The sequence below is a fragment of the Ranitomeya imitator genome, chromosome 7, assembly GCF_032444005.1.
Source record: "Ranitomeya imitator isolate aRanImi1 chromosome 7, aRanImi1.pri, whole genome shotgun sequence".
NCBI lineage: Eukaryota > Metazoa > Chordata > Amphibia > Anura > Dendrobatidae > Ranitomeya > Ranitomeya imitator.
In genome coordinates this window covers 16,738,428-16,882,606 of record NC_091288.1, presented here as the reverse complement: position 1 = coordinate 16,882,606, position 144,179 = coordinate 16,738,428, and the positions used below count along the sequence as shown (strand labels likewise).

The 144,179-nt window shown below is 45.8% G+C and overlaps 1 protein-coding gene across 1 annotated transcript; it reads right to left on the bottom strand.

Moving 5' to 3' along the window:
- Window positions 1-54,039: 54,039 nt before the first annotated feature.
- LOC138644451 (unconventional myosin-X-like) lies at window positions 54,040-138,925 on the bottom strand. The gene is made up of 41 exons (XM_069732837.1): window positions 138,514-138,925; window positions 117,560-117,658; window positions 102,846-103,004; window positions 101,646-101,833; window positions 101,432-101,560; window positions 99,312-99,436; window positions 97,950-97,963; window positions 97,749-97,833; window positions 97,379-97,482; window positions 90,635-90,764; window positions 89,064-89,182; window positions 88,142-88,288; window positions 87,475-87,575; window positions 86,299-86,365; window positions 86,078-86,170; window positions 85,594-85,662; window positions 84,751-84,833; window positions 84,558-84,666; window positions 84,166-84,246; window positions 83,939-84,063; window positions 83,616-83,727; window positions 77,696-77,802; window positions 74,747-75,037; window positions 74,564-74,603; window positions 73,626-74,414; window positions 73,213-73,336; window positions 72,788-73,034; window positions 72,615-72,710; window positions 70,784-70,877; window positions 70,574-70,629; window positions 67,565-67,707; window positions 65,682-65,876; window positions 65,446-65,603; window positions 64,312-64,435; window positions 63,439-63,736; window positions 62,848-63,055; window positions 62,096-62,232; window positions 59,103-59,229; window positions 57,988-58,440; window positions 56,811-57,002; window positions 54,040-55,642 (listed from the first exon to the last, which is right to left on the bottom strand). The coding sequence occupies exons 1-41, from the start codon at window positions 138,532-138,534 to the stop codon at window positions 55,529-55,531; spliced, it is 6,153 nt and encodes a 2,050-aa protein (XP_069588938.1). The 5' UTR covers window positions 138,535-138,925; the 3' UTR covers window positions 54,040-55,528.
- Window positions 138,926-144,179: the final 5,254 nt, after the last annotated feature.

The window sequence follows — 144,179 nt, the reverse complement described above, 5'->3', positions numbered from 1 at the left end:
CCTTGAGATATAATGGAGTGCTGCCTGTTTTTTGCTTGAATCTATGGACTAAGGAGAGCCGGTGGACGGGCTGCCTGGAGGCTTTGCACCCAGAAGATAGGTAAAGCGTTGTGCTGTTCCGTTTTTTCTACTACTGTGTCTAATCTATATATATATATATATATATAATTGCCTAAGGGGTACTTCCGTCTTTCTGTCGGCAATTTCCGTAACGGAAATCCCGCGTCGCTGATTGGTCTCGCCAGCTGCCTGTCATGGCTGCCGCGACCAATCAACGATGGGCACAGTCCGATTAGTCCATCCCCTACACCCCTGCAGTCACAGTGCCCACCGCCCGCTCCATACTCGCCGCAGTCAGTGTCCCCGGCGCCCGCTCCATACTCCCCGCAATCAGTGTGCCCGGCGCCCGCTCCATACTCCCCGCAATCAGTGTGCCCGGCGCCCGCTCCATACTCCCCGCAGTCCGTGTGCCCGGCGCCCGCTCCATACTCCCCGCAGTCCGTGTGCCCGGCGCCCGCTCCATACTCCCCGCAGTCAGTGACCGCTCCATAATCCCCTCCAGTCATCGCTCACATAGGGTTAATGCCAGCGGTAACAGACCGCGTTATGGCGCGGTTAGCGCACTCCGTTACCGCCGCTATTAACCCTTTGTGACCAAGTTTTTACTATTGATTCTGCCTATGCAGCATCAATAGTAAAAAGATGTAATGTTAAAAAAACAAAAACCTGCTATTCTCACCTTCCGTCGTCGGACGATGCGCTCCAGCCGGCCGCCATCTTCCGTTCCCAAAGATGCATTGCGTACTCACCCATAAGACTTAGCGGTCTCACGAGACCGCTAAGTCATCTGGGTAATTTTGCAATGCATCCTGGGAACGGAAGATGGCGGCCGCATCACACAGCTTCGCTGGATCCCAGGGGTGAGTATATAACTTTTTTATTTTAATTAATTTTTTTTTAACAGGGATATGGTGCACACACTGCTAAATACTGCGTGGGCAGTGTTATATACCTACCTGTCTGGGAAATATACTACGTGACTGGGCAATATACTACGTGACTGGGCAATATACTACGTGACTGGGCAATATACTACGTGACTGGGCAATATACTACGTGACTGGGCAATATACTACGTGGCTGGGCAATATACTACGTGGCTGGGCAATATACTATGTGGACATGCATATTCTAGAATACCTGATGCGTTAGAATCGGGCCACCATCTAATATGTATTGTATATACAGTAGTTTCAATGTGATATGTTCAGCAGTCGCAGTGTCTCCTATGTGATGTATGCATCATAATATAGTATAATGCTGTCTTAATTACCGTATATTGTAGAGATGTTTATATAGTATGGCGCTATGCATATAGTGTGGAATTCACACTATATACACTGCTCGCTGCCACATCTCTACACTATATAATATATGCACCGCTCTATATTCCTTAACACGGTATATAATATGCCTCTCTGTATATAATAGATTGTAGTATACCATATATACTCGTGTATAAGCCGAGTTTCTCAGCATATTTTTTTGTGCTGAAAACACTCCCCTCGGCTTAAGGTACCTTCACACATAACGATTTCGTTAACGATATCGTTGCTTTTTGTGACGTAGCAACGATATCGTTAACGAAATCGTTATGCGTGACAGCGACCAACGATCAGGCCCCTGCTGGGAGATCGTTGGTCGCTGGGAATGATCAGGACCTTTTTTTTTTGGTCGCTGATCACCCGCTGTCATCGCTGAATCTGCGTGTGTGACACCGATCCAGCGATGTGTTCACTGGTAACCAGGGTAAATATCGGGTTACTAAGCGCAGGGCCGTGCTTAGTAACCCGATATTTACCCTGGTTACCATTGTAAAAGTTAAAAAAACAAAACATTACATACTCACATTCCTGTCACGTCCCTCAGCGTCAGCTTTCCTCACTGACTGTGTCAGCGCCGGCCGGCCGGCCGTAAAGCAGAGCACAGCGGCGCTTACACAGTGCAGGGAAGCTGATGCTGGGGGACGTGACAGGAAGGTGAGTATGTGGTGTTTTTTTTTTTTTTTTTTTTACAATGGTAACCAGGGTAAATATCGGGTTACTAAGAGCGGCCTTGCACTTAGTAACCCGATGTTTACCCTGGTTACCCGGGGACTTCGGCATCGTTGAAGACAGTTTCAACGATGCCGAAGTCTTTCCTCTGATCGTTGGTCTGTGTGACAGCTCCCCAGCGACCACACAACGACTTACCAACAATCAAGGCCAGGTCGTATCGCTGGTCATGATCATTGGTAAATCGTTTAGTGTAACAGTACCTTTATTCACAAATCATTGTCCCAGAAAGATGGAGAAGGAGCAGCGGGTGACAGAGGCAGGAACCGGCGGCTGTGGTTAAAGCCTGTGCCGCTGCTAAAGAGAAATGAATATTCACTGCAATGGCAGTGAATATTCATTTCTTTTAGAGCGTTGACAGCCACAGCCGCCGGCTTCCAGCACACATCATACTTACCTTCCCTGCGCACCCTCGCTGCATCTCGTTCTAGCGCTAGCAGCTCTTCAGGGCGACCGATCACGTGTCTTCTGCTCATTAAGGTAATGAGTATTCACCCCTCTCCACTCCCATAGGTGTGGGTAAATATTCATTACCTTAATGAGCGGGGGACACGTGATCGCCCGGCCACAGGAGCTGCTGGCACCGGAACGAGATGCTGCGAGGGCATGCAGTGAAGGTAAGTAGGATGTTTTTTTTTTTTTGTTTTTTTTTGGGAACCATGCATACATGAACAGGGATAAGAAGCCATGCACACAAACACGGGGATAAGGAGCCATGCAGACAAGGACGGGGATGAGGAGCCATGCATACAGGGACAGGGGAGCCATGCATACAAGGACAGGATGTGGGGACAATGCATACCCGGCTTATACTCGACTCAATACGTTTTCACAGTTTTTTGTGGCAAAATTAGGTGCCTCGGCATATACTTGGGTCGACTTATACTCAAGTATATACAGTATATTGTGGAGCTGTGTATACTTCTAATGTCCTGCATAAATGGTGTAATTCTCAGTATCTTTTCTATTGTATGTGTGTATCTGTCTATCTAGCACAACGATTAATTATGAGAAAAGTAGCGGACTCTTTATTGGCCCATGTGGCAACGTTTTGGATCCATAACTGAACATTTCTCTGATATGGAAGTGAAATGTTGCCACATTGACTAATAAAGAGTATTTAAAAAAAAAAAAAAAAAAAAATGGTTCCATTTTCTTCCACAAAAGTGGTACAATCTTCTTCTCTCTTGCTGTCCGTGTGCAGTCGTGTTTTTTTTTTTTCTCAGCAGATGTTGCAGTCTGATACACGGCGAGTCAGACCATTGAGGAGATGGAGAAATTAATTTCTCCGTCTCCTCCACACCTGTGCTGCGAGAGCATTGGAGCACGGACACTCTGATCACGCTCACAGCAGAGCAAGAGCCGAGTATCATTGGCATATCACATCTGATGCCATATTCTAGTGTTATTCCACCCTAATGAGCACCTGTATTAAGCCCACGTTCACACGGTCAGTATTTGTTCAGTGTTTTCATCAGTATTTGTAAGCCAAAACCAGGAGTGGGACAATCCAGAGGAAATGTACAGTAGAAACATATGCAACACTTCTGTATTTATCACCCACTCCTGGTTTTGGCTACAAATACTGAGGTCAAATACTGAATGTGGCCTTATTCTGTATCTATACACTGCACAGTACCACTCCTCATTATAGAGTGGGGCTGTGTGTCTGTCACTATACAGTGGGGCTGTGTGTGTCATTAATTATACAGTGGGGCTGTGTGTGGGTGTGTGTCATGATACAGTAGCGTTGTGCGTGTCATTATACAGTGGGGCTGTGCCTGTCATTATACAGTGGGAATGTGTGTGTGTATATATATATATATATATATATATATATGTAATCAAAGAGAAAACAGCCGGACGGCACCAACGCCAAAGAAACAGTGGGAGCCGCTCACCTGCGTCCTGAAGGCCGTACAGCTCGGTCCTGGGTGCGAAGCTCCAATGGAAAACAGCCACATACGACACGCCAAAGCAAAGAAAGGAGCGCACTACCTGGACGTCCAATGCAGGTAACCTTTATTCCAACGGTATAAAAGACATCTTCACGACCTGGGGTGCTATGAAAGAGGTGCGGCAAGACTAGACGACGGCCGTTTCGTGCCCGACTGGCGCTTCAACGGGTCAGTAAGGATGTAATCAGTAACATCGGGAGAAATAGGAACAGGTGAGACACAAGCTCCACCCTCCCACTTCCTCCCGCAATACACCGAGCACATCCCACTGCGTGACGAGTCACTTAAAACATATATAAAAACATTAAAAGAAACACCAAATAGATAACAGAAGATACTGGACCTGGAAACAAACAAAACAATTTAAACATCAGGCAAAAGAACCATGATATCAAAGATACAAAACAGTAACTATAATGCAAAGTATGTACTAATGACTAACAAATTGAAGATACTATGATTCACATTATTGTACCCGGATAACCAGAGGACATGATCACAAAAAAATAGACATATCAACCCTATCGTTGAAACCTAGGGGGCCCATCGCGTTGGTGCACATAATCCATCTCGCCTCAGCTCTCAATAGTAAATTATGTAGGTCACCCCCCCTACTGGGTACGGTAACTTTTTCTATACCTGCAAATGTCAGAACACTAGGATCACTATGGTGCGTCTCGCGAACGTGAGCTATTAAACGCGGTACCCCTTTACCCGTACTGATAGTACTGCAATGTTCGCGAAACCGCATATGCAAACATCTAATGGTTTTCCCGATGTAAAAACGTCCACAAGGGCAATATAATAGTGGCAGAGTGCCCAGAGGACTCAGGGTATGGAAAGACATTGCACATTTTTCTCAGGATTCCGCTTTTAAAATGGAGTGGGAAGGTATAATGTTAAAATGCTCACAAGAACTACTTCAACTTGTATTAAGATCGAATATGCAAAGTTATACACAAGTTACTGCTGATTTGAAAAAAACCCAAGATGAGCTAAAAAGCAGATTGACGGAAAATCAATGGGCACAGATTAATAAGAAACTAGACACTAAAATGATCCCCATCCAAGCCGATATTAAATCACGTAAAAGAGACAAGTTCATACGTGATAAAAACGATTTCGATAAAGGACAAATTTTTACCTGGAACAAACAACTAAGTGGGGTCAGTAAGGGGTCCCAGCATATTGGGCCGAGGAATAGAAATCGCAAAAAACGCAAAGCAAGCGCCAGGAGGGATTATTACACTACGGAATCAGATTCGAGCCTGAGCGACAGTGCGGCTGCCCCCTTCAACTCAGAAATTGATGATATGGACGAAGGGGATAATCTCAGAACAGGTATCCCTTTAGAAGGAGAACAAGACGAGGAGGCAGGAGGAGAAAGTTACGATCTCCGCCACAAACGCAAGAAAGTGTCGTGGAAGGGGAGACGACAGCGTTAAGCTGTGAGCAGCACGTATTGAATTTGACTGATCATCACTTACGTCCGGAACATTTGTCTTTATTAAACAAGGGTTTGTCGTATTGCATTCCCGAGGAATTTAATTTAGTAGATTTCAAGATTGATCTATTTAAAGCCATTCGGAAGATACATTTACATAAAGCCTTTTCCTCTGTAAATCCCACCCCCGCAGCTTCTATTAGGGAGGGTGAAAAACCAGTTAGTATTGGTCCTTTGGGGTTCCTGGCGGCTACGGAATCCCAATCACTGGCTAACATGAGACAGGATGGGGCTTTATTGCTGAGCTTGACTGAAAATTCAACGGAAGCGTCCTTTTTGTCTGCTCCCAACGTAGCACCTCTCATGGGAGGTGTTTCTTCCCAGTATATGCCACCTACATCGCCAGGGAATGTGATTGACCTTTTTGAGACACTAGTGATCAAAGACGTAGAGGCTTTAATATATACTAAGGCACCTTTTAATTTATCTGATGTCGAACGCTTAGCTTTGAGGGAAATCTCTGGTTGGTCAGATGCCATAATAAGACAGGCCGACAAGGGAGGTAAAATTGTTTTGATCCCTAAAGACATGTATTTAAAAGAAGCCGGCAGGCAGCTGGCTGACGAGAGCACTTACATCAGGCTCACACAGGATCCGACCTATAAGTTCAAGGGAGCTTTACAGACTTTTTTAAAGCAAGCGGTTGTGTCGGGTGTGCTTTCACAGAATAAAGCGGAGAAGCTGCTGCCGGAGTTCCCCCTTAAGCCACATTGGTACTATGTGCCAAAAATACACAAATCTGAGGTAGACCCCCCGGACGTCCCATCGTGTCCGGGGTGGGTTCATTAACTGAACCGTTATCCAAATATATGGATTGGCTTTTGCGTCCCATACTTACCAGTGTGCCATCCTATTTAAAGGACACTGATGCATTCCTGAAGAGTATTAAATTTTTCCAATGGCAAACAGGTTTTGCATTGGCTTCAGTGGACGTGACCAATCTGTACACAAGGATCCCCCATCAATTGGGTGTAGAATCTATTAGGCATATTTTAGAGTCCACTGATCGATCTCATTCTTTCATTGATTTTGTGTGTGACGGTTTACGGTTCATATTAACGCATAATGCATTCACTTTCAGAGATTTGTGGTACAAACAAATAACTGGTACTGCAATGGGGACTCCGGCAGCATGCACCTTCGCTAAATTGTTTTTAGGTCGTTTTTAAGGAGAGCTACATCTACGCTGACCAAAACATGTACTCCAAGCACATTAAACACTATGTTAGATATGTCGATGACATGTTCTTTATATGGGACGGGACAGTAGACACGTTCACCGCCTTTGTCACATATCTTAATAACAATACTATGAATATGGCCTTCACATCTGAGTATGGAGATCAATGTCTTAATTTCCTGGACGTGACAGTTGAGGCGAAAAATGGGACGCTAACGACAACACTTTATCGCAAACCGGTCGCGACTAATTCGGTCCTTCACTATAACAGTTATCACCCTTCACATGTTAAACGATCTTTACCATATAGTCAGTTGTTGCGGGTGGGGAGGGCCAATAGTACACAAGAGGGGGTCACCCTCCAGACCAACGAATTATGTCAGAGGTTCAGAAATAGAGGGTATCCAGAAAAATTGTTACACGCGGCTAGAGAAAAAACTCATATAAATAGGTCAGTATCCCATAGACCAACAGGAAAACGGTTTACCTTTAGCTTCCAATTTAGTCCAGTAGATGGTCTTATAAGGAGTGCTATAAGGAAAAATTGGCACATTCTTGAAAGAGATAAAGACTTAACGGAAATCGTCAAAAAAGGCCCGTTGATATCAAACAAACGAAGTAAAAACCTAAGGGATATTTTGGTGCACAACAGACTACCTAGGGAGAATAATAATTGGCTGGTTTCCAGCGCTCCGAAGGGGAATTACCGTTGCGGCCATTGTCCTCAATGTAAACTTCATTTGACGGGGCGGTTTTTGAACATAGGCCCGATTAGACATGAGGTCAATACGTTTATATCCTGCAAAACCAAATACGTCGTGTATGTATTATATTGCCCTTGTGGACGTTTTTACATCGGGAAAACCATTAGATGTTTGCATATGCGGTTTCGCGAACATTGCAGTACTATCAGTACGGGTAAAGGGGTACCGCGTTTAATAGCTCACGTTCGCGAGACGCACCATAGTGATCCTAGTGTTCTGACATTTGCAGGTATAGAAAAAGTTACCGTACCCAGTAGGGGGGGTGCCCTACATAATTTACTATTGAGAGCTGAGGCGAGATGGATTATGTGCACCAACGCGATGGGCCCCCTAGGTTTCAACGATAGGGTTGATATGTCTATTTTTTTGTGATCATGTCCTCTGGTTATCCGGGTACAATAATGTGAATCATAGTATCTTCAATTTGTTAGTCATTAGTACATACTTTGCATTATAGTTACTGTTTTGTATCTTTGATATCATGGTTCTTTTGCCTGATGTTTAAATTGTTTTGTTTGTTTCCAGGGCCAGTATCTTCTGTTATCTATTTGGTGTTTCTTTTAATGTTTTTATATATGTTTTAAGTGACTCGTCACGCAGTGGGATGTGCTCGGTGTATTGCGGGAGGAAGTGGGAGGGTGGAGCTTGTGTCTCACCTGTTCCTATTTCTCCCGATGTTACTGATTACATCCTTACTGACCCGTTGAAGCGCCAGTCGGGCGCGAAACGGCCGTCGTCTAGTCTTGCCGCACCTCTTTCATAGCACCCCCGGTCGTGAAGATGTCTTTTATACCGTTGGAATAAAGGTTACCTGCATTGGACGTCCAGGTAGTGCGCTCCTTTCTTTGCTTTGGTGTGATAGAGATATTATATATATATATATATATATATATATATATATATATATATATATATATATATCTATCACATGCTTGCGGTCACCAGACCACCTGTTCCCGGCGATGGCACCAGAGAATCCTCACAGCGCACAGTGCGCACGATATGAGGATTCACACATAGTGACTGTAGACATGTAGCTTAAGATCCGACAACCCCTTTAAGGATGGGCCGCTACTCATGGGCCACTGCTTGTGCTTGCCCCCCAGGCTAAAATTTGCCAGTCAGCCCCTGATGCTGAGTAGTTTGAGTTTTCAAGATAAAGCGGTATTGCAATTTTATTTTATATTTTTTTTATTTTTTATTTTTTTGGGAGGGGGGGGGGGAAGGGTTTGCGAGAAAAAAAGAAAAAAAAAGACACATGAGTCTTAGCATTGTGGGTGGTGAGGAAACTTCAACCAGCAAAAAAAAAAAATTCATTCATCCTAGTGAACAAGCAATGGTGTTTAGAAGCTGCAGTAATTGATGACAGCAGCAACTAAACAGTCAATAGAAGCAACTAGAGCTCACTCCGGCCACTGCGGTTACACAGATGCCACATCCTGTAACAAACACATCACAAGCCATTTAGGGGTTAAAGATAGGAAAACAATTTGCTAAAGATACAAAATCGGGGACAGCAATGATAATGTGTGCAAACTGTAAAGCGCTGCAGAATATGTTAGCGCTATATAAAAATAAAGATTATTATTATTAAATCCTGATTAAACAACAGATCATTTTCTGATGACATTTTCCCACTATAAGAAAAATGCTACAAGCAGTAAAAGTAAAGAATCAATGGGATCCACTCTCTGGCCTTTACCTCCAGACACCACAGAGCCCGATCCTTCCTCCTACCCCACAGACTGCAGGTCACATCACCGCCTCCACGGCTCCGCCCTTCTTATACCGCTGCTCCTCACTGGCTGACATCTGATTGGCTGAGCTAAAGCTCATGTACATGTCATTACTAAACTCTGCCTCTGATTGGACCATTGGTGGGTGTGGTCTTGGTGCAGAGGGCTCTTCCTATGAGATGTGGAGGGAAATCAGGGGCGGAGCCTCGAGTGCAGACATTTATTATACGCAAACGGCGCCATCTGCAGTAAACGATACTGTCTGCGATGTGTCAGCATTAACCGGGACATTTTCATATTGCACATTTGGTTATTTTTTTCCTCTTTTTTTTCCAAGAGCTGTACCAATTTTTTATTTTCTTTGTCCCCATAGCCATATGAGAACTTTGTTTTGTGGGACGAGTCGTAGTTTTGAATTACACTTTTCATTTAACCAAGTTGCACATGCAATGAAATTGTGAAAAAAACCCTGCAATTGCACATGATTTTTCGGGTTTAGGTTTTACAGGGGGGCGATGCTTTTTCCTGACGGCCAGGGGTCTGCTGAAGACTCTTGTGTCTGTGATGGCGGTTACTTCTGTGAAAGCTCATAGCTGACGTTCATAGGAGACTGTGATTTTTACAATATACAGCGATACCGTGGCATTGCGGTATATAGCACAAGGGATCAGATGATCACAGGTTCAAGTCCCCTAGGGGGGACTAACAAATAACAATAGAAAAAAAAACAGACATTTAAATTATTTTAATTTTTTTTTTAAAAAGTTCAAATCACCTCCCCCCCATTCCCCCTTTAAAAAAATTAAATAATAATAAAAAAACATATTTGGAATCGCTGCATTTTTAAAGTTCAAATATAGAAAAATACAAAAGAAATGAATAAGATTGGTAAATGGCGTAATGAGAAAAAAAAATCCAGAATTATTTTTTCTGCTTCCCTCATCAACACAAAAAAAGAGGCGATCTAAACATTAATAATCTACCCCCAAATCATATCAATAAAAACTGTCTCCCAGCACAAAAAAAAACAAGCACTGACCGACAATTAAAAACATTACGGCTCTTGGAAAATGGAAACAGAAGGGAAACTTATTTTTTAAATTTTGCAATTTTCTTTTCACCACTTAAATAAAGCAAAAACCCTGCATGTTGGGTGTCACCGTGAGGCTATGTGCACACGTTCAGGTTTTTTCGCGTTTTTTTCACGTTTTTTCACGGTAAAAACACTATAAAAACTCATTAAAACGCATACATTATGGATTCTATCATTTAGAATGCATTCTGCATGTTTTGTGCACATGATGCGTTTTTTTTCCGCGAAAAAAACGCATCGCGGTAAAAAAAAGCAGCATGTTCATTAATTTTGCGGATTTTCTGCATTTTTCCCGCTATTCTATGCATTTGGAAAAAAACGCACAAAAACGCACCAAAAACGCGTCAAAAACGCATGAAAAAACACGAAAAAAACGCATGTGGATTTCTGGCAGAAATGTCCGTTTTTTGTCAGGAAAATTTCTGCAAGAAATCCTCATGTGTGCACATACCGTAAGGCTATGTTCCCACAATCAATGTTTGAATGTTTGATGCTGCAGAGTTTCTGCACCTTAGTTTACTTGCATTTTGTATTGCATTTTTATAGCTGCATTTTTTGTCTTTGTTTGGCGTGTCATGCTTTAAATAAAGTTGCTTTGTTTTTAAACTTCCAGGGATTGAAATCTTAGGCGTATTACGTACGTTTGATGGGTTTACGCTATTTAAACACACAAAAAAAACGCATGTGTGTGATTTTTTGCATTTAATGTAAGTCTATAGGGAAACTCCGCACAGAAAACTCAGTGTACCCGCAATAGAAATTGACATGCTGCAGTTTGGAAAAAACGCACCGCAGGTCAATTTATGCAGAGTAAAAAAAAAAAAGCAGCACAGTGGACATGAGATTTCTATAAATCCTAAAGACTTTGCTAGTTCTGTAAAATGCTACAAAATCAAAAACAAGATGAAAGCTCATAGTAGGAATGTAGCCTAATTGTGCTGAACTGGGGAATCATATTGTCAGGTCATGGTAACTGCAAAATGAACGCTGTAAATTAAAAAAATAAATAATAACAAGAAACAATTGTGGAATGTCTCCTTTTTTGCTATTTTGCCACACCTGGAATTTTTTTTTTACTTTTTTTTTAATATACTATAAGATAAAGTGCAACTCGTCCCACAATAAAAACACAAGCCCTCACACGGCTGGTTCAACATTAAAATAAACAAAAAGTTATGGCTTTTAGAGTAAGGCTAGGTTCACATTGCTTTAGTGCAGTCCGTTCAACGCATACGTTGAACGGACTGCGCTAACGCAAGTGCCGACTTTTGCACAGCGCTAGCAGTGACGGACCCAGAAACGCTGCAGCCCGCGTCTCGGGTCCGTCACTCAAATGACCGCACATCGCTAGCGCACGCCCATTGTGGGCGTGCGCTAGCGATGCGTCCGGCATTGCAGTCTATGGCGGCGTTAACGGACTATGTTATACCGCGTTATGCCACGGTGTAACGTAGTCCGTTAAACGTAGAGCCATAACGCAATGTGAACCCAGCCTAAAGGAACGATAAATTGAAAGCGCAAAAACTCCCGATCAGAAAAGGGTTAATCACAAAAGGGTCTTATTTAGAAAGACATTGAAATATACATAAAAAAAAACAAAGTGAAGACGGATGTGGCTAATTTATAACATGTCAACATTTATGTGAATATACAGTACAGATCAAAAGTTTGGGCACACCTTCTCATTTTAAGATTTTTTTGTATTTTCATGACTACATTCACACTGAAGGCATCAAAGCTATGAATTTACACATGTGGAATTATAGACTTAACAAAAAAGTGTGAAACAACTGAAATTATGTCTTATATTCTAGGTTCTTCAAAGTAGCCACCTTTTGCTTTGGTGACTGCTTTGCACACTCTTGGCATTCTCTTGATGAGCTTCAAGAGGTAGTCACCGGGAATGGTTTTCACTTCACAGGTGTGCCCTGTCAGTGGGATTTCTTGCCTTATTAATGGGGTTGGGACCATCAGTTGTGTTGTGCAGAAGTCTGGTGGATACACAGCTGATAGTCCTACTGAATAGACTGTTAGAATTTGTATTATGGCAAGAAAAAAGCAGCTAAGTAAAGAAAAACGAGTGACCATCATTACTTAAAGAAATGAACGTCAGTCAGTCCGAAAAATTGGGAAAACTTTGAAAGTGTCCCCAAGTGCAGTGGCAAAAACCATGAAGCGCTACAAATGAACTGGCTCACATGAGGACCGCCCCAGGAAAGGAAGACCAAGAGTCACCTCTGCTTCTGAGGATAAGTTTATCTGAGTCACCAGCTAAAGAACACAAGGAATGGACATTAGACCAGTGGAAATCTGTGCTTTGGTCTGATGAGTCCAAATTTGAGATCTTTGGTTCCAACCACCGTGTCTTTGTGCGACGCAGAAAAGGTGAACGGATGGACTCTACATGCCTGGTTCCCACCGTGAAGTATGGAGGAGGTGTGATGGTGTGGGGGTGCATTGCTGGTGACACTGTTGGGGATTTATTCAAAATTGAAGGCATACTGAACCAGCATGGCTAGCACAGAATGGCTACCACAGAAAATGACCCCAAACACACCTCCAGGCTGTGTAAGGGCTATTTGACCAAGAAGGAGAGTGATGGGGTGCTACGCCAGATGACCTGGCCTTCACAGTCACCAGACTTGAACCCAATCAACATGGTTTGGGGTGAGCTGGACCACAGAGTGAAGGCAAAAGGGCCAACAAATGCTAAGCATCTCTGGGAACTCCTTCAAGATTGTTGGAAGACCATTCCCGGTGAGTACCTCTTGAAGCTCATCAAGAGAATGCCAAGAGTGTGCAAAGCAGTCATCAAAGCAAAAGGTGGCTACTTTGAAGAACCTAGAATATAAGACATAATTTCAGTTGTTTCACACTTTTTTGTTAAGTAAATAATTCCACATGTGTTAATTCATAGTTTTGATGCCTTCAGTGTGAATGTACAATTTTCATAGTCATGAAAATACAGAAAAATCTTTAAATGAGGTGATCTGTACTGTATGTATCCAGTAGATGATCAGTAGAACGCTAGCGGTGTGTGGACAGGAGAGTTCTTCAGCCTCCCTGCTGGTCCTGGACTTCATCTTTGATGATGTTGTAGAAGAGAGGACCAGGCTGCAAGTGCTGCTGAAGCGCCGAGTCCGGAACTGCTGGGGCCGAACCTCCTGTTGTTGGAGGGAACGAGATTACTGATGGAGCAAGCCTTAACCTGGGAGAAGGGGGCGTAGCCAGGGGGAGTAGGTTAGAAGAGGTTGCGCGGAAACTGAAGGGTGCTTCCCGCCAGAGTGCCGAGCAAGGAGAGCGATAGGCTGCAGCACACAGATCCAGAGCAAGCGCGGTAGAGACTCGCCAATATCAGTGGATGGGCAGGGAGACGCGTGCCGGGCAGAGCATTGCAGTACGGACGTCCAGGTATCGGCTGGCACACAGAGACGTGCGCTGAGCAGAGCATTGTGGTGCGGACATTCATGACGGTGGCTGCTCAGAGAGATACACGCCAAGTGAAATCTTGCAGAGGGCTTTACTCTTCTGCTCCACAGTTAAATGGAGTAGGGGCTCAGCGTGAAAAACCAGTAACTGCACGCTGCCACAGAAGCAAGACCGTGTGTTGGGCGTGGATGCTGCACCGGCGTCCGCCGGCAACCCATCACCTGTCAGACCTCCAGAGAGTGACGGACAGTGGAGCTACGATAAGTTGAACCTGATAAAAGACTGTCTAGATAAACAACTATTGTGGAGTGTTTTTTTTGTGTGTAATTTGAGAAAGAAAAACTGTTTTCCTGTGATAAAGCTTGGCCACTGTAAGATACATCATACCCTGTCAGGTGTATATCCCTCAGCCATACACCACACGAGTACCTACGCCATATTGTCATATGGGGGGGAGGGGGGTCATCTATGGGCCTTAGAACATGCAAGACTGCAGGGGAAAGCATATGGTAACTGAAGATTCCCAGTGACAGTCAACTGACCCATTATTCATTCTAGGAGTAGTCCACTCTTATGGCCCCTTCACATTAAGCGACGCTGCAGCGATACCGACAACGATCGGGATCGCTGCAGCGTCGCTATTTGGTCGCTGGAGAGCTGTCACACAGACAGCTCTCCAGCGACCAACGATGCCGGTAACCAGGGTAAACATCGGGTTACTAAGCGCAGGGCCGCGCTTAGTAACCCGATGTTTACCCTGGTTACCAGCGTAAAAGTAAAAAAAACAAACACTACATACTTACCTACCGCTGTCTGTCCCCGGCGCTCTGCTTCTCTGCACTCCTCCTGTACTGGCTGTGAGCACAGCGGCCGGAAAGCAGAGCGGTGACGTCACCGCTCTGCTTTCCGGCTGACCGACGCTCACAGCCAGTGCAGAGAAGCAGAGCGCCGGGGACAGACAGCGGTAAGTATGTAGTGTTTGTTTTTTTTTTACTTTTACGCTGGTAACCAGGGTAAACATCGGGTTACTAAGCGCGGCCCTGCGCTTAGTAACCCGATGTTTACCCTGGTTACCAGTGAAGACATCGCTGGATCGGTGTCACACACGCCGATCCAGCGACAAAATAAAGTTCTGGACTTTCTTCAGCGACCAACGATCTCCCAGCAGGGGCCTGATCGTTGGTCGCTGTCACACATAACGATTTCCTTAACGATATCGTTGCTACGTCACAAAAAGCAACGATATCGTTATATGTGAAGGTACCTTTATACCGTGTACAATGGCATCCCTGATATGGCACTAGACTAGGAGGGGACTAATTAGATTTATGCATGGCTTTACCATTCAGTTGTAAACTAGTGAACATCCATTTAAAAAAAAGACACTTTGTGTTGTTAGTGAAATACACAGTCATATGACCAAAGATTATGTAGGTCCTGCCTAGCCATGGAGGTTGACATCCAAGTGATGAAGTCTGTCCCTATACAGTCAAATATAGGACTGCACATCACACCTAACATGTCCCCGACCTACTATGAGGGGAAACATCGGGAAAAGGGGAGCGGGGAGATTGGCAAGTTCTGTCCTGCTACCATGTATAGATGTTCTGTCTGGCCGGTGGGATGAGTGATTTACATCTTAGAGGAATGAGAAATATGAATTAGTGGTATTAGAGGGACAGCTTTCATTGAGAGGGACCCCATTACATTTAGGCCACATTCACACGATCCTTTTTCTTTTGCGGGTTTTCCCGCAGCGGATTTGATAAATCTGCAGGGCAAACCCGCTGCGGTTATCCCTGCAGATTTATTGCGGTTTGTCCTGCGGGTTCTGCTGCGGGAATTACCCCTACTATTGATGCTGCATATGCAGCATCAATAGTAGTGTTAAAAATAATAAAATCGTGATTATATACTCACCCTCCGACGTCCCGATCTCCTGGGCGCTGCAGGCGGCGGTCCGGTTCCAAAGATGCTGTGCGACCAGGACCTTCGGTGACGTCGCGGTCACATGACCGCGACGTCACCGAAGGTCCTGATCGCATAGCAAACCTGAGACCGGACGGCCGCGTGCAGCGTTGAGACTTCCAAGGGTGAGTATAACATGATTTTTTATTCTTTTTTTTTTTAATACAAATCTGGTTCCCGGGGCCTGGAGGAGAGTCTCCTCTCCTCCACCCCGGGTATAACCCGCACGTTATCCGCTTACTTCCCGCATGGTGTGCACAGCCCCATGCGGGAAGTAAGCGGATCAATGCATTTCTATGGGTGCAGAATCGCTGCGATTCTGCACAAAGAAGTGACATGCTCCTTTTTTTTCCCGCAGCAATTCTGCGCGGTTTTTTCCGCATCATGTGCACTGCGGTTTCTGTTTTCCATAGGGTAACATTGTAGTGTACCCTGCATGGAAAACAGCTGCGGACCCGCAGCGGCAAAATCGCCGCGGTTCCGCAGTAAAAACCGCATAGTGTGAACATGGCCATATGGTGCAGGAATCATGGTGCAAAGCTGACGGTCATCGTTAGCCTGCAGCATGTTCAGTCATTGTGGCCTATGCAGGAGACAGCTGTTAGCTGCCATTTTTAGTCTGTGGTCTGCAGTTTATAAGTAACTCCCCACCACATACTGTTCTTTGTCCCCTATACATTAGATCATGTATGGGTGACACCATTAAGCATTTTTAATCTGAACAAATTGAAGTCATTTTATAGGGGAGGGGGTTCCTGTAGCTTCACTACATTGCCCCTTCCCCCTACTTGTCTAGCCCTCATTTTTGGGGGACCCAATTAGTCAGGGGGTCTGTACTTCTGCCCCATCTAGGTTCTGTTACCTTAATGGAAAGATTTTGGGATGCACACTGGCTTTATTTGTTATACTTTAACCCCTTAGTGACAGAGCCAATTTGGTACTTAATGACCAGGCCAATTTTTGCAATTCTGACCACTGTCACTTTATGAGGTTATAACTCTGGAACGCTTCAACGGATCCCGCCGATTCTGAGATTGTTTTTTCGTGACATATTGTATTTCATGTTAGTGGTAACATTTCTTCGATATTACTTGCGATTATTTATGAAAAAAACAGAAATATGGCGAAAATTTTTAAAATTTTGCAATTTTCAAACTTCGGATTTTTATGCCCTTAAATCAGAGAGATATGTCACGAAAAATAGTTAATAAATAACATTTCCCACATGTCTACTTTACATCAGCACAATTTTGGAAACAAAATTTTTTTTTGTTAGGGAGTTATAAGGGTTAAAAGTTGACCAGCAATTTCTCATTTTTACAACACCATTTTTTTTTTTTTTTTGGGACCACATCACATTTGAAGTCATTTTGAGGGGTCTATATGATAGAAAAATAACAAAGTGTGACCCCATTCTAAAAACTGCACCCCTCAAAGTTCTCAAAACCACATTCAAGAAGTTTATTAACCCTTTACGTGCTTCACAGGAACTGAAACAATGTGGAAGGAAAAAATGAACATTTAATTTTTTTTGCAAACATCTTAATTCAGAACCATTTTTTTTATTTTCACATGTGTAAAAACAGAAATGTAACCATAAATTTTGTTATGCAATTTCTCCTAAATACGCCAATACCCCATATGTAGGGGTAAACCACTTTTTGGACGCACCGCAGAACTTGGAAGTGAAGGAGCGCCGTTTGACTTTTTCAATGCAGAATTGGCTGGAATTGAGATGGGACGCCATGTCACGTTTAGAGAGCCCCTAATGTGCCTAAACAGTGGAAACCCACCACAAGTGACACCATTTTGGAAACTAGACCCCTTAAGGAACTTATCTAGATGTGTGGTGAGCACTTTGAAACCCCAAGTGCTTCACAGAAGTTTATAACGTAGAGCCGTGAAAATTAAAAAAAAAAAAAGCATTTTTTCTACAAAAATGATCTTTTTGCCCACAAATTTTTATTTTAACAAGGGTAACAGGAGAAATTAGACCACAAAAGTTGTTGTGCAATTTCTCCTGAGTACGTTGATACCCAATATGTGGGGGTAAACCACTGTTTGGGCGCACCGCAGAGCTTGGAAGAGAAAGAGTGCCGTTTTACTTTTTCAATGTAGAATTGGCTGGAATTGAGATTGGACGCCATGTCGCGTTTGGAGAGCCCCTGATGTGCCTAAACAGTAGAAATCCCCCACAAGTGACCCCATTTTGGAAACTAGACCCCCCATGGAACTTATATAGATGTGTGGTGAGAACTTTGAATGCCCAAGTGCTTCACAGAAGTTTAGAATGCATAGTCGTGAAAATAAAAAAAATATTTTTTTTTTTCCACAAAAAAGATTTTTTAACCCCCAAGTTTTTATTTTCACAAGGGTAACAAGAGAAATTGGACCCCAGAAGTTGTTGTCCAATTTATCCCGAGTACGCTGATGCCCATATGTGGGGGTAACCCACTGTTTAGGCGCACGGCAGAGCTCAGAAGGGAGGGAGCACCATTTGACTTTGAGCGCAAAATTGGCTGTCGTGTTTGGAGACCCCCTGATGTATCTAAACAGTGGAAACCCCCCAATTCTAGCTCCAACCCAACACACCCCTAACCCCAACCTGATCCATAATCCTAATTACTAACTCTAACCATAATCACAACCCTTACCCCAAAACAACCCTAATGTCAACCCTAATCAAAACCCTAAATCCAACACACCCCTAATCCTAATCTCAACCCTAACCCTAATCCCAATACACCCCTAACCTTAATCCTAATCCCAACCCCAATCCCAAGCGTAACCCTAATGCCAACCCTAACCCTAATCCCAACTCTAACCCTAAATTTAGCCCTAACCCTAATTTTAGCCCCAACTGCTGTTCTCCTGCCGACCAGCAGATGGAGACAGATGGCGGGCGCACTGCGCATGCGCCCGCCATTTTCTTTTCCCCGGCGGCCAGGAGGAGCAGCAGGAGGATCCAGGGACACAGGTGAGTATGATAGGGTCCCCGAATCCCCCTATTTCTCTGTCCTCTGATGTGTGATCACATCAGAGGACAGAGAATTACACTTTACTTTTTTTTTTTTTGCGGTCACCGGTAAACAGTTAATTACCGGCGATCGCAAAACAGGGGTTGGTAAAACCGACCCCGATCATGTTTTTTTGGGGTCTCGGCTACCCCCGGCAGCCGAGACCCCAAAGATTCTCCCGGTGCCGGCCAACGGGCGCACTGCGCCCGCCATTTTAAAGATGGCGGCTCCCACCGGGAGACACGAGGAGCACCGGGGGAGTCAGGTGAGTATTGGGGGGCTTCCTGGGACCCCTTTTCTCTGTCCTCCGATGTGCGATCACATCGGAGGACAGAGAAATTAAAAAGAGATCGTGTTTTGTTTTTTGCGATCGCCGGTAAACAGTTAATTACCGGCGATCGCAAATGCCGGGTGGGTAAAAAAAACCCCGAATCATGTTCTCTGGGGTCTCGGCTACCCCCGGCAGCCGAGACCCCGGAGAAAATCCGACTCTGGGGGGCGCTATTCACTTTTTCCACAGCGCCGTTATTAACAGCGCTGTGGTTTAAGTACCCTTAGCGGCTGCCGTTAAAAGGCGTATCGGCGGTCGCTAAGGGGTTAAGGGAAAGGGTGGTCACCGTCAGAACCAATGAGCCAAAAAGGCTGAGCCATTTAAAAGGGAATCTGTCACCCCAGAATTGGCCTATAAGCTAAAGGTACCGTCACATAACTATATCCTTAACAATATCGTTGCTTTTTGTGACGTAGCAACGAAATCGTTATGCGTGACAGCGACCAACAATCAGGCCCCTGCTGGGAGATAGTTGGGGAATGATCAGGACTTTATTTCGTCGCTGGATCACACGCTGAATCGGCGTGTGTCACACCGATTCAGCGAGGTCTTCACTGGTAACTAGGGTAAACATCGGGTTACTAAGCGCAGGGCCGCACTTAGTAACCTGATGTTTACCATTGTAAAAGTAAAAACAAACAAACCACACTACATACTTACATTCCTGTCACGTCCCTCAGCTTCCCTGTGTCCCCCAGTGTCAGCGCCGGCCGTAAAGCAGAGCACAGTGGTGAGGTCACCGCTCTGCTTTCCGGCCAGCGCTTACACAGTGCAGGGAAGCTGACGCTGGGTGACGCGACAGGAATGTAAATATGTAGTGGTTTTTTTTTTTTTACAATGGTAACCAGGGTAAACATCGGGTTACTAAGTGCGGCCCTGCACTTAGTAACCCGATGGTTACCCGGGGACTTCGGCATCGTTGGTCGCTGGAGAGCTGTCTGTGTGACAGCTCTCCAGCGACTTACCAACGATCATGGCCAGGTCGTAATCGTTGGTAAATCGTTAAGTGTAACGGTACCTTAAGGCCACCAGCATCAGGGGTGTATCTACAGCGTTCTGTAATGCTGTAGATAATCCCCTAATGTAACCTGCAAGATAAGATGAACAAGTTAGATTATACTCACCCAAGTGCGGTCCTGGTCCGATGGGTGTCGCGGTCCGGCACCTCCCATCTACATACGATGATGTCCTCTTGTTTTCCTGCCGCGGCTCCTGCGCAGGTGTACTTTGTTTGCCCTGTTGAGGGCAGAGCAAAGTACTTAAGTGCGCAGGCACCAGGAAAGGTCAGAGAGTCCTGGCACCTGCGCACTGCAGTACTTTGCTCTGCCCTCAACAGGGAGATAAAGTACACCTGCGCAGGAAGAAAAGAGGACGTCATCGTATGAAGATGGGAGGTGCCGAACCCCCTCCCCCCCCCATTGGGCTCAAACCAGGACTGCCCCTGGGTGAGTATAATCTTATTCGTTTGTCTTATCTTGCAGGTTACATCAGGGGATTATCTACAGCATTAGATAACGCTGTAGATATGCCCCTGATGCTGGTGGTTTTAGTTTATAGGCCAATTTTGGGGGTGACATTCCCTTTAAAGGTGACCTGAAAATGTGATGACAGGTTCTTCTGTGACACCCCAGGGTCCTGGTTGTCATAGTTTCATTGCTTTCCTCACAGGGAGAGTGATATCACACTTGGAAGCAATGAAAGACCCCTTCTATCAGGGAAATCATGCACATGTTCATATTCCAGGCCAGAAGGGGGAGCTCTGAACCCAGATTAAGGGGAACTTCCCAAATAGATTGTCTGGCTGGAGGCGAAGTTAGTGAGCAGTCTGAAGGAGGAAGGAGTCTGGAGGAGAATACAGTCAGACAGTGAGTGTCAGAAAGACTGAAGGGGCCGTGTAGCCGGAGTCGCTACAGCTCCTGGAGAAGGGAAACCGAGAAGGAAAGGACAGCTTGTGGAAAATGTGCAGGAGAGAAAAGGCACAGGAGAGTGACACCAGGGGAGCGGAGCAGTGATTTGGCTACCTCCCTGCGTAGCGCTGATTCTGGTAGCCGGAAGACTGAGGCCGTGTCAGACTCTAAGACATAGCTGAAACTGGCAGGACAGCTGAACTTTACGTTACCTGTCCGCCTTTACACCCAGGAGGCACAGGGCCCGGGTCGTGATAGAGACCCTATAAAAAGGCTCGAGTCACCCATCATACGGGTTTGTGTCCTAACCTATATGGGGGACAGAGAGGAACTGAGGACCTTTTCAGAAGCTATAGGCAGTGAGGGACTACAACACCACTGCGCTAGAGGAAGGCTTTTAACTCCACCTGGTAAAGGGAGAACTCTGGATTTGCTTCCAAGCCAGCCTGACCCTGCCTGTACCTGTGATCTGGTGCCCTGGACTGCTGTTGCCCGAAGCTTCAGATAACCAGGTAAAGAGACTGCAAACATGTGTCCTTGTTCTTACTGCACCATTCACCTATACATCGGGAGCCCTGGGGACCTACTTCACCTGTGGGAAGTTATACCATCTAGCTGCCATAACATCACCCCTGAGGACCACCTTAGGTTATGTGCACACGTTGCAGATCTGCACAGAAAAAAAAAATCTGCAGATCTGCAAGTGATTTACAGTACAATGTAATAAAAAAAATATATATATTATACTCACCCAGGGGCGGTCCCGCTGTTAGTCTGGGTCCAGGGCCTCCTATCTTCATCAGATGACATCCTCTTCTGGTCTTCACGCTGCGGCTCCAGCGCAGGCGTACTTTGTCTGTCCTGTCTGTTGAGGGCAGAGCAAAGTACTGCCGTGCGCAGGAGCCGGAAAGGTCAGAGAGGCCCAGCGCACTGCAGTACTTTGCTCTGCCCTCTACAGGGAGATAAAGTACACCTGCGCCGGAGCGTGAAGACAAGAAGAGGACGTCATCTGATGAAGATGGGAGGCGCCAGACCCGGACCAACAGCAGGAACGCCCCTGGGTGAGTATAATCTAACCTCTTTCTCATCTTTTAGGATACATCAGGGGCTTATCTACAGCATGCTGTAGATAAGCCCCTGGTGCTGGTGGGCTTACCTCACCCATGATTTTGGGGATGACAGGTTCCCTTTAAGCAGTGTCAGTCCCCACTGACTGAATACCACAGGTGGTGTCATGAGCACAAACTATAATCAATATCCCTTTTAATTGGGCACCCAGGGCTACAGCCACTGTAACATCCCCTTTAAGTACCAGACCCTGTACCCAACTTCTATATTGTACATTCAGCACTCCATGAAGTCCTGTGCCCTCAACTGTCATGTGAACCCATCGACACCGTGTGATCATCATCCTAGTGCTCACACCAGAGGAGACCTTCTCTGGTTAACCATTAGATGCCGCAGTTACCTACAGTATCCAAGGCCTGAACCTTAGAGCCGACTTCCACTGATGGTGACTGGGAAGCAGCTGGTGTACAACTCCCCATCACCCACAGTATGAAGCGAGCTCTGCCCAGGAACCAGGTACAGACTGGGGATGAAATTCAGCCTTAGCATTTGAAATCACACAGGCCCATGGTGTCCCCGTCCCCAAGTACCAGATGGAAATATATTACTACTATTACCCTGGATGGAGGAACGGAAGTTATTACAACACCAATATTTCTAATTATACCCATGGCCTGCTGGGGTACGTGATGAGTGACCGGCTTTGTGCTCCGTCACAACTGTTAACAGTATGGGTGTCTTGAGAACATTGATTCTGTTAACAACGTAGCACACAAGACAGCCCACAACCAGACCAGCCCTTCTGGCATTTGCCAGAATTGCCAAATGGCCAGTCCAGCCCTGCCAGGAACTGAGTAATGTCTTGTCCCAGCCCTGCTGCCAAATCCCAGGGGGGAGTGTTATGACTGTGGCCCCTGGTATTAGCCAAGTTCACCTCTTGCATTACAGTAAAGCCACAGTGGATCAAAGCTTTTATTTATCGATTTACAAGTTGACAGAAACTGACCAAAGCCTCTTACTGAGCAGGTCCATACCCAACAATTTTCTTGCTCTCCAGAAACTGGTGGCCATTTGATAACTAATACCTAGCAGAAGGTAATGGAATACCAGTTGGTGGGTCTGCTTTATCCGATATCTTCGTATCACGGCAGTGCAGCACAGGCTCTCTACCCAGGCCAAGCTGGAACGACCAGACGTATATTTTCCTATGAGGTTGCAGAGTCACAGCGATGGTCTCCTCAATTTCAGTGGCTTCTTTCCATGTTTCTTTCTCAGTGTTGACACCAGATCCACCGTATTCAGTAGTCAGAGAGAACTGACACTTGGCAATTAAACATGACAGACCACCGGTTTCTGACGAGCATGTAGGGCACACCTTCCAGTTATTCTCTATACTAGACACCTTCTCCTTTTCATACCCGATCTTCTTGGTGACCCTCTTCTTCCATTCAATAGGAGTCTCTGAATCATTGCTGATGGTATCGATGCATGACCATTCACCATAAGCCGACCCATTGGAAATACCTAGACCCCCTGGAAGGAAGGGGATGACGCTGGGATGGAAGGAGAAGGTCTCAGAGGTGTCATCTGTGTTGAGGCTAGTGCTTCTTACATATTGAATCCCCCACTCCTCATGAGGCTTCACAAGGCAATAGTAATCATCAATACCAAAATAGTAAAGTCCATCACTACAGTTTGGGTGCATAGGATATTCTATGCCTTCTGCATCATCACACAAGTTACTGGTTTTGCGGTAGACGCCTCGGTCCTGATAGATGATATAGAAGTAATCAAAAGAGGACAGGTAGTGGTCTCCTCCTCGACAGTAGGGGTGTAGGGGGTAGATGATGGCATCTGCACCGGTGGTCAGGTTTGAAACATGACGATATTGATCTCCTTTGATTATATAGAACTGGTCGTCTGTAAAAGCCAAGTAATGATCCCCTCCTCTACAAGACGGATGCAAGCTGAAGACCTCAATACCTTCTCCGCGGTGGAAGCTGGTCGATCTCATGTAGCAACCAAGATCTGAACGGACAATATAATAATGTTTGTTCACACCACAGAAATCCACCCCCTTGGCCAGGTTCTTAGGGACAATTTTTCCACTCATGATTGCAATCCTAAAAAATAAATAAAATAAAAAGTATAGGTTAAAGTTTCTCCATGAAAACCAAACTAACATTTGAATAAGCCTTTAATATGTCAATAGGAATACATGCATATAGTGCACATGGTACCACTTTCTCCCTACTTTTCTCAAGCAGAAACTCCAAGAACTGAGAATTCTTTGGGGCTTATGATTACATGGTGCTAGATCAAACACATTAGTGCAATGTTCGGGGGGTTTGTGGAATACGTAATAAAGTTTTGAAGTGTTATTCACAGCTTCAGAGATGGACATTGTCAGACAGGCTTGTAAACAAGCACGTAAGCAGCGCTTACAAGATCAGTAGAACAAAGCTGGTCAGCACTGCACTTTATGCAGCAGAGGTCGGTCTCCATGGAAACAAACAGAAGTTTTGACTTTACAGCTGAGAAAGTTTGCAGCTAGAAAACAATTGCTTGAGTTTACAAAATCTATTCAACAATTCTCATTAACGAAGGGTTATTGCCATCTTTATAAAAAGGTTGTGTCTCTGGAAGAGACCTGAGGTTGTTTGTCCCGAGTGTTTACATGGCATCAATGCCACCACTATAGGTCTCTTATTACACCACATGTTCTTCCCTTTTCTGCCGCTCACATCTGAATCTTGCGGCTGCTTCTACTATGAAGCCATTAATTAATCAGGACAAGCGGTTATCAGTTTGATGAGGGAACAATGGCGCAAGACGCACCAGATTCATGACGCTGCATCGTACAGCTGCCATGTGTTACCGCCAGAAAGGTCTCCAGTCAGATAGGCGGCCATTTCTGTCAGTTTACCCCACTTGTCAATTAGGATGAGCTCAGCCTCCTCCTGCCAAGAACCATCTTCTCAGAAGATGCTGAAGCCACAAGAGAATAAAGCCGCTTCCACACTGCAGTGTTTAATGACCGCTGTCCGGCAGCACGCTTGTTAGTTGCCAGGCCGCCATTGTTTTCCATGGCACAGGTCCTGTTGATACAGGATGATGTGCTGTCGAGGACAATAATCTTCTCTGCATCCGAAGAGATTGTTTCACCTGACAAGCAGGATCCATGGTGTGATGTTTCTCCTTGTGGAGAACATGTCAAGGTGAGGAGATGTCTGGAAAAAGTTGTCTCTTCAGAGAACGCTAGTGGAACTCATTGGAAGCAGCGATCCTTAAAAAAAAAAAAAAAAAAAAAAAAAAACCACACACAACAACAACCCATTAAAGGGAACCTGTCACCTGAATTTGGCGGGACTGGTTTTGGGTCATATGGGCGGAGTTTTCTGGTGTTTGATTCACCCTTTCCTTACCCGCTGGCTGCATGCTGGCTGCAATATTGGATTGAAGTTCATTTTCTGTCCTCCGTAGTACACGCCTGCACAAGGCAAGATTGTTTTGCGCAGGCGTGTACTATGGAGGACAGAGAATGAACTTCAATCCAATATTGCACCCAGCAGGTAAGGAAAGGGTGAATCAAACACCCGAAAACTCCGCCCATATGACCCAAAACCAGTCCCGCCAAATTCAGGTGACAGAGTCCCTTTAATGAGCCTTGCCACATGACGTAAGAGCCAAAATCTCAGTTTGCAGACACTGTTTTGGGGGTACTGCCCTTCAGTGCAAAGTGTGAGACCTGGTTTGGCTGGGTGAGAGGTGTGAAGAGAATTTGTATTTCCAAGAGGAGCATTGCAGCTTAAATGTCTCCTTGCCTTAGCATGTCAGTGCACACGATGCGGATTTTGCTGCAGATCCACAGCGCTTCCATTACAATGTAAACCTAAGGGAAACAGAAAACGCTGTGCCCATGCTGCGGTTTACATTCCGTAGCACAGTGGTCCCCAACTCCAGGCCTCGAGGGCCGCCAACAGTGCAGGTTTTCAGGATTTCCTTAGTATTGCACAGGGGTTGGAATCATCACCTGTGCAGATGATCACATTACCACCGATGCAATACTAAAGAAATCCTGAAAACCTGCACTGTTAGCGGCCCTCGAGGCCTGGAGTTGGGGACCCCTGCCGTAGCATGTCACTTCTTTCTGCGGATTCCACAGCGGTTTTACACCTGCTCCAATAAAAAACTGCAGTGAAATCCTCCCAAAAAGCGGTAAATCTGCAGCAAAAACACAGCGTTTTTTCCCTGCAAATTTACCAAATCCGCTGCAGAAAAGTCTGCAGTGGACCAATATACGTGTGCACATAGCCTAAACATTCCACATTGGATCCTGGTCAGACGCCTCTCACCCAGCCAAACCAGATCTCACTTTGCACTGATGAAGGGCAGTAACCCAAAACAGTCTGCAAATTGAGATTTTGGCTTTTATTCCAAGTCATTGATGAGGGTTGTTAACCCCTTCATGACCAGAGGTATTCTCAGTTTTGCGTTTGTTTTTGCTCTCCTTCCCAGAGTCATAACTTATTTTTCTGTCAATATGGCCATCTGAGGGCTTGATTTTTTGCGGGAAGATTTGCGCTTTTGAACTAAACCATTGGTATTAACATATCAAGTAGTGGAAAAAAAAAGTTTCCAAGTGCAGTGAAGTTGCAAAAAAGTGCAATCCCATGCTTGATTTTTGTTTTGCTTTACTAGGTTCACCAAATTCTAAAACTGACCTGCCATTATGATTCTCCAGATCACTACAACTTCATAGACATTAAACATAAATAGGTTTTTTTATTTATTTATTTATTTATTTATTTATTTTTATCTGTGATGAACAAAAATTCCAAGCTTTGGAAAAAATTATATATATATATATATATATATATATATATATATATATATATATAGTACAATTTTCCAATACCCATAGCGTCTCTATTTTTTGTGATCTCGGGTCAGGTGAGGGCTTCATCTTTTTGCTTGCAGTGCTGACATTTTTAATGATACCATTTTGGTGCAGATATGATTGATATATTTTTAATGCAATGTCCGTGACCTAAAAAATTTTTTTTTCTTTTTTAATTCTGGTGTTGACTCATGCTATGCCGTTTAGCAATTGGGTTGATTTTTTGTTTTACTGATAGATCAGGTGATTCTGAATGCAGTGATACCAAATACATGCATGATTGTTTTATCGTTTTATTTTGAATGGGGCGATTTCAACTTTTATATATTTTTTTAATTTTTTTTTTTTTTTTTTTTTTTTTTTTACTTTCAGCATGCTTCAATAGCCTCCATGGGAGACTAGAAGCTGCCATAACCCGATTGGCTCAGCTACATACAGCTGATGATCAGTTCACCTGTATGTAGCTGAATTACTCACTTACTATGAGTGCCGACCACTGGGCTCTCCAGGAGACCTCTGGTTGTCATGCCAACCCATCGGTGATGCACGATCACGGACAGGGGTCACCAATGAGCGGATTTCCGGTACGATTGCTGGAAGCGCATGTTAAATGCTGTAGACAGTGGCATTTAACAGGTTAATAGCTTTGGGTGGATTGCGATTCAAGACAGCTGACGTGTGCTGGAAAGATGTGGCCTCACATCAAAGGGAGGACTATTATGCCCAAAGCCAGAAAGGGGTTAATATTGACGGGTAGGATCACTACTTTCTATAGGTGGCGCTAGAGTGCCAGTCCTCTTCCTCTCTGAAGACAATGTGCACCTGTCCAGTGAGTATTTGGTTTGTCAGCAGCAGCCTGCGTGATCATGACAATTCCAAGGAACACTTGTTCCCCAGAGTTGTGGAGCAGGTCTCTTCATAACTGAACTCTGTAGAAGCCTGTGCAACATTTCAATTGTAGGCCATGTTCACATATTCCATTCTTTTCTGCAGAATTAAAAAAAAAAAAAAAAAAAAGTACAAGAATTCTGAAATTTTAGCTTCTGCCGATACTGAGAGTTTTCAGTTTGCATTAAAACAAATGCAACATGTGAACATAGCCATAGGTTTTATTCTCCTGACTGATTTTAAGAGCAGCTGAATGTCACCCCTTTCAGTGTTTAATTTTTTTTTTTTTTTTTTTTTCACTCATAGGTTACAATGGGTAAGTGCACAAATGGAGGTATCAGTTTATGCTGTAAAAATCTTTAGGAAGTTAAATCAGGCCGTTTTGGGGCCCCAAACACTATCAACATGCCCGCGAGACAAGAACCCACAGCTTCTTTAGAGCAGATTTTGCCTGCAGAAAAATACAAATGTGTGAACGTAGTCATACACACTGATGATTCTTGGGGTTTGTGTTCACGGGCCGTATTACATCCAGAAGAGCTGCGGATTGAATGCCACATACAGATGTTATGAAATCCCGTCTCCACTATGCATGCAAACACGCACCCGGGCAGCCTGGCGTTTCTGGACATGCGGCGTGTCTTTTTAGAATGCAGCATGTCCGTTTACCGTGCGGCGACGCAAGGTAGAACACAGGGCCCAATGTGTGGGGTGCGATGATTCCGGATGTGTGCAATGAACACATCCAACATCGTCGCGTCTATAGAAGGAGGTGGCACGAGTTTTCCGCTCCGTCCAAAGCACCGACCATCCTGAACGTGGACACATACCCTTAGGTAGCTGAACTCTGATTGCTGCTGTTAACCTCTTAACTGCTGCTGTCAAATTTCTGCTTAGGGCAATTGCAGCATTTAAACTGGTTGTCAGGTTAATATCTCTGAAACTTACAGTCATTTACTGGAATGCAGATTATTGCTCTATATATTGAGCAATGACAAGCTCAAGTATTTAGGGACAAAAACAAAACCCAAAAGTGTTGTGGAGGTTGGACCTGCAGTTACAGCATCTCCCCCATTTCTCCACCTGTGTGATGAATGGTCACTCGTTGCCACCCGAGACTCACATTCCCTGGGGCAGCAGAGGTGTAGTAAGGCCTCATTGAAGTAGCATGAGCTGAATCATCAGCTGTGCACACACTGCCGAAGAGCAACATCTGGTTTAAGGCTGCGTTCCCACAACCAGTAGTGGTTTAGACAACACTTACACTGCATTCAGCATTACAAGCCCACTGTGCTTCTATTAAACACCAAGTTCAGCCACAGAGCAGGTTTATGAGCTGCAGCAGGTCAATTTCTGTACTGAAAAAAAAAAAAAAAAAAAAAAATCTAGTCTTCACTGCATAAAATTACATGTAGTAAATCCATATGTACTGACAAACAAGTGCAGTAAAAAAAAAAAAAAAAAAAAATGATATAAATACCACCACACTATTCTAGATCAGAGTGAACTACAACCTGCAAAACTTCACTTATCCTATATATCACAGGCAGCCTGTGCACAAGTAATGGTGTCATTATATGCTGCAATGATTGAGGACAGCAGCAAGTAAATAGTCAATAGCAGCAATCAGAGCTCACTCCAGCCACTGCAGTTACACAGATGCCACAACCTGTAAACACATCACAGGCCATATAATGATAGGAAAACAAATCGCTAAAGCTACAAATCCTGATTAAACACCATTTTCTGATGACATTTTCCCCTATAAGAAAAATGCTACAAGCAGCAAAAGTAAAGAATCAATGGGATCCACTCACCGGCCTTTACCTCCAGACACCACAGAGCCCGATCCTTCCTCCTACCCCACAGACTGCAGGTTATATCGCTACCTCCACCGCTCCGCCCTTCTTATACCGCTGCTCCTCACTGGCCGACATCCGATTGGCTGAGCTAAAGCTCCTCTACAGGTCATTAGTAAATGCTGCGGCTGATTGGACGATCGGTGGGTGTGGTCTTGGTGCAGACGGCTCTTCCTATGATATGTGGAGGGGAATCAGGGGCGGAGCCTCGAGTGCAGACATTTGTTACATACAAAAGTGACATCTGCAGAAAATGGTAAGACCATGTGCACACGATCAGTATTTGGTCAGTATTTCACATCAGTATTTGTAACCCAATGTCAGGGGAGGAACAATCAGAGGAAAAGTATAATAGCATCACGTCAGCACTTCTGTATTTATCACCCACTCCTGGTTTTGTGGTACATTACAAGGACAAGTTATCACTCTCATGACACGGACGTCTCTGAACTTTCGTTTTTTCTATGCATGATTTAATGTTGATGGTCATGATGCTATTATCCCTTTAAGTTCAGAAGTGAAATATTGCACCATTGTCTTGATTGACGGTATTTACTTTGCCATCTTTTTACTTTGCCATCTTTGCTAATGTTAATGTGAAAAATCCTTAAAAAAAATTTACATAAAAAAAAACCTCTCCAAAAAAAAAATCGAATTTCCTGAAGCGGTTTTGACTTCAAAACTCATGATTTTTTTAACTCTTGAAAAAAAACTCATTGTTAACATGGTCTTATTTTTTTTATCACTCTCTATTGTCATTTTTTGGACGTGGAATGTTCAGATGAACGAAAAAAATAATCAGAAATTCTCATTATTTATTTTTTCATTTTTGGGAGTTAGAATGTTCCAAAGAATAAAAAAAAAAATCAGTTATTCTTCGTTTGTAAGAAAAAAAAAAAATCAAGATTCAGCATAATTAGCATGACACTTTTTTTTCTACATGACGATATGATGACGTCGCATTTCTGTTTTTTTTTTTATTTTTCTTTAATGTTTCACAACTTTTTGCTAGAAAAAAAAAGAAAAACACATTTCTTTTGTCCGAAAACCCATACCTTTAATTTTTTTCATGCACGGAGCTGTGTGAGGGATTCATTATTGCGAGACATAAAAAATTCTTGTTTTTAAACTCTTTTTTTACAACGCTTAAATTAAAAAAAAAAAACAACTTAAATATACAAGTTCGATATTGCCGTAATCATGCTGATCCGAAGTATCCTATTACCAGGACATTTTTACTACATAATGCACCCTATAAAAACAAAACCTTGAATCCAATGGAGAAATTGTGTTTTTTTTGTGCAATTTTACCAAATTTGAAATTGTTTCCTCGTTTTTCAGTACATAGTTTGGTAAAATGAATTCTAAAGTACAGTTCGTCCCTTGGAAAATTAAGTCCTCATATGGCTGTGTAAGGAGAAAAAGAAAAAAGTTATGGTTCATGGTCAAGGGTGTTAAGTAGCTGCGAGGGTTGTATGTTACCCTTTTGAATTGTGGAAAACTGGTAGGGGTGTCTGTATAGAAAACAGAAGCAATTGACTAGGATTGTACTAAAAGAATACTGCACTCATTTTGTGGGGTTCAGGAGAGTTGAGGCATTAGCTAATTACTGGGCAGCTCAAGAAAGGTTAACAGGGGAGGTCACCCTGAAGTCAAAGTATAAAGGATGAGTGAGTTTGGGGGGACAGGGAAGCATCAAATAAGGATGTTTATTAACTGCACTGGGAGATCTCCCAGAGCGTAGAAGAGCACTCCAGAGAAGAAGTCTTGATATTTGCCCAGATGCCCCTGAGAGACTCCAGAACACCCCTCTTACGTTTGGTGCCGAGCTGAAACATCTCCTCTCAGATTTCAGCCATGAGGAGGAGACTGTAATAAAACCCAGCGCCACTTCGTCCTGTCATTTTCCTCCTGGTGATTATCTAATATATAAAGCTGAATGTGTGTGTGTGTGTATGTGTGTATGTGTGTGTGTGTGTATGTATGTGTGTATATGTATGTGTGTGTATGTGTGTATATGTATGTGTGTGTATGTGTGTGTGTATGTATGTGTGTATGTGTGTATGTGTGTGTGTATGTGTGTGTGTGTGTATGTGTGTATGTGTGTGTGTATGTATGTGTGTATGTGTGTGTGTATGTATGTGTGTGTGTATGTGTGTATGTATGTGTGTATGTGTGTGTGTATGTGTGTGTGTATGTGTGTGTGTATGTGTGTGTATGTGTGTATGTGTGTGTATGTGTGTATGTGTATGTATGTGTGTGTGTGTATGTGTGTATGTATGTGTGTGTGTATGTATGTGTGTGTGTATGTGTGTGTATGTGTGTATGTATGTGTGTGTGTATGTGTGTGTGTATGTGTGTGTGTATGTGTGTATGTATGTGTGTGTGTATGTGTGTGTATGTGTGTATGTATGTGTGTGTGTATGTGTGTGTGTATGTGTGTATGTATGTGTGTGTGTATGTGTGTGTGTATGTGTGTGTGTATGTGTGTATGTATGTGTTTGTGTGTGTGTGTATGTCCGGGATTGGCATCTGCACCGTCGCAGCTACAGCCACAAAATTTTGCACAGTCACACGTCTGGACCCCGAGAGCGTCATACGCTATGTTGTGAGGTGAAATTTTAACCCCGCGCTTTCCAATTCACCAAACAATTTTGCCCCTATCTACATAATGGGGAAAAGTGAAAGGAAAAGTGTTGGAGGAAAATTGACAGCTGCCAGATGTGAACAAGGGGGACTTAAAGAATGAGAGCGATGGCGCCAAAGAGTATATACCGTACAGTTGCTAAGGTGGGGCCCCCACATGGGATACTCACCACACACGGGGATATGAACACGCACACAAAAGGCGCCACACACTACCACGTGCTTGAACACATATACCACCCTCAGCACACATTTCACCACACATACACCAACCTCGCCACATAAAAGTCGAAACACAAAAGTCGCCGCTCAAAACTCGCCACGCGCAAAACTCGCCACATGCAAAAAACTAGGCTCACGCAAAACTCGCCACAAGTGCAAAACTCACCTCATGGAAAACTCGCCACACGCAAAACTTGCACACGCGGAAAAATTGCCACATGCACAAAAGTTGCAACACATGCAAAAGTTGCCTCACACAAAACTTGCACATACTCAAAAGGCACCACACACAAAACTCGCCACACGCAAAACTCGCCATGCGCTCAACTTGCTACACTAACCTGTCACATGCAACTCGACACACAAAAAGTTGCTACACGCATGTTGCCACACAAGACTCATCTCACAAAAGTCGCTACATGCATGTCGCCACACGCAACTCAACACACACAACTTGACAAACGAAACTCACCCTAAAACACACACAAGTCTGGTATTATCCTTCAAAAATAAAAATCTGATTAAAAAGCAGACAAACCACAAGAGCAACAAATGTACCATATAGGAAATACGGCAGCTGTCAGTCACATGACCTGTCTATTATGTGTATGTGTGAGCTAATATATACTGCCAGGGGGAGGGCTTCCTGTTGGCTGGGGATTTATCAGGCTGCCAATTTAGCTTACAAATACTGAGGTAAAAATACTGAGCAAATAACGTGTGAGCGAGGTCTAATACAGGAGGCGATGACACACAGGTATATACTATATACAGGGGAGATGACACACAGGTATATATTATATAGAGGAAGAGATGACATACAGGTACATACTATATACAGGAGGAGATGACATACAGGTATATACTATATACAGGAGGAGATGACACAGGTATATACTATATACAGGAGCAGATGACCTACAGGTATATACTATATACAGGAGATGACATACAGGTATATGCTATATATAGAATACAGGTATATACAGGAGGAGATGACACACAGATATACTATATACAGGGGAGATGACACACAGGTATATACTATATACAGGAGGAGATGACATACAGGTATATACTATATATAGAAGGAGATGACATACAGGTATATGCTATATATATAGGAGGAGATGACATACAGGTATATACTATATACAGGGGAGATGACACAGCAGGTATATACTATATACAGGGAGATGACATACGGGTATATACTATATACAGGAGATGACATACAGGTGTATACTATATATAAGGGAGATGACAAACATGTATATACTGAGGTGAAAATGAGAGGTGTGAGGTGAAAATGAAATGGTGTGAGTGCAAAATGAGAGGAGTGAGGGAAAATAGTGGAGTGATCGGAAAATGACAGATGTGAGGTCGAAATTACAAGTGTTAGGGGGGAATGAGAGGAGTGAGGGAGAAAATGAGAGGTGTGAAGGGGAAAATGAAAGATGTGATTGGGAAAATGAGAAGCGTGATGGGAAAATAAGAGAAGTGAGGTGCTATAACTAACCACAGATATTTACTATGCCCAGGCAACGCCGGGCTCTTCAGCTAGTTTTATATATATATTGGACTGTTCATGATCTGGAGGAGGACCAAAAGACTGGACACCCAACTGCATGGAAGTCAGGCTGAGCACCATTAACTCAGCAGGTGAAGGGGGTTAAGGACATAAGAAAAATCCAGTCCTTTACCCCGAATCTAATATATATATATATATATATATATACAGTGGGGCAAAAAAGTATTTAGTCAGTCAGCAATAGTGCAAGTTCCACCACTTAATTAGATGAGAGGCGTCTGTAATTTACGTTATAGGTAGACCTCAACTATGGGAGACAAACTGAGAAAAAAAATCCAGAAAATCACATTGTCTGTTTTTTTATCATTTTTTTTGCATATTATGGTGGAAAATAAGTATTTGGTCAGAAACAAACAATCAAGATTTCTGGCTCTCACAGACCTGTAACTTCTTCTTTAAGAGTCTCCTCTTTCCTCCACTCATTACCTGTAGTAATGGCACCTGTTTAAACTTGTTATCAGTATAAAAAGACACCTGTGCACACCCTCAAACAGTCTGACTCCAAACTCCACTATGGTGAAGACCAAAGAGCTGTCAAAGGACACCAGAAACAAAATTGTAGCCCTGCACCAGGCTGGGAAGACTGAATCTGCAATAGCCAACCAGCTTGGAGTGAAGAAATCAACAGTGGGAGCAATAATTAGAAAATGGAAGACATACAAGACCACTGATAATCTCCCTCGATCTGGGGCTCCACGCAAAATCCCACCCCGTGGGGTCAGAATGATCACAAGAACGGTGAGCCAAAATCCCAGAACCACGCGGGGGGACCTAGTGAATGAACTGCAGAGAGCTGGGACCAATGTAACAAGGCCTACCATAAGTAACACACTACGCCACCATGGACTCAGATCCTGCAGTGCCGGACGTGTCCCACTGCTTAAGCCAGTACATGTCCGGGCCCGTCTGAAGTTTGCTAGAGAGCATTTGGATGATCCAGAGGAGTTTTGGGAGAATGTCCTATGGTCTGATGAAACCAAACTGGAACTGTTTGGTAGAAACACAATTTGTCGTGTTTGGAGGAAAAAGAATACTGAGTTGCATCCATCAAACACCATACCTACTGTAAAGCATGGTGGTGGAAACATCATGCTTTGGGGCTGTTTCTCTGCAAAGGGGCCAGGACGACTGATCCGGGTACATGAAAGAATGAATGGGGCCATGTATCGTGAGATTTTGAGTGCAAACCTCCTCCCATCAGCAAGGGCATTGAAGATGAAACGTGGCTGGGTCTTTCAACATGACAATGATCCAAAGCACACCGCCAGGGCAACGAAGGAGTGGCTTTGTAAGAAGCATTTCAAGGTCCTGGAGTGGCCTAGCCAGTCTCCAGATCTCAACCCTATAGAAAACCTTTGGAGGGAGTTGAAAGTCCGTGTTGCCAAGCGAAAAGCCAAAAACATCACTGCTCTAGAGGAGATCTGCATGGAGGAATGGGCCAACATACCAACAACAGTGTGTGGCAACCTTGTGAAGACTTACAGAAAACGTTTGACCTCTGTCATTGCCAACAAAGGATATATTACAAAGTATTGAGATGAAATTTTGTTTCTGACCAAATACTTATTTTCCACCATAATATGCAAATAAAATGTTAAAAAAACAGACAATGTGATTTTCTGGATTTTTTTTCTCAGTTTGTCTCCCATAGTTGAGGTCTACCTATGATGTAAATTACAGACGCCTCTCATCTTTTTAAGTGGTGGAACTTGCACTATTGCTGACTGACTAAATACTTTTTTGCCCCACTGTATATATATATATATATATATATATATATTGTATGTAATAATGATGTTATATTCATTGTCGTGTTACTGTGTAGTAATTCCATATGTGTGCATATAGACTCTTTAGGTGTAAGTCCAGGACTACCTGTACATTGACATACTCAGTAAGTGTGTTCATGTGAAGGTGTTCATGCATTTACAGCCAGTAGATAACTCCAACTCTACGTGGATCAATGATCTTCATGTGCATTATGGATCAGTAGCAGCCACGCTATTTTAGCTTAAGTCTCTATATGCATTATGGAATTGTAATATGTGTTTTGTGTGAATGGGGAAAAGAGCAAGGTTCTTTAGGGACAGGTCCTCTCAGCTTCTAAGTTATTTGCCACTTTAACCCTAGCAATGGTGAAGTTTGTAATGGATGGATAGAATGTTGGTTAGAATTAGAGGGTGTCTTTTCCCGCAGCCAACTTATGTACTGTGACATCGCTCCCTACTCCAGAAATTCAGACCTGCCTAGTAAAGATCTGCGTATCTATCTATGGAGGAATCTCCTCAACGCAAGATTACAGGAGCAGTGCCTGATGGAAGTCCTGTCTGATGCATGTCTGATGAAAGTCGTTTCCAGTGCCTGAGTCAAGTCGTTTCTAGTGCCTGAGTCTGCGAGGCCCAGAGAGAAAAAAAAAACCCTGTGACATCCAGCAGTCTCATCATGCCAGACATACTCAGAATCCTGCTGAATCAAGCTATAGGAGAGTAACATGAAGTCTGGCAAGGTGACCGGTCCACACAGGATGATGTTGACTGACTAGGGACTGAGGGTGAAGCCGTTCCAGAGTCTGACCAGTCACAACTGGAGAAAGATGGCTTTGGGATGGGCTGATACCTGAAGATTGACAATTAAAGACCAGAACAGAGACTGAAGACTGCAATAAGACTCCAAGAAAGAAGAAGAAGGATAGACTTTGTGGATAGAGATGTGGGTTACGGCGAATGGCAGGGAAGAGCTGATGGCCGTGTGGATGATGTCTAGGTACCTAAGTGCAGAATTATGCTTCATTCCATCCTGAACTGTCACTAGTTGTAAATGGGGTTGAGTAGGCAAATAAATCCCAAAACAAAATGTCCCTCAAATTTCATTGTCGTGTTCTCGACAACAGGGGGAATGTAGAAGGGAAGTGCCCCCAAAATATATATCTTTACATAGAGATGTGTTTAGTGCATGTTTTGGGTATATCCCCCACATGTATACCACATGGAGCAAAGCCCCCCTCCAGCCTGTTGTAAAGCAAAACTGCCATGAGCTAGCATATCAGGTTTCATTTAGGACTTAGGCCAGTGGACAATAGATTTGTGACCTCATCCCCACACACCTGGGGCTGGACACACCTAGCTGGACATAAAAGGCACCAGACACATGTGCTCTGTCTCTTTTGCTGTGCCTGCATTGCCTGGAATGATGATGGACCCACATGGCTTAAGTATTCTCTGTATCCCCTTTTCTTAACAGGCCCAGTACTATTTATTAGGGCTAGCTAGCCATAGGTGTGAGGACTCATATTGCATGTGTGATTTGGGTAATCATGCAGTTAATTGTGTTTTTTTATATTGTGTGATATTGTTGTGATATTACTGGTTATTGTGTGATAATGTTGGGATATCACTGTATACTGTAGTGATATTACTATATCAGAGTTGTGATATCCGTATATATATGTGTGTATGTATATATCTATCTATATATATATATATATATATATATATATATAGATAGATATATACATACACAGTTGTGGCCAAAAGTATTGACACCCCTGCAATTCAGATAATACTCAGTTCCTTCCTGAAAATGATTGCGAACGCAAATTCTATCAAAATAAATGATGGGTGGGTGATGGGTGTCCCTTGACTCATGGTGACAAAGATGGGCAAGAACTAATCTTATTGGCCATACTACTTGCTGCACTTTAGGCGCTGAGATATACACATTTAGGCTGCCGTCACACTATCAGTATTTGGTCAGTATTTTACATCAGTATTTGTAAGCCAAAACCAGGAGTGGAACAAATAGAGGAAAAGTATAATAGAAACATCTGCACCACTTCTGCATTTATCACCCACTCCTGGTTTTGGCTTACAAATACTGATGTAAAATACTGACCAAATACTGATAGTGTGTCGGCAGCCTTACTTTGTGGCATGGCTGCTTAATGAACTTGTACCCTTTTGGTCGGACCTTAACATCAGTGGGTCTCTATGGGATTTTTTTTACCTGTGTCCTTCTGCTGTATCTATTATTGTTAGATTTACTTGCTTATTTTTATCTATATGAGTACTTATTGTTGTAATCTTTGTTATTTTGGTTAATAAATTATCTTGAATTATTTATATCATTGGGTGACTCTAATTGTATATACCCAGGTATCTGATGCCTGGCTACTGTGCCCAAAAACCAATCATGAGTGATGCGGAGCCGCTGTATCTGAATTGGGTGGAGGGCCGCATCCAAAGATGGCGGTTACTGCTACATCGCAGCACAGTACAATTTGGGTATTGTGACAATAGTGAAGTTGCAAAGCAGCTGAGTCTGATCTACAAGTACACCCAGATCCTTCTCTACAAGTGACTCTCCTAGTTTCTATGCTATTACATATGGTGCCTGCAGGTTATTGAGGCAGAACTTTAGATTAGGTCTACAAAAGCCGCAGTGGTCCGTGTGAAAACCACAACCTTTCTAGGGGTCTGGAGCTGGTCACTTTAAAGCTCTGGATGAGATCAAAGATGGATTTTTGTCTGTAATTGCAGATCCGACAGATAAAAATCCCATTGTATTGGGAGCAGAGGAAGCTTTGTATTAGAAGCAGCTGCAAGATGCAGATGTGAGCAGCAGAAAAGGGAAGAACATGTGGTGTAATAAATGATCTATAGTTCTGGCGGTGGTGGCATGGTGGCATTAATGCCACCTCAGGGCTTTTCCGGAGACAAAGACTTAATGAAAGGGTTATTCCTGTGTTTATAAATGTGTATTGTCAGAGCTAGTAAACTTGAGCAATCTTAAAGTTTCAACTGACATATTGAAGGCTTATTAAAAGGTTTCTTTTTTTTCCATGCAGACTAACTACTTTTACAAATTTTTTTTTTTTTCAGGATCACAATCATGAGTGGAAAAATTTGTCCCCAAGAACTAGCCAAGGGGGTGGATTTCTTTGGTGTGAGCAAATATTATTACATTGTCCGTTCAGATCTTGGTTGCTACATGTGATCGACCAACTTCCACCGTGGAGAAGATCTGGAGGTCTTCAGCTTGCATCCTTCTTGTAGAGGAGAAGATCATTACTTGGCTCAAAAAGATGACCTGTTCTATATAATCAAAGGAGATCAATATCATCGTGAGACAAACATGACCACAGATAGAGATACCATCATCAACCCCCTACTGTCAAAGAGGAGACCACTACCTGTCTGCTTTTGATTACTTCTATATCGTCCATCAGGACTGAGGCGTCTACCGTAAAACCAGGAACATGTGTGAGGATACAGAATTTCCTCTGCACCCCAACTTTAGGAATGGACTTTACTATTTTGGTATTGCTGATTACTATTACTTTGTGAAGCCTCATGATAAGTGGGGGATCCAGTACTTAAGAAGCACTAACTTCAACACCGATGACAACTCAGACCTTCTCCTTTCATCCCAGCATCATCCCCTTCCTTCCAGGGGGTTTAGGTGTTTCCAAGGGGTCGGCTTACGGTGAATGGTTATGCATTTGTGGCACTCCAGGAGTCTGGTTTGCCACAGTGGCACTGCCTCCCTCACAGGGGGTGATGTCATACCTGGAAGCAAGGAGGGGTCCCCTTACCAGGTAGCACCAGCATCCAACACTTTTCCTTACTCCCTACCAGAAGGGGGAACTCTAACACCTGGTTTCAAGTTCTGGCCTGGAGGTGGAATTAATCAGTCTGTGGGAGAGAGTGAGAGGAGATAAGTCGAGGAGAACCTGGGGAATGGAGCTGTAACCAAGCTCACCCCAGAGCTGAGCGCTCGAAACCGGACATCGGAGTCCGTGGTTGCGCAGGTACTGAAGTCCCGGCAGCTATATCCGGAGTGCAGGAGACTGCAGGTCTCCTGGCCCATCTAACTCCCATCGGCAAAGCAGCATACCAGAGAAATGACAAAATATAGATACAAAAAGCAGAAATAGCTAATCTTAGCCAGAAGCATTCTTGTACTTGCTCCTCTATCAATAATAACTAACCTAATACAGATTAGTGGACAAATCCATATAGCTACCGACAAAATGAGTACCAAGTACCCACAGACCACTATATCACAATACAGTAAAATCAATAAAGTTTATTGAAAACAAATTTTTTTTAAAAAAAATATACATGACACCATGTGAGTTTTATCAAAGAGAATCAGTCAAAAATTCCATGAGCAGCGGAAATACCGCATCCAACCATGTAATGCTAAGCATTAAGATACGTTGAGATCAATATTAGTGTTACTCTCATTTAAATATAAGATCCCCAAAAAACATCCTTTAAGGTAATTTCAGCGTCTATTATTCCCGGATGATGAAAATTCAATATATAGAATGAGTGGATTCATGCTTACCCATAGTTAGTGCACCGCTGCCCCGGAACCGTTCACTAACTATGCACTAACTATGGGTAAGCATGAATCCACTCATTCTATATATTGAATTCTCATCATCCGGGAATAATAGACGCTGAAATTACCTTAAAGGATGTTTTTTGGGGATCTTATATTTAAATGAGAGTAACACTAATATTGATCTCAACGTATCTTAATGCTTAGCATTACATGGTTGGATGCGGTATTTCCGCTGCTCATGGAATTTTTGACTGATTCTCTTTGATAAAACTCACATGGTGTCATGTATATTTTTTTTTTTTTTAATTTGTTTTCAATAAACTTTATTGATTTTACTGTATTGTGATATAGTGGTCTGTGGGTACTTGGTACTCATTTTGTCGGTATACCAGAGAAATGAGCGGCACCTGTAATAGGCTCAAGCGGCCTGCCATGCGGGTAATGTTTGATTCTAACTGTCAGACAGTGAGAGGAACTTGAGCAGAGCATAAAGCAGCAAGGGCCTAAGAGGACAGCGCAGTAGGAAGACTTCCGAACCCACCTGGCTAGGTGGACCCTAAATTGTTTCAAGTCTGCCAGGATCTCCATTACCATCTGTTACCTGTGCCCTGGACTGCACCTTCAGCTATCGAGTAAAGAAAACTACAGCCCTTGTGTCCTCCAGTCATTTCTCACACCCTCAGTCCTGCATCTCAATGTCCACGATCCCTTATAGCAGTACCGGTAACCCGGGGCCCCACTCCACCTGTAGGGAGCAGAACTATCCCAGCTGCATCACCATCGGTCCCCTTACTAAGCAGCGTCGGCCATCCACTGCCGAACACCACAGGTGGCGTCACGAATCAATCCCCTATAAACTTTCCCCCTTGCATTTTTATTGCACTCCCAGGGCCACGGAGTTGGGTCACAGCCCCATGACTTCCCCAAAGAACTGTCAGACCCGGTTCAAAATACCCCACGGCCCTGGTGGGCGTCGCACATCAAGACCATCTGCAATGATTCAGAGACTCCTATTGAGTGGAAGAAGAGCGTCACCAAGAAAATCAGATATAAAAAGGAGATGATGTCTAGTATAGAGCATAACTGGAAGGTGTCTGCTAGTGTCTCGGCAGAAATGCATTTATGTGCTGCGTATATACCAACTGGTGATGAGCGACTATACTCGTTGCTCAGGTTTTGTCGAGCATGCCCGGGTGACCTCCGAGTATTTGTTAGTGTTCGGAGATTAAGTTTTCATTCTGGTTAGCCAATAAAGGTATCACTCTCAGAATACTTCTGTCATCATTGGGCAGAAAAGTATTCACATCCATCTCCTCAGCTGAATGATTTACAGCTATTAGCCATGTGGGGGTTGCCTGGTTGCTAGGGAATCCACACATGTAATCAAGCTGTCTAGTAGCTGTAAATTATTCAGCTGTGGCGATGAAAACCTAATCTCTGAACACTTACAAATACTCGGAGGTCACCCGAGCGTGCTCGGGAAAACCAGAGCAAGTATACTTGTTCATCACTAATACAAACTTAATCCAAACTCAATTTTTGTGTTTTTTCTAGATGAGGTGAGCAGGAGACGGTTGGCGCAGACAGTGTCTGAAGCCTCCTCAGAACTGCTTTGCGCCCGTAGTGTAGTCATGCACCCTTTTCCTGGCACCATTTTATGGAGTGCTGTCCACTGTGTGTGGTGCTGATGTGACAGTAGTCATGGGCAATCAGTGGGGCACTTCATATGCTGAGGAAGCTTTAACCCCTTCTGCTACACAGGTTAGTGGAGAGGTACCAGCATCTCTCAGGCAACCCCCGGTTAGTGATGAAGCTGAGAACTGTTTCATTGATGCCTCTTAACAGCTCACTAGTAGAAAGATTTCCATGTACCGTTGCTACTGGCGCAGTGTCGTGCAGGTGGGCTCCTTCACGATTACGCTCACGGTCCAGTTCCAGTTTCCAAAGCTCTGCTGGGCGTGGGCGCAGAATTGTTGGACACAGGCGGCACAGACATTCCTCCAAATCATCCAGGTGCCGCCGGAGGACGCACCGCTCCAGATCATCCCTTTGACGTTCGCCATTGTCATTGTTTGACAGTTCGGGTACATGAAGCCGGCGTACGAGGCAAGAACCTTCACTTTCAGCTGGTCGATATTGCCACGGGGCAAATTAAGCTCGAGTTTGCAGCAAGGGTTGTCGCAAGCTCCGTCAGGGGTAGAGTTTAAATTGCGGCCATTAGGGCTTTGCTGTTAAAATTAGAACTGTTGAAACCCTCGTCCTAATCTGTTCAACCTGCGGTATCAGCCCTCTAGGACCTCACTTAGATGATGAGACCGAACAAAAACTGGTCTAACCAATACGCAGATGGTTGGTCTTTGATCTCCATCGACCAGCAGAGGATTGCTAAATAGCGGAAACCAAATAAGGACAGAACTTTTGACAGGCAGCCTAAAGTGACCAGGACTATTGGTAATTGGATCCAAACCTTCGCAGTGCTGGGTTGTGTTATGGGACTGCAGCACCCTGAACCCAATAAATCATACGGTGGTACAGTTTACAGTTTGGACCAAGTATGATGTGTTCCCTAGGCACTTAGTGTGGAAGCAGTCAGATATTGGGTGGGGGTGGTAAAAGCCACAGATTCGTGGCTTTGGTTTATGATGACTCAAAGGATGCCCCCTTTCAATCCGTGCCTGCTGTTCCTTCCTCTCGGGAGCTATGGTTGTGCGAAGATTAGGGGAATGTTGGCTCTTTAATGAGGGTCACTGCAGATTCCACGGCTTGTGCAAATAGGAGCACGAAAGCCTCACAACCCAGAAGTCTGTTACTGCAAGCCAGGTAAGGCAATCAGCCGGCCAGCTGACCTCCGCCCTCCCAAAAGGAAAGATGTTGGCGAGTGTGGTTGAGATGTCTCCATCGCTAGACCGATTCCCCAATAAGTCAGCTGTGGCAGAATGCTGCGTCAGTTTCACGTTCGTTTTTTTTTCATTCCTTTCTTTTATTCCAGTGAGCCATTCTTTGCTAGTAATTTTAAATCAGCCGGCGAGAACGCAGACATCATAAAGGGAAAAAAATTGCAAAAGCCATGTCCTTGGGTCGGTGAAAGGCCCTTTCTCGACACCTTGTTTTACTAACCTGAGGGTGGCTCCACTTTGTAGAGATAAAGAAGTTCCGTACAGGCGATCCTCAGACGACACAGACACCCGGAGAGGTGTTTAAACTCAATAATTTATTAGCAATATAATGTAAATGCGGTAACAGTCAGTTCCTCCATCTATCGTCAGCTAGATACATTCAGCCCCGGGCACCACCGCCTGCAGCAGCCCAGGAACACGGCCCAACACCGAGGCCACGGAGGTCGGACAGACAACACCGCGGCCTCCACTCGCAGAGCAGCAAAATAAAAAAACAACATTAAGAGAAACTTCCCCCAGTTTGGTTCTCTGCATTCATCTCAGTGATGGGAGTTGGGATTGGCACTGCCACCATCTATGGGGGCCAGGAACATCGGCCTTAAAGGGGTCCTCTAGGACCACAATGCTGAAAGCTGTCAATAGAAAGTTAATGAGCACCATTATTCATTCAGTTAGCCTATCGGAGGTGGGGGTGCCAGAATTTAGACTCCCACTGTTCTGATATTACAGTCCTGATTAACACATTAAAAACAACATTTCCCCTTTTGAATAAATGTTAAGGGGTGTCGTAGCTGTTTTTCGTTCTGACCCAAATGTCAGCTGACAGATCACCAGTGAGGGCCAAATTGTGGAGTTACGCCCGTCATTTTACAAGCGCGCTTGGAGACAAAAAGACACCTCACACATATCCTGTGAGCAAGTCACTTTTATCTGAAGTAATAGAGCAAGAAGCAATATTTTATACCGTTTACACATAATGCATTTCAATGTAACTCATGTAGCCCCCACCATCACCCAGGGTCATACTTTATTTACCATAACCCAGAATATGTTGTACTGACTCTTGAGAACATACATGATAAGAAGTACAGTCTCCTTGAAGCGGAGACACTAAGACTACTGCATCAACAGATTCTAGTAATTCTAACAATTAAAGGCAAGAGGCACTTAAAGGCAAACTATTAACCCTTCTATATCAATTTCCCCCTTTTGTAAATGGTATAACCTCTGCTACGGGGTCAGATGATGTCCACAAAGGAGCTCCTGTCTCATGGGTCTAGTACCCACAAGGGAACTTCCTACCTGCTTCGCCCATCCACCCTCAGTGTGGACACTCACCTCCCCCGTCAACAGTGGCCATACGGGGCCTATGATATACTACAGAAGGTTCAGCCTTAGGGGTTTTTTCTACACATACATTATTCCATAGCTTAGGTAATACATATATTAGCGCTTTTATGGCTACATAAAACAATGAGCAAAGCAACAAAATTTGCATACAAGTCTGTAAAATACCAAAAATAATCCATCCGCTAGGCCGCTAAGCCAATTGGCTGGATTTAAAAAGGAGTCTCTATATTGTATTAGTCTCATTAAGAGCCTTAAGGAACCACGAAAATCTGAGTCCAAGTCTCACTTGTGCATGCAGTGGGGTGTTAATACCTTCCTTGGGTCCTGGGGTAAGGCTAAGTACAGCATAGTCCTTGCAGATACTGGGCTGTGTGCACAGATCCAACAGTCCAGCAGGTTTAGGACAGGCCGGAGCGAGCCGCCCCCTCCCCCCCACGGCTAAGCGAAGGCCAGCATGACAATGGGTTGGAGAGGAGGGGGTGGGGCTGAAAGGGTTAACAGTATAGGGGGCGGGGGAGATAGTTGAAGAGAGGGTTAGGGAAGTGTCAGGGGGCGGGGGCCGGTCAGTTCCCTCTCACCAGCACTGAAAGCAGCAGCATGTCAGGTGTGGACGCTTTGCTGCAGAGCCTGAGGGCGGCTGCAGCCTCTCGGCCTCCCGGATGGCTGGAGGTGCAGGTGGCCCACCTGCTGGACGGCGGCGCCGGCGGCAGCGGATCCCCGCCGGCGGTCCCCCATCTTGATCGGCGGGCTCGGCGGACACGGCCCCCCGAGCGCCTATCGCCGGATCCTGGGCCTAGCGCCCCCCGCAGGCGTAGGAGCCCCTCCCGGGACCCTCCAGGCCAGGCGCCGGTAAGAGCAGCGGCGAGTAGGCCCCGGCCTGGGAGGAATCCGACTGCCAGGGGGGGCGCAGCGGCGGTTGCTAGGCCCTCACCTCGTGGTGCGGTGGGGGCGGAGCCAAGACGCGCCGGGCAGCGCTTGGGGCCTAGAGCAGCGGGAGGCCGCGGCGGTGCCGGTTCCGCCGCGCGGTCTGCCTCGGCGGTGAGAGCGGGGCCCAGAGGAGCGGTGGATGGAAGCGGGGCGGGCGGCCCGAGGCAGGACGGCGCTGGGTCGGCCCCTACTACAGTGGCGGGGGGTCCCCCTGCTCCAGGGCCTTGGAGCGGACAGCCTCTTATGGCGGCCTGGACTGCGGCTGGCGCCGGTCAGCAAGATGTGCCCTCGCCGGTCCAGGCGGCGTCTCCCCCCATCGCGGGGAGTCCGAATCCAGTGTCCCACGGGCCAGCTGTGTCCGGGAGCAGCGGGTCTGACGGACACCTCCAAGGCACATCGTTGGACGGGTCGGTGGCGGATTGGGCCGTTCGTGGACGTCCGGATACCAGCACTCCGGCTGGAGGGACCACAGATCCCTTGCAGCCCGGTGAGTATGCGTCTGTGTCTCATGCTTGTTCTTATGATGCTAGTGCGCCTGCGTTTAGTGGTGGTCAGGGAGCGCTTAGCGGCGTAGCTGCGGCAGGGGTAGCAGGCGGCGGTGAAGCAGCAGGGGTGCGGGAGCTTTTGGTTAATGTGCAGAACCTGCTAGCTAGATTGGATCGTGATGTGGCTCCGCAGGGTTTTTTGGGTGCTTGGTCTGGTGTAACACGGAGTCCGGTTAGTGCGGCAGCAGCGCAGGCCGAGGTTGCGGAGCCAGTTTTGGTTTCTGTGCAGACTGAGAAGGAGAAGGAGTGTAGGGTCCACTTAGATGATAGGGCGCACGGCGAGGTATACGTGTGTTTTGAGGGCCCGTTGGGGGCGCATCTTAAGAAAGAGGTCAGGGAAAAGATTAGTAAGGATGAGTACGTGGAAATTTTTTCACTGCTCCCCTTGGAGAAATTTAACATTGACAAGGGGAAGAAGGAGGATTTAAAAAAGGAGGAGGAAGAAAAGCGGCGTTGGCGTTTGATTCCCCAGACTTTCGCTAATTGGCTTCAAGCTTTTGCCATTTTGGCCAGTGTTATTGGTGAGAAGGCTCCGGAGAATTGCTCGGAGCTATTTTGCTACATGGATTCCATCAGTGAGGCTCATAGGGTGTATGGCGGTCAGGCGTGGCTGAGATACGATGAGCAGTTTAGGCAGAGAAAATCTGTGCGGCCGGCTATTAGGTGGGACCAGAAAGATATTGGTCTCTGGTTGCGCGTGATGGCGCAGTACAAGTTCGGCCATCCCTTTCAAGGGGGGGCCGGTGGGTCCGGCCATGGATCTCAGTCCGGTGCAGGGAGCTCCTCAGGCAACGCCGGTCAGGCAGGAGGACAGAAGTTGGGTGTCTGCTGGCAATTTAATGAGGGACAGTGCAAATTTGGAAGCAATTGTAGATTTAAACATTTGTGCTCCCACTGCAGTGGTTCCTCCCACGGAGCCGCAAAATGCTTTAAGAAGGGCAAGGCAAAAGCAGGTCCAGGTAATTCCCATGGGGGAGACTCCGGTGATGGTGGAAAGGATGGTCCCTTATCTAAGTAGGTACCCGGATAAGGAAAAGGCGGCACTGTTACTGTCCGGTTTTACGGAAGGTTTTGTTATTCCAGCACCTCCTTTTGTGGTTCCCGTTGTTAGGAAAAATCTGCATTCAGCCTTGTTACACTCTGAGGTGGTTTCAGAGAAGTTACGTAAGGAGGTGGCTTTGGGCCGCATGGCTGGCCCTTTTGACCATGCTCCGTTTGAGGACTTAGTTGTTTCCCCTCTGGGGGTGGTCCCTAAGAAGGAAGCGGGAAAATTTCGCCTTATCCAGCACCTGTCGTATCCTAAGGGTAGGTCGGTGAACGACGGCATTGATACTGATTTGTGCTCGGTGGTTTACGCATCGTTTGATGAAGCGGTAGCTTGGGTGCAGAGATGCGGAAAAGGTGCCCTGTTGGCAAAGACGGACATAGAAGCCGCTTTTCGATTGTTGCCGGTTCATCCGTCTAGCGTTAGACTTCTTGGATGTTTTTGGGAGAAAACATTTTTTGTTGACAGATGTTTGCCCATGGGTTGTTCGCTGTCTTGTGCTCTGTTCGAGGCGTTTAGTTCCTTTTTGGAATGGGTGGTACGGGACGTGTCTGGTTGCGATGCGGTCCTACACTACCTAGACGATTTTTTGTGCATCGGCCCGGCGGGGTCCGATTGCTGTGCAAAGATTTTGAATGCGATTGAATGGGTGGCTTCGCGGTTCGGGGTCCCGCTGGCACCGGGTAAGACGGAAGGCCCGAGTACGTGCTTGTGTTTCTTAGGCATAGTCATCGATACCGTGCGGTGGGAGTTTCGTTTGCCTGAGGACAAATTGACGGGCCTACGGGAAGACGTTGTGCGAACTGGTCGCCTGCGTAAGGTGCCTTTGCGAGACCTGCAATCTCTGCTCGGTAAGCTTAATTTCGCTTGTCGAGTCATGCCAATGGGGCGAGTTTTTTCTAGGAGGTTGGCTAGCGCTACGGCGGGAGTTAAGGCTCCTCACCATTTTGTGCGGTTATTAGCTGAGCACAAGGAGGATTTGGCAGTGTGGAGCGAGTTCCTGAAGTCATATAATGGTAGGTCGTTGTTTATGGCGGGCGTGATTGACAACGAGTCGTTGGAATTATTCACTGACGCAGCCGGAGGTTCGGGTTTTGGAGCATATTTCCAAGGGCAATGGTGCGCGGCAAAGTGGCCTGCGAGTTGGATTTCTACTGGTTTAGTTCGTAACATTGCTCTCCTGGAGATTTTCCCTATTTTGGTAGCGGTGCACTTGTGGCAAGATAATTTTCGGAACAGGCGTGTTCGTTTTCGTTGCGATAACATGGGGGTGGTTTGCGCGATTAATAGTTTGTCTGCATCTTCGCCGCCGGTGGTTTGCGTGTTACGGCGTTTGGTGCTGTTGTGTTTGAATTTGAACGCGCATGTCACAGCGTCGCATGTGCCGGGAGTTCATAACTCCATCGCTGACTCTCTTTCTCGTTTGCAGTTCGATCGTTTTCGGTCATTGGCCCCGGAGGCGGAGATGGTCGGTTTGGAGTGCCCTCCAGAACTTTGGCTAGCGGTGTCCGGGACGCTCAGGCATTGATTAAGGCGTCGTTGGCTCCCAGAACCTGGGAGGCTTATCAGGCAACTTGGCGGGAGTGGGAGTTTTTGCTAGCAGCGGAATCTGGTGGGTGGAGCTACCAGGATCAGATCGGGATCCTGTTGTCATGGTTGAGCCGGGGGGCATCAGCGGGTTGGTCTCCCGCAAAAGTGTCAAGAGTCATGGCGGCCCTGGCCTTTGGTTGCAAATTGCGGGGTCAGGACGATATCACCAAGTCCTTTTTGGTGCAGAGGGCCGTAAGAGGTTTTAGGCGGCGGCCCAGAGGAACAGATTCTAGGAGGCCGGTGTCTTTTAACGTTTTGGGAAAATTGGGCGAAGCATTGTCATCACTGTGTTCTTCGTTTTTTGAGCTTTGTTTATGTCGGCTGGCTTTTTCATTGGCCTTTTTTGGGGCCTTTAGAGTAGGAGAGTTGGTGGCACCAAACAAAAAAGGGCCGGGGGGTTTATTGGCCAGGGACGTATTGTTGGCTGGGGGCCAGGTGGAGTTATGGTTGCGAAGGTCAAAGTCGGATCAGGAGGGGTGGGGCAGCAGAATTGTGGTGGGCTCAGTTGCGGGGTCCGTTATGTGTCCAGTCTCTTGCCTTAGCAACTTTTGGGGCCTGCAGCCTAAGCGGGATGGGGCATTGTTATGTCACCAGGATGGTTCCTGCTTGTCTCGATACCAGTTCACGGCGGTTTTCAAAAAGGCGATTTCCTCGGTGGGGTTGGATGGGGCTTGTTTCGCCCCTCACTCCTTCTGGATAGGTGCCGCAACTGAAGCGGCAATTGGGGGATTGGAGGATTCCGCCATTCGTAGGATCGGTAGGTGGCGCTCCAACCGCTTTAGAAGTTATGTGCGGCCACAGGGGGTGGTCGATGGGGTTTTATAGGCTTTATGGAGCGTTTTGCTGCAGTAGGGGACAGTTGTTAAGTTTGTGTTTGTTTTCCAGGTCACCAAGGTTTATTGGTGTGGATTCTTGGACACTCGTACGTGCACTGGGGAGCTCTGCGAGCCGACGTTCGGACGGAGGGCAGGCAACTCGGATTTGATCGAAGCGTCGCAGTCATCCGGTGGCTCGGTTTTCGGGGTATGGCCTGGAATCGCGTGTTGCGGGAAATCCAGAACAGTGTGAGACTGGACAGAGCTCCCGACGTTTTGGTTTTGCACGTGGGGGGTAACGATCTTGGGGTCCGACCTTTTCGGGAGTTGGTTAGAGACATCAAACAGGACTGTTTACGTTTGTGGGTTTTGTACCCGGGATTGACTGTCGTCTGGTCCGAAATCGTGCCGCGGAAACGGTGGAAGCACATGCGGTCTTTGCAAAAAATTGATAAGGCCCGCATAAAGGTGAACAGGGCGGTGTCTGCCTTTGTGGTTAGGAATGGGGGTGCGGCGGTCAGACATTTTGAATTGGAATCTGGAAATGGGAAGTATTGGTTGGCGGACGGCGTGCATTTGAATGCTGTAGGAATGGATTTTTGGGCTCTCGGGTTACAGGAGGGCATTGAGAAGGCCATAGCTTTTCGGTCGGGTGGGGTCTCGGGCCTTTAAGGTTTTCAAAGGCCTCTCGTTGTGGCGGTTGGGGGGAGTCCTTGGAGTTGGTGGAAATTGGTTTGGGGGGTCCATAGGTATATGGCTCCTCTGTTCTGAAGTTTATTATGTTTTGGATCTGGTGATTGGTGGTGGGGAGTTCCGGCAGGGGTGGTCGGATCTCATGTTTTTACCGCGAACAGTGAACCCTCTTGCGGGGTTTTTGGTGCTCCCGAGCCAGGCTTACAACGGCTGGGAGTAAAATATGGTTTGAGTTATGTTCGCGGTATGGTTAAAATCACCAGATTCTTTTGGGCTCCAAGGACTTCCCCTAGTTTTGAAATGTATGCTTTTACATTAATTGTTAACCGTTGTTTTTGTTTAATAAACAGGCTGCTGTGGCCTACATAATTCCAAAGAAACTCTTGTCTCTGTCTTAATTGGGAGAAGGGGTTCGGGTGGTCGCGCTGGGGGAAAAAAGGTAAGGGAGGGTAAGAGTGTCAGTAGGGGGTATCTCCCTCTTTCCCAAGAAGCTTCGACAATACCAGGGTCAAGGACAGGCCGGAGCAAGCCGCCCCCTCCCCCCCACGGCTAAGCGAAGGCCAGCATGACAATGGGTTGGAGAGGAGGGGGTGGGGCTGAAAGGGTTAACAGTATAGGGGGCGGGGGAGATAGTTGAAGAGAGGGTTAGGGAAGTGTCAGGGGGCGGGGGCCGGTCAGTTCCCGCTCACCAGCACTGAAAGCATCCCTCCCTCCCGCCCTTTTTGGTTTGTGGTTCTGTGGGTGTAAATTACTCGCGGTGAGCGGGTGGTTTTAGTATGCACATGGTTCTTTTTGGGTCATTGCGGCCTGGGCGGTTGGGGGGAGTCCTTGGAGTTGGTGGAAATTGGTTTGGGGGGTCCATAGGTATATGGCTCCTCTGTTCTGAAGTTTATTATGTTTTGGATCTGGTGATTGGTGGTGGGGAGTTCCGGCAGGGGTGGTCGGATCTCATGTTTTTACCGCGAACAGTGAACCCTCTTGCGGGGTTTTTGGTGCTCCCGAGCCAGGCTTACAACGGCTGGGAGTAAAATATGGTTTGAGTTATGTTCACGGTATGGTTAAAATCACCAGATTCTTTTGGGCTCCAAGGACTTCCCCTAGTTTTGAAATGTATGCTTTTACATTAATTGTTAACCGTTGTTTTTGTTTAATAAACAGGCTGCTGTGGCCTACATAATTCCAAAGAAACTCTTGTCTCTGTCTTAATTGGGAGAAGGGGTTCGGGTGGTCGCGCTGGGGGAAAAAAGGTAAGGGAGGGTAAGAGTGTCAGTAGGGGGTATCTCCCTCTTTCCCAAGAAGCTTCGACAATACCAGGGTCATGTCCTTCCGCGTCTTTTATAAGAAAAGCAAGATGTTGAATAAGTTTGTTTATCCAGTGTCTCTGTAAGGTGCAAACATCCTACCACAGCCAGCATGGTGATTAGGACAACAGTCATTCTGCTGGTGAAAAGATCTTTTTGCAGTGACTGGCAAGGATCCGGGTGGGCTTTCCCTCAAGTTTCCCTGAGGTGAATGTGGTCAGCTGAACTTTAAAACGGGCCGTCAAACCGTGGATCTAGGCTCCTTCTCACGTGTCTGTGTATGACCACCAATCACCTGGATTCAGCTGATGTACGCCTGTGTATGACCACCATTCAGCTGATGCACGCCTGTGTATGACCACCAATCACCTGGATTCAGCTGATGTACGCCTGTGTATGACCACCATTCAGCTGATGCACGCCTGTGTATGACCACCAATCACCTGGATTCAGCTGATGTACGTCTGCACTGGCATTAGGGTCTGGAATGGATGAGAACACATGTTTAAGCACCACATTAAGTCTTTTCTGCAAGGCCTGGACATGGGCTGTCATAGCACCGTGTTGCTTTTGTAGCACCTGTGGGAAGTACAGACCAGCCTCTGGCAAACTACTAAACAGGACTTCAAAAGGACACAAGCCTGTCTTTCTATTTGGAGTGTGTGTGACTGAAAAGAGTGCAAGAGACAAGCACTCTACCCCGCTCTTTCCTGTGTCTGCCGTGACCTTTGATTTTCCAGTTTAAGTGTCCCGTTTAGTCTCATCACTTTCCCACTACTTTGTGGTCTATATGGTGCATGATATGCTTGCTGTACTCCCAGGACCTGCATGACTTCCCTCATTATTTCTCCCGTGAAGTGTGTGTCCCTATCGCTGTCTATGGTTTCTAGGACACCATACCTGCAGATCAGTTTTTTTTTTTCAGTTTGTCTGCAGTTGCTTTAGTATTTGCACATTTTACCAGATAGGCTTCCAGCGAACCAGAGAAGAGATCTACACATACTAGGACATTTTTCACACACTCCTACCTTGGGTAGCTGTATGTAGCCAGTCTGCAGTCTCTGAAGCGGGTAGAGAGGCCTGGGTGTCGCTTTCTTAGGGATTTTTACTGTTTTACCTGGGTTGTGCCGTGCACAGATGAGGCATGACCGTACGAGCTTTGCGGCTGCGTAACTGAAACCAGGAGCGATCCAGAAGGCATCTTGTGTTGCTTGCGCCATGATTGGGAGCAGGGATCTTGGTATATACGATTTATCCTGATTCTCCCATACTCTTTCTGAGTTCAGCTCAGCTCCCATTCTCCCAGTGTTCCTTCTCTGTTTGGGCAGCTGGAGGGATTTCAGGACATCTAGGCTCAGTGTGGCTGGAATACGCTGACTCCCCGCCACCGTCCACTGCTCCCTAGGCCGCCTTGCTGCTACTTTAGCAGCCTCGTCTGTCCTTCTGTTGCCCTTTTCCTCCACAGAGTCACCGTCCGTGTGTGCTTTTACCTTGACGATGCCAACCTGGACTGATAACGTCAATGCCTCCACTAATTGTTTCTCCAGCTCTACGTTTTTAATGGGCTTACTGGCTGATGTAAGAAATGCTCTGCTTCTCCAGATGGGGAATATCCCATGAATATTGCCCTATGCACAATTTGAATCTGTGTAACTGTTAGCGACTTTACCTGCAGCAGCTCTACACGCCACAGCGAGTGCCTTCAACTCTGCCTCCTGCACCGACATGTGAGGAGCGAGTGGTTCAGCTCGGATTACCTCATGTGAGGATACTACTGCATATCCAATGTAGAGTCGCCCATTCTGGTGGTATCTGAAGCCATCTACAAAAATAAAAAACCCTCAAAATATGCATTAGGGACAGGTTTTTTTTCCTTCCCACGAACATATGTAAAACCCACTGTCTCCTGACTCATCAGTTCCTATGCAGTCATGTTCGTGCGTCATGTCAACGTCATGTCATGTTCTCTTTCCCACCTGCCAATGCTGTCACCAATTCCCCCTTTTCTGAATCCACAGGCAGATGAGTGGCTGGATTCAGAACATTATGTCTTTTGAGGGTGACATATTCAGGAATTAGTATTAGAGCACATTCAAGTCTGATCTGTCTATCCATGGGAGGCCCGGGTACAGGTGTTTTGGTTGAACTTGTACGAGTCTGGCATTAATGTCACGTGGGGAACAAAATGTCAAAAAGAAAAAGTCAGTGTGATTTCACATGCAAAAGCCATGTCCTTGGGTCGGTGAAAGGCCCTTTCTCGACACCTTGTTTTACTAACCTGAGGGTGGCTCCACTTTGTAGAGATAAAGAAGTTCCGTACAGGCGATCCTCAGACGACACAGACACCCGGAGAGGTGTTTAAACTCAATAATTTATTAGCAATATAATGTAAATGCGGTAACAGTCAGTTCCTCCATCTATCGTCAGCTAGATACATTCAGCCCCGGGCACCACCGCCTGCAGCAGCCCAGGAACACGGCCCAACACCGAGGCCACGGAGGTCGGACAGACAACACCACGGCCTCCACTCGCAAAGCAGCAAAATAAAAAAACATTAAGAGAAACTTCCCCCAGTTTGGTTCTCTGCATTCATCTCAGTGATGGGAGTTGGGATTGGCACTGCCACCATCTATGGGGGCCAGGAACATCGGCCTTAAAGGGGTCCTCTAGGACCACAATGCTGAAAGCTGTCAATAGAAAGTCAATGAGCACCATTATTCATTCAGTTAGCCTATCGGAGGTGGGGGTGCCAGAATTTAGACTCCCACTGTTCTGATATTACAGTCCTGATTAACACAGTAAAAACAACATTTCCCCTTTTGAATAAATGTTAAGGGGTTGTCTAGAATTAGAAAAATATGTCTGCTTTCTTTCCCCAAGAGTGGAAGGTGCATAATTTGTGTCTGGTATTGCAGCTCATACCTGTAGTACCAGAGATAACCTGCAGACAGGTGTGGCACTGTTTTTTTGGAAGCAAGCAGCCATGTTTTTATAAGTTTTAGAAATAGCTTAAGGGTCAATTAAAAGACTTTTTTACTTTAAAGGGGTTCATTCTGTAAGACGCAGGACCCTGGCGATGATGTGGCAGCTCTGATTGTTGTGCCCGATTGTCAGGAGATCACAGATGCCGGGTTTGATTCCATGGGATTAGTATTCTATGGACTAGCCCAATTAATCCAGAAAGTATAATACAAGGATGGACGGGGGTCGCAGGCACATTATGTGCCCTCCTGAGAAGGAGGGTCTAACCTGAGGGTGCCCCTGCCACCCAATGTTACATATGACCCAACATTGGACCATGAGGAAGGTCCCTATCCCACCAGGATCATCCACAATGGGGGAATATAAATACAGCCAGAGGGCCCGGGCCCCCCATCAACGTCTCCGGCCATGAGAAATGCACTCACTGGAAATCTTGAAAATCCCTGAGGATTCAGAAGATTCAACTGGGGCCGAGGCGGCACAATCCTCAACAGGAAGACAGATTTATTTATAGAAAAAGTGAATGTTTCTAATATTTGTTTTTCACATTAAGTTTTGCAGAAATAAAATTGGACCTGGATGATCCAAAGCTCCAGTGTGAGGTGCAAGGAGGTCGTGATGGATCATCATCTTATTCTCAGTCTGGAGGCAAAAGTACAAAAAGTTCAGTTCAGTGGTTCTTCCGAGGGTTCGGGCTCCTTGTCGTCATCTTCCAGTTTACGACGTTGATCAGAACCGCTCGTATTGTTCCCGTATTTTGTGCAGATGACGTCACACCAACTAAAAAGTCTCCATATACAAACGGACCATCATGGGGGGAGATGTCCGAGAACCCCACCACTAGGGGGCGCACCTCTTGGTCACCTGGCCCAGCTGTTGAATTGACTGTCTTGGCTAGTTACGGACTTGACGCTGCAGCGCTTCTTGACGATCATGTTGATATAGGCTCTCATGATCTTTGTGATCTCTCCGACCTGGAGGAATAAAGGAGAAGACAAGGACGGAGTTTTACTATGCGCATGGATTAGGGACTAATGCAAACCAAAAAGCCAAGTCTCATACAGTTTCCTCTCTATCAAAGTCCCCAGAAGGAGCAAAGAGAGAAAGAAGAAACAAAAAGTACTACTACTCTACTATGGTGACTCATCTATACCGCCAGCACTATACTATGGTGACCCATCTATACCGCCAGCACAATACTATGGTGACTCATCTATACCGCTAGCACAATACTATGGTGACTCATCTATACCGCCAGCACAATACTATGGTGACTCATCTATACCGCCAGCACAATACTATGGTGACTCATCTATACCGCCAGCACAATACTATGGTGACTCATCTATACCGCCAGCACAATACTATGGTGACCCATCTATACCGCTAGCACTATACTATGGTGACCCATCTATACCGCCAGCACAATACTATGGTAACTCATCTATACCGCCAGCACAATACTATGGTGACCCATCTATACCGCCAGCACAATACTATGGTGACCCATCTATACCGCCAGCACAATACTATGGTGACCCATCTATACCGCCAGCACAATACTATGGTAACTCATCTATACCGCTAGCACTATACTATGGTGACCCATCTATACCGCCAGCACAATACTATGGTAACTCATCTATACCGCCAGCACAATACTATGGTGACCCATCTATACCGCCAGCACAATACTATGGTGACCCATCTATACCGCCAGCACAATACTATGGTGACCCATCTATACCGCCAGCACAATACTATGGTGACCCATCTATACCGCTAGCACTATACTATGGTGACCCATCTATACCGCCAGCACAATACTATGGTAACTCATCTATACCGCCAGCACAATACTATGGTGACCCATCTATACCGCCAGCACAATACTATGGTGACTCATCTATACCGCCAGCACAATACTATGGTGACCCATCTACACCGCCAGCACTATACTATGGTGACCCATCTACACCGCCAGCACTATACTATGGTGACCCATCTACACCGCCAGCACAATACTATGGTGACTCATCTATACCGCCAGCACAATACTACGCATTCATACTTTGCTTTACTTTTCTAATAACTTTCTTTCATGACACGAAGGACAATGCTTGTATCCATGATGACTCTGACCTGGGTTGTTTCAAAGAACATTTCTCGGTCGTCTACTGTAATCTTGAAGGTATTGGGCTGCGGAGCTCCGAAGAAAATGATGTGTTCATACTGAAACGTCTCCAGCGGCTTTGGTTCTCCTCGTTTGTAAACCGACACATTTTCGGCACTGACCCCAAGCCACAAATCATTAGGAAATCCTCCTTCTTTATACTGAAAAACAAGGACAGAAGGGCCAGTATTATAGTAGTTATATTCTTGTACATAGGGCAGTATTATAGTAGTTATATTCTTGTACATAGGGGCAGTATTATAGTAATTATATTCTTGTATATAGGAGCAGTATAATAGTAGTTATATTCTTGTACATAAGAGGCAGTATTATAGTAGTTATATTCTTGTACATAGGGGCAGTATTATAGTAGTTATATTCTTGTACATAGGGGCAGTATTATAGTAGTTATATTCTTGTACATAGTGGCAGTATTATAGTAGTTATATTCTTGTACATAGGAGGCAGTATAATAGTAGTTATATTCTTGTACATAGTGGCAGTATTATAGTAGTTATATTCTTGTACATAGGAGCAGTATTATAGTAGTTATATTCTTGTACATAGGAGGCAGTATTATAGTAGTTATATTCTTGTACATAGGAGACAGTATAATAGTAGTTATATTCTTGTACATAGGGGCAGTATTATAGTAGTTCTATTCTTGTACATAGGAGCAGTATTATAGTAGTTATATTCTTGTATATAGGAGCAGTATTATAGCAGTTATATTCTTGTACATAGGAACAGTATTATAGTAGTTATATTCTTGTACATAGGAGCAGTATTACAGTAGTTATATTCTTGTACATAGGGGCAGCATTATAGTAGTTATATTCTTGTACATAGGGGGCAGTATTATAGTAGTTATATTCTTGTATATAGGAGCAGTATTATAGCAGTTATATTCTTGTACATAGGAGCAGTATTACAGTAGTTATATTCTTGTACATAGGGGCAGTATTATAGTAGTTATATTCTTTTACTTAGGGGCAGTATTATAGTAGTTATATTCTTGTACATAGGTGCAGTATTATAGTAGTTATATTCTTGTACATAGGAGCAGTGTTATAGTAGTTATATTCTCGTACATAGGGGGCAGTATTATAGTTGTTATATTCTATGTTTTCTGTAGGGATCTCTTACCTCAACATCAAAGAGAGTGGATCCGTACCCCGGCCACTCAATGACAATCGCCATGTAATTGAGCATGGCTTGGTGCTGGGACATCCCATAGAGGCGGCTCCATTTCTCGGCTATACTTGTACGAGCTGCTGACAGTTCCTCCTTTACCCACATCTCCATCATCTGTTCTTCCTCCATCTTCTGCTTCTTCATGGAGCCCACTTTGAAGCTACGTTTCAAGGTCCCTTCCAGGAAGCTGGTCCTCCTCCTCTCCAGGGTCTGCCCGGAGGAGCCACTGCTGGTTTTGGTGGCTTGAAGAATCTTATTTTTTAGCCGCTGAACAGGATAAACAGTTTCCAGTGACCATGAAACTTTGGCAAAGTCTCCATGTTGATATTGCAATCTTAAGGCAGCCAAGTGCTGTAATGTGTCTTCGGGGGCTGGGAAGTGGCCGCTTGTAAGACTTTCATGAGCCTAAAAAAATGTAACCATAAGTCATATCAGAGAAGCAGCATGTGGATAGGTATAGAATAGTCTGTCATTGTTTTATGCTAGAGAATAGACCCAGACTACCATGACTTATGAATTTATGTTCAGGATTAGTATTAAATAGAAAAAAGTTTGTTTTTTTCCCCATTTGTTTCAATGTTTCACAATCTTTTAAACCTCTGCTTTCAGTCCGTAAAGAACATTCCACTAGGGGGAGCTCACACATTGTAAAGCATCTCCCACTAAACTCAGCACAAAACCTGTCTTCAGTGAGCTCCCTCTAGTGGTGAACGCAGACAGACGGGATTTGGTCATTTACTCTACGTCTTTGCAGGGGATTTGGAGCTCTGTATCAGAAAGATGAGCATCTGCCCCCATAATAGATGAATTATAAAGACACTGAGTTTTTGATCAGTTTAGATCTTTAATTAGATGGTTCAAAGCATTTCAGATTTCATAAATAATAATAGATGAGGTTGTAGTACACCATCAAATGTTGTAAAATCTGTTCTTACTGACATATTGCTATCTGGAGAATAAGAACTGGAAATTTCGGTAATATCTTTTCACTATTCGACAGATCTCTCAGCAAGATGAAATGCTCCACAGCGTTTTATTGCTTAAATTATCTATTAAATAAGACCGACCTGCTCAAACATGAAGGCAAATTCAACACCCTCCTTAGGAACGCTCTGCACATCCAGGAAGCAGTAGAGTTTGAAATACAAAGTCCACTGCCCCGAATTCTCCTCCTCCTCCTCTGTGCTGGCGAGTCTGAGAAGAGAGAAGGCAGCAAAGAACAGCAAGTGAATACACAATAACAGGGCATGTGGGTTATCATTTGTATTATACCCCAGAGCTGCACTCACTATTCTGCTGGTGCAATCACTGTGTACATACATTACTGATCCTGAGTTACATCCTGTATTATACTCCAGAGCTGCACTCACTATTCTGCTGGTGCAGTCACTGTGTACATACATTACATTACTGATCCTGAGTAGGGTTGAGCGACCTTTACTTTTATAGGATCGGGTCGGGTTTCACGAAACCCGACTTTTTCAAAAGTCGGGTCGAGTGAAATCGGCCGATCCTATAAAAAAGTCGGGGTCGGGGTCGGCCGAAACCTGAAACCCAATGCAGTGCATTGGGTTTCCATGGTTCCCAGGGTCTGAAGGAGCGGAAACTCTCCTTCAGGCCCTGCGATCCATATTTTAGTGTAAAATAAAGAATTAAAATAAAAAATATCGCAATACTTACCCTCTGACGCGCCCTGGTACTAACCAGGAACCTTCCTTCCTTAGAATCAGCCTTCCAGGACCTTGCGGTGACGTCGCAGCTTGTGATTGGCCGCGCGGCCGCCCATGTGACCGCTCGCGCGACCAATCACAAGCCGCGATGTCACCGAAGGTCCTGGAAGGGCTGATTCTTAGGAAGGAAGGCTGCCGGAAAGAAGCAGGGCGCGTCCGAGGGTGAGTATATTCCTATTAGGTATATACAGGTCCTTCTCAAAAAATTAGCATATAGTGTTAAATTTCATTATTTACCATAATGTAATGATTACAATTAAACTTTCATATATTATAGATTCATTATCCACCAACTGAAATTTGTCAGGTCTTTTATTGTTTTAATACTGATGATTTTGGCATACAACTCCTGATAACCCAAAAAACCTGTCTCAAATTACCATATCAAGAAAAGGTTCTCTAAATGACCTATTACCCTAATCTTCTGAATCAACTAATTAACTCTAAACACATGCAAAATATACCTGAGGCTTTTATAAACTCCCTGCCTGGTTCATTACTCAAAACCCCCATCATGGGTAAGACTAGCGACCTGACAGATGTCAAGAAGGCCATCATTGACACCCTCAAGCAAGAGGGTAAGACCCAGAAAGAAATTTCTCAACAAATAGGTTGTTCCCAGAGTGCTGTATCAAGGCACCTCAATGGTAAGTCTGTTGGAAGGAAACAATGTGGCAGAAAACGCTGTACAACGAGAAGAGGAGACCGGACCCTGAGGAAGATTGTGGAGAAGGACCGATTCCAGACCTTGGGGAACCTGAGGAAGCAGTGGACTGAGTCTGGTGTGGAAACATCCAGAGCCACCGTGCACAGGCGTGTGCAGGAAATGGGCTACAGGTGCCGCATTCCCCAGGTAAAGCCACTTTTGAACCATAAACAGCGGCAGAGGCGCCTGACCTGGGCTACAGAGAAGCAGCACTGGACTGTTGCTAAGTGGTCCCAAGTACTTTTTTCTGATGAAAGCAAATTTTGCATGTCATTCGGAAATCAAGGTGCCAGAGTCTGGAGGAAGACTGGGGAGAAGGAAATGCCAAAATGCCTGAAGTCCAGTGTCAAGTACCCACAGTCAGTGATGGTGTGGGGTGCCATGTCAGCTGCTGGTGTTGGTCCACTGTGTTTCATCAAGGGCAGGGTCAATGCAGCTAGCTATCAGGAGATTTTGGAGCACTTCATGCTTCCATCGGCTGAAATGCTTTATGGAGATGAAGATTTCATTTTTCAGCACGACCTGGCACCTGCTCACAGTGCCAAAACCACTGGTAAATGGTTTACTGACCATGGTATTACTGTGCTCAATTGGCCTGCCAACTCTCCTGACCTGAACCCCATAGAGAATCTGTGGGATATTGTGAAGAGAAAGTTGAGAGACGCAAGACCCAACACTCTGGATGAGCTTAAGGCCGCTATTGAAGCATCCTGGGCCTCCATAACATCTCAGCAGTGTCACAGGCTGATTGCCTCCATGCCACGCCGCATTGAAGCAGTCATTTCTGCCAAAGGATTCCCGACCAAGTATTGAGTGCATAACTGAACATTATTATTTGTTGTTTTTTTTGTTTGTTATTAAAAAACACTTTTATTTGATTGGATGGGTGAAATATGCTAATTTATTGAGACAGGTTTTTTGGGTTATCAGGAGTTGTATGCCAAAATCATCAGTATTAAAACAATAAAAGACCTGACAAATTTCAGTTGGTGGATAATGAATCTATAATATATGAAAGTTTAATTGTAATCATTACATTATGGTAAATAATGAAATTTAACACTATATGCTAATTTTTTGAGAAGGACCTGTACTCACCCTCGGACGCGCCCTGCTTCTTTCCGGCAGCCTTCCTTCCTAAGAATCAGCCCTTCCAGGACCTTCGGTGACTTCGCGGTGACGTCGCGGCTTGTGATTGGTCGCGCGAGCGGTCACATGCGCGGCCAATCACAAGCCGCGACGTCACCGCAAGGTCCTGGAAGGCTGATTCTAAGGAAGGAAGGTTCCCGGTTAGTACCAGGGCGCGTCAGAGGGTAAGTATTGCGATATTTTTTATTTTAATTCTTTATTTTACACTTAAATCTGAATTCCGATACCAATTCCCGATATCTTAAACATATCGGGAATCGGTATCGGAATTCCGATTCTAGATTCAAAAGATCGCCGACTTTATGGCCGACCCCACACAGGGGTCGGGTCGGGTTTCATGAAACCCGACCTTGCCAAAAGTCGGCGACTTTTGAATATTTTCGACCCGTTTCGCTCAACCCTAGTCCTGAGTTACATCCTGTATTATACTCCAGAGCAGATACTCAAAAAAAAAAATTGTAAAAAAAAATCTAACCTCTCAAACTTTGCAAGCACGTCTGCGACAATAACCCGACTCTCCACCGCCCGGTCAGTTTGTTTGTTACGTTCAAAAAGGGCGAACATGTTACGGCTATCATCCATAGACAGGCCACGGATTAATTTTTCCACCACCTGCAATAATATAAATCCCCACAGTCATCACTTAGGTTTAAAGGGACAAAGATGGAATTAACATGGAAATTAATTAAATCTGCTCCTCTAATGGCAGGTGTATAAATCTGTATGTAGTGAGCTCCCCCTAGTGGTGGATGTATAAATCTGTATGTAGTGAGCTCCTTCTAGTGGTGACTGTATAAATCTGTATGTAGTGATCTCCCCCTAGTGGTGGCTGTAGAAATCTGTATGTAGTGAGCTCCCTCTAGTGGTGGCTGTAGAAATCTGTATGTAGTGAGCTCCCTCTAGTGGTGGCTGTATAAATCTGTATGTAGTGAGCTCCCTCTAGTGGTGGCTGTAGAAATCTGTATGTAGTGAGCTCCCTCTAGTGGTGGCTGTAGAAATCTGTATGTAGTGAGCTCCCTCTAGTGGTGGCTGTATAAATCTGTATGTAGTGAGCTCCCTCTAGTGGTGGCTGTATAAATCTTTATGTAGTGAGCTCCCTCTAGTGGTGGCTGTATAATCTGTATGTAGTGAGCTCCCTCTAGTGGTGGCTGTATGATCTGTATAAAGTGGGCCGCATTTCATTCACCCATTATACACAATGCAGCAGTCCCTCCACCCCACCATTACCTCTCCTGCCGTGGTGTGAGAATTAATACTGATCTGGCAGGAGCCGCCGCCATGACAGAAGACCGTTGTGTTCATGTTGCTGCGTGACAGCAGCGCAGAGATCTCCTCTTGTGACGGGACCAGCTCTCTACATTTAGTTTTCTTCAGAGCATCAGCAATGAAATGAGCGAACTGTTCAACCTCCGAGCCAGTAAAGCTGTCCCGCACCCTGCAAGAGGACAGCGGCTCAGAAGGGTCCGACAAGGAAACACAAACTCCATCTATGTCCACTAAGCAAAAGTAAAACACAGACACTACATGAAGAAAAGGATGGCTTCATTCATCATTGCATTCCAGTTTTCCTTCCCTGCAGTTCTCACATTTTAACACATCCAGCGCTGGCCATGCAGCCGTACATCACCAAGCACAATGCCGAGCGTCACAGACGTCCCCATAATGGTGTAGGACTCCTTCCCAGGAGAGCGGGGGCCGTCATCGCTCCATACTAAGGTCTATGGAGGTGGATCAGGAGGTCAGGAGAGCTCCTGGGGGGGGGGCACATGCTTTCTCCATATAGCGCAGGTATAATGCACAAGAACGCTGCAGCTTTACCTCTTAAGGTGGAATTTCAGGTAGCGCAGGATGTCTCGGCCGGGCAGGAACGTGCAGCTCATGCTGGAGAGCAGCTGCCAGTGGCGCAGGTTGCCCGGGCTGCTCGGCTGTGGGACGTGATTGGTCTGTTTGATCAGCTGACAGTAAACCTCATCCCGTAGGGGTTTCAGGTCCTGGCAGGTCTGCAGGACGCCCTGGATGATGGGCACCGGGTCAGGGACGGTCTCGATCTCCTGGAGGGAGTTGAAGACCCTCACGGCCTCGTCCTGCAGCGTGGTGTAACCCTTCTCCTTCTGCACTGTAAGAAAGTGAGGACAACACTCTGAACCTACGGTGGGCAGCGGACTGGGGGGCCTTACTGTCAATGGGGCTGAGCTGCAATACCAGATGAAACCCACAGACAAGGGTGGCGCTATAGAGCGCCTCTTCTTACAATTCTATTGGGCCTTCCCTGTGTTATTGCTCCTGGATATGCAGATCTAAGTTTCCAAATGGGGGTCACCAATTCCTTGTCAGAAAGGTGTATCAGCTACGATGAGACCCCCAGACTGTGGAGAGACCAGGCCTAAGGTGAAAGGTAACACCCACTGGTAAAGTTAAGAATTTCCAGGAGGAATAACAGAGGGCTAATAATAATAATAATAATCTCTTCACTCTGTGCTCATTAGTATTTTCTTGCCAAATACTCGCAGAGCGCATGTCACACACAGCCTCCTATAGGCCCCATTAACAGTGAAGGCTTAAAGTTTCCCTTTGAGCCTCCATGAAGTCATATTTGTTAGGGAAGCCGGTGATCTGCTGTATAGTAGAGAGGACGGCTCATCGCCTCGTCTGCTGCGTCTCCCTAATGTGCGGAGGACGGACAATACTTACAGTTCAGGTTGACGTCCCCGTAAGGCAGCGGCAGAAGTGGCGAGTGCAAGGGATGCTGAGTGTATCGCAATATCGGGTTCCTTCTGTAAGTCTGTTCAACAGCTTCACCGTTCAGGCTGTTCTCCTGATAGAGAGGGAAGCGCAATTACCATGACATACGCAGTACCTAAATATCACCACTGGGTGGCAGTATAACAATAATCACAGAAGGAGGATTGTAAGATTATCACTGAATAAAGGATTAAAAAGAGATCATCCAACAATAAAAAAAAAAACAAAAAAAAAACAAGACACCAGCGAAGCATCCCGTATTATACTCCGGAGCAGCACTCACTATTCTGCTGGTGCAGTCACTGTGTACATACATTACATTACTGATCCTGAGTTACATCCTGTATTATACCCCAGAGCTGCACTCACTATTCTGCTGGTGCAGTCACTGTGTACATAAATTACATTACTGATCCTGAGTTACATCCTGTATTATACTCCAGAGCTGCACTCACTATTCTGCTGGTGCAGTCACTGTGTACATACATTACATTACTGATCCTGAGTTACATCCTGTATTATACCCCAGAGCTGCACTCACTATTCTGCTGGAGCAGTCACTGTGTACATACATTACTGATCCTGAGTTACATCCTGTATTATACTCCGGAGCAGCACTCACTATTCTGCTGGTGCAGTCACTGTGTACATACATTACTGATCCTGAGTTACATCCTGTATTATACTCCGGAGCAGCACTCACTATTCTGCTGGTGCAGTCACTGTGTACATACATTACTGATCCTGAGTTACATCCTGTATTATACCCCAGAGCAGCACTCACTATTCTGCTGGTGCAGTCACTGTGTACATACATTACATTACTGATCCTGAGTTACATCCTGTATTATACCCCAGAGCAGCACTCACTATTCTGCTGGTGCAGTCACTGTGTACATACATTACATTACTGATCCTGAGTTACATCCTGTATTATACTCCAGAGCAGCACTCACTATTCTGCTGGTGCAGTCACTGTGTACATACATTACATTACTGATCCTGAGTTACATCCTGTATTATACTCCAGAGCTGCACTCACTGTTCTGCTGATCAAGTCATTACTGGATCTCCCGCACTCACCTTGATGTCCCGGATGAGTTGCTGGGTGGGGGTCTCTATGGGGGCTTTGCTGTCTATGACCCCCTGGATGGCGTTGGCCCACCTCATGGCCTCATTGAGCAGCTTTGTGTACAGTCTGTAGGAATGTTTCCTCCCGTACACGACGATGTTCCAATATCCTGCAGATAGAAGTATTGATTTGATGAGTACAGGGAGGACGGTGGCGGGGCGCCCCTGCAGACATCTGGTCACCGCACCTGTTTCCGTGTGGGTCTTCTCATCCGGCTGCACCACGGAGCACAGGCTGTTGAGGACCAGGGTGCCCAGTTTGGATGCCGTCCGCTCAGAGGACTTGTAATAATCTAAAGCGTTTCGGGTCAGAACAAACCAGCGACGCTTTAATTTGAGCGACGCCATTTTGCTGCTGTTCTGCACTTCTTTATGGATCCAACCTGTCAGAGCGGGAACACAAGCAATGTTATGTTACATAAGTGCAGCCAAAATATCACAAGTATCAAAGAGCAAGCCAGGCTTTCTATAATGTATAGCTCCATGTTCTGTCCCCATGACAACACTTCCTGCAATGGCATTCTAGCAGGGGCCACACAGGAAATAATCGGAATATATACAGTATACATTTGTATATTCTTCTCTGTCCCCATGACAACACTTCTTTCCACTGCTCTAGCAGTGGTCATTTGATGACGCATCCTTATACCGTCCAGTTGGAATATATACAGTACTAGATTGTGGCCCGATTCTAACGCATCGGGTATTCTAGAATATGCATGTCCCCGTAGTATATGGACAATGATGATTCCAGAATTCGCAGCAGACTGTGCCCGTCGCTGATTGGTCGAGGCAACCTTTATGACATCATCGTCGCCATGGCAACCATTATGACATCTACGTCGATACTGTGCCCGTCACCCGTCCTTTATGACATCATCGTCGCTGTGCCCGTTGCTGATTGGTCGAGGCCTGGCGGCCTCGACCAATCAGAGACGCGGGATTTCCAGGACAGACAGACAGACAGACAGACAGACAGACAGACAGACAGACAGACAGACAGACAGACAGACGGAAAAACCCTTAGACAATTATATATATATAGACTAGATTGTGGCCCGATTCTAACGCATCGGGTATTCTAGAATATGCATGTCCCCGTAGTATATGGACAATGATGATTCCAGAATTTGCGGCACACTGTGCCAGTCGCTGATTGGTCGAGGCAACCTTTATGACATCATCGTCGCCATGGCAACCATTATGACATCATCGTCGCTGTGCCCGTTGCTGATTGATTGGTCGAGGCCGCCAGGCCTCGACCAGAGACGCGGAATTTCTACGTTGATGCTGTGCCGGTCTCTGATTGGTCGCGGCCTCGACCAATCAGAGACGCGGGATTTCCAGGACAGACAGACAGACAGAGACAGACGGAAAAACCCTTAGGCAATTATATATATAGATACAGGTGTATATTCTACTTCGGTGTCCCCATGATAACACTTCCTGCCACTGTTCTGCTACATAAGTGTTGTCACAATGACACGAGCCCAAAACCAAAACAATTGAAAAAAAACACAAAAGAAAATGTATTACAAGAAAAGTATAATAATGTTTCCCTATGACAATGCTTCCTGGCACTTTGTAGTCGCTGTGTTCAGAGTGCCGTCATATAGTGCCGGGCCCACACAGTAAATGATTGGAACTCATAGTATAAATATGTGTATTCTCTTTCTGTGTCCCCATGACAACACTTCCTACTACTGTATACCGAGATCTCAGCGTTGTTAATGTCACGGGCCACATACCAACCAGTTAGAATATATACAGCATCATTTCTATACCCAACCTGTGCTCCCATGACAACACTTCTTGCCACTGTGATTTAGTAGGTTAGTGCAGTCAGTTACAAGCCAACTTTTATTTTTGCTCCATGGGTAAATAAATGAAAGAAGAGATCTGAATGTTCGCTAAAATGCTTAGGACCAAGCAGAAGTGCAGGAAGAGTATTCATAGGGCCATCGGCCCCAAAACTGCCCACAGGCAAGAATATTCTGTTATTATTAGCAACAATTCCTTAAAACATTCTTTTGCAGCCACCAATTGCCGTCCATGTTTCCGATTCATTTACCTCTCACCAGAAACTCCTGTCCGTCCACCTTGGCTTCTCCGCGCGGCTTCTGGAGCAGAGAGATCCAGTGATGCATCTCCTCCGGAATATCCGTGTTACAGTGAATCACCCGGTTTGCAGTGATTATCACAAAGGAATTCGGTCTGTAAAAAAAGAGATAGAGATGAATGAGATCACAGGATTTTCAATGGGAGCATTTCCCAGCTACATGCATCGGTTCACACATTACTACTTAGTAAGGTCGGGGTCACAACCATTGAGTTAAATGATAAAATTCTGGATAACAGCAGTCACCACTAGAGGGAGCTCACTATCAGAATTCATACAGCCACCACTAGAGGGAGCTCACTATCAGAATTCATACAGCCACCACTAGAGGGAGTTCACCATCAGAATTCATACAGCCACCACTAGAGGGAGTTCACCATCAGAATTCATACAGCCACCACTAGAGGGAGTTCACCATCAGAATTCATACAGCCACCACTAGAGGGAGCTCACTATCAGAATTCATACAGCCACCACTAGAGGGAGCTCACTATCAGAATTCATACAGCCACCACTAGAGGGAGCTCACTATCAGAATTCATACAGCCACCACTAGGGTTGAGCGAAACGGGTCGGCCACTTTCAGAAGTCGCCGACTTTTGGCAAAGTCGGGTTTCATGAAACCCGACCCGACCCCTGTGTGGGGTCGGCCATGAAGTCGGCGATCTTCTGAATCTGGAATCGGAATTCCGATACCGATTCCCGATATGTTTAAGATATCGGGAATTGGTATCGGAATTCAGATTTAAGTGTAAAATAAAGAATAAAAATAAAAAATATAGCTGTACTTACCCTCTGACGCGCCCTGGTACTAACCGGGAACCTTCCTTCCTTCGAATCAGCGCTTTCAGGACCTTGCGTCACCGCAAGGTCCTGAAAGCGCTGATTCGAAGGAAGGAAGGTTCCCGGTTAGTACCAGGGCGCATCAGAGGGTAAGTACTGCTATATTTTTTATTTTTATTCTTTATTTTACACTTAAATATGGATCGCAGGGCCTGAAGGAGAGTTTCCTCTCCTTCAGACCCTGGGAACCATTGGAAACCCAATGCACTGCATTGGGTTTCGAGTTTCGGCCGACCCCGACTTTTTTATAGGATCGGCCGATTTCACTCGACCCAACTTTTGAAAAAGTCGGGTTTCGTGAAACCCGACCCGATCCTATAAAAGTAAAGGTCGCTCAACCCTAGCCACCACTAGAGGGAGCTCAGTATCAGAATTCATGCAGCCACCACTAGAGGGAGCTCACTATCAGAATTCATACAGCCACCACTAGAGGGAGCTCACTATCAGAATTCATACAGCCACCACTAGAGGGAGCTCACTATCAGAATTCATACAGCCACCACTAGAGGGAACTCACTATCAGAATTCATACAGCCACCACTTGAGGGAGCTCACCATCAGCATTCATACAGCCACCACTTGAGGGAGCTCACTATCAGAATTCATACAGCCACCACTTGAGGGAGCTCACCATCAGAATTCATACAGCCACCACTAGAGGGAGATCACCATCAGAATTCATACAGTCACCACTAGAGGGAGCTCACTAGCAGAATTCATACAGCCACCACTAGAGGGAGCTCACCATCAGAATTCATACAGCCACCACTAGAGGGAGCTCACCATCAGAATTCATACAGCCACCACTTGAGGGAGTTCACCATCAGAATTCATACAGCCACCACTTGAGGGAGTTCACCATCAGAATTCATACAGCCACCACTAGAGGGAGCTCACCATCAGAATTCATGCAGCCACCACTAGAGGGAGCTCACTATCAGAATTCATACAGCCACCACTAGAGGGAGCTCACTATCAGAATTCATACAGCCACCACTAGAGGGAGCTCACTATCAGAATTCATACAGCCACCACTAGAGGGAACTCACTATCAGAATTCATACAGCCACTACTAGAGGGAGCTCACTATCAGAATTCATACAGCCACCACTAGAGGGAGCTCACTATCAGAATTCATTCTGCCACTACTAGGGTGAGCTCACTATCAGAATTTAAAAAGCCACCACTACAACTCAATAAATCCATATGCAGTGAGCGCCCTCTAGTGGCCTCCAATAGAATTACATGATGTGTTCTAGGGTTACTTTGGTATAAACGTTGTTGTACCAAATCACAATTCAAACGCAATACCATCTGATAATTGTCGCCTGAGCTCTTTTATACCACAATAGTTGCAAATCACAACATTTAGAACTACATATAGTCTTAAAGGGGACCTGTCATTTGCCATAAATATATATATATATATATATATATTTTTTTACCAGTTGTTAACACTGCTCTTCTCCTGATCCGGCGTGGTTTTTCTTTTGTTCCTGTATCTCTCCATTCTGGAGATATGGCCACCTCCTCTTATTTGTACATAAATCTAGTGTTTGTAACAAGTGGGCGTGGTTTAAGCTTTTCTCTGTTGGAATCCTCGGGAGGACCACACCCACTTTGCTAATCAGACTTGATTTAAATACAGGGAACAAGGGGCTGTACCTCAGGAACTGAGAGGCGCAGGAACAAAAGAAAGACAGCCCTAGATTCAGGAGAACAGCGGCATTTACACCAGGTTAAATATATATATATATTTAAAGCAAGCGGCAAGTTCTCTTTAAAGGGGTTCCCCTACATTCTTTACCTATGTATATAGGTCTATTTCATAAATCATAGAGTGCCCCAATAGCCTCCAGCCACTTCCTTCCAGAAATAGCACCACACCTCTTCACAGGCTGCATGTGGTATTGCATATTATCCTCATTTACATCAATGGAGAGGAGCTGCAATAACAGACAACCCATTGACGCCGTTTCCGGAAGAAAGCAACTTTTTTTTTTCTAACCCTGAACAAATGTACTAAATTATACACAAATCATTGCCTGTTTTTTTTTTTTCTACAAGGGTAATAGATTTTCCAACTTTCACAATTTTTATTGGAAAATAAGCGATTACCGATCAGGACAGTCAGAAGCGCAGACAGAATCAATAAGGCCGACATCCAGGGTTCCCTGCCGGAGACAGAAAGAAGAAAGACTGGTCTCAGGATGGAGCGGGACAATGTCTGACCACGGTCGGGTTCATGGGGCAACGCGGTCCTCTCTGCAGGAGACTTGAAGGAATCGAGACGCCTGTGAACATGGCGTGACTCACACGGACACTTACCACAGCATTCTTGGGGTTGGCTTGCTCATCCCTCATATCTCGCAGCTGCTGGGAGGTCGCGCTGTGAACTCTGCTCAGGACATTGAACCAGCCGCTGCAAGAGGTGAGAGGAGGATACGGTTCTGGGTCAGTCCTCGCGGCCCACAATACTGCTGGGGGGGGCAATAAGTCGCCACACGAGTGGTCCCAAATCACCCGATGTATAGGAAGCGTTCTGCAACGTACTAAGGTGCTTTGTGCCCAACTTTCTCACCATCTTAGACCGCTGCTTGCAGTCAGTAAATATCAGCTATAAGGCTATGTGCACACTATAAAAACGCGATAAAAAACGCATACATATGCATACTATCATTTAGAATGCAGTGTGCAATTTTTGTGCACACGATGCGTTTTTTTCCGCAAAAAAAACGCATCGCGGTAAAAAACGCAGCATGTTCATTAAGGAAACGTTCACATTTGCAGTGTTGGGCACAGCTTCGTCGACGCATCATGCGTCATGCGCCCCTATCTTAAACATGGGGGTGCATGGACATCCGCCGGTATGCGTTGTATTGCGTTTTACGACGCATGCGTCATATTGACGCACAGACAGGGCGCAGAGGACGCTACTTGTAGCATTTTCCCTGTGCCGAAATTCCTGCTCTGTACGATCTTATGACAACGCATGCGTCGCAAAACGCTGCATTGTGTACATGCGTTGTTGGTTGCGTCGCCGACGCTGCGCCCAACAACGCAAATGTGAACGTAGCCGAATTTTGCTTTTTTTTTTTGCATTTTTCCCGCTATTTAATGCATGGGGAAGCTCTGGAAAAAAAATGCAAAAAAAACGCTAAAAAAGGCATGCGGTTTTCTTGCAGAAAATGTCCGGTTTTCTTCAGGAATTTTCTGCAAGAAATCCTGACGTGTGCACATAGCCTTAATGATCAAATAGATTGCAATAAGGGCGGCACGGTGGCTCAGTGGTTAGCACTGCAGCCTTGCAGCGCTGGAGTCCTGGGTTCGAATCCCACCAAGGACAACATCTGCAAAGAGTTTGTATGTTCTCTCCGTGTTTGCGTGGGTTTCCTCCGGGCACTCCGGTTTCCTCCCACATTCCAAAGACATACTGATAGGGAATTTAGATTGTGAGCCCCATCGGGGACAGTGATGAGAATGTGTGAAAAAATGTAAAGCGCTGCGGAATATGTTAGCGCTATATAAAAATAAAGATTATTATTATTATTAATATAATAATAAAATAATAATTATTATTTATTATAATATATTATTATCAGTAAATAGGTAGGCATCACAAACACAAGACTCCTCATGTCCTGATGGTTTGCTACAAAGTATCAATGTAGGTAAATAGGTTTCAATCTGGAGTCGGCTGGATACATTTGTAGCCAATGTGCATTTGTACAAAGAGTGAATCCAAAGAAGGTTTCTGCTTATTGACTGCCAACAAACATCTTGAAATTGGTGACGAATTGAAACGTTCACTGGCCGATTCCTCAGTGTGCACAGAAGTTTTGCTACTTTTGGTGTCTCTTTCCAAACTCTTAACTTTTTGAAGAGTTGGATTTGCTCGGCCTAATGCGTCCCAACAAATTCATTATCAGTTATGCCACAAAAGTATGAGAAGTTAGGAAAGTGGCGCAAGTTACACCAGAAATGTAGCCCAGTGAACACCAGGAGTACTCTTCGGAGGCAGATGCACACCATCTGAGTGGTGCACGCTTTTTAACAATTTTGGCACATTTTATCCCAGCAGACTCTTAATAAAGAGTGCAAAACACCATTCTTGGTGCATCAGCCCCAAAACTTGCATAAGTTATAATGTAACCCTTACCTGGCGTCTTCAGGCGTCTCGGCCACGATGTGATAGGTTCGCTCCTCGGTGACTATATCCAGCGCGTTCTCCTTCTCATGAATATCAATGATGGCTCTGAATCACAGCAGACAGGAGTCAGACACATACAGGATGTAATACGCGACCGATCCTCCAGCCATCCGGGGACCTACTTAGCGTTGCGGACGTCGATGGTGCCCCTTAGTCGTTCCTCGCTGTCATTCTCAAAGTACATCAGCTTTGACTCTCTCAGCACGAACCAGCGTCGTTTCCAGTTGCGCCGGGACAATGTCGACATCCCACCTCCCTTCTTATAGAGCCAGCCGGATTTCAAAGCCTCCTGTTTAGTCCGAAACCACATGAAGGTTTCGTCTTTTAGGACGCACCACCGACGTCTCCACATGTTCATGAGGCCGCCAGCTGGAAGGACAAGATCAATATGAAGGAGAGCGGTACAATGCTTCTCTGATCCTGCCGGAAAACTTAAAACTAGATCCCTTGGGGGTGAGGGACAGCAAGGCACCCCATGTTCAGCTTATCGGAGGAAAGCTTCTAGTAAAGAAGGAAATGTATGAATTTAATTGATTAAATCCATTACCTTTCATATACAAGTAACTGTGGAAATAGGGGGGGCCGCCTCCATTAAACAGCGTGACACGTGAAGTCATCAGTTCTTCATCGGTGTCAATATGGCTGTCTGCCTCTTCATCACTGTCCAAGAACTACAAGAAAAATATTGAATAAACCTCAGTCGTCCACACTGGGAGCTTTTCATCGCTATTCTGTAATCTCAGCACAAACACTTCCTGCAAAGCTGAAGCAAAACACTAAAAGTAACAATAAAAAGCTTTTCTGTGGCCACTAAAATACAGATGAGCTCAGAAAAGTCAATATCGCAAGTCCATGCAAGAGAAAAACAGGAACTGTGCACATACCGACCCGAGACGTGACACCATGTGGGCATGTTCTCCGAAGAGCAAGACCAGACAATGAGCCAATGGGGCTACTCACCGAGTCCAGACTTCCACACTGGGATCCGTAACTGCCGGGTTTGGAGATCCGAAGAATCTCGTCATCGGTTAAGTGACCGTCACTTGAGTTCCTGGCATCAGTAGAACCCGGTGGACCTTCGTCAAACTCTTCATGGTCATAGTCTGACTCCACATCTGGAGGGTAGCTGTAGATGGGCTCCTGGGCCTCTTCGCTGTTACTTTGGATATCTGACAGACACTGATAGATGCTCTCAGATTTGTCAGAGAGGGCGCTATACACATCTTGAGCAGACTGTGGCTCTAGAGGAGACACCTGGGAATCCGTGGAGTTGCCAGGAATTTGCGTGTACGTTCCATTTTCCGAAAAGCTCTCGCTTGTCCTAAGCAAGTAGTCATCTTCTTCCAATAACATCGGAGGTGGAGGTGGTAACATCTCATCATCTGCATGAAATCCTTCATCAACCTCCTCCTCAGCCAAAGGGGCCACCAAACTGCCTCTCACGTTCAAGTTTCCTTCAACGCCATTCTCTAAGCTGTTGGCGCTCTCATCCAAGTTCCCAAAATCCAACAGCTCCAAGAACTCTTGAGCCACCCGAGAGGCTTCCTTCTCAAGCTTATGGATCTGCTCCTCCCGCTGTCGCGTCAACTCGTTACGGGTATTCGTGCAAGTGATTGACACTCCGTCTATCTTCTGTTGCTGATGCAATTTCTCTATCTCTTTTTCCAGTCTCAAGATCTCGTCCATCTGTCGTTTCTCTTCCTCTTGGAGGAGAAGGTTCTCCAGGTTTCGAGCTTTTTCCTGTTCTTCCTAGAAAATATAGTAATAAAAGTTAAAACATAGAATTTGGAGAAATGGAGACACCCATCCTTTCGGTTTTTGGCCAAGTTGGTGACGGCGATTATCTTCTAGTGCACAACAGTCGACAAGAAAATGTGAACCAACAATGCCAGACTAACCTGAGCAGCCCTGAGCTCAGTCTCCAGCCGCTCCTGCTCCCTGGAAAAAAAAAAAAAAAAAAGGAATTGGAGAATTGAATTAGGCCAACCCAAGATAAGAGAAATCCTCGAAGAACTGAAGTTGAAGAGCTCCAACAGATCCACAGAGTAAAGAAGAGATCCAAGGATTGGGTGATCCATTACCGTCGCTCTTCCTCTTCTCGTCTTTTCCGCTCTTCCTCCATTCTTCTTTGCTCTTCCAGCTCTCGCCTTAGTCTTTCCTCCTCCTCTTTCCGTTTTCTCTCCTCCTCCTCTCGACATCTCCTTTCCTCCTCCAGCATTTGCTGATACAGGCGCCTCGCAGTCCTCCCGCGCCAGTGCTTCTGAAACTGCACAGCCGAATGTCGGAGCCTTAGGTATTTTGCTTTCCAAAAATGAGCTCGATAATTCTTCTGAATGGTGATGATGCCAAGACGCACGTGCTTATAATGCTTCCTGCAAGAAAAGAGGGAGGAAGTTACTGCGTGCATAAACTCCACCAAGGACACTGTCAATATGTCCAATTTCCTGCCAGTCCATGTTCTCAGCCTCCCGAATCTACAGAATCGCTGCATACAAAAGGTCAAAAAGATGAAACTATAGCGAAAACACAGTATATTCTACAGGGAAACCATGCTGAAATGACTGTCCAGTCAATGTCCGCAGGGGCAGTATTATAGTAGTTATATTCTTGTATATAAGGGGCAGTATTATAGTAGTTATATTCTTGTACATAGGAGCAGTATTATAGTAGTTATATTCTTGTACTTAGGAGCAGTATTATAGTAATTATATTCTTGTATATAGGGGCAGTATTATAGTAGTTATATTCTTGTACATAGGGGGCAGTATTATAGTAGTTATATTCTTGTACATAGGAGCAGTATTATAGTAGTTATATTCTTGTACATAGGAGCAGTATTATAGTAGTTATATTCTTGTACATAGGAGCAGTATTATAGTAGTTATATTCTTGTACTTAGGAGCAGTATTATAGTAATTATATTCTTGTATATAGGGGCAGTATTATAGTAGTTATATTCTTGTACATAGGGGGCAGTATTATAGTAGTTATATTCTTGTACATAGGAGCAGTATTATAGTAGTTATATTCTTGTACATAGGAGCAGTATTATAGTAGTTATATTCTTGTACTTAGGAGCAGTATTATAGTAATTATATTCTTGTATATAGGGGCAGTATTATAGTAGTTATATTCTTGTACATAGGGGGCAGTATTATAGTAGTTATATTCTTGTACATAGGAGCAGTATTATAGTAGTTATATTCTTGTACATAGGAGCAGTATTATAGTAGTTATATTCTTGTACATAGGGGGCAGTATTATAGTAGTTATATTCTTGTACTTAGGAGCAGTATTATAGTAGTTATATTCTTGTACATAGGAGCAGTATTATAGTAGTTATATTCTTGTACTTAGGAGCAGTATTATAGTAATTATATTCTTGTACATAGGGGGCAGTATTATAGTAGCTATATTCTTGTACATAGGAGCAGTATTATAGTAATTATATTCTTGTACATAGGGGCAGTATTATAGTAGTTATATTCCTGTACATAGGGGCAGTATTATAGTAGTTATATTCTTGTACATAGGGGGCAGTATTATAGTAGTTATATTCTTGTATATAGGAGCAGTATTATAGTAGTTATATTCTTGTACATGGGGGCAGTATTATAGTAGTTATATTCTTGTACATGGGGGCAGTATTATAGTAGTTATATTCTTGTACATGGGGGCAGTATTATAGTAGTTATATTCTTGTATATAGGAGCAGTATTATAGTAGTTATATTCTTGTACATAGGAGCAGTATTATAGTAGTTATATTCTTGTACATAGGGGGCAGTATTATAGTAGTTATATTCTTGTATATAGGAGCAGTATTATAGTAGTTATATTCTTGTATATAGGAGCAGTATTATAGTAGTTATATCCTTGTACATAGGGGGCAGTATTATAGTAGTTATATCCTTGTACATAGGGGGCAGTATTATAGTAGTTATATTCCTGTACATAAGGGCAGTATTATAGTAGTTATATTCTTGTACATAGGAGCAGTATTATAGTAGTTATATTCTTGTACATAGGGGGCAGTATTATAGTAGTTATATTCTTGTACATAGGAGCAGTATTATAGTAGTTATATTCTTGTACATAGGAGCAGTATTATAGTAGTTATATTCTTGTACATAGGAGCAGTATTATAGTAGGTAGTAGACCACCAGGCAGTGTAGGGCAGCACCACAATTCCCCCATTTGCACCATTTATCGATGATTCCTGGATGGACCGAGACGCATGAAAGCAGAAACGTCCATGTCACATATGACTCATTCTCTGCCCTGATTCCTTGCAGCAACAAACACCGCACCATCCTGCAATCTACTCCCTGAACAAAAACATCACCTTGTCCTACATCCGGCCCGCTGACCCAGAGTAACAGCAGGGGCTAAAAATAAGAGCTCGCATTCATCACCATCATCCACTTCCAATCAACGAAATGGCCACAATTCCTTAATTTAGAAGGACTTCTGGTTCTTCGCTCAATAGTTTGAATGTCCTTATGTTACACAAATAAGGAAAGACGACTAAGCTCTCGGGGCCAGAATTGATAAAACAATGGAATTACAGAAAAATGGGATGAGGTTTGTGCTGTGAGATGCACGACTTTAGGAATGTGTAAAAATGGTACAAAATGGGGCACGTTTTCACAATGCAATAAGTGACATTATATTTGGCGAAACACCCAAACATTTATTACTTTTGCCGTCTCATAGTATTTACCCAAATGTACTGAGCAAAAAATGGTGCATTTTTCACCTTCTTATAGTTCCGTCATTTTCTCTTAAAACTTCTCAAAACTTTTTCAGTTGGCAGAAAAAGTTTCTAAAACACCATCTAACTTAGCACGTACCATACATCCCCCTGCGGTATAGATCACTCATTGTTTTCCAGAAATGATCGATATGATTAACCCCACGTTCTCTGGAGTCAGCGCCTCCATCAGGCGCATGCACGGTTTCACCTTGGGATAATCTTCACAGTCAGACATAAGAATACAGGAGCAAAAGCCGAGCGCAACAAAGCCGTACCTGGCGATGTAACCCTGGATGTGCGCCCGGATGACCAAAGCCGCTCTCCTCAGCTCCTGGTCCCGAGTCTTCTCCAGACGCTGCTCCAGAGCTTCTTTGAGGAACACCTGTGGGTGAGTGAAGACACCCTGTAAGTGAGGTGACGGGAGCCATATGATAGGTGTGAACTGCAGCCGTGCGGTCTGTGCGGCTCTGGACTAGAAGAAAGGAGTTATGGGGAGGGGTTGAGCAGAGGAGGAGAAGGGGATGATCCAAAGTTATGAGTCAGTAAGCTGGACACCACAAACACAAAAAGGGCACGCACCAGATTGTAAGGACGGAATAGCAGTGCACAAGCAGATGCAGCAGAGTTTATCAGGTGCAGTTTTAAGAATTAAATGCAGATCTGGCTAAAAACGCAGCGGCCCCCACCGCCTGGCCAAAAAACGCAGCGGCCCCCACCGCCTGGCCATAAACACACCAGACTTTACCGCCTGGCCAAAAACGCAGCGGCCCCCACCGCCTGGCCAAAAACGCAGCGGCCCCCACCGCCTGGCCAAAAACGCAGCGGCCCCCACCGCCTGGCCAAAAACGCAGCGGCCCCCACCGCCTGGCCAAAAACGCAGCGGCCCCCACCGCCTGGCCAAAAACGCAGCGGCCCCCACCGCCTGGCCAAAAACGCAGCGGCCCCCACCGCCTGGCCAAAAACGCAGCGGCCCCCACCGCCTGGCCAAAAACGCAGCGGCCCCCACCGCCTGGCCAAAAACGCAGCGGCCCCCACCGCCTGGCCAAAAACGCAGCGGCCCCCACCACCTGGCCAAAAACGCAGCGGCCCCCACCGCCTGGCCAAAAACGCAGCGGCCCCCACCGCCTGGCCATAAACACACCAGACTTTACCGCCTGGCCAAAAACGCAGCGGCCCCCACCGCCTGGCCAAAAACGCAGCGGCCCCCACCACCTGGCCAAAAACGCAGCGGCCCCCACCGCCTGGCCAAAAACGCAGCGGCCCCCACCGCCTGGCCAAAAACGCAGCGGCCCCCACCGCCTGGCCAAAAACCGCAGCGGCCCCCACCGCCTGGCCAAAAACCGCAGCGGCCTCAACCGCCTGGCCAAAAATGCAGTGGCCCACACCACCGGATCAAAAATGTAGCAGTCCCCACTGCCTGGCCAAAAAAGCAGCGGCCCCCATCCACACTCACCGCCTGGCCAGCATTCATCGTTATTACCATGCATGGTCTATGTCTGCACATACAGATATAGCAGAGCTGAACTTTTTCATTTATCTCCTGGATCAGATGCGACCTCTCAGAGGTCAGATGATGCATCAGGTTTATCTGCATCACTATGATTTTACATGGGACTGCGGATAAGCCCACTATAGCTAAATTCTTTCAACCTTCACATTGTAGCGCTGACCCACTCCGCTCTGCTACATCTGCGCTGGACACACAGGATGGGAGGGACCCTGGGATGTAGGAACGCGCACAGGATGGGAAAAATGACACAGGATACAGAGATGGGTTTGCAGGAAGATCCAGAGACGCAGACCTGACCCGGGCTGCACAATGGGCCTGGACCCACACACTCCAGAACTGTACATGTGATGGACCAGGGACCGGAGAAACCAGCAAAGACCCCAAATAAGTCCCCAAGAAGGAGTGCAAGAGCCCCAGGTGCCATAATCTGCAGACAGACCAGGGCAGAGTGTGGATGGCACTGCCCAGTAACTGCCCTCCAGCAGCACTCGCGCTGTGCTGTACATGGCAGCTGTTTTATTTGGCTAAGCCCTATGACAAAGACGCTGCCCCCTCCTTGTGCTCCCCGCTTCCTTCCAGAAGTTGTTCCTTCCGTTCACAAACAATCGACGGGAGAAAAAGCGCATGGAGCCGCGTCAACGAGCTCCTGAAATCGGGGCAGCAAGAACACGGCCGACCCCTGCAACAGGCTGGAGCCCACATTCTGAGCCCCCCATGTAGTAGACGAGGGCTTCTTCTCATCTTCATAGACTGATCTTGTAAAAAGAAAAACATTTCTCCAATTTACTACTCTGAAGCTGTTAGGATACTAATGTTTTCAGCTTGTTGTCTAGGAAACCGGCCACTGCTGCTGTCCAGCTAGTAAGCGCTGAGCTGAAGCCGCCCAGGATTAGGAGATAGCAGACTATGTGCAGTGCTTACAAGCTCTGACTAGCAGTGGTGGTCGGTTTCCAAGACAATGAGTTGTAAACAAAAAAAAAAAAAAAAGTGTTTGTCTCAAGAATGGCTGAAATTTTTAATAAACGTTAAATAGGAAACCTGCTTTCATATACAAGCACTGTCCGGTAATATCCATCATAAGTTGGGAATAATATTAAATGACGTTTTCTGAAGGATTCGCAGATGTCCCTCATTTCAATGGGCACCTCGCAATGCTTCATCTGACCTGTGGTGGTGCTGTTGGGGAACTGAACACTTATAGCTGACCGCAGGGGGGCAGGGCAGGATTTTCCCAGTTTTCAATAAAAAGTTCTGCACATTTCTGATATACATAAAAGGTTTCAATCCTTTACCCTTTTAAAGATCTCTGCTTGCTGTCAATTAACGAGAACTCCTCCTGTATTAGCTGCACGAACGGAGCAGTCTATGGACATAGGGACCTACTATGGAGCCCATAGACCACCCTGTGCATGCAGTTCATTTTATCTCATTGGTGGGGGTCTCAGGGCCTGCGCCCCCCACCAATCAGCAGCACCTTTCATATATTGACAGTTACACTTTAAGACTGGCATGCTATGACAAACTTAAAGGGGTCCTCCAATGGCCAGCCCTGTGTCTATACAATAAAATCATAGGGTGGTCATCCTCCCCAGTTTCGGCGCAGGTCTCCGCTGCCACTTTGGCTTTTGTGTCTGGCTGTTGCGGCCCCAACTACAGTGCACATCACCACTGCAGCCCACCACTGAGCTTGGCACTGCAGCTTGTGCTGTCTACATGTACAGAGTAGCCGAGCTCAATGATTGACTGCAGCCGTTGTTTTGCTCTGCGAAAGCCAAAAATGCACAAAGACCGAGCAGCGGCAACAGACAGCCGAGCAGCGGCAACGGACAGCCGAGCAGCGGCAACGGACAGCCGAGCAGCGGCAACGGACAGCCGAGCAGCGGCAACGGACAGCCGAGCAGCGGCAACGGACAGCCGAGCAGCGGCAACGGACAGCCGAGCAGCGGCAACGGACAGCCGAGCAGAGGCAACAGACAGCCGAGCAGAGGCAACAGACAGCCGAGCAGAGGCAACAGACAGCCGAGCAGCGGCAACAGACAGCCGAGCAGCGGCAACAGACTGCCGAGCAGCGGCAACAGACTGCCGAGCAGCGGCAACAGACTGCCGAGCAGCGGCAACAGACAGCCGAGCAGCGGCAACAGACAGCCGAGCAGCGGCAACAGACAGCCGGTGCTGGACCAGGGGAGGGCGAGTACTGTCTGATTTTAAGGTTTTAACACCGCATTGGTCAACAAAGGCCAGAAACCTAGACGTGGAGAGCCCCTTTAATATAATCTTCCCCCGCATCAACCACCCACTGATCCCCAAGTTGTAATATTTGTCATTTAATGTTTAAAGATCCCAGATAGATTTTCTTTTCCTAGTCCAGGCTCCGCTCTGGTGGTCCACACTGGTCTCGGTCTACTCCGGTGGTCACGAGCCATTCAGCCACATGACCACAGTAGCCAATCACGGACCTCCGAAGTGACGCACGACGCAAGACCGCTGTGGTCAAAGTTAATAAAGACCGATGAGGACCAGCATTCGAGTGATGGGGAGGGGGAACCAACAGGTAAGTTATGGATTGGGGATTTGACGTAACCTGGCGAAACGTCTCAGAGCTTCAGGCTTCTGCGATTAGAGGGGACTTGGTCTGTACGGGGGACGAACGCCTCACAATAAGGGTTAAGACCAATATTAACTGCAATAACACTTCGACTGTTAAAAGAACACGTCCCATTCAGAGCCCAAACGCGACGACAAAAGGCGCAGTCTGTGACCCGAGCAGAACAAAGAGGCTTTCTGTGCATCGCCCCAGGCCATCCCCATCCCATCCACAATAACCCAGTGTGACTCCGCAGGCATGGCAGGCGCCCCCCAGCTCCAGGCCAGTGCCCCCCAACCAGGGAAAGCCCCATGTGACGCCCGCGAGCCCTCTCTCTGACATATCGCCACGTGATGTCACCTTGCCCATGACCCACATAAACCCCCCGTACGTCCCTCGCCCACTGCCTCATACCACAGGGTGGGGTCACCGCCGTCACTGGGAAAACTCATCAGTCACGGCGGTTTATCACTTCTGACAAAATGACTGTCTCAGCGCAGTAACAATGATCGTTTCATAAAATGACATTTCATCAGACGAGAATGCAACCACAATAAATATGAAAAAAAAATCCAAAACTGGTACGTACGGAGCTCCAGCGGTTGAAGAACTACAAGCACCAGTACAGCTACTGGTGATGAGAACTAACAAATGGAGGGATCAGTATTAGTAATACATCAGAGGTCTAGTGGGGAACTTCTTTGCACTAAAGAAATACCTCGGCCGTCCTCATGATCACTAAACTTTACCGGCCAATGCTTCCATCTTTACAGTGGTCCGAGTTTCGCTTTTCTGATACAAAGCGCCAAATCCCCTGCACGGCAAAGATTTAGTGAAGAGTAAACTCTTGCTTCCTGCAGTCACCACCGGAGGGAGCTCACTGCATACCAATATACATAGAGCTACATAATGAGACCTTATGCAAGGAGCTCCCCCTGGTGGTGTCTGCAGGTACTTCTAATGTAAGTCTGTGCAGGGTATTTGGGGCTTTGTATCTAAACAGCAGAGCCCCCAACATGACAAAGATGTAATAACACGATGCAACCTAAAAAGTCACATAGAGCAAAAACATATATCTTATGTGCAAAAATGCAACAAATATGAACATATTTATTTATAATGGTCGTAGTTCAGTTTTTAGGAGTTCCATGTTATTACATAAAGGAGGTGGGGAAGGATAATAAACAATTAGTGATGAGCGAACGTGCTCAGATAAGGTGTTGATATATGTTCGAGTCATGGCGGCTGTTCGACAGTGACTCGAACATGGCATTCGAGCTCGCCAAGGACACTTAGCAGCCGAGCATGCTCAGATAACGCCTTATCCGAGCACACGTTCACTCATCACCATAAACAATCCCATTTGCTTTCTATAGGTGTCCTTGAATATAATACTAGGATAATACAGGCCAAAGTTTTGGGGACTGTCCAGTGAAATCTGCGCAGTCCTGCGCTGAAAAGGGTCAGGGTTCACTAAATCCCTGCCCACATATAGCAATTTTTGATCGGGATTGATGCAGTGTGGTGGAATAAACGGTCTCTGAGTTGCAACAACCAATATTCAGTTTAGTGCCTGCATGTGCTGTGTATAAATGACCTTGCTGGAGTCAAGAAGGTGGAGCCATTCGGGGGAAGAGTCAAGGCAGCCATACCATAAGTTTGCCCAATATGGCTTGCTGTGACAAACTGTGACCTGCATCAATCCTGCCTGAAATTGTCCTGGCCGCAGCAAGTGGCAGAGTCGGGTTTTGTACAGGTTTGAGGCTAGACATCCTGTTCTCCGAAAGTAAAGCACACGGCAACCTTGACTCTTACCGAGCGGCTCCTCCTCCTTGACTCCAGTTGAGTTATTCATTTACAGCACATATGGCGATTAAGCAGCTTATTTTACAAAGTCTTACCCTAATACTACATACAAATACAGGCAGCAAAAGAGCCAGAGAAACAGCTACTTTAGTGACAAAAAAACAACAAAAAAACGGTTTTAACGTACAAGCGACACCACTAGGGGGAGCTCTTGGCAGACAGGGTTATACAGCTCCCATGCTCCCCCTAGTGGTGGTTGCAGGTCGTACACTGAATCCTGCTTTGTATTTTATACCTTGGTTTTTCCAAGCTGCCATTCTTTCTTGGAGTCTTCAAACGTCTGCAGGAAAGCTGCACATTTTCCCCGATCATCGGTACCAGTATTATTCTTCAGCAGCATCTTATACCTAAGTGTAGATAATTAGGAGTCAATACTCCTCCTAATGCTAGAAAAGTGAAAAAGTGAAAAAGCAAAGCTGACAGAACCCAACAAAAACTCCACGGTTTACTTTTTTTAATACCTCTGCTTGCTGTCAGCGAGTTGAAACACTCCTGATCGTTTGTGCTTGCATGGTAGTGAACTGCACTGCAATCTGCTATTTATTTTGACGTGCTCACCGGCTCATGAAGTCGGGGTACTGCCTGCGAACGGGGTATCCGGCCCTCCTGATCTTCACCGTCTCCAGCATTCCTGAGTATCTCAGCTGATTGAGGACCACGTCCGGGCTGAACTTGTCCGGCAGCTGGAATAAACCCGAAGATAAAACTGGGTAAGTAGTAACCACATTTTGGCTGGGTCCACATGAAGGATAATGCGCCTTTTTGCCTTTATGACTTGTACGCACCTTCTCGGTGTTGGGCTTTATGCAGCGGATGAAGAAGGGATTTGAGGTATTGAGCATTGCCATGAGAGAATGGAGGGACTCCTACAAGAATAGGAGAAAACAGCATCACTCCCGATAGCGTTCTGTACAGATTCGTTTCTTAATGGATTTTCATAGTGGTTGGTGCTCAGTTTTTCTGATGCAAACCTCCAAATCCACTGCATTGCCATTGAGACACATGGTAATTCATTCTGGCTGCCTGTAGACACCACTAGGGGGAGCTCAGTGCATACAGGTGATGCAGGAAGCTCATAAGCTCCCTCTAGTGGTGGCCACAGGCTGTTGTGTCTCTTTATACAGGAGGTTTGATGTTCTGCATCAGGCGCAGATTGATTGATTCTCATTGCACTTACCCTGAACTGAGAGCTGACCGTCGGCTTCTTCTTCTGTGTCCCCATCTTTAATGTTTGCTCCCCACCTCTGCTGCAGACTTTTTCGAATAGGTCATAGATAAAATCCAACCTAAGTAATGAAGATGTATGTGTATAGGGGGCGCTTTATAATGGAATGCCACCCCTTGTGTGGTAGATAGCCGAACAATCTTACCTGCTGTCTCTCAGCATGTTCAAGATATCATCACGAAACGTGTCCCTGTTCTTCTCCAGGAAGCCTTTCACATCGTACATGACCTAAATGGCCAACAATGACGAAAAAAAGATCGTATAAGATCATAGGATGCCGCTCCTCCCCCGCCGGCAGCCTCCGCTCTGCACGGGCAGCCATCCCCCGCCGGCAGCTGCCACTCCGCACGGGCAGGCCCCCCCACCAGCATCCGCCACACCGCACGGGCAGGCCCCCCCACCAGCAGCCGCCACACCGCATGGGCAGGCCCCCATGCCAGCAGCCACAGCACTGTAACTGTAGATCCCCCCACCGGCAGCCGCCACACCGCACGGGCAGGCCCCCATGACGGTAGCCACAGCACCGCATTGGTAGATCCCCACCAGCAGCCGCCACACCGCACGGGCAGGCCCCCCATGATGGTAGCCACAGCACCGCAACAGTAGATCCCCCCACCGGCAGCCACAACACCGCAATGGTAGATCCCCCCACCGGCAGCCACCACACCGCACGGGCAGGCCCCCCCATTGGCAGGCCCCCATACCGGCAGCCACAGCACCGCAATGGTTGATCCCCCCACTGGCAGCTGCCACACCGCACGGGCAGGCCCCTCCACCGGCAGCCACCACACCGCACGGGCAGGTCCCCCCATTGGCAGGCCCCCACCGCAATGGTAGATCCCCCCACCGACAGCCGCCACACCGCACGGGCAGGCAACCATGATGGTAGCCACAGCACTGCAACGGGAGACCCCCCCACTGGCAGCCGCACAGCACCTGCATGATGCTAGAAGAGCAGGATGATGATTTAAGACAAGTAGTAACTTACCTCGCCGGCATAGTGCTTGATGCCAAACTGGTTCTCGGTTACCCGCGGCTTCACATAATGCGGATTGTTCTGGGTCACAAACAGAATTACATATTAAAATTATAGCATACAAGCAGTCGTCTTAAGCTCATGGGGCAGTTCTGCCAGTCTGACCACTGACAATTATGCAAAGATTGAGGTTCTGGAAAGTTTGGGGACATTTTGGATGGAGACGGCGGGAACATACGATAATTGGATTTATGCATTTCGCAAACTTAAGACCGTCCTCAAACTCCAGAGCGCCCCCTAGTGGCAGCTCTAGACAGAATTTTATCATAGGGTCTAGTTTTTATGGGGGATTTAGCGCGGTGCCTAAAAAGAGTAATTAATGGGAGAAGAATACGGGGCCCACAATAGGTTAGAGCACCGACCTAATAGAAAAATATATTATAGCGACCACCCTGGGAAAGCTGCCCAACTAGGCAGCAGCGTAAAGAGCACTTACAGCATGCTGGTTATGGAGCTTCTCTAGCAGGGTGAGGTCTGTGCCTTTTGGGAAACGACTCTCCTCATTAATCAAAGCCAACAAACCGAGTTTCTATAGAAATGATGGTAGAGAAAAGAGTTAACGATGGCGGCGCATGCAAGGACGTGTTGTGATTTGTGCAGCGAATCGTATCCATCTATCCCAGTCTTCATCACCCATTATATATACACAGCTCCCACCTTTTCCACCAGATCCAAGCATTCTGCATTGTCCATCCAGTCAATGGCTTCCCAGTGTATGCCTTCCCTGAGTAGAAGGGAATGCAAAAAAAAAAGTTCAGAAACTTTCTAACATTAGAGGCGACTATGGGCGACTTATGGCGCACGCTAATTGCAACTTTTGTAACAGCTCCATCAAATATAATAGAGGGAAAAAAAAAAAAGAAAGGTGGAGCTCAGCGGCAGGGGTGGAGCTCAGCGGCAGGGGTGGAGCTCAGCGGCAGGGGTGGAGCTCAGCGGCAGGGGTGGAGCTCAGCGGCAGGGGTGGAGCTCAGCGGCAGGGGTGGAGCTCAGCGGCAGGGGTGGAGCTCAGCGGCAGGGGTGGGGCCAGTACATCCCGCCACTGACTGTATAAAATGGCATAGATTTGTCTTTGTGTCGCAAGCCAAGAAAGCAAGAGATGAGCCTCTTAATGGATCATGGGCATCTCATGCCAGCATTCTTTTTATTAGTATCTGGTTTATCTCTCCCCAAGAGGGTCCTCATTCTCCACCACTATCAATATCCCTGCTTGCTGTAAGTGAATGTGTTCCCATGCCAAGGCCTAAAACCTGTCCTGACCTCCGTAACTCAACAAGTTCTTCATCAGCTGCGAGAAAGTGGGGCTGGGTTGTATACATTATTTGCAAATACTTCCGTCTACTGACCATAAGGAGCGATTTTGAAAATGGTGGAGGAATGAAGACAAAATATATTTTATAAACTTGAAAAAAAAAAAAAAAGATACATTCTTTAATAATTACACTTCACTCACATTAAACTCCATTTATAAGTTTGAGGAAGCAACTTTACAAAAAAATCTATTTTGTGTATACAGATTCTTTGCTGAGCAATGTGTCTCCATGGTAACAGACTACAAACAAACCACAATGTAGTCAGGTTCCGAAGTTATAAATTACTTCTATCAGTCCTCTGAATCAGGTAGGTATCGTGGGAAGAGAGTAAGACTGTAGAATCCACTGTACAGCTTTTCACCATGGAGACGCATCGGTCTACATAAGAGCTGTAGACAAAAAATAAAAGTTTTTTTTTTTTTTTTTTTTTTTTACTTATTTGCTTAATTTTAGATTTATAAGAAAAAAAAAATGAACCAAAATCATCAGCACATACAGATTAGATTGTCGCGGAATTCGTTACCTGTTATATTCCAGCTGTTCCAGGGAAAATATGTGTTTATTGAAATATTCCTGGAGCTTCTCGTTGGCATAATTAATATTAAACTGCTCAAACCGGTTCACCTGGACAGCGATAAAATAACATGGAGTCAAAGATCGCACAACACGGTCTGTTTCCCTCCACAACAGTTCCTGGCATGGAAGTGGCTGAGTACGGATGGGGACGCTCCATTAAAGGGTTTGTATAAAAACTTAGCCACTTCCTTTTAGAAACAGCGCCACCTTTGTCCCTGGTTGGTATCTGGTATTGCTACTCAAGGCTACTAAAGCGAATGAGACTGAGCTGCAGTACCACACACTGCCTGCAGACATCAGTGGCGCTGTTTCCAGATTAAATTGGCCATGCTGCCTTGTCTCCACCATGTTGGGCCATTTCCAAGGTAAAGAGACCACGCGATAGTCTATCCTCCAATCAGACGGAAAGCTAAAGATACAATTATGTATCCTGACAGCAGTGCATGGTGGGACTCCAGATTTTAGGTCACATGACCGCATACAGATTTAGGGAATGAACCAAAAGGATTTTTTACTTTAAACTTTGGGCACAACCAGAATTCAAAACGCCATGTGGTTCCAAATCATCAGAAGAAGTGACGCCATGAATCATGTGGTCTAAATCTTGAAACTACCTGGAAATTTTCAAATCCAAAAATATCCAGAATCCCGATCGACTTGAAGTTTTCCTTTCCCTTTATACGAGCGTTTATTTTTCCCAGCAGCCAGGAGAAACACTGAGCGTAGAGCGCCATCGCCAAGGAATCCCGGGAGTCTATAGCCTGGAGAGGATGAGTGCACATTACATGTTAGGACCAATGATGAGCGAATATACTCGTTACTCGCGATTTCTCCAGCACGCTCGGGGGTCCTCTGAGTATTTTTTATTGCTCGGAGATTTAATTTTTCTTGCCGCAGCTGAATGATTTACATCTGTTAGCCAGCATAAGTACATGTGGGGGTTGCCTGGTTGCTAGGGAATCCCCACATGTAATCAAGCAGGCTAGTTGCTGTAAATCATTCAGCTGCGGCAAGAAAAACAAAATCTCCGAGCACTAAAAAATACTCGGAGGACCCCCGAGCGTGCTGGAGAAATCTCGAGTAACGAGTATATTCACTCATCACTAGTTAAGACCATAGCGAGTGTAGCAACAATGAGAAATATAGCAACCTTGCAATAGGAGAAGATGAAAAATATCCCATTATTTTGTGTCTAAAGCTCAAACAAAGAACAACGTGTCTCCACGGTAACAGACTACAAACAAACCTTGTGTAGTCAGATCCAGCAATCATATTTCCATTTACCTGTCAGTTTCCTTCTTTAGAACCTTCTCTACTTACAAAGAAGGAAATATGACAGCAATGGACAATTTCCGCCCTCTGTACCTGTTCCCTGCCCCATATCCTGGATCCCACCTGTGCGGGACGCAGAGGCACAAGACACCTTTTGGATTTGCCGTCTCTTCCAGGAATAGAGGAGACCCGACCGCCCCCCCCCCACCACCGAACTTTCTTCCCGAGTATCTGATTGTATAGTAAGAAGAGACGAGCAATCACCTGCTCCACCGTGAGGGGAGAACTGATCTCTTCCCCCCTCAAAATCATTGATCGCTGAGTGAGAACCTCCGACAGCTGGAAGGAATCCAACCCCAACATATCGGCCACGTCACTCAAAACTAAGGGAGAAACAGAAAAGAAAAAGAATGTTCAAAATAGTTACAATCCTACTGAAAAAAGGGGCACAACATCCAAGTCAGTTTTGCATTTATTATGTGTTGCTTTTATAGCGCCATTATATTCCGCAGCAGACCCCAGCACTGCAAAGCAATAGTGCTAACCACCGAGCCACCGTACAGTGCTAGCCATCGAGCCACCGCACAGTGCTAGCCACCATACAGTGCTAACCACTGAGCCACTATACAGTGCTGACCACTGAGCCACCATACAGTGCTAGCCACCATACAGTGCTAGCCACCATACAGTGCTAGCCACCGAGCCACCATACAGTGCTAGCCACCATAGTGCTAGCCACCGAGCCACCGCACAGTGCTAGCCACCATACAGTGCTAGCCACCGAGCCACCATACAGTGCTAGCCACCGAGCCACCGCACAGTGCTAGCCACCATACAGTGCTAGCCACCGAGCCACCATACAGTGCTAATCACCGAGCCACCGCAGTGCCAGCCACCATACAGTGCTAGCCACCATACAGTGCTAGCCACCATACAGTGCTAACCACCGAGCCACCATACAGTGCTAGCCACCGAGCCACCATACAGTGCTAGCCACCGAGCCACCATACAGTGCTAGCCACCAGTGCTAGCCACCAGTGCTAGCCACCAGTGCTAGCCACCAGTGCTAACCACCAGTGCTAACCACCAGTGCTAACCACCAGTGCTAACCACCGAGCCACCGCACAGTGCTAGCCACCATACAGTGCTAGCCACCATACAGTGCTGACCACCGAGCCACCATACAGTGCTAGCCACCATACAGTGCTAGCCACCATACAGTGCTAATCACCGAGCCACCATACAGTGCTAGCCACCGAGCCACCATACAGTGCTAGCCACCATACAGTACTAGCCACCATACAGTGCTAGCCACCGAGCCACCATACAGTGCTAGCCACCATACAGTGCCAGCCACCATACAGTGCCAGCCACCGAGCCACCATACAGTGCCAACCACCGAGCCACCATACAGTGCCAACCACCGAGCCACCATACAGTGCAAACCACCGAGCCACCATACAGTGCAAACCACCGAGCCACCGTACAGTGCAAACCACCGAGCCACCATACAGTGCTAACCACTGAGCCACCATACAGTGCTAGCCACCGAGCCACCGTACAGTGCCAACCACTGAGCCACCATACAGTGCTAGCCACCGAGCCACCGTACAGTGCCAACCACCGAGCCACCATACAGTGCTAGCCACCGAGCCACCGTACAGTGCCAACCACCGAGCCACCGTACAGTGCTAACCACTGAGCCACCATACAGTGCTAGTTACCCATTCATTTGTCGTGCAGTCAAATGCAGTTTTCTAATCTCTGTCAGCCAGTTTTTAAAGGAATTTTTCCCACAATCTTCAGGTAATAATTGACATTATAATGATTCTCACCTGCTTTGCTTGTGATCTGAGCGCCCCCTGCAGTCATGAACTCCAAATTCCCCAGTTGCAACGTGCCAGAAAGCAGCTTCCACACCTCCCGGATTTCCTCATCACTGAAATCCATTACTTGCAGCGCCATCTGTGACCAGAAATCAAGGATTAGGGGAAAGCCACACAAAATCCACAGATACTGACTAAGTCACAGACCAGTTTCTTGGACATAACACTTTGGCAGGGATTATTTAGCTTTCAATTTAATTTTATGATTAGGAGTGTTCGCTTATTTTCTTTTTAATTGTTGATTTTTACAGTCACGCATTTTTGTAATATACTGGTACTTCGTTACTAGTGATGAGTGAATATACTCGTTAGGCTACTTTCACACTAGCGTTAACTGCAATCCGTCACAATGCGTCATTTTGCAGAAAAAACGCATCCTGCAAAAGTGCTTGCAGAATGCGTTTTTTCCCCATAGACTTGTATTGACGACGCATTGCGACGCTTTGCCACACGTCGCATCCGTCGTGCGACGGATGCGTCGTGCTTTGGCGGACCGTCGGGAGCAAAAAACGCTACATGTAACGTTTTTTGCTCCTGACGGACTGCTTTTTCCGACCGCGCATGCACGGCCGGAACTCCACCCCCACCTCCCCGCACCTTACAATGGGGCAGCGGATGCGCCGGAGAAATGCATCCGCTGCCTCCGTTGTGCAGTGCGTTAAACACTAGCGTCGGAATCTCTGCCAGACGCATTGCGACGAGGAGATTCCGACACTAGTGTGAAAGTAGCCTAAGTCGAGATTTCCTGAGCATGCTCGGGGGTCCTCCGAGTATTTTGTTTAGTGCTCGGAGATTTAGTTTTCCTCACCTCAGCTGAATGATTTACACCTGTTAGCCAGCTTGATTACATGTGGGCAGGGCCGCCATCAGGGCATGACAGCCGTGACTGGCGTATGGGGCCCGGTGAGCAGAGGGGGCCCGCATCGGGCCCCGTCTCATCTGGTCACCGGGCCCCCCCTGCAGGCGCTGCGGCAGCGGCACACTATTGACGTGCGGGCCCGCGCCCGCACGTCAATAGTTAACAGCCGCCAGCCAGTCTGAGGCTGGCGGCTGAATAGGGCCGCAGTGCGCACTCGCCGCCGCCGGCGTCTGACGTCATTGTCAGCCGCCGGGTCCGGCGGCGAGTGCGTCTGTGTGGAGCCTGGAGAGGGAGCTTCACCCGGCCCTGGAGCTTGGCCAGGTAAGAAGTTGTGTTTTTTTTTTTCTTTGAGAGCTGCTGCGATCCAGGGGTGCCCGGGGGGCAGGATGATGGACACACAGGGGCAGAAATGCTGGACACACAGGGGCAGAATGGTGGACACACAGGGGCAGAAATGCTGGACACAGTGGGGCAGAATGGTGGACACAGTGGGGCAGAATGGTGGACACACAGGGGCAGAAATGCTGGACACACAGGGGCAGAATGGTGGACACACAGGGGCAGAATGGTGGACACACAGGGGCAGAATGGTGGACACACAGGGGCAGAATGGTGGACACACAGGGGCAGAATGGTGGACACACAGGGGCAGAATGGTGGACACACAGGGGCAGAAATGCTGGACACAGTGGGGCAGAATGGTGGACACAGGGGCAGAATGGTGGACACACAGGGGCAGAATGGTGGACACACAGGGGCAGAATGGTGGACACACAGGGGCAGAAATGCTGGACACAGTGGGGCAGAATGGTGGACACAGGGGCAGAATGGTGGACACACAGGGGCAGAATGCTGGACACACAGGGGCAGAATGCTGGACACACAGGGGCAGAATGCTGGACACACAGGGGCAGAATGCTGGACACACAGGGGCAGAATGCTGGACACACAGGGGCAGAATGCTGGACACAGGGGCAGAAATGCCGGACACAGTGGGGCAGAATGGTGGACACAGTGGGGCAGAATGGTGGACACAGTGGGGCAGAATGCTGGACACAGTGGGGCAGAAATGCTGGACACAGTGGGGCAGAAATGCTGGACACAGTGGGACAGAATAGTGGACACACAGGGGCAGAATGCTGGACACAGTGACACAGGGGCAGAAATGCCGGACACAGTGGGGCAGAATGGTGGACACAGTGGGGCAGAAATGCTGGACACAGGGGCAGAAATGCTGGACACAGGGGCAGAAATGCTGGACACAGGGGCAGAAATGCTGGACACAGGGGCAGAAATGCTGGACACAGTGGGACAGAATGGTGGACACACACAGGGGCAGAAATGCTGGACACACAGTGGGGCAGAAATGCTGGACACAGTGGGGCAGAATGCTGGACACAGTGGGGCAGAAATGCTGGACACAGTGGGGCAGAAATGCTGGACACAGTGGGGCAGAAATGCTGGACAGTGTGGGGCAAAAATGCTGGACACAGGGGCAGAAATGCTGGACACAGTGGGACAGAATGGTGGACACACACAGGGGCAGAAATGCTGGACACACAGTGGGGCAGAAATGCTGGACACAGTGGGGCAGAATGCTGGACACAGTGGGGCAGAAATGCTGGACACAGTGGGGCAGAAATGCTGGACACAGTGGGGCAGAAATGCTGGACACAGGGGCAGAAATGCTGGACACAGTGGGACAGAATGGTGGACACACACAGGGGCAGAAATGCTGGACACACAGTGGGGCAGAATGCTGGACACACAGTGGGGCAGAATGCTGGACACAGTGGGGCAGAATGCTGGACACAGTGGGGCAGAATGCTGGACACACAGGGGCAGAAATGCTGGACACACAGGGGCAGAAATGCTGGACACACAGGGGCAGAAATGCTGGACACAGTGGGGCAGAATGCTGGACACAGTGGGGCAGAATGCTGGACACAGTGGGGCAGAATGCTGGACACAGTGGGGCAGAATGCTGGACACAGTGGGGCAGAATGCTGGAGACGGGCAGAAATGCTGGACACACAGTGGGGCAGAATGCTGGACACACAGGGGCAGAAATGCTGGACACAGTGGGGCAGAAATGCTGGACACAGTGGGGCAGAAATGCTGGACACAGTGGGACAGAATGGTGGACACACACAGGGGCAGAAATGCTGGACACAGTGACAGGGGCAGAATGCTGGACATTGGGGCAGAATGCTGGACACAGTGGGGCAGAATGCTGGACACAGTGGGGCAGAATGCTGGACACAGTGGGGCAGAATGCTGGACACAGTGGGGCAGAATGCTGGACACAGTGGGGCAGAATGCTGGACACAGTGGGGCAGAATGCTGGACACAGTGGGGCAGAAATGCTGGACACAGTGACAGGGGCAGAATGCTGGACATTGGGGCAGAATGCTGGACACAGTGGGGCAGAAATGCTGGACACAGTGACAGGGGCAGAATGCTGGACACAGTGACAGGTGCAGAATGCTGGACACAGGGGCAGACTGTGAGACCCAGGGGCAGAATGCGAGACACGGGGCAGAATGGAGATACGGGGCATGATTGGAGACACGGGGCAGGATGAAAGACATGGGGGCATGACTGGAGACAGATGGGGCAGGATTGGAGACAGATGGGGCAGAATGGAGACACAGGGGGCATGATTGGAGACAAGTGTCAGGATTGCAGACATGGGGGCATGGTTGGAGACATAGGGGGCAGAATGGAGACATGGGGCATGATTGGAGACACTGGGGGCAGAATTGGAGACAGATCGTGCAGGATCATGGGGCAGGATGGATATGATGGAGACAGGTCGGGCAGGATGGAGAGATCACATGGGGCGATCATATGGGGCAGGATAAGGAGATCATATGGGGCAGAATGGATACTCATGAGGGCAGGATGGGAGAATATCTGGCTGACGCCAGGAATGAGACACACGGGGCCAGGCTGGGTGATATTATTAATACCATAGGGGCTAATTTAGGGATATTATTACTGCAGTGATGTATTTATTTTATTTTTTGAGTATACTGTTTTAAATGGGGGGCGGTCCTGTTACTGTATAGAGTGATACTATGTCGCCTTCTTCATGTGGTGTAATGTAGAAGTTGTGAAAAATTAAGTAATGTGTTCTGCAAGCGGAGCTCGAGATAATTGTTATTTCCTGCAGAGAGAAGTCCTGGCTGGATGAAATGATGGCGGTCTGTGCTGGATGAAAGATGAAGGACTTCACCTAGAGACGTCACTGGTGAGTCAGTGTGTTACCTATACACTGACACTATACACTGTATACAGAGCTCCTGTGTATAATTTAACTAGTGATCACTATATTATCTGTACACAGACACTGCATACTAAGTACAGATCTCCTGTGTATAATGGCACTTATGGTGATAGTATGGTGCTTTTTTAAAAATTACTGATCAGAATTGTAGTATTCAGTCACTATGTGGTGGTAATATGTGGTCTGGACATGGTGTTGTGGTATTTGTTCCTTGTATGTGATATTATTCGATCACTGTGGTGTAATATGTGGTCTGGTCATGGTGTTGTGGTATTTGTTCCTTGTATGTGATATTATTGGGCATTTTAAAAATTGAAAAATAAATAAAAATATACCTAAATTGTATTGCATATTTTAACAAATATTTAATAGGTTACAGCAGAGTAGGGCCCGGCCAAAAGTGTCTACCGTGTTATGGTGGCGGCTTAAAAAATCTTTTGGCCAAAACAAAAGCTGCCTGCTATATGTGTGATCTGGTGATGGGAACTGTTAATGTGTGATTGGTGAGAAGTGGAGTTTTTCCAAGAGAGAGCGGTGGGACTGTGGACAGTTCGAGGGGTGGAGCCTGGAGGCGGGGCTGGGGTGGAGCCTGGGCGGAGTCTCAAGGGGGCCCCGAAAATTTTGCCAGTATGGGGCCCCGAAATTTGTAGTGGCAGCCCTGCATGTGGGGATTCCCTAGCAACCAGTCAACCCCCACATGTAATCAAGCTGGCTAACACATGTAAATCATTCAGCTGCGGCGATGAAAACTAAATCTCCGAGCACTAAAAAATACTCGGAGGTCACCTGAGCGTGCTCGGGAAATCTTGAGTAACAAGTATATTCGCTCATCACTATTCATTACCTAATTTTGTCTTTTCCGCTCTCAAACACCGAGCTGCAAAGCTGTTTTATCTGCCTAGTTCAAGCGCCATAAGAATCTGCTTTTAACTGCTGCTCAGCAAAAAATCTGTACTCTGCTTGCAGTGTATGTGACTTTCTTTGTCTGAGCCTTTCTACTCCCCTTGGCCAAACTCAGACTGAAAAAAATCACTTAACATAGATTGTCAGTAAATAGAATACGGATTCTTGCTGAGCAGCAGTTGAAAGCAGATTCTTAAGGTACCGTCACACTTAGCGACACTGCAGCGATACCGACAACGATCCGGATCGCTGCAGCGTCGCTGTTTGGTCGCTGGAGAGCTGTCACACAGACCGCTCTCCAGCGACCAATGATGCCGGTAACCAGGGTAAACATCGGGTAACTAAGCGCAGGGCCGCGCTTAGTAACCCGATGTTTACCCTGGTTACCATCCTAAAAGTAAAAAAAACAAACACTACATACTTACCTACCGCTGTCTGTCCTCCAGCGCTGTGCTCTGCACTCCTCCTGCACTGGCTGTGAGCACAGCGGCCGGAAAGCAGAGCGGTGACGTCACCGCTCTGCTTTCCGGCTGACCGACGCTCACAGCCAGAGCAGGAGGAGTGCAGAGCAGAGCGCTGGAGGACAGACAGCGGTAGGTAAGTATGTAGTGTTTGTTTTTTTTACTTTTAGGAAGGTAACCAGGGTAAACATCGGGTTACTAAGCGCGGCCCTGCGCTTAGTTACCCGATGTTTACCCTGGTTACCAGTGAAGACATCGCTGAATCGGTGTCACACACGCCGATTCAGCGATGTCTGCGGGGAGTCCAGCGACCAAATAAAGTTCTGGACTTTCTTCCCCGACCAGCGACAGCACAGCAGGGGCCTGATCGCTGCTGCCTGTCACACTGGACGATATCGCTAGCGAGGACGCTGCAACGTCACGGATCGCTAGCGATATTGTCTAGTGTGACGGTACCTTTAGGGAGCTTGAACTAGGCAGATAAAACACAAGACTTTTTTTTTTTTATTTAAATATTGATCAGTTTTTGCAGGGTCATAAATCTGTGTAATATACTTCATTACCTTATTTTGTTGCCTCCTGTTCCAAACACTGCGCTGGTTTAACTGCCCAGATTAAGCTCCCTAAGAATCTACTTTATGACTCGCTCACATTGGTGTTCATGCCCTCTTGTGAGAGAATCGTAATTATGCGAATAACACTAAGTTCACACTGACTGAGTGTGATCCGAGTGTCAGATTGTTTCGCAGGAGAGAATCACAGCAAAGGTGGAGAAGTTGGAGAAAGTTGTTACATGTAGGTATAAGCAAGAGAGAAATCTCTACAAACATAGTAGTGTGTAAAAGAACACGGAACTCCTGCGTACGGGTGCAAAAGTGGGAGCCCAATCCGTAGTGATACGAAAGATGAACGTGGCACTAAAATATAGAATTTCAAGGTGATTTAATTGAGATTTGCAATCGACAGCGAGACCATAACGTTTCGCACAGACCTTCCTCAGATGCACGGATTGCCACCAGAGGACGTTATGTTCTCACTGTGCAACTCGCAATTAAATAACCAATATAGTAGATGATAAAATCATATTCCCTGCACGGATCTAAGCGCAGACATGGGAGATAATGCATCAAGAAGCCGATTTGCAAACCATTACTAATATTTCTGATATTTTTTTCGCTCACCAAAACCTTGTTATACAGGTCTTTATCATTGAGCCCCTCGGCCGTCACACATCCAGGAGAGCAGAGATACTGATAGGAGAGGGGATCCGACAGGGAGAGCGCGTCTGTAGACACAAGGGATATAATAAAGTACATAATAATAAAAATATATTATATTATGTGCAACTCTCAAATAAATAACCTTGAAATTCTCTCTTACATATATACCAATATTGTAGAAGATAAAATCCTATTTCCAGCATTGATCATATATTTACTTTTTACTTTTTTCATTATATAAAGTATTTTATTACATTTTTGCTCAGGGTGATATAGATAGGTAGGTAGGTCTAAATATAAATGATACAATAAAATTACATTTGGAATTTACCTCTTTCTTCCTTACTGGCCCCCGCAAGTAGAGCATAGAATATGTGATAGTTCCGCTCACCAGGACTCTGCCGCGTCACTCGGGTCTAAGGGTGGAAATAAGGAAGAACTGGCAATGGTTAGACGATCGGCCTGACCTGCAAAAAGGATTCCCCCAATCACACTGACGAATATATCCTCCATAGCGGATCGAGAAACTTACCTTCTCCAGTAAATCTGGCAATGTAACAGTTAAGAAAAGTAAAAGAAAAAACAATAATATAGAAAATAAATAACCAATCATTTTTCAGAATTTGCACTGACATCAAGTTCTCTAGTTGGAATATTAGAAACAGACACCAGGGGGCAGTCAATCTATGAACTTCCCCCAGATCATTAGTGACAGACTAGCTGCAGAAATGAGTGAAGTCTGGGCAAAAAAAAAAAAAAAAGGCAAGTTGCGGAACAGGTTTTCAGCGCCAGGAAGCAGAGGTCTTAATCATCAACAATTACTACAGAAAATATATTGCAAAAGTGACACTTTTCATTATTAAAATGAGGAAAAAAAAAAAAAAAAAGGAATAATCCATTTTTTTTTTATATCAGAATACCCCTTTAATAAACCAGAAGTGGGGGACGTTAGCTCAGAACTCATCGTGTGATTTCCAGCCAGACAATTTTACCACATTTTATAAATATACCGCCCTCAGTCTTCCACATGGCGGGCGATTATCCTCACCGGTACAGGAAGCGGGATTATACACAGGACCAGGCTTCCCATATTCAGATTACGGTACAAGAAGCAGAGCGATTCCTCCAAACCTTTCACATTTCCTTAAAATCAAAGAACCGCAGCTTCCCGTTCCTCGTCTCATCAGCAGGTGACAGAGGACGAGATCTGCATCAGTTCTTACATCTACATGATCAATGTCTGCACCAGCGAAGCTTACAGTCCATATCATTGTAGGCTACGAATACACAAAACGAACATTCTTATACATACAGTGCCTTGCGACAGAATTCGGCCCCCTGGAACTTTTCAACCTTTTCCCACATATCGTGCTTCAAACAAAGATACCAAATATAAATTTTTGGTGAAGAATCAACAACAAGTGGAACACAATTGTGAAGTTAAACGAAAATTATTGGTCATTTTACATTTTTGTGGAAATTCAAAAACTGAAAATTGGGGCAGTTTTATAGTAGTTATAAGAGACGTAGTAGTGCGGATTTCATCACTCCCGTTATTATCACCAGATTATTATTTTGTGACTATGCTATGGTGGGTGCTGGTATTACTGGCGCAGCGCCGGCACAGATATTTTTAGTCGGCACGTAGTACTGCTCCAATTTCACTTCTGTAGACAATTCTCATGTGTTCGGCGGCACAGGTGATGATCTGATCATCTGCGCGTTTGTGTTTATTTAGAAAGTGAGAATTGAATTTCGTCTCTCTCTGTAGGGGGACACATAATAAATGCCGGCGGTTCCTCTGTGGGGACAAGTTGGTGTAATTAGGGTCTCTGCACGTCTGCGTACGCTGCTCATGACATCAACCTGTCACTGTATATATGCAGAAGGATACAGTCCACCACGCGGCCCCCCTGGATGTGGCCCTGCTGGGAAAAATGCAGCTGGATAAATTTTCCGAAGCGACTCGAGTTGTTATTGTAAACGGTCTTTGCGTTTCCAAAAGCTTCGAGGATTGGGCTATGGAAGAAGATATAAATCAGAGTGAAAATCCAACAAATATATACACACACAGACGGGGTCATAGCAATGTTCTGTACATACACAATGGTCAGCACAGGAGCTGCATTAACCCAACGGTGGGATCCGTGCAATGGAAATTTGTACATGACACGGAATTGCAACAATTAATAGATATAGTTTCTTACAATGACCTTTTGAGGGTTAATATTTTAAGAACTGCATTCTTGTATTCATGTATAATCCAGAAAAATATGATATAGGATAGTAAAATTTGCTGAAATATGAATCCCATACAGTGAGACAATTCTATGCCCCACCCCTGCTTTGCCCAGGAACACCCTAGAGGAGCCAGACACACCCCCTTGTCATGAAAACCACCTTATTTCAGGTCTAGTTCACTGGATAGTCCTGTAAAAACAAGACAAGTAGGATTTTATCAAAATTGCTATGTCTTTGCTTCATAAGTGGAGTACAGTGTGAATGATCCCTGCTGCTGCTTTCTAAAGCCCTCCCAATATAATTCAAGGGGTTTTCCTTTAAACAAACTTAAAAGGGCTCGTCTGGACCAAGATGGATCACCAATATCTCCCATCAGTGGATATTCTGGTTTAGAACTGAAAACCCGTCTCACTGTAAAACCCTTCATCTGTGTCAAGTACGAAGCATCTCTGATTTAAGGGTATATTCTAGCTGGAAGACGTCATCACCTATCCAAAGCCAGGTGATGCATTTTCAGATTGTTAGTGGTCCGCCAGCTGGGACCCCACACATCACCAGAATGGGGCACTTTGATCCTTATTTGAATGCAGTGGCAGTTGTAAGAAAGTCCTTCCTGAGAGCTGGAAGAGTCGGGAAAAATATGTAGACAACTCCTCTTATCAAGCTGAGACTGGCGTTTAGGGCTTGTTTTCACTTGCGAGGAACACGTCCGTGTCTCGCATGTGGAAACGAAGCTCTGGTGCCGGCACTCCGGAGCGGAGCGTGCGGCCGCATAGCAACACATGGAGTGCCGGCACCAGAGCTTCATTTCCACATGCGAGACACGGACGTGTTCCTCGCAAGTGAAAACAAGCCCTTATTCGGAGATTCGCATACACTTTTAGATTGGTAGTGGTCCGCCAGCTGGGACCCCACACATCACAGGAATGGGGCACATTGATCCTTATTTGAATGCAGTGGCAGTCCAACATGCGCACTAATGCTTATTCTTGCTTTATGGGATTGCCAGAGTGCTGTGTACCAATTTGTCTGGCAATCCCACAAGGAAAGAATGGAGCAGCTGTCGTTCATGAGCCCTACTGCCCACTCTAACGGGCCCCATTTTGGTGATTGGTGGGGGTCTCAGTGGTCATATACCACCGAATTGTAAGTTATCACGTGTCCTGCAGATCGGTATTAACTATTGTTTTTTAGAATGCCCCTTTAAAAAGAAACCTGCCCATGTGTCCACACCAGTATTTGATTTCTGAGTATAAAAGAAAAATGTGTTTTTCCTAGTTTTCTTTACCGTTTTGATTTAGGCTATGTGCACACGTTCAGGATTTCTGAAAATTCCTGAGAAAAACCTGAAATTTTCTGCAAGAAATCTGCATGCGTTTTTGACGCGTTTTTGATGCATTTTTTTCCGGACATTTCCCAATGCATTTTATAGTGGGAAATCCGTAAAAAAAAAAAAAAAAAACGCAAAATTAATGAACATGCTGCGTTTTTTACCGCAATGCATTTTTTTCGCGGACAAAAAAATGCATCACGTGCACAAAACATGCAGAATTCATTCAAAGTGATGGGATGCATATTGTATGCTGTTTTTTTTTTGCGGTTTTATAGCGCTTTTATCGCGAAAAAAAACGTGAAAAATCAGCAACGTGTGCACACAGCCTAAAGATCACAAGGGATGTTTTAAGATTACGGCTGACCCCCTGATCAACTCATTGCTGCTAGACTGGATCCTGTAAGTCCCGGGAACCAGTGTCCACATGTAGTAATGCTGACCTGCTCTCCATGATGGCCGCCTCCACATGCGTCTGATTGTCTCCACCTCCTGCGCAGCTCTGACTCATCGAGGACAGGAATTTAAGGAGCAGTTTTGTGCTTTCTGTTTTGCCAGCGCCGCTCTCTCCACTGAAAGAGACACAGAGTTTTCACAATGTCCCGGCGTCGTAATCTGTATATTATATACTTGACGTGCAATTATTTGGCCTTGTACCTTATGAGGACGCACTGGCTGTCACGCCTCTTCCACAAGCACCGGTAACACTCGTTGGCTATGGCGAATATGTGGGGGGGAAGCTCCCCTAACTGATGGCGACTGTATAAATCCACTGCGCGCTCATCGTACAATCCTAAGATTTGCTTGTAGGGATTTACGGAGGCCAAGATAGAACCAATATTGGTCTAGAGAAAGGAGATAAATAATATCAATAGACCTACCTTGCACAGTTAGATCATGACAAGTAACAAACAAAAAAAAAAATTTGCATTCAACACATGTAAAAAAAAAAATCCAAGTTGTCCTGATCCGGTTGCTTTTTGCCGTTTTAAGCTGTGTCGCTCCATTGCAGAGATATTCACATTTTTACCTTTGGAGCCCAGTATGTGAAATCTCCGCTTTGCCGTCTGTTTGGGGGTTTCTTCAGAGTCTTCTCTGAGGGGTTTTGCACTTTCACCGCTCCCTACCAGACGCTGCCAATCACAGCTGGCAGCTGATCTAGCAGTCTCAGATGCTACAGAGCTGTGATTGGCAGCATCAGAGAGAGGCATGAAAGAGCAAAACCCCAATACAAGATGTTGAAGAAACGTCGGACTGCAAAGTGGAGATTTCACATACTGTGCGCCAAAGAGAACAAATGTGAATATCTCTGCAATGGAGCGATGCAGTACAAAACGGAAAAAAGAAACAGAATCAGGCAAGATCAGGGATTACTACAAGGCATTTAATGCAATTATTTTAAGCAAGTGGCAGGTTCTCTTTAAATTATAAAATGTGTGCAGCTTTCAGAAATCACAAAGGGGAGCACAGGAGATGATAATGTACAGTTTATACATCGATTTTAGCTTCCTTTAGTTTAGTCCAGTCTAGAGTCCAGAACAAAAAGCACAATTCAGTTCTTGTGTTTTGCTCAGAGGATTGCCTACACCGATACAATGTAACACACTGCAGCTGTGAGGAATGTAAAATGTCAGGACCGGTCCTCAGTGTCTATATATGTAAACGAGAAGGAACCAGAGACATTGAGAGGACCTGAAACTCACAACTATGTGACCAATTGGTAGATGATCTCATTATACATTGACTGTCAGGTAAGTTATGTCTTTATTATAGAAATGTTGTAATAAAAAGCAGAAAAAGGAATACGAAAAACGATGCGTATTTAATGACACTGCAGATCGGCAGCTCACGACTCACATAGATTTTATCATCTTTGTAACGTTGATAGAGATTCAGCATGATGGCAGCTTCATGCAAGTCACTCATCAAGGACATGTCCTCCACAGCTTCTCTGTTATTCTGATGCATCGGGAGCACCAAGTCCATGGTGAGGGCGCTGCGGGGGTACATAAACTCCTGCAGAGAAAGAAGAAAATAACTTTACAAACATATAGAGAGCAGTATTATAGTAGTTATATTCTTGTATATAGGGGCAGTATTATAGTAGTTATATTCTTGTATATAGGGGCAGTATTATAGTAGTTATATTCTTGTACATAGAGGCAGTATTATAGTAGTTATATTCTTGTACATAGGGGGCAGTATTATAGTAGTTATATTCTTGTATATAGGGGCAGTATTATAGTAGTTATATTCTTGTACATAGGGGCAGTATTATAGTAGTTATATTCTTGTACATAGAGGCAGTATTATAGTAGTTATATTCTTGTACATAGGGGGCAGTATTATAGTAGTTATATTCTTGTACATAGGGGCAGTATTATAGTAGTTATATTCTTGTACATAGGGGCAGTATTATAGTAGTTATATTCTTGTACATAGGGGCAGTATTATAGTAGTTATGTTCTTGTACATAGGGGCATTATTATAGTAGTTATATTCTTGTACATAGGGGGCAGTATTATAGTAGTTATATTCTTGTACATAGGGGCAGTATTGTAGTAGTTATATTCTTGTACATAGGGGCAGTATTATAGTAGTTATATTCTTGTATATAGGGGCAGTATTATAGTAGTTATATTCTTGTACATAGGGGGCAGTATTATAGTAGTTATATTCTTGTACATAGGGGCAGTATTATAGTAGTTATATTCTTGTACATAGGGGGCAGTATTATAGTAGTTATATTCTTGTACATAGGAGCAGTATTATAGTAGTTATATTCTTGTACATAGGGGGCAGTATTATAGTAGTTATATTCTTGTACATAGGGGCAGTATTATAGTAGTTATGTTCTTGTACATAGGGGCAGTATTATAGTAGTTATGTTCTTGTACATAGGGGCAGTATTATAGTAGTTATATTCTTGTACATAGGGGCAGTATTATAGTAGTTATGTTCTTGTACATAGGGGCAGTATTATAGTAGTTATATTCTTGTACATAGGGGGCAGTATTATAGTAGTTAATATTTTTATAATTAGATTACATCTGTACTGCTTTTAGTTTCTTTTGTGATTTAGGAACGTTCACTGAACCTCTGGTGTGAATTTTCTTAATTCACTTGACCTTGTTATATTGGATCCATAAACCAGTACACAGGGAAACAAGATAATTATTATTGGGGCAGCACGGTGGCTCAGTGGATAGCACTACAGCCTTGCAGCGCTGGGGTCCTGGGTTCTAATCCCACCCAGGACAACATCTGCAAAGAGTTTGTATGTTCTCTCCGTGTTTGCGTGGGTTTCCTCCGGGCACTCCGGTTTCCTCCCACATTCCAAAGACATACTGATAGGAATTCTAGATTGTGAGCCCAATCGGGGACAGTGATGATAATAGGTGCAAACTGTAAAGCGCTGCGGAATATGTTAGCGCTATATAAAAATAAAGATTATTATTATAATAAAACCGTTATTTACTTCCACAGCGCAACGTTTTGCCACCTACAGGTCGCTTCGCAAACTACATGCGACTGAAAAATGATCTGAATTCTCAGCACGGCCTTTTACTGGAATTCTGCTTTTATAGCTTTCTGTCAACAGCTATAAACTAGTAATGACTGACATCAATGCCGCCCTGTAAACCACAGGCAGAATAGTGACAACTGGCTGTTCACAACACATCCTTCTATTTACAGGCACCACCTGGATTTCGTTTTTTTATGGCAGAGGAATGTGACGGTACAATACCGGCTTCATATGCGTCATCACCTTACAGGAAAAGAAGCTTTTAGATGTAACGGGAATTATTATGACACAATCGTTATCGATTTTCAAAATACTCCAACGTTAACTTTTTTACCCATAAAAACCATCAACATTCCCAGGAAATTCCGGGAGACGTCATCGCAGAGAACTTCAGTTGGAGCTGTAATGATCGGCCATAACGGACGTCGCCCAGCATCACCAGCACTGACACACTGTAACAAACTATCAGGACTGTGGAGGCGTTTTTCCTTCACAATTTATTGTCCAAATTGGGTACAATTGTAACAATCCCTCTGTCTGCAGGTCTAGATAGTAGAAGATTTCCATTCAGTGACAACAAGCAGAGATCTGGATACCATAAGGTTTGGAACTATGAAGTATTTTAGGAGGTTTAAAGAATGGAAATCCCCCTTTAAAATGTTCAGCTAAAGCATCTGCACCGTGGGTGAAGAGCTTCCGTCCGCCGCTCGCAGAAGGAGTACAGCGGCGACAAAGGGCGGCCATGAATTATTCCTCATCTAGAAATGTCAAAACAGCTGGGCTTCGCTTCACGTCCCCAAGTGTCACTCACCACGGCGGGCGCCGCACAGCCTGAACTTTACGGGATATTTATAACAATGTGTCAGGGTGACATTAACGTATGTGCCCCCCCCAACTATAAAGACAACCGAGACCAAATGAAAATAAATCTGCCGGCATCATGGATTCTTAGGGTGCGTTCTATGGTGAACACGTGTTCATGATTTTGTGGCGATTCCACCATAAATGGCGCATTTTGTGCCCAATTTCAAGTGTCACATGATTCTTTGTCCACGGATATAAAATCTGGCGCATTCTAATATTCTAGTGTCGCTATTCATACTTGTCCCTGAGAATTTAAGGCAGGTCTGAACATACAAAGCAAAATTTGGAGAAATGTAACGGTTGCTAAATATGTGGATGCTGCTTTTCTCTGGGATGCTAGAGGCCATGCACCCCAACCGTCCCGGATCCAGTGGGGCCGTCCCGGATCCAGTGGGGCCGTCCCGGATCCAGTGGGGCCGTCCCGGATCCAGTGGGGCCGTCCCGGATCCAGTGGGGCCGTCCCGGATCCAGTGGGGCCGTCCCGGATCCAGTGGGGCCGTCCCGGATCCAGTGGGGCCGTCCCGGATCCAGTGGGGCCGTCCCGGATCCAGTGGGGCCGTCCCGGATCCAGTGGGGCCGTCCCGGATCCAGTGGGGCCGTCCCGGATCCAGTGGGGCCGTCCCGGATCCAGTGGGGCCGTCCCGGATCCAGTGGGGCCGTCCCGGATCCAGTGGGGCCGTCCCGGATCCAGTGGGGCCGTCCCGGATCCAGTGGGGCCGTCCCGGATCCAGTGGGGCCGTCCCGGATCCAGTGGGGCCGTCCCGGATCCAGTGGGGCCGTCCCGGATCCAGTGGGGCCGTCCCGGATCCAGTGGGGCCGTCCCGGATCCAGTGGGGCCGTCCCGGATCCAGTGGGGCCGTCCCGGATCCAGTGGGGCCGTCCCGGATCCAGTGGGGCCGTCCCGGATCCAGTGGGGCCGTCCCGGATCCAGTGGGGCCGTCCCGGATCCAGTGGGGCCGTCCCGGATCCAGTGGGGCCGTCCCGGATCCAGTGGGGCCGTCCCGGATCCAGTGGGGCCGTCCCGGATCCAGTGGGGCCGTCCCGGATCCAGTGGGGCCGTCCCGGATCCAGTGGGGCCGTCCCGGATCCAGTGGGGCCGTCCCGGATCCAGTGGGGCCGTCCCGGATCCAGTGGGGCCGTCCCGGATCCAGTGGGGCCGTCCCGGATCCAGTGGGGCCGTCCCGGATCCAGTGGGGCCGTCCCGGATCCAGTGGGGCCGTCCCGGATCCAGTGGGGCCGTCCCGGATCCAGTGGGGCCGTCCCGGATCCAGTGGGGCCGTCCCGGATCCAGTGGGGCCGTCCCGGATCCAGTGGGGCCGTCCCGGATCCAGTGGGGAGCAGCCCTGCTATCCTGGGGGAGGTTGGTGACATGCACCAGCCATAATTAAATTACACTACTTAGATGACCTATAAATGGCAAAATGAGGGATAGGAACAGAGTCTTTGCAGGAGGTCACAATAGGCTGACCATACACAGACATGTCGCCCTCATACCTCATATGTTGGAGTCTTTATCTCAGCTTTGTCTTATAACCTAAACTATCAGCCACAGACCCGGTTCTGCCTTCTCTCAGAGCACAGACCACAAAATACCTTCTACAGTATGTTACACTATAACCTCCCCCCAAAAAAAATGCATCAAACATTTGTATACAGCTCCTCCACAGACATGCTGTATGTGTCTCCATGGAAGACAAAAATTTGTCTAATCAATTTTCTGCTGTACTTCTGTGAAAAAAAATCTAATTATTGCTCATCTACAGGATAGAAGATAACATACCGATTACTGGAAGTACCCCTAGTGATCCCAAGAATGGGGTCCGCAGCCCCATCCTGAGTGGAGCAGAAGTGCGCATGTGTGACCATACTCCATTCATTGTCTATGGCACTGGCAGATCGTGTGCTGTCCTCCACAGTCCCATAGACCATGAATGGCAAGAAGGCCGAGTATATGCTCCTCTGCTCCATCCAGGACAGGACTGCAGAACTCTCAGAGTTTTAAAGCTCCGTTCTCAGGATCATTGGGTCAGACTTTCATTGATCAGCGACTTATCCTGAATCCTATGGACTTTTGGAAATAACCCTTCAAATAGAAAACATGTCTCCTACATGATAGGCAGTAAACCTGAATAATCGCTAGTCCTGCGCTTATCTCAATGAATGCAATTATACAGTATCTAGTCCAGAAAAGAGCTCTGTGAGATAAACACCTGCAACACCAGACTGATACATTGTAACAAGCAAGGAGAACACTGTGCAGCTGCTGCTGATGTTTAGCTCGCAGAGCATTGTCTACACCTGATAGGTGGATACAATGTTCCTCAGCGGAGAAGCTTACTGCCTATAAAAGGGGTATTCCCAGCTCATGCCTCTATAGATTAGCTATAATAGGTCACATCTGACATGTTTCTATCAGAGAAGTTGTCAGAATTCAGATTCATTTGTATGGGAATTCCGACTACCTCTTCACTGAGCAGCATGTAAGAGGACCCCGTTCCCGAGAGTTGTGGATCCAAGTGGTGAGACCCCCTTTTCTGATATACAATTGTTAACAATATAGAAGCCCCTTGTTAAAAGTCGTATCAACACTACATTTCACGATACAAGCTGCATGCCTTAAACAGATCTTACACCTCATGAGGCTGGTGTACTTACTGTGAAAATCCATGTCAGAGTAGATGTATAATCCTGACATTAATTAAATCAAACATATCACTTTCTAGTCTTAATATTAGGTAGAGACGTTATTTAAAAGGTGATTATATCAGCCATTCTGACGCGGATTTTCAAACTACACCAGTCCCATCAGGTCCGAGAAAGAAAATCTGCACACAGTGCTTTAAAGTATAATGTTCTCATTCAACAACAAAAATTCAGTATCTTGAACATAGTGATTGGAGGAAAAAGTGCATTAGAAACTTTTAGAAGTTTGTGTGAAAGTGGTGCTCGCCGTCAGATCTGCTGAGAGGAGGTGCGAGAAATTGAGGGAGAAATGAAAGTTGCCCAGTGTTACCCAATTACCACTTTTCTATGTATTCGCGACCGCTTTGTTCCTCCTTTCAATTACTTAATTTGGCCAAAATTGGTGCCAGATTGTTCCCAGAAGAACGCCAAACACGCAGCAAATAACAGAATGCCACCCTTTCATGATGAGTCTCTGCTAAACTAGGTCCCCAAAATAATTCATGGTTTTAATGGTCAGACCAGTCTAAATAACACCTTCTATACTGGCAACTGCAGGTGATGTGAAGTCCATCATGAATCAGAGGTGCTGATAGGACATCAGGGGTTTGGCTGTATCCTTGTCTATTACACGTACAACCATGAAAACTGGTCCATGTGACTTCTACTTCAATCTCATGGACCAACTCATGTGTTTGATGCAGCTGCCACATCTACATTAATATTGACCACCCCATAGAATGATGCAACTGCCACATCTACATTAATATTGACCACCCCATAGAATGGTCGTCATCACTTCACGATCATTTGTCCGAATGGTGTTTAGGATCTTAGTTTTAGCTCATTAGTGGAAAGGAGAGGACGGGTAGGGTGGTAGACGGGTGAGGAAAAGACATGGAGTGGAGCAAGCACCATGGAGAGCTTAATGGGTGATGGGTTTACATCATGTTCTGTAGTGGATGGGCAGCGACTGGCACAGGGTGGAACCTTAGGTGTAGTGGTTGGACAAATATTATCCCGAGTGCTGCATTCAGGGCGGAAAGAAAAGTGGAAAGTATTAGCAAGAGGGAAACCGATCTGTAGAGAGTTGCCAGAGAAGACAATCAGAGCAGCAGTAAGGGTTTATATGAAGGTAAGGAAGGGTCGAATTCTGGAGGTGTTTTTGAGGTGTAGGTGACATGAGCGAGTGAGCGGATATAGGGAGTGAAGGAAAGATCCGAGTCAAATATGACCCCAGGACAGGGGCCGTGCTGCAGGGGAGTAATGGTGGAGCCACACACACCGAAATTGCAATTTCAGGCAGATTAGCAGAGGGAGGAAACAAGGAGGTCAGTTTTTGACAGAACCAGTTTTAGATAAACGGAGGACATGATGTTAGAGACGGCGGACAGACAATCCCTGGTGTTTTGTAGTAATGCATGGTTAATGTCAGGAGACGATGTGTATAATTGGGTGTCATCTGTATAGAGATGGCACTGAAAACAGAATCTACAGATAGTTTGCCCAATAGGGGCAGAATACAAGAAGAAGAGGAGGGGGCCTAGGACTGATCCCTGAGGAACCCCAACAGCAAGAAGAGGGACTCAGGACTGAGCCAAGAAGAACCCCGACAGCAAGAGGAAGGGACTCAGGGCTGAGCCAAGAAGATCCCCAACAGCAAGAGGAGGAGACTCAGGGCTGAGCCAAGAAGAACCCCGACAGCAAGAGGAGGGGACCCAGGACTGAGCCAAGAAGATCCCCAACAGCAAGAGGAGGAGACCCAGGACTGAGCCAAGAAGAACCCCAACAGCAAGAGGAAGGGACTCAGGGCTGAGCCAAGAAGATCCCCAACAGCAAGAGGAGGAGACTCAGGGCTGAGCCAAGAAGAACCCCGACAGCAAGAGGAGGGGACCCAGGACTGAGCCAAGAAGATCCCCAACAGCAAGAGGAGGAGACTCAGGGCTGAGCCAAGAAGAACCCCAACAGCAAGAGGAGGGGACCCAGGGCTGAGCCAAGAAGAACCCCAACAGCAAGAGCAGGGGACCCAGGACTGAGCCAAGAAGAACCCCAACAGCAAAAGGAAGGGACTCAGGGCTGAGCCAAGAAGATCCCCAACAGCAAGAGGAGGGGACCCAGGACTGAGCCAAGAAGAACCCCGACAGCAAGAGGAAGGGACTCAGGGCTGAGCCAAGAAGATCCCCAACAGCAAGAGGAGGGGACCCAGGACTGAGCCAAGAAGAACCCCGACAGCAAGAGGAAGGGACTCAGGGCTGAGCCAAGAAGATCCCCAACAGCAAGAGGAGGGGACCCAGGACTGAGCCAAGAAGAACCCCGACAGCAAGAGGAAGGGACTCAGGGCTGAGCCAAGAAGATCCCCAACAGCAAGAGGAGGGGACCCAGGACTGAGCCAAGAAGAACCCCGACAGCAAGAGGAAGGGACTCAGGGCTGAGCCAAGAAGAACCCCGACAGCAAGAGGAGGGGACTCAGGGCTGAGCCAAGGGGAACCCCGACAGCAAGAGGAGGGGACTCAGGACCGAGCCAAGGGGAATTCCGATAGCAAGTGGAGGGGGACTCAGGACTGAGCCAAGGGGAACCCCGACCGTAAGGGAAAGAAGAGCCAGCAATTGATGCAACTCATTTTCTCCGGTTTCCTCCCACATTCCAAAGACATACTGATAGGGAATCTAGATTGTGAGCCCCATAAGGGACAGTGATGATGATGTCTGTAAAGCATTGTGGAATCAATGCCGCCATATAAGTGAGTATATAATTAAGTGAGTAAATAAAGTGGCTGACGCCACATCTTCTTCCTAAACCATATCATGTCTTTTTCCCTTGTGTGTAAGAACTGGAGACAATGCAACCTTTTTGGGAATCACATATTGGCATCATTATCTCATTTTTGGACCCCTAGTCCCAGACTAAAGGTACCGTCACACTAAGCGATGCTGCAGCGATACTGACAACGATCCGGATCGCTGCAGCGTCGCTGTTTGGTCGCTGGAGAGCTGTCACACAGACCGCTCTCCAGCGACCAACGATGCCGGTAACCAGGGTAAACATCGGGTTACTAAGCGCAGGGCCGCGCTTAGTAACCCGATGTTTACCCTGGTTACCAGCGTAAACGTAAAAAAAACAAACACTACATACTTACCTACCGCTGTCTGTCCCCGGCGCTCTGCTTCTCTGCTCTGACTGTGAGCACAGCGGCCGGAAAGCAAAGCGGTGACGTCACCACTCTGCTTTCCGGCTGCCCGGCGCTCACAGCCAGAGCAGAGAAGCAGAGCGCCGGGGACAGACAGCGGTAGGTAAGTATGTAGTGTTTGGTTTTTTTACTTTAACGATGGTAACCAGGGTAAACATCGGGTTACTAAGCGCGGCCCTGTGCTTAGTAACCCGATGTTTACCCTGGTTACCAGCGAAGACATCGCTGAATCGGCGTCACATACGCCGATTCAGCGATGTCAGCGGGAGAGCCAGCGACGAAATAAAGCCCCCGTCACACATAGCGAGATCGCTAGCGAGATCGCTGCTGAGTCACAAGTTTTGTGACGCAACAGCGACCTCAGTAGCGATCTCGCTATGTGTGACACGTAGCAGCAACCAGGCCCCTGCTGTGAGATCGCTGGTCGTGTCGGAATGGCCTGGACCGTTTTTTGATCGTTGAGGTCCCGCTGGGTAGCACACATCGCTGTGTTTGACACCTTACCAACGACCTCGTTGACAGGACGTCCCATTGAATCGGCATGAAATAGCATCGTTGTACAGGTCGCCGCATCGCTGCTGCGTCGTTGGGGAGATCTCACTGTTTGACATCTCACCAGCGACCGCATAGCGACGCAGCAACGATCCCTGACAGGTCGTATCGTTGTCGGGATCGCTTAAGCGTCGCTAAGTGTGACGGGGCCTTAAAGTCCTGGACTTTCTTCCCCGACCAGCAATATCACAGCAGGGGCCTGATCGCTGCTGCCTGTCACACTGGACGATATAGCTAGCGAGGACGCTGCAACGTCACGGATCGCTAGCGATATCATCCAGTGTGACGAGGCCTTAAGGCTACGTTCACATTAGCGTTGCGCGCCGCTGCGTCGGCGACGCAACGCACGACGCACGCAAAAACGCGTGCAAACGCACACAAAAACGCGTTTTGCGACGCGTGCGTCGTTTTTTGACGAAAATCGGACGCAAGAAAAATGCAACTTGTTGCATTTTCTTGCGTCTGACGCTAGCGTCAAAAACGACGCACGTGTCGGAAAACGCAACGCGAAAAACGCATGCGTCCCCCATGTTAAACATAGGGGCGCATGACGCGTGCGTCGCCGCTGCGTCGCCCGACGCAGCGTCGGGAAACGCTAATGTGAACGTAGCCTAACTTCACCACGATTAGTTGACTGCAGAACACAGTTTGGCTCGGTCACTACCGGTGCGACTATAAATCTACTTTTATGATAAGATCTCAAGTGCAGATGAGTCACAAGAGCATCAATTAGTCACTTCCAGGGAATAGATCTGTCAGATTGTGGCTGTAGCCAGTGAACCAGTGCTGCCCGGCCTCTTCCTGCAGGAACCTCATTATCCTGGTCTATTTACTTCTGTTCTCAACTAAAATCATTGTTTTCAAGAGAAAAACACCAGAGCAACGTAAAAGAAAAGCCACGAACGAGGAGAAAATGCGCTTTGTGCCGTAAACACCAACATTTGCTTTGTTTCCTTAAAGCTACATATAGAAGATCTCACAGATGTGACCCAGATAGAGGACAAACCTAGAATGCCCTCAATAGTGGGTGCACGGGCGTCCTCCATGGTACATATCTAGGAAGGAAAAAAATGGTATCAAGTTTCAAAAACTTCTCCAAAATGTCATCCTCGCGTTTGGGGGAGGATTATCTGAAAAGGATTGCTTTTTTTAGATTTGTTAATTTATGTCATGGCCCCACATAAGGGCTCTTGAAGAAGATGTCCGTCACTGGTCAACCCATCTTCATGATAGCTCCACTGTCCATAATACGGTAATTAAAAAACTCCATAATTACCTTCCAGACTGGCACCATTGATCCACATAGCAGAGCCGTGTCACCAGAGTGGTCAAATGATATTGTTTTGTTAAGTGACCACTGCAGCCAATCAGTGTCACTGATCAGCAGCAGCATTATATCAGAGTGGAATGGTAAAGTGGCCACGTGGCATAACATCATGTGACCACATGGCTCCAGTCTAAGTATGCAGGTTTTCAGTTTTATAATGCGCAGTGAGGCTGATAAGGGGTTGCCCAGTAGTTTACAAGCCTCTTTGAATCCAAAGATATTTTCACTTTTCTTTTGAAAGCAGGAGATTGGCACGGTGTTGAGGAAATTTGCCAATAAAAAAAAAGTACCCAAGAATGCAGCATATCCAATCAGTCTCCAAAATAAGGGCTCCCAACAATCTTTCCCTAATCCCGCCAGACCAGATGGCCCACCAGCAGTCAATTATAAGTAGCCCACCCCAGCCAAAGCTTAGGCCGTTCCCATATTGATCCTGTCTGAGCTGCCACCCCAGTGTCCGTCAAGAGCCATAGTAGAGGTTTGTCCCCTTTCCAAAGAAGGGGACAAACTTTCCTTTATTCCATATATCCTATCCAATCACTCACGTTACCTGCATCTTAAAAACATCTCCAGAATCCGACCTTTTCTCACATTTGAAACTGCAAAAAAACTGTTGCCCTTCTACATTCTCGTACGGACAACTGTAACTCCTTACTGAGATCTCCCTCTAACCAAACTTTCTCCAAACCGTCAGGGCTGTATTTGTGTCCAGCAGTTTCACCGATGCCTCGACACTGTGCCAGTCACTGCACTGGTTGCCCATTCACTACATAATACAATACAAACTTATTTCTGTCACCCAAAAATCTCTCCACAGTTCTGCACCACCCCAGATCTTCTCCCTCATCTCCATCACCCTACCTGTGCGGTCCGTTCTGCAACTCCTCCAAGACTAACATCCACCATAATCCGACCCTCCCACTTCCATCTCCAAGACTTCTCTCATGCTGTGCTAGTTTTCTGGAATGCACCACCCTAGACGATTAAACTAATAGCTAGCCCCCACAGTTTTAAGACATGCTTTAAAAACACATATCTTTAGACAGGCCTATCACATCACTTCACTAACTATTCTCGCTTTCTAAATTTTCATCAGAATCTGGTCCCTTCTATTCATCTGTCTCCACATCCTCCATGCACCCAGTAGCACTTGGTAACTGCACTTAGATACTGGCTGATGACCGGATCGTGTAGCCTCTTTGCCCATTTAGAATGATGGCTGGACAATATGTAAGAAGGTGAACCATGAAAAATGAGGTTCCTCAAATGTTGTGCAGCATTTGCGACTGGGGATTGCTACGGTCGCAACTGAACCCGGCGGAATCTAAGTGTTTCAGGAAGGACGGGTCAAAAGAGAGCACAGTTACCAGATGTAAAAAGTCAGAGTGACAAGGCGGGACGTCAGTTGACACCAACATCTGAAACCATTGTCCGCGCAGAGGGACGCCGCGGCAGAGTAACCGGGTTGAACTATGAGAACGAGAAAGGCAGGACGTCGTGAACCAGTGAGCGAGATCTGGACGCCACCACTCAAGGCCTGGATTCAAGACCGTAGGCCTAACCCTTACCAGTCATGGCCCAATAGTCAACCACTAAAGTCTTGAGTGTAAGCCACCATTCAGAAGTGGACATCCATTGTGGTGATCCAACACTGACCTACGGTACTGGGTTTGGTCCGAGGCAGTGCAGCAGACGGGACGAAGACCGGCCAGTGTGAGAAGAGCCCAGAGAGCATTACTTGACTTTGTCAGGAGGACTTGCGCCCTGGTGGTGACCCCCGTTAGCGCCTATAACTTAAGTGGAAACAAGCTGAAGAGTCATTGTCGTGTGGCCTTATATACGAGCGCTGCCCTTGGGGGTCATCACACCAAGGACCCTAGAGCCTCCCTCCTACCGGGCAATAGTCCGATAGGATAGAGCACTCCAGGGGAACTATTTAAGGCTTTTAAAAACACAACCATTTGGTCCCAACCCTTCACATATATGTACTACCTATGGCAGAGACTGTCCTAATATAAACAATTCATTCTAACAGGGGGCAGGTGGGATGGGTGGGATCGTCTTCATTCAATCTGTCAACATTTATGGGGAAATATAATTGGTTACAACAGAATAAGGAGCAAATGGACTAGAATGGAGACGACAAATGCCGCCTCGGTGGATCATGGGTAACGATGACATGCAAATGAGGAATCAGAGGAAGATTAACACCGGTAACTCTAAATCACTGCTAAATGAGTCGCTGGGAAATGACATTACCTGTGAACTAGATCAAAGCAAACTAAAGTGGCAAAGACCCCCAGGGCTCTCCAGGAGGAGGCAGGGGGACGATTATGACCACCCTCTTACATTTCAAAGACTTTCTGAAGGAGTCTACTGAGAAAGATGGCAAAAATAGACACAATTGCTCTGATATTTTGAGGCTTTTAAAAACAGTGAAGCTTATCAAGACGTGACGGAGGCCTCATAAAATTCACTGCTAAAAATGAGGAGCACAATAAGGCCCCCCAACATTTCCTCGGCTGCAGCAGTTTGCTGTGGGTCCTGCATATTATATACTGATGGCACGGGCAGGGTTAGGAGGACCTGACTTTCTGGTATCTGGGGGCCCAGCTTTAATGGGCAATCGCCCACAAGGCAACTCCATAATATACTATGACAAGACTTTTCCAATCTCTCAATATTGTCAGGACTCTTGTTGGATAAATGTTTAAGAAGTTTATTGTTCCTCCTCTTTGATCCCTTAGATTCACAAGAAAAAAAAAAAAGTGTCGATGGTCTGATCAAGTCAAGTGCCCCCATGATATCAGCTTTCCGCACCTCCTCACCTAAGTGCATGTGTGACACTTCAAAGAGGAGATCACAAAACATCTGTCCATCTGCCCTCAGGGCACTTCCTCGTGTGCTGTGCATCCATTTACAGCTCTTAAAGGGGTTGTCACTCAGGTTTTTAATGTTAAAAACAAATCTCACAGAACCAACTTGAAACTTAAAGGGACGAAGTCCCCACACTATGACATGTCACTAGCAATACAGTTGGGTTGAGGATAAGAAAACATGGCTACCGTTTTCCAAAAAGACAATGCGACATCTATCCATATGTTGTGACTGGCATTACCACTCAGTCTCATTCACTTTTAGGTTTTAGAAAGCAGAGGTGTAACACCAGGGGTTGTAGGGTCTGAAAAAAGTGTCTTGATAATTGCCAATAATTTCCATCTGTTGTTTGTTCCATTTGCACAACATAATTTGAAATGGATTGTCAATCAGTGCTGCTTCTTAAGTGGACAGTCTGATTTCACGGAAGTTTCATTTACTTGGAGTTAGATTCTGTTGTTTAAGTGCTCCCTTTATTTTTTTTTGAGCAGTGTATACATTTCCGCTGTCATATTTGCTCCAATTAGAAGTCTAAATCCAGCGCATATAAATATAGATCTTGATTTTCTGCTCGATTTTCCTCCTTATAGTTCAGGATTTCGCCATGACAAAGGATTTATCTATGGCTGACTCCATCCACCACATCCGGCCCTTTAATAACTATCCCAGGACCCAGCAAAGGGCATTCACACCCACGGGAAATACATGGGGGCGAAAGCACCAGAGACTGGAGATCCCGGATTTTATTTTGGATTTGTGCTAATAATGACATGGTAGCACGAGGGGGTCCGATATGGGAATGCGAAGCATCTCGTGCAATAACAGCGTCCACATCTGTGAACAGCTGGCGATCCGGATTGTGTCATCCATCCCCGGCTCGGAATCGATTACTAAATGCACTAAGTGGTGGAGGGACCCGAGGCAGGACAGCGGCAGATCACATCCATGGGATACGCAGAGTTAAAAACCACATTAGCAAAGGAGACATTAGCATTCTTTTCTTGGTAGCGGGAGGGAGCAGGGAAGACAATGGCCGCTCCGCTTTCATCCACCATGCACACTCAGCAGCACGACATACAGTCATTACCGCCATGTGATGAGCGGCGAGAGCGGGCTGGCCTTACGGAAACATTTCGGCAAATTTCTAATATACTTTGCGTTTCAATTTCTCGTCATTTTCACAATTGCTGCTTGCTGTCAATGAATAGAAGCATTCTTTACAAAACACATTTATATCCAGCTTACAAAGCAAAGGGTTGACCGTAGCTACAGCTTTATCCAGAACAGCCAAATGCCTGCAAGCTAAACAGCCCGGCTGATACATTTTCCCCGCAATTATATATTATAGCAAAAAAATGAAAAATCAGGCTGCCGATTTCTGAAAGTGGTTGTCCACCTTTGGGGCAATTATATTAATTCATTTGGGGCTAAAGATCATTTTTGCAATTGGGTTTCATTAAAAATGTTGCAACATTTGCCTTTTATGGTCCCTCAGAGAAGGGATTGACACCGGATGTGTCTTTTCTGCTACTTTACTGTATTTGCTAAATCTTACCTGATCATAGTCGCTTGTAAACAGAACATCTCCATCACTGCAAGAGGTGACTGTGGCCGGAACCAAACTACCATTTATGACGAGCCACACATGACTTCCCTGCAAAATCAGAGGAAAAAAAAAAGTGTTTTACTCACATAGATATTAATAACAATAACAGATATATTAATTGATTACTTATTTCAGTCCTATAATAGAACAGAAGAATATAAAAACCACTAACACTGCCCCTATGTACAAGACTAACTACTATAAAACTGCCCCCTATGTACAGGAATATAACTGCTATAATACTGCTCCTATATACAAGAATATAACTACTATAATACCGCTCCTATGTACAAGAATATAACTACTATAATACAGCCCCCTATGTACAAGAATATAACTACTATAATACTGCCCCTATATACAAGAATATAACTACTATAATACTGCCCCTATGTACAAGAATATAACTACTATAAGACTGCCCCTATATACAAGAATATACAGTGGGTATGGAAAGTATTCAGATCCCTTTGCATTTTTCACTGTTTAATTGCTGTGATTTGGTAAATTCATTTTTCTCATTAGTGTACACTCTGCACCCCATGTAGACTGAAAAAAAAACAAATTTAGAAATTTTTGCGTATTTATTAAAAATTTAAAACTGAAATATCACATGGTCATAAGTATTCAGACCCTATGCTCAGACACTCATATTTAAGTCACAAGCTATTTCCTTGTGATCCTCCTTGAGATGGTTCTACTCCTTCATTGGAGCCCAGCTGTGTGTAATTAGACTGATAGGACGGGATTTGGAAAGGCGCACACCTGTCTATATAAGACCTCACAGCTCACAGTGCATGTCAGACCAAAGGAGAATCCTGAGGTCAAAGGAACGGGCCAAGGAGCTCAGAGACAATTGTGGCAAGGCACAGATCTGGCCAAGGTTACAACAGAATTTCTGCAGTACTCAAGGTTCCTAAGAGCACAGCGGCCTCCATAATCCTTAAATGGAGGAAGTTTGGGACCACCAGAAGTCTTCATAGACCTGGCCGTCCAGCCAAACTGAGCAATCGTGGGAGAAGAGCCTTGGTGAGAGAGGTAAAGAAGAACCCCAAGATCACTGTGGCTGAGCTCCAGAGATGCAGTAGGGAGATGGGAGAAAGTTCCACAAAGTCACCTATCACTGCAGCCTCCACCAGTCCGGCCTTTATGGCAGAGTGGCCCAATGGAAGCCTCTCGTCAGTGCAAGACATGAAAGCTGCAGAGAGTTTGCTAAAAAAATACATGAAGGACCACTAAACTATGAGAAATAAGGTTCTCTGGTCTGATGAGATAAAGATAGTCCTTTTTGGTGATAATTCTAAGCGGTATGTGTGGAGAAAACCAGCCACTGCTCATCACCTGCCCAATACAATCCCAACAGTGAAGCATGGTGGAGGCAGCATCATGCTATGGGGGTGTTTGTCAGCTGCAGGGACAGGATGACTGGTTGTCATTGAAGGAAACATGAATGCAGCCAAGTACAGAGATATCCTGGATGAAAACCTCTTCCAGAGTGCTCTGGATCTCAGACTTCGCGGAAGGTTCACCTTCCAACAAGACAATGACCCTAAGCACACAGCTAAAATAACAAAGGAGGGGCTAAAGAACAACTCTGTGACCATTCTTGACTGGACCAGCCAGAACCATGACCTAAACCCAACTGAGCATCTCTGGAGAGATCTGAAAATGGCGCCCACCAACGTTCACCAATTAACTACTACGGTAAAATACTGCCCTTTATAGAGTTTGCATTTACTTTTACATTTTTGTGCTTTGAAGGGGAACACAGCATGTGTATTGGTTAAAAAGACAATCACCTCTAAGATCAGGACTCAGGAGGGGACATATAAGGGGTCGGGAATTTGAGGTTGCCCTACTGTAAAATAATTCTGTAAAAACCGCACAAACAGGATACCGCAGGTGACTACATTGTACACTGGTCTTTCCAATTACATAAACTCTTGTGTCACCTCTATGACAGAGACAACGGAGGAAATAGAAGTTGATCTGCGAGAAGACTTTCTGCCCCAATAGATGTGTCACCGACCGCAGAGTGTCATTTCTGGGATAATCCACTCAGGACAATGGCCTCCAGGACTCAGGAGAAGAACTGTCACTTCTGGGGGCTGAGTGACGAGATGAATGACAGGTCATCATCACTAACACACAGAACTGCAGAATAACTAAAGGCTGCCGCAAACTGCAGAATCTGCATGTAAATAATTTACAGGAGCATATTATTTAACCCTTCGCATCGGCGGCTGACAGGGGAGGGGGGCTTCACAGTACAGATTAAAATTAGGCCCTTTTGAGGGAAATGGCTGCATGAATGTCTCTGGAACCCATGCACCAGCTGCTTTATGTTCGCACTTTACATATTTGCTGTGGATTTTCCAAAAGGAAAAATTGCACCGTAACAAAATAGAACATAAAAATTTAATCCAATCACATTCCGACATTGCCGAAACACTTCTGCACGGAAATAGACCCGCGGCGCAGATTCCCTCAGGGTGCTACAGAACTAAATTGTGCAGATAATGGAGCGGTTTCCGTTGCAGATGCACCATAAGCTTCACCTTTTACATTGCAAAGGATAACAATTGGTGAATATGTGCAGCATGAATAGGCGAGGGTACAGATGTCAAATCCACAGCATTGGTCAATTTCGTCGCTTGCTATCCCCAGAGTGTCTGTACAAAATTAGATTTATTGACAAATAAGGACAGAAAATTTGCTAAGTTTTCACTGGCGGAACGCATCTTAAAATCTGCAGGATGTCAACTCCTTGTGCAAAATTATTTGTGGATTCCAGGTTTTGCAAATGTTAAATTAAAGGAAATCCCTATTGAACACATGCAAATTACTCTGCAGAAAAATCCACAGCAAATCTGCAAATAAAATATTCTCAGAGTAAAACGCACTCAAATCCTGACGGTGTGCCGAAGATCTGCAGTGTAATGGAGTGCCAGCTAAGTAGGCGAATTTCAAAATGTCACAGAAATTTTCCAAGCTTAAATTTACCCGTGGTGCGGATGGTGATAAGTGCAGAATTTTGATTTTTGTTTGCACATTTTTTTATTACAGATTTTACAGGGTGACATTTGATGCTTACCAATAGCGAAATCTTTTGTGGAGGGAAAATCTGCATCAGATTTGCTACATGTGCAAGTTCCTTTAAAGGGACACTGTCACCTGAATTTGGAGGGAACAATCTTCAGCCATGGAGGCGGGGTTTTCGGGGGTTTGATTCACCCTTTCCTTACCCGCTGGCTGCAATACTGGATTGAAGTTCATTCTCTGTCCTCTGTAATACATGCCTGCACAAGGTGCAATCTTGCCTTGTGCAGCCATGTACTATTGAGGACAGAGAATGAACTTCAATCCAATATTGCAGCCAGCGGGTAAGGAAAGGGTGAATCAAACCCCCGAAAACCCCGCCTCCATGGCTGAAGATTGTTCCCTCCAAATTCAGGTGACAGTGTCCCTTTAATATTTAAAAAAACAACCAATAAATAAAACATTAAATATTGACTAATTATGCTAAATATTTTAATAGAAGGTAAAATATTAATAAATCCATCTCCTTAGTTCCTGAATCTTGACCTGCTTGGTAGAGGGATAGCTAAAGTCTGTGTACTGACTGCAAAAAAATAGTATGTAAATATTAATACCCCAGCATGAAGACAAAGAAGACAATTCTACTATCTGGCGGATCTGTGTTCAGCATTTATAACCCATCCCCCTTCCCATTAGATCAGTGCATCCTCCCTAGGTGTATTGTGAATAGGAGGGGGGGGATATATTCAGCGCTATCTGCACCCCCCCCTGTGATGTTACATTCCTGTGCACCCACCGCCCCTTACATCTGACAGCTGCTGCACCTATTATACTTCTTATTAATAGTGTTGAATCCGCAGGAAGAACCTGAGCTCCAAGGAGCAAGGGTCTAATCAAGCAGAAATTGTTCTGCCGGCTGCTGTGGACCCCCAGTAAATAGCCCAGGCTTATCCACAGCGGGGGAGGCTGGTGCTACTGGCAGAGATGCTGCAGGCAGGTACATAGACAGCACCAGCGGGAATTAGTGGGGGAATGGGAATACTTATTATAACCCCCTTTACAAACTCTGCATAACCTCGCTTTGTTGGGTTTACAGCTACATATGATTTGATTCAATCTGACAACAACCACAGCAGCGTACGGTACAGACCAAAAGTTTGGACACACCTTGTCATTTAAAGATTTTTCTGTATTTTCATGACTATGAAAATTGTACATTCACACTGAAGGCATCAAAACTATGAATTAACACATGTGGAATTATTTACTTAACAAAAAAGTGTGAAACAACTGAAATTATGTCTTATATTCTAGGTTCTTCAAAGTAGCCACCTTTTGCTTTGATGACTGCTTTGCACACTCTTGGCATTCTCTTGACGAGCTTCAAGAGGTAGTCACCGGGAATGGTTTTCACTTCACAGGTGTGCCCTGTCAGGTTTAATAAGTGGGATTTCTTGCCTTATAAATGGGGTTGGGACCATCAGTTGTGTTGTGCAGAAGTCTGGTGGATACACAGCTGATAGTAGTACTGAATAGACTGTTAGAAATTGTATTATGGCAAGAAAAAAGCAGCTAAGTAAAGAAAAACGAGCGGCCATCATTACTTTAAGAAATGAAGGTCAGTCAGTCCGAAAAATTGAGCAAATTTTGAAAGTGTCCCCAAGTGCAGTTACAAAAACCGTCAAGCGCTACAAAGAAACTGGCTCACATGTGGACCGCCCCAGGAAAGGAAGACCAAGAGTCACCTCTGCTTCTGAGGATAAGTTTATCCGAGTCACCAGCCTCAGAAATCGCAGGTTAACAGCAGCTCAGATCAGAGACCAGGTCAATGTCATACAGAGTTCTAGCAGCAGACACATCTCTACAACAACTGTTAAGAGGAGACTTTGTGCAGCAGGCCTTCATGGTAAAATAGCTGCTAGGAAACCACCGCTAAGGACAGGCAACAAGCAGAAGAGACTTGTTTGGGCTAAAGAACACAAGGAATGGACATTAGACCAGTGGAAATCTGTGCTTTGGTCTGATGAGTCCAAATTTGAGATCTTTGTTTCCAACCACTGACTTTGTGCGACGCAGAAAAGGTGAACGGATGGACTCTACATGCCTGGTTCCCACCGTGAAGCATGGAGGAGGAGGTGTGATGGTGTGGGGGGGGCTTTGCTGGTGACACTGTTGGGGATTTATTCAAAATTGAAGGCATACTGAACCAGCATGGCTACCACAGCATCTTGCAGCGGCATGCTATTCCATCCGGTTTGCATTTAGTTGGACCATCATTTATTTTTCAACAGGACAATGACCCCAAACACACCTCCAGGCTGTGTAAGGGCTATTTGACCAAGAAGGAGAGTGATGGGGTGCTGCGCCAGATGACCTGGACTCCACAGTCACCAGACCTGAACCCAATCAAGATGGTTTGGGGTGAGCTGGACCGCAGAGTGAAGGCAAAAGGGCCAACAAGTGCTAAGCATCTCTGGGAACTCCTTCAAGATTGTTTGAAGACCATTCCCGGTGACTACCTCTTGAAGCTCATCAAGAGAATGCCAAGAGTGTGCAAAGCCGTCAAAGCAAAAAGGTGGCTACTTTGAAGAATCTAGAATATAAGACAAAATTTCAGTTGTTTCACACTTTTTTGTTAAGTATATAATTCCACATGTGTTAATTCATAGTTTTGATGCCTTCAGTGTGAATTTACAATTTTCATAGTAATGAAAATACAGAAAAATCTTTAAATGAGAAGGTGTGTCCAAACTTTTGGTCTGTACTGTATGTAATAACTTTCATAGGTGATGTCCCATCAGGAGATGATGACAAATTGCCATTTTCTGTAAAACCATGCTCATCTCTTTATTAACCACTCTTTAGCATAAGAGGAACTATTTGTTTTATTTCCCCACCTCCCAAAAAGACACTTTATATTTCTATTAGAGAAGGATTTCCCACCGTTTCGTGCTTGCAGCTCCTATGCAGAACTGCAAGTGTCCATGCTGTACGACTGTACATGCTGAATGGTAGACTCATAACTGATACATTGGATCTCAATTTTTTTAAATTTTTTTCTTTAAAGTTACTTTATTGGGGGCAAGCGCCTATATAGCCATACCACAATACTTCCATATCTAGCTCTGTGCGGACAGGCTGTAGGCAAAACGACCGCCAAGTATTTACTGGACTGGATAAAATTGCATCAAATTTGCAGCTGTAACAAGTATTAGGTCTGTATGGCTCCGCCTCAGGTAATTAAAAAAAAAAATAATAATATCCTTCACTGACTGCAAGCAAAGACTTTAAACATTGCAAGGAATTGGAACAAAGTACAATAGAAAGTTGCAGAACTTTAGTTCTTTTTAATGAAGAATAAATCGTTCAAATAAAGAAAAATGAAACGTTGAACAAAGCCCACTGGGCGAGCGTGGATCCCACCTTTAATTAGCAGACGGATGACAGGATCCATGCGACCCCCTCAGCTTTCAGACTTTATTGAACATGGCGGTGTTAGTGAAGATAGAACAATACCGTCTGCAGCTGCTCTCGGGGGACGAGGTTAATTCAATTGTCTGCTTCATGCATTCAGTAAGAGCCGCAGTCAGCGCCTGTACACAATATCCTGCGAGATCAGAGAAGTGGGCTGTCTACAGCCCCCCAATATAATGACTATACTGTAATCAGGGGACACAATCTCGACACGTTAAAAAAAGTACAAAAAAAACAAACAACACACACATTGTCCATAATACCATCATATTTTCATAACAAGCGCTATTCACTGGCGGAAACTGGCAGAAGAATATATGGGCCCCCCCTTGTAGTCCGATAGCTCCTCATAATGCACAAATCCAACAGCTGCAGAGGAGGATGTGGCCCTCTGACCTCTTGGGCTTCTGTGCGGCCACCAATGATCAGTCCACCCCTGTAAAGCGCCCATAACAGACAGCAACCGGTGAACCCCAGTAAATCCTGTGATTGAGGCCCCCCGAGGGTCCACCCTGCCTAGGCATAAACCCGCGACATTTGCCGTACATGTATGGCGGATGTGTGGATTGCATAAATGGTGGAGCACCCGTTAGGACCGTGGGGTACTCTGTACCGGGCCGGTTCTTAAAGGGGTGTGTCACAGTAGTAGAGACTCGGCCCGTGGCCCTAGGCGTCCAATAAAAGGGGGGAAAAGATGTAGTGGGAAATAAAGTCTAATGTAGTAGTGTTCGTGACGCCACCTGTGGCACTCGGCCAGGGATGGCCGACGCTTCTTAAAAGGGGTCCTCTGGGGATGATGGTATTGCAGCAGAGATGTTATAGAGCTTGGTCCCCAGGGCTCCTGGTGCAGTTGGTAAGGATGATAGATGGTGAAGTGCAGGAAAGAATTGGAAGACACAAGGTTGCAGTCTCTTTACCTTTTACTGAAGAAGTTCAGGTAGTCTTTGGAATCCGGGCAGCCTGGAAGCGAGTCAGAATCCCCCTAGCCAGGTGGGGTTGGAAGCCTTCCTTACTGCGCTGTGTTTTAAGTTCCTTGCTGTCTGAGACTTCAAACAAGGTCCTCTCTTTTTCTCTGTCCCTTTTAGGTGGACACTACCTGCATAGCAGGCAACTCGAGCCTTTTTACAGGTATCCCTTCTCGTGGTGACTCCGAACTCTATCTGCTACTGTGCCTTCGGGGGTAATGGTGGCCAGGAGACTTGGAATCTCTTGTCCGCCGGTTTCTGCTGTGGGGCATAAGGTTACCCCCACAACCTCGGAATTCCGGCCTCTGGTTTCTGCGCTTGATACTGGAGTGAGCCCAATCGCAGCACAACTCCAGTTTCTCGCTCTCCTCCTTTGCGCCTTCTCCCCTCACAGTCTCCTACAGATTGCTCTATCAGGAGCTGCAAAACCGGCCGTCTGCTCAGCACCAGGTCTCCTCTTGACTGACTAGCTAACTCCTCCTCCAGCCAGAATATATCTAGGGAAGCTACCCTGAAACCGGGTTCAGAACTCCCCCTTCTGGCCTGGAGTCAGAACAGTGTTGTATCTACATGTTACCCGTTTATAGGGATCCTCCTCACTTCCAGGCATGGCATTACCCTCCCCGTGAGGAAGGCAATGCAACTGTAGCAACCGTCTTCCTGGGGTGCTACAGTGGCACCATCTGTGTTATACAGCCAGCACAAGAGTAACTGCTGCCAGCAGATCAGCTCTGATCACAGCTGATTAAGGATCATAGGCGTTGCAAATGGTGGAGGTGCCACTTTTAATGCCAATTGACCTCCCACAACATAATTACAAATTGGCAATGACAGCCATGGGAGGGCAAGAGGAGGAGAACTGCAGTCCCCTGTGTCTGCCATGTTTGTAGATCTCTAAAGTCTGTGGCTGGTCTGGACCTGACCAATTTCAGCAGGATCGAACATCCATCTGATCTGTACAGGACCTCTTGAGGTGTGGCAGCGACTTTCTACCCCCCCCAAGACGAGCCGCATATTTGGGGAAGTCGGGAAAGCAAACTAAGCTGCGGGGTCGGAGTGTATCTTGTAGAGAGACCTCGTTTCCCATAGCAACCAATCAGCACTCAGCTTTCATGTCTTACAGTGCTCTTGAAATATGAAAGCTGTGCTGTGATTGGTTGCTATGGGAAACAAGGCCTAGTGAGATATAGATAGAAATATATTTTCTCTCTCATGCGGGCACTTTCCCCCCGCCCCTTTTTCATACTCATTATTATCCCGTTTATCCTACATCCATTCTTTTCCTGGTTAGAAATGGCTGATAACAGGAAGCGCCATGTTGCATTAAACCACACAGTAATAGCAGTGCCCCTTTAAATTAAGCAATATGGCCGCCATCCTATTAACACAACACTATATAAACAATTGTACAAGGAATTTTTGTTTGTTTGTTTTTCCCCTTAGAAACTTTCCCTTCCTGGTCGGGTGACCGTGCTGTGCGGACAATGGGTGGCATTCAGCTGGTGATACATTTTCCCGCACGGCGAGGGCATCACATTGCTGTATTGTGTTTGTGACGCAGACAATGAATCATTTTATGGACATGGTGATGACTTTGGTTTGGTCTCTTTTGTAAATAATTTCTTCCTTGACTGAACTGTGAGAATCGTTTTAGTCATGGTGGAGAAAGATTCTTTATTCAAGAGCGATAGATGCAGCGGCGTTCATCAGCCGCCATATTATCATATGACCAACATCATTCAAATCTACGCCTCAATATGACACACTGATGCGTGACAAGAGCAATCACTCTATAATGGGCAGTTCTGCAAATTTCTGACATTTTGGGCATCAATTCGTCATTATTTTCAGATCTCTGCTTGTTGTCAGTGAATTGGATCATTGTTTACATCAAAGAGAATGAAAAATCTGCCTGGACCTTCTACTTCTCACAACTAATGTTTTACTAATATTGGATTTGGTCTAGATAAGAGAGCACAAATCACTCTTCAGTACCAATAGTTTGCTTCAATGTATCAGCGCAGTTCAATATATCAGTCTGGAGACCAGGCAGCTTAGCTAAGAGGATCGTCTAGACTGGGAACAGCTAAAAAAACCTAAGGCTTCTTTTACACATACCAGGTTTTTTGCGGCCTGTTATTGCGGGCCGTATCGCCGCAATTTTCATGGTCTGACGCACTAACGCACTGCAAAAAAAACTTGCAGATTGCCGTTTTTCAGGTTTCCAATACTATGGAAATAGTATTGGAAAAAAAAAAATGGCGTTCCGCAAAAACGGAAGTCACAGTGCACCGTAAAAACGAAAGTCACGGTGCACCGCAAAAACAAGCTTCCATTGTTTTTGCGTCCCCATTAATTATCAATGGGGGCCGTGTCCGTAAGCTGTGAAAAAGATCGAGTAGGCTCAATCTTTTTTCACGACCGTAAATACGGCCCTCACGGCCATACGGCGCACCGTGGAATTATTGCGGCACAGAAAGAAGTGACATGCTCTATATCCAAGAAACCATGCACAGCACAAACAGGGATGACAAAAAAAAAAAACAAAAAAAAAAAAAAACAATGTGTGTGCATAAGATTTCTGAAATCTCATAGGCTTTGCTGTTACTGTAAAAATGCAGCATAAAATTAGCAACAACAAAAAAAAAAAACGCAGCAAAACGCATAGTGTGAACTTAGGCTAGGTTCACATTGCATTAGCAGCAGCCCGTTCAGCACATACGCTAACGGGCTGCTGCTAGCGCAAGTGCCGGCGCTACATCACGCTAGCGCATATAGAGCATCTGCTAGCTCCAACTGCGCTATCAGTGACGGACCCGGAAACGCTGCAGCCAGCGTCTTGGGTCCATCACTCAAATGATGGCACATCGCTAGTGCACGCCCATTGTGTGCGTGCGCTAGCGATGCGTTCGCCATTGCATTCAATGGCGGCGTTAACGGACTACGTTACACTGCGTTATGCCGCGGTGTAACGTAGTCTGTTTAACGTAGTCAATGAACGCAATGTGAACCCAGCCTTAGCCTTATAGAGGAACAGCACACCACAGTTCTAAGGTAAGAGGTTTCAATTTCCATTCACATTGGTTCTCCCTCTCCACCTCTTTTTTACTGAGGGTGCTAGATGTCATATGGCGACACACTGTGGCGTTTTGGTTGCTATAAATCTGGTAGTACCCACCTGCCACACGACTATACTAACCAATGTATGGGCACTACCGCTGGGGTCATGCAGTAATAACACTGCCCCCATTGTGCACACTTCACCTGCCTTTTTGGGTCAGGTTTGCCTGTTTTAGCCCCTCTTATCAGGTGCAGACCACCACCTGTAGGGTACAAAACAAAATGTATAAGTGGTTTCTCTTCAAAACCACAAAAAAGGGGGTCCCCATCTTCTTTGCAATCAATTGGCGTAACAGAACTTTTTTGAGAACCTTTAAATGAATTTGAAAAATGAAAAAAAAAAAAAAAGTGTAAGGCTATGTGCACACGTTGCATTTTTTCGCTTTTTTCCCGATAAAAACGCTATAAAACCGCAAAAAAAACGCATACAATAAGCATCCCATCATTTAGAATGAATTCTGCATGTTTTGTGCACATGATGCGTTTTTTTCAGTGAAAAAAACGCATCGCAGTAAAAACTGCAGCATGTTCATTAATTTTGCGTTTTTTGGCGAATTTCCCACTACAAAATGCATTGGGAAGTGTTCGGAAAAAACCGCGGCAAAAACGCGTCAAAACCGCTGCAAAATCACGGCAAAAACGCATGCGGTTTTCTTGCGGATTTCTTGCAGAAAATGTCCAGTTTTTCTCAGGAATTTTCTGCGAGAAATCCTGAACGTGTGCACATAGCCTTAAATAAGCAAAGTTTTTTGGGATTTTTTTTGCGCAGAAATGCCGACCCGCAAGTTCAGCACGGCAGCCTCCGGATGTATACATTCCAGGCTGTGACTTATAGAAGTGTTTGGAAATACCAGATCTCATTGCAACATAAAAGTATTCAGGATGTCAACAATTCTGCCTTTCAACATGAACAGCTTCCTTTACTGAGGGAGGGACTGATGGATCATGTCCATGTGTCTCCCCTGTGTCCTGACCCCACTGATGTCCTAGTAATAGCCCCCCTCCCTAACATTTCCTTCCACTGACTCAGCAATGGCCTCTCCTGCTATGTCTGCATTCCTGGCACACTTAGTTCAGCACATGAAGGGTTATTACCAGCATCATGGGTTAAGCGCCTGAGCATCCCAGATTCCCATGAGCAGCAGTCTGGATCCATATTTTTAGGAAAGCTGGGTGATGCTCAATAAGCAAGCGATTGTGGTCCCAGATGGATGGGAGATTAGGACAAAATACTACATCAGTAACCAAGAGGGGGACGGGGCCTGAGAAAGCTGAATAGTAGCTCCTATAGCAATTAGCATTCATCTTTCCAAATGAGTCCATTCAACTTTTCCAGACACCTATATGGCAAAAGCCATTACAATCCCATCTCCTATCCTATATTATTCAGTAGATTCATCGGGGATCTGAAAAAGCTGGATCTATAATGAACAGATATGACTCACATTACATATTCTAGAGCAGCTGTGACCTAACTTTTCTAGACTCCTGATTAATGCAACTATCCAGGCGGACCACCTCATGCAGAGTTTAAAAAGCTGGGTGAAACCTAATGACAACTTGGTCTGTAGTACAGGTTCAACAAGGGTTGTCACCAAACTTTCCCAGCCTCCTGATTAACGTAAATGAATAATCAACTTGGTGGACCATCCCAAGCAAAGTTTAAAAAGTTGGGTGGAATCTAACAACAACTTAATATATATTACTGCTTTAGCAAGGGTGATCACCCAACTTTCCAACATCCCTGAATGACTAACATTGCAAAGAAATGGAGAGAGAGAAAGATGCATCAATTCCAACTAGACAGACCTGCTACATGGGATTGGGTAAAGCTGGGTACAATCTATAATTTGCTGTACTAATTTTTACCAGGATTGTCAGACAGATTCCCAGAATCCTGAATGTCTAATCCATTTTAGCAACATGAGACGACAATGCATAAGTGCCAAACTAGGCCAGCTTTAATATCAGTGACAGAGTTTGGGAAAGCTGGGTGTAATCTATACCGAATAGGATCCACATTACAGATTTGTCACTCAGCTTTCTAAGACTCCTGAATGAGTAATCTGTCTAGAAAAGCACAGCAATAGGAGACCAGGATACATCACTGTGCAAATAGACATATACGGCAATTTAAGAACTGGATCAGAGAAGGATTCTTTAATCGGTTATCACCCAGCTTTCCAAGACTCCTGAATAGCTTGTAGGCCTGGTCTCACAGCCAGGAATGTATCACTGCCCAACTAGTGAAGATATTACAACATATGTTAGAAAGCTAGCTTTATTATACAAGACTACAACCACCATTATCCTCCGGCCAGATCGGAATGTGGTCCAACCTAAAATGGTGACAGATTTAGATTTTGCCTACGAGAAATGGGCAATTATCGAATAACCACAATAACGGATTTTCGGGTAAACAGCGATCGGCTGGTGGTCTGTACGGAGAGGTGCGTGGCCGGATAACGTGGAACGCGGGGAGAGGCCATGATGGAGGAACCAGACATAACACAGCGACTTCCATCATTGCAAATCACAGAATGAATAAAATATGAGTTTGAATCCGCTAATGGAAGAGAGAAGCTGGGGGAGGGGAGCGGAGATGGGAAAACGTGGGGGATATTCCCAGGGAGGTCTGGTACAATGGAGAAAAGGTAAAGCCTGGTGGGAAGACAATGTCACATCATTAACCAATAGTGCTGCGGGCGGAGGCATGAGGATATACCGCAATATACTGATGAAGCGGAATATCGACTGCAGGGGGCGTTTTTAGGGTACGTTCTTTATGAGATGTCAAGAACGTGGCGGCCAGATGTTACAGCGTAGTGGATAGGATTTATGGAAATCTCATGTCCTCTGTGTGTCTATGTGCACCTGCGGATCACCCGACATGCTGCACATCTTTCACACCCGCGGCACGTCAATTTCTCTTGCGAGTAAGTGTGCAGATTTTCCCCATAGAGTTGCATTAATGAAGAAAATCCACGTGTAAAAAAAGTAATTGCGTGTCCGCTAATTTGCATAATAGGTGCGGACATTCTGCAGCGCCAGAACCGCAGAAGATCCTGAACGTGGAAACGTACCACAATGCAAGTCTATGGGGAAAACCTGCATGAGCAAAGGACATGCTGCGGATCTGAAATCTCGGATTGTGTCGCCATTTTACAAGACCCATGTCTTATTTTGCATTCGATGGAGCCGTGTGAGGGCTCGTTGTTTTGTTTGCTTTTTAAGTGGCGAACTGTAGTTTTTGTTGATATTTTTGGGTTCTTAACATTTTTATTGAGTTTTTTGAAGTCCGTGCAGCAACAGATTTTCTACTTCTTACTGTATTTTGTCATCACCTTAAGAGACTTGAACCTGCAATTATCTAATCACTTGTTCTATACACCGCAACAATTCAGTACACAGCTAAAATAATGGTTCCCTGTGAATCTCTGCCTGTGGCCAGGCTTCACTGGCATACCTCCATGGAAGTGATGGAGCCTTCAGCAGATCCCCGGCTGTCATTGAAATTGGGACAGCGCCACTTAAATCCCGCTGTAGGAGAATGACCACGGCACTTAAGGGGGTGAACAGCAGCGATTGACCATAGCGCCAAAATCTGCGCCCCTAGAGGTGGATGTGAAGCAGAGTCTGATCCATACACCCACAGGTACATCACTCCGTGAGAAGGTTTTAAAGGGATTGTTCATTATCCAGGACACAGATATTGATGACCTATCTTTGAATGGGTAATCAAGATCAGATCAGTGGGGGGGGTCTTATCCGGCACTTCCAATCTACACGCTAGTCCCGTGTGGTCTGGGAAGCCAAAACACCACATTAATGGCCGTTCTCAGGAGCTGCATCCGATCTGATATTGATGACCTGTCCCAAGCTACATATTTTCTTAGACGTTATCTGCAATGTAGGTCATAAAATAAAAATCCTTTTGTCTCACAGGCAGTAGAAGGACAATTCAAACAGCCCTCCAGGGTGAGGACCCCTAACAGGCAGCCCTCCAGGGTGAGGACCCCTAACAGGCAGCCCTCCAGGGTGAGGGCCCCTAACAGGCAGCCCTCCAGGGTGAGGACCCCTAACAGACAACCCTCCAAACAGCTCCTTATATCCCAGCTTCCAAGGGGCATCTAAATTTGATACAAGGGGAATGTGGGATATTTGGGTTAGTTATTCATCCCTGAATCTTTAGGCTTTGAGCGTAGTTGCTTTTTAAGTATTGGGGTTGTGCAGCACCCCCAGGTAACCGGTTGCTGCAGTGATGTTGCCTTACCTTTAGGGAAGGTGATGTCACGCTTGGCGGCAAGGGGGATCCTATCAGGTAAGGCACTTACATTCACCAAATCTGAACCTAGGCCAGGAGGGGGAGCTCAGGACCTGGATTCAGGGGAGCTCCCTTAAACTTTATGTATCCTGGTCTGGAGGAGGAGCCAGTCAGTCTCAGGGAGTCAGAGAGACAGTGGAGGGAGACAGTTGGTCTCCACTAGCTGACGGATGTTTGGAGCAGACCTAGGGGCCGAGCAGCCATGAGGGAGCTGCTACCCCTGTAAAGAGAAGCAGAAGGAGAGTTGAATTGTGGAGGAGCTTAAAGGAAAGAAGCATAGAGGAGGAAAGGGCTCAGGAGGGGGAACAGTGGAAGGACACCCTCAGAGTCAGAGCGCAGAAGCTGGGTACCGGGAGCCCGAGGTCGTGTTGTTCTCCAGGATGCGTGACAGAACCGGAGGGCAAAGCACTATATGTCAAATGCCTGTAACAAGTCTGAGGTGAAGCAGTAACCCTAAGAGCCGGGTCATCTAAGAGATCCTATAAACAGGCTCAAAATGCCTAGCAGGAAAGCCTGACGGACCTCACCTGGTAAAGGGATCTCTTATTGCCTCCAAGCCGGCCAGACCACAGCTACCCTGGACTGAGGACTACTACTACCACCTCCGCTTCACCTTTGGGAAGCGTTACCGTCTTGCTGCAACAACATCACCCCAGAGGACCCCTTTAAGCAGTGTCGGTCCCTACTGACCGAACACCACAGATAGCGTCACGAACATAAACATTACAAATCCCCTTAAAGACCTTTTCCTTTAATTGGACGCCCAGGGCCATGGACCAGGTCGCAGCCACAGGGACATTCCCTTTAAGACTGACCTCGGTACCGAGTACCCCGCTGCCCTAGTAGGGCGCTCCAGTTGTCTGTAGAGCAGATTCACTTCTGCACTTTGTGCTAGGAAATGTAACTATGTAACAAGCAGATCTCCTGTCACCGGCCCCTCGCTGCACTGCCGGGCTTCTCACATCCTACTTTTGTAAGTCCAACAATGGTCGAGACGCCTGGGTCCATTATCACAGCATTTATTTATATCTAGAGCCAAAGCATTTCTTCCATAGAGGGATATTCCAGCCACAGGGGCAGAGGGTGGCGCGGCACCACAGGCATAGGGGCAGAGGAGGGCGGCGCGGCATCACAGCCGTAGGGGCAGAGGTCGGCACGGCATCCCAGCCGCAGGGGCAGAGGAGGGTGGCACGGCATCCCAGCCGCAGGGGCAGAGGAGGGTGGCGCGGCATCCCAGGGGCAGAGGGCGGCGCGGCATCCCAGCCGCAGGGGCAGAGGGCTTTTTAATGCAATTACATAAGAACAGAACTGGACTCCATGTTATACAGATCACTTGTCTCTGATGCTGTGCCCGCTATAATATATCCTTAGCGTCTGTATTATGGCTGCATTAGTATTTTAGCCTCATTGAGGCCTTAGTGTAAGTCCGCAAGGTGTTTGGAGTCTCATTGTGATCCACAGAGAACTGAAACTGTGATAAGGAAGTCACAAAAAGTTGGAACCAGCTGTAATTTTTTTGCACCTTACCCGTCACCTAGCGTGCCCCCATCACCTGCGTTACTTCGGCCTATGATGTGGCAGTGGCACACGCCGGTCTATGGCAGCGCCCATGTGTAGTGGTCAAAATCGCACCAGATTGTGCCAATTATGCAATCATTATGCAAAACATCAATTATTTTGAATTCCGGATTTTTAATTTTGCATCTCTCTAGCACAATCCGTAATATCTTAGATTTTATCGCAATGTCAACTCCACCGCCAAAGCAAATGCAAATAGGAAAAATTCTTAGAAAAGCCACAATTGGCATAAAAATCCGCACCACTGGAGAATTACTGTGTGGAAATCTTTACCAACACGTGGAAACAAATATGCTAAAATCCGCTTCACTTCTCCTGTACGCCGCTTCTTATGTTAGTGTGAATTCAGGGCCGGACTGGCCATCTGGCAAATGCCAGAAGGGCCGGTCTGGTCATGGGCTGCCTCGTCTGCTACATTGTTTGCAGAATCAGTGTTCTCAAGACCCCCATACTCTTAAGAGTTGTGATGGAGCACAAAGTCGCTGACTCCGTCACTCACCCCAGCAGCCGCGGGTATCAATGGTATATTGGTCTTGTAGTAAATCTTTCTTTCCTCCATCCAGGGTAATATTAGTAATATATCCCGTCTGGTGCTTGGGGACGGGGACACCATGGACCTGTGTGATTTCAAATGCCAGGACTGAATTTCAGCCCCAGTCCGTACCTGTGTGAATTTAACCCTATGTTTCCCACGAGAGATAATTGGAGGCTCTGGAGGAGACGAGTGACGACCGGCAGGTTTTTTGCTCCCCCTGTGACTCTGGTCGCCCCAGGAACGTGGCAGCATATTTGCTCCAGACCAGGTTGGTGTAATCCACGACCGGCATTACCTAATGACTACCAGAAATATCAGCCGGGACTGAAACAGCAGAAGGAATGGCCGCCGTAATAATACATGCAATCCACACGGCTCACTGTAATCCCTTCATTGCCCCGGGGGATGGAATTCGCTTCTCTTCTGACCAGATCTGTGTCATTATTACTTGCTAAATCGGGGACTATAAACTTCTTATGAAGCGACACTCTATTAACCCTGTGAGCGCCTGGAGTAATTCGACCGACTTCTCACCGCCAGGTTAATTGGCAAACTTACAAGTGCCAGTGCGACCCCCCAATGCAAAGCTTCTGGATCCTGATATCAAACTTGATAACATCCCGCTAATCCAAATAGGAGGTCATCTAGAGCAATAGGGGCTGAGGGGCCAGGGTGCCCAATGGGCATCAGTGACCAGGTGCAAATTCAACCTCTACGCTCCCTTATAGTCACATCCCTGGTGCCAGACCCGGGATCAGGCAACAGTCTAAAGCTAATGTGCTCCATCAAATAACCAAAACTGACAGATCTTGCTGGGACAATGGGACTTTTTGGGGGACTTAAAGCTTCGAAAAAAATCCTGAATGGTCCTTCTAATCAAACCCTGCATGAAATCATTACTCCCAATATCTCCAGGGCCTTGGGATAAAGGTATTTTAAATTATACAATCATCTCACCATAAGAATTTTCGATATTCCGAAGCCGCAGATGAACGATACATTGACGACACTATTTGTACAGCAGGAGAGGCTTTGACACTGCAGTCAGTGACCCCCAATTCCTGTGGGATACTGCACTCCCCCAGGCAATATACGAGCTGGCCCACGTTCTGCCGTATGATAATAGACTTCAAAACAATGACCCCTAGTGGTAGTTAGGAGGAATACACTCCAGGAACTAAAATGCTTACAGATGATGTCATAACTTTTGAGGATGTGATAAAAATAAAAGCTGGACAACTCCCAAGGGTCAGGCTGCCTAAAAAAAAATTTTGTTATCCCCAAAGAGTTTGTGCAACTTTCCTATTGATGTGAATTGGAGATTGGTTAGGATATTGGAAACTACCATTAACCCAATCAGTTGATTGAAGGGGGTCATGGCTCACAGCACCATACATGGCTTAGTGGCCATGAACGGTAGTGCAAGTTCTCTCTCAATTCAAATCAAGTGGTTGGAAGTGTTTCCAGAAATCAGACACTATAAAAGCAGAAAGATAGGTCATCAATATTAATGTCTTCAATATGGCAGCCATAAAAAAAAATTATATCGGACCATACTGTATCTCCACATGTCCCTAATTTCATACAGAATCAAACGTTAAAAAAAAAAAAAGTCATGTTTTATAGCATCTAAGTGAGAACATCTCCATGTGGTGTTGTATAGTGGCACCATATGGCGGCACACAAAGTGCCTGCTGCCTACAGGCTCACACATTACATCATTTTCATTATCATCTCACACACAATTACAGGTTCACCCATCATCTAAATGAAAACCCAACACATAAAACCCATTAGTCAGCGCGACATTTCTCCGGACCATAGAAAGCGATGTAATTATTTCCACCGGCCATATCGGGGTTCTTTGTTTATTTTTCAAGGTTTAAAGAAATAAATGAATCAAATACTTAAACTTTTAGCCGGGGAACAATATGACAGCGGTTATCGCTCATCTAGACCAGAGATGAATGGCGGAGACATGCGAGGAGCCAGATTTAATTAATTCTCTGCACAGTCAGACAGCAGCTCTGCAAAATGACCAAAGTGGCCACGTTCAGGACTGAACATCCAGGTAAAAAAAAAGAAAAAGGGAATAAAGACCAACAGAAGGGGGAACAATGAAGGACAACCAGGCATGACGAGAGAACAAAGCCTTCTCTACTGACAGGCGAACACAGGCGGAGAGGACTGGAGATGAAGCCCCATCACTGCACTGCAGAAGAGGAGGCTCATCCTTTGTGCCAAGGCGGTTTCACCTTCATGCCTTGTAGGCCATGGTGCCACCTAATATAGTCCTTTCCTCGAAGGGACTGCCCCTTCCCGATGTCAATGTTTTAACCCATGTAGATCATCTGGTCTTCAATGTGACAAATGCAGGATTACACAATGATAAAGTTTCACCTGTGAGCCAAAAAAAACCCAGAAATGGGAGCAGTGACATCGCCAAGATGGAGGCGATGTCACCGGATCACGCGAGATGTCTCATTAGTAGGCTAAAGTCATCACCATGGTGGAAAATGGTGAATTTGAACACTTTGATCTCATTTCTTACAGAAGGCGGAGGTTGGTGCTATGACACAGTCTGGTGGTCTTATCGAATATTGGGCCACTAGTGATCAGACACGTCTTGAAGATCTAGAACCCCACTTCATGGCTCCTCGCTCTCCAGTTGGGTGAAATGATTTTCATCCCATAGGACGTTGAATGAATGAAAGACAGAGAAGAGTTAAGAGGATTTTCAGGACAGTGGCCATGTTGGGGGTCTATGGGCGCCAGCCCAAAGCCCTGCCAACCTCCTCCTAGCTGCCGGCATCCCTGGCACCTCTCCCGATTAGTAGGCCTGGTGCACCATCATGCGTGCCTCAATGACGACATTATGCCAACTAATCAGAAGAGGCTCCGGAGATGCCAGCAGGTAGGAGGAGGTTTGCAGGACTCCGGTCTTCAGATGTGGCGGCTGTGAAACTTTTTGCTCATCTCAAGGTTTAAAGTTACACAAATAGTGCAAAACACATTTTATGGAGATCTACAAAAAAAGGTAGAAATGTTGATTTAATGTAAGGAAACTTTCCAAAGATAGAAAAGAATTAAGTGACACAAGGGTCAAGATTTAGGGCCAAAATCACATGACCAGTTGTGCCATCACGACCCATTGATTTGCCACCACTTTTGCATCATATGACACATCCTAAGTCACTGAATTTATGACGTGAGTCAAATACCATAAAAGTGGCCATGTGGTCTCCTCACTTGGCTGACTCATTGGCCCCCTGGTGACATCACACTATTACAAGTCATTTAACAGTGTTAAAGTAGCCCACAAAAATTACTGTCTGACATTGCCCATTTCTCAGAGTTCCCCTTTACATCCTCCGTGGGCATCTTCCCCGTCAGTATTGCACACCTCCAGGTAGTGATGTAAGCGCAGTGTTGGGCAGTCAGGATGCGCTGGTCACGCTCACACTTTCTCAATATGACTTATTCCGTAACCCTCAGTGGTGACGAGAGGTGATGTAGATAACGGAGTCCTGCAATGCAGCTCACGAACTAGTGGACGTGACCTCTACAGTGCCCTGTAAGGATGATGGGTGTGGTGGTACCCCATCACCTCGCTCCCAGGACACCCACCCACCTCACGTAACTACCACCAAGCAAATTTACCACCACCTCCGATTTCTGCTGATTGCAAATTTTTTAATTTTTCCAGCGCGTGGACACAAATGCCCAAAATTGGAGCGTTTTAGGAATTAACTCCAAAATCCCGGATCATTAAATCCACAAAAGCAGTGTGAATGGAGACAATTGACTACTTTATGGAAACCGCAGACGTCCCATCGCCTGGAGAACTTACGTTGTGTCCCGCACTTACCTCCATGAAATACTCATCCATTTTCTTACGAGTTCTGCAGATTTGCTATAATCCAGGTTTCACGAAATCCAAAAAGAAGCGTCAATATTTCAAGGGTCAATATAAAAAATTGCTTCCAAATTATCACCAGCACTTGATGGGATGTAGGATACGGGTGGGTAAGATCTGGTTAGTGGCCACAGTCCATGTGCCGGTGCCCGTAGGGTTAGGCTAGGTTAGTATTCAACTCCTGATATTCCAATACAAAGGGACGGTGCGGGCAAATCGGAGTCCCAGCTCCACCGGTGCCCTTTGTTCTCAATTAGAGGGGTTAATTGGGGGCATAAGCAGCAGAAGCCGGACCTGCACCCCACCTCTGTGTGCAGGAGCAGCATAGCCTTCAATGGAAGATCCTCCAAGACGCACTCACATCTCCCTGTGATCCTGCATTGACCAAGGCTTTAACTGAACTCAGCTGCTCCCAGACAGCTCCTCCTATAGAGGCCAGGCCTGCGAGCAGACCCCTCCTGCGCTGCTGCTGCGTCTTTCCCCATAGTCACAAAGACTCGCTGGGGCTCGCATTGTGTGCGAAAATCCACAGATGCAGCATAGCCGCGGTTTCATGACTTTTAGCGGCTTTACGTAGGGAAGGCTGCTGCAATGTTTCATTTACATATAAGGGTATGTGCACACGTTGCAGCTTTCCTGCAGATCTGCAGCTTTTTTTTCCACGCAGAAACGCTGCAGATCCGCAAGTGATTTACAGTACAATGTAAATCAATGGCAAAAAAAAATGCTATGCTGATGGTGCAGAAAAATCTGCACAGAAAACGCAGCAGATTCAAAAAAGGAGCATGTCAATTCTTTTTGCAGATCTGCTGCGTTTCTGCATCCACTCCATAATAGAAATCTGCAGGCGTAAAAAAGGGAAGAAATCCGCACAAAAATCTGCAATGTGTGCACACACCAAAAAAAAGGTGCAGATTCTGACCTGCGTTTTCTGCCAAGAAATGCAGAATCTGCACAGAAAATTCCACAGTCAAATCTGCAACGTGTGCACATAGCCTAATGCTGTCCCAGAAAATGATCAGCAATTTTCACCCGCTGCAGCCGAGATTTACGTTTATGCCCCAATCACAGGAAAAATGCGCACCGCCGATGCAACGAGTGAGCGCAGCCTAAGGCTACGTCCCCACGATGAGCTTTTTGTGAGTTTTTGATGTTGCAGATTTTCTGCACCTTTTTTGCACCCACTAAGCAAAATAGGTTATTTGCATTTTTTCAAAAATAAGCAGCGTAAAAAAAAAACTCACCAAAAGCTCATTGTTGAAACGAGGCCTGAGGCTATGGGTTTTTGCTGCTTTTTTATGCAAATTTTAAGCTGCGTTTCACAGTACCAGCAAAGTCTATGAGCTTTCAGAAATCTCATGCACGCACATTGGTCACGTTCCCGAATGATTTGGAAAAGTGCTGCTTTTTTTACAAACTGCAGCATGTCACTTCTTTCAGCATATTTGCGCCCATAGAAAACAATGGGCAAGTGAAAAAAACGCAGGTATCGGTTTTGCTGCGTTTCTGCAGCAAAAACCTAAGGAAGTTAAATCAGGCTTTTTTTGAAGGGGGGGTGCACTAAACTTTATCAACATGGACAAGAGACAGCAAAAATGCAGCAATAATATCACAACAAAACTTGCTTCTTTACTGCAAACAGAGTAGGCTTTGCCTGCAGAAAAAAAAGCAGCAAAAATGCAGCGTGTGAGCATAGCCTAAGCGTATGTGTACATGACGTCTTTTAGATGCCGACGTTCCCGCATAATAATTTTTGCTATAGAAAGACACATCAAGTGATGTTTTTCCTGACGTCTTTTGCAATGTTTTTGACACCAGCATTTTTTATAGCATTCTTAATAAGAGTCCGCGTCTTACAATGAAAATATGCACAACAGGTTGTTTTTACATTGCTGTACATTTATTCTTTTTTTCAAAATGTTTTAGCACATTTTCGAGGAGCCTAATCAAGACGTCTTGTGCCCCATACCCTAACGTCGGCTTTGGAGCTGATTCTGCACAAAGAATGGACATGCTGCGGATTTTTAAAAAAAAAATGTTATGCGGGTTCTACTCAAAAAAAATGTAACACAGGGAAGAGATTAAGTAAAATTTCTTCTTCTTGTTGCTGTAAAACACTGCAGATGTTAAGTGCACAAAATACACATCAAATATGTGATGTGATCCTGGACTATTGAAGTTTTCCTACAATTCATCATTTGCCGGCAGGATCGTCAATAAGTGTCTGATCACTGGGGGCCACACTAGAATTAGGGTCCCGATGGAGTTGAGTTTCAATGGCATTATCAATTTTAGGAAAACCCCTTTAAGTATCATCTCTGAGTGCCAGTGCAGAGTCACTACTACTCCCAGCTGGACAGGAAGAGATCTCAGTGTCCTGTACTTCAGGAGTTCTAGATTTATGAATAGAAGCATTTAGAAAGCAGGTTTTCCCAGTTTTATACAAATACAGATTGATCGATGTACAATGGAATGATGTGGAACTTTCCAGTACACTTTGTAACTTACTTCCCCGTTTCCAGATCTCTGCTTGCTGTCAGTGGATGTGAATATTCCTGTTTACACCCGGAGGCTGAAAACCTGCAGAGAACTAAGGCTATGTGCCCACGATGTCTGGGTCCACTGCGGATTTTTTCGCAGCGGATTCCCGCAGATTTGATAAATCCGAAGTGGAAAACCGCTGCGGATTTATTGCGGATTTACCGCAGATTTATCGCGGTTTCCACTGCGGATTTACAACTGCGGTTTTCCATAAGGGCAGTTGTAAACCCGCAGCGGAATCCGCACAAAGAAGTGACATGCTATGGAGTGTAAACCGCGGCGTTTCCACGTGTTTTTTCCCGCAGCATGTGCACAGCGTTTTTTATTTCCCATACGTTTACATTGTACTGTAAACACATGGGGAACTGCTGGCTGCGGATCCGCAGCAAATTCCGCATCATGTGCACATACCCTAAGAATTCTCACAGCTGAGGATACGTCACACTTGTTTCTAGCGTATCCAATCCTGGAGTCTAGACTGATACATTGTAATAAACTGGTAGACAGTTTTACGCATTCGGGTTTATTCGCGTCTTTTGCTGCAATTTTTCTACAAATGAAGCAAAATGTAGCTGTTTTGGAAATAAATAAACCTGACCCCAGGGGAACCAATATTGGTCCTGCCCTAAGAAGAGTTTGTTACAATGTATCAGTTAGAGTAAAATCAAACAATCTGGAGTTGTTGATTGTCCAGAGCAGATACAATTGTAGCAAACCCTGGTCTGCAGCAAACAGAGATCTTATAAACAGCAAAAGTTTCTTTTACTTAAAACTGATTTTTTCTTTTTTTTTTTTTTTTTTGGGGGGGGGGGGGGGGTGAGGGGTTATTCTTGCCCTTCAGACCAAGGATTGTGTCCAGCTTCAGGCGGACATCTGCACTGTGGGATAGAGATGTCTGTCCCCGTCCATGACAAGGTCCAATTATCATTAGTGTCCATAATGAAAAATGACATGGGGGTCCTCCGCCTGTACCCGGGTGGTCACGACTAATAAGAACATTTTTTAGATGAGTCCGAACAATCAATAGCAGCAAAGACGAAGCCTCTGACTACTCCTTCATCTGGAGAACAGCCGGCCTTGGGGGGCGACCTCGCCCACCGCCCCCTCCTTGGAGAATACCTTCTATGGGGGCTCATTGTGTGGTTGACCACGGACACAACTGCTGGGGCCTCTGATGTTCTCCCCGGTCATCCCTCTGACAACTCATCCTGATTTTAATGATTTTTTTTTTTTTACCTTGATCTGAGATATGGAATTACCTGAGTCAGAGTCGCAGATGATGTCACCAAACCGCAGGGGACAACACCAAGGTCATGGGGGGAGGGGACGCGCATGATCTGCAAGTGAGAATGAGAAATTAGATTAGTGTCATCTGCTATGGTTATTATCGCCCTCTGATCAGCTATGGGGACCCCAGGATGGCAGATGTGCCCGCTGAGCTAGGGCTGGTGCCACTTTATCTCAGTATTAATCACAAGGAGGACCACTGGGCTCATCATTGTGAGTGACAGCTCATTAACCCTTGCAGCTCAAGTTCACATCCACAGCTGTATGTATGTGCGCACCACAACGAGCTCAACCATTATGGCCAATTTTGGCTTTTTTTGGCTACCGGCTAAAAGAAAATATTAAATAAATGAGCATTAGTGACTCCCAGCCCCCAATATCTTCTGTAGATGAGGTTGGATCTTTGCTACAATGTATCATTGCTCCCCAAAAAAATTGTATCAACCTGAAGAACAAACTGTTTGGATTGTCTACACTGGATACAGTCATGGAAACCCTCGGCTATTAAAAGTATTAGGTCTGTGCGAGTGCTCGGCTTAGGCCTCTTTTCCACTTGAGAAGGAAAAAACGGTCCGTAATCTGGACCGAAAAAAAGGGATGAAAAGTATGCGTTTGTCATGCGAGTTCAATGCGATTTTTTTAATCGCACCATCCATTTGGCATCCGTATGACATCCATATGCAATCCGGTTTTTTTTTCTCTGCAACTATTTTTATACAGTCATTTACAGGACCATTTACAGTGTTCTATGCCACAGAATGGTAAGGTATCCGTAAAAAACGGATGGTCCGTATTTCATGCGTTTTTTTTCTCGCACCCATTGACTTGCATTGGCGAGACTCGTCCGAGACTCGCAGCATGCTGCGATTTTTTTCTCAGTCCGATTTCGGTTGAGAAAAAAAAAATTGCAAATGGAATGTCACCTATTGAATAACATTGGTCCGAGTGCAATCCGATTTTTTTATCGGACTGCACTCGTCTGTTTTTCTCGCAAGTGGAAATGAGGCCTAACAAGAATTCACTGACAGCAAGCAGAGACCTAGAATACGTTGTAGCATTAAAACAAAGTATATTAGAAAGTGGATTGTTGTTATTAATTAATAATAATTGATATTAGTATTTTATTTTGTATTTAAATTGTCATATAAATAAAGTTTAATCTTGAATTATTATTATTATTGATAGTAATAATAATAATAATAATAATAATAATATGATAAATCATCCTCTAATTAACTTTTACTTATAATGTAAAAAAAAATGTAAATGTAAATCAAAAAAGTTATAATCATATCAAAAATTGGTATATGACCTCTAGGACCTGCACCTATCTCAAGAACAAGGGTTACAAAGGTTAGAGGATCTGTCCCCTGTCATAGATATGTACATTTTTTTTAACCTGGTATAAATGTCGCTGTTCTCCTGAATCCGGCGTCGTTTTTCTTTTTTTCCTACACCACTCTGGTTCTGAGCTATGACCCCTTCTTTCCTGTATGTAAATCTAGCTTTGTTAGCCAAGTGGGCAGGATAATCATGAACACGCCCATATATAGAGTCAATGTTCACGCCCAGTTGCCTAATAAAACTGGAATATGCTAAATTTCAGGAACGGAGAGGCGCAGGAACAAAAGAAAAGCATCGCTAGATTCAGGAGAAGAGTGGCAATCACACCTGATCATATATATACTACATACTTATAGCAAGTGACCGGTCCTTTTTAAAGGGGATGGGTAAACCCCCTTTAAATGTATTAGTGTTCACTCTACAGGATCTACAGAAGATCTTCTAGG

Bases quoted from the DNA above. Each gene is read 5' to 3' on its own strand.
- LOC138644451 (XM_069732837.1), bottom strand. From the start codon at position 138,534: ATGGATGAGTATTTCATGGAG. The intron at 84,667-84,750 runs GTAAGATTGTTC...TTCATTACTTAG, and splicing joins AACATGCTGAGAGACAGCAG to GTTGGATTTTATCTATGACC. The intron at 63,737-64,311 runs GTAAGTATTGTC...ACTTTCTTACAG, and splicing joins CGGGGACGTCAACCTGAACT to TGCAGAAGGAGAAGGGTTAC.